At 40.7% G+C, this 131,409-nt stretch overlaps 3 protein-coding genes across 4 annotated transcripts; 1 reads left to right on the top strand and 2 right to left on the bottom strand.

Moving 5' to 3' along the window:
• Positions 1-14,053: 14,053 nt before the first annotated feature.
• Positions 14,054-14,707, bottom strand: LOC134208145 (uncharacterized). The gene has a single exon (XM_062684213.1). It carries the CDS (start codon positions 14,705-14,707, stop codon positions 14,081-14,083), a length of 627 nt encoding a protein of 208 aa, XP_062540197.1. The 3' UTR covers positions 14,054-14,080.
• A 90-nt stretch (positions 14,708-14,797) lies between these two features.
• Positions 14,798-16,176, bottom strand: LOC134208144 (zinc finger protein 91-like). The gene has a single exon (XM_062684212.1). It carries the CDS (start codon positions 16,013-16,015, stop codon positions 14,798-14,800), a length of 1,218 nt encoding a protein of 405 aa, XP_062540196.1. The 5' UTR covers positions 16,016-16,176.
• A 12,217-nt stretch (positions 16,177-28,393) lies between these two features.
• On the top strand, positions 28,394-114,858 carry LOC134222341 (uncharacterized). Of its 2 annotated transcripts, none has more exons than XM_062701509.1 (14): positions 28,394-29,116; positions 52,662-53,240; positions 66,077-66,233; positions 67,032-67,096; positions 91,325-91,441; positions 108,681-108,818; positions 108,883-109,017; positions 109,086-109,290; positions 109,378-109,497; positions 109,565-109,710; positions 109,797-110,066; positions 110,147-110,278; positions 110,363-110,686; positions 114,447-114,858. In XM_062701509.1, exons 2-14 carry the CDS (start codon positions 52,919-52,921, stop codon positions 114,554-114,556), a joined length of 2,241 nt encoding a protein of 746 aa, XP_062557493.1. In that variant the 5' UTR covers positions 28,394-29,116; positions 52,662-52,918; the 3' UTR covers positions 114,557-114,858. The 2 variants fall into 2 exon arrangements, with proteins under 2 accessions (XP_062557493.1, XP_062557487.1); XM_062701503.1 differs by having other exon boundaries at positions 67,032-67,261.
• Positions 114,859-131,409: the final 16,551 nt, after the last annotated feature.

Below are 131,409 nucleotides of genomic sequence, written 5' to 3'. Positions count from 1 at the left end.
GCGATTCAGAAGTTCCATTATCTGAGGGCAGCTTTAAAGCGCGAAGCTACGCATCTGATAGTTCAGCCAATTACAACGAAGTATGGCAAGCAATGGTCGATCGTTATGCCAATGACTACTTGTTGAAAAAGCAGCATCTCCAGGCACTCTTCGACATTCCATCGGTAAGAAAGGAAAACTGGTACTTCACACCCTGGTGGTCACATTGAAATCCGATGAAACACTCAAAGCTTAGGAAGATTACGCGTCAACCAATAACGATCCGAATTATGAGTGCTTAATCGATTTCCTCCAACGTCGAGTGCGAGTTTTGGAATCCATTCTGGTGATTTATCATCAGAACTCATCATCTCCGTCTGGTTCTGTTCATGCTTTCAAAAGGACATCTCTCTTCCGTTTGTCATCGTGCGCCTCCACTTCAAGTTCCAGCAACAAATGTCCAGCCTGCAACCAGGAACATCTTTTGATGAAATATGTGAAATTTAATCGCCTTTCTTACCTTGAATGACAACAACTTGTATTTAGCAAACGTCTCTGCCATAATTGCCAGAAGGGTAATCACATTGCTCGAAATTGCCCGGCGAACTTCAACTGCAAGCATTGCAACAAGCGCCAGCACAGTATATTGCATTCCGGTGATGCTTTGAGGACAACCAACAAATCTTCTTCTGCTCGCATTTCCACGCCAACACAACGCCAACTTCTTCTTTTTAACGGTGTTGATGAAAGTCGTCGACGCGTACGGTCAGGCCCATTTTGCTCGTGTCCTGCTTGATAGTGCCTCCCAGCCAAACCCTTAACTAATCGTCTTGCACGCAGATTACAGTTGAAGAGAGATTCAGTGAATGTCACCATCCAAGGGCTGGTAGCTTGTTTGAGAGTTCGAGATGGTTTGAGAGTCAATATATGCTCGTATTAAATTACGAAGCAGAGGCTTCGAGTGCGGTGCATAATTTCTGCTGATGGACACCGTTACAGCGTACCTCTCAGCTCAGGAATTACCGGTACAGACTTGGCAGATTCGCCAAAACTTGTCGTTAGCGGATCCCTCGTTCAACAAGAAGCAACAAGTCGACATGGTTCTTGGCGCAAAGCATTTTCGTCACTTTTTCCCTAGTACCGCTCGCTTGCAATTATCCATCAATCTTGGTTGACAGCGTGTTTGGATGGGTCGTTACGGTTTCCGCTAATCTTGTTTATCCCGCTCAACAACAATCCAGTCCAGTCCTACTGGCTTCCAACTGAACGAAGCACTATGCGTGGGTCCGGTGGTCCAAGATGACCTTCTTTCCCTCATCCTGAGATTTCGCACTTATCCAGTTGCCCTTGTCGGAGACATCGTCAAAATGTACCGGCAAGTATTAGTGCACCCAGAAGACCGATCTCTGCAACGATCCTATAACCTATGGCCTAGCCCCTTCCTCTTATCGAGCCACTCGTACTCTGCAGCAGCTTACGACGGATAAAGGTGATGCGTATCCTTTGGCTGAACCGGTTTTGCGCAAAAATGTCTAGGTCGATGACTATATTGGAGAGGCTCATTCCGTGGAAGAAGTTGTCCAGCTTCGGACCGAACTATCTGATCTACTTAGCAAAGGAGGATTTGAGCTACGGAAGTGGACGTCTAATCGCTTGGAGGTTCTTCAGGGGCTCGAATACAATCAAATCGGCACTTTTTCAACCCTAAAGTTCTGCCCTAGCGAAGCCATCAGGGGTTTGGAAATTCGATGGGAACCCGTGTCCGATCAGTTTCGCTTTGAGTCGCAGATACAGTCAGGAGATAGCCATCCTAGCGCATCTATATCATAGAGTGAAGGAAGCAATTGGCACACATGTGTCAGCATCGCACTTTTGGTCGGAGTCAGCTGTATGCCTATACTGGATTCGCGCACCACCGAGCAAGTGGAATACATTTATGGCCAATAGAGTTGCCGAGGTGCAGCCTTATTCACATGACGGCAGATGGCATCACATATCTGGCTCAGAAAATTCTGCCGATATGGTGTCTCGTGGAATGTTGGTAGACGAGTTTGTCAGCAACGACGTTTGGGAGCAAGGTCCTGCTTGGTTAACGTACCCTCAGGGAGCCTGGCCAACCTGAAGACAAACACCGTACATGAGGACGAGTTGGAGGAAAATTCGGATTAAAGCAAGAATTTCGAGGGAGCGAAAGGGGAATTGGTTAAACTTTTTGCTAGATTCCACAGTGAAAGAGAGTAGGGAGAAATCTCCGCCACTTGCGCCCTAAAAGGGATTACTTGGCGCTTGACCCCCCCAAAGGCATCACATTTTAGTGACCTATGAGAGCGGCGATCAGGACTGCCAAGAAACATTTATTTCGGTAACTAGGAAGCACTAGTTTTACATTCGAATGTTATTACCCTGTTCTGCATCAGATTGAAGATGCCATGAACTCGCGTCCTCTGCTGCTCATGTCCAACGACTCGAACGATCTGAGCAGCGCTGACACAGGCGCACTTCCTGATTGGAACATCTATTTCCGCCATATCCGACCCAGACTATCAGCTGCAACGACACTGCGCCTTTGGGATGTACCAGAACTGGCAGCTACTCGTACAACGCTTCTGGAGCCATTGGCGAAAGGAGTATATACAGGAATTGGTTCGAGATACGAGATATGCGGCCAATGAAATACAGCCCGGTCGCATGTTCATCGTCGTCGTAGATAAATCGCTACCAGCAATCTGCTGACCACTCTCCCGCATCGTCACTGTGCACCCTGGAAAGGACAAATTGATACGTGTGGTTACTCTTCGAACAGCAAAAGGTATTTATCACCTTGAAACGTTCTGGTGTTTCTCACTAGGGCAATGTAATTCCCGGCTAGTATGTAGAATTCTCTCAGGGCAAACAAGGGAGTATAGAATAGACCGCACAAAATCTTTCTAATAATAAGCAAAATCAATAAAAAAACTTTGTATTTAAAGCATGTCATTATTCTTCAACTATTATTTACGTATTTACGTATACGATAATCGTTTGCTAGCATGCACTATAAAAAAAATACACGAGAGGACCGTGTGTTCTACACATGAATTTGCGCATGTTGTCAATACAAATCAATATCACGTGTAAAACAGATGACATGGCTCATTCAAAACTGAGCATTTTTTTATAAACAAACCCCACGGTATTAACGTGTAAAGCAAATCGAATTCGGTTGCTCGACTTGTCATAGTCGCTTGTTTGATATATGATATCTAAGAATAATTGTGTTGATTTTCATTTGAATTGTGAGTGAATTTCGTGTTTTCTTTCACATTTTAATAATGATAATGATTGCATATCGATTTCCGTCATCGGATCGAAATCCATTTCAAGAAACATAGTTTTCCTATAACTTCGACGAATCAACGGTGGAAGTATAGAAAAACGTCTCGTTGGTTTTCGAACCTCTGACGGAAATTGATATCCGGACAGATAGAAAAAAAAATCAAGTTGGTAAAAATGTAATATCCACAGTGGGTGGTTGCATTTATTATTTTAAAAGAAGTTGAACCACATCAACTAATACTATTTTACAAGCTGAGGCCGGCGATTTTGTCTTCGAACAGGTAAGTGCTTTTATTTTCCGAAATCTGCAACCGGTAAATAAGGTTTTTATTATCCACACAGATCACAAAAAATTCATGTTACCTACATATAAAAGAGCTGCTGCCGGAGAACATGATCGGTTCGGTGCTTATTCCTGCTAGCAAGAAGCCGCCACGAAGTACATACGTCGCAAACGATAGTCGGAAGAGGCCGGTATTGACGATGCGTCTTCGCCGTTTTGAGTATAAATATAAATCTTATTTGATCCTGCTGCTGCTAAAGCAGGAAGGGAACATGCAATCAATTAGAAAAAGTACCAATTTAGTATGCTCTGATGCGATTCAACATAAACGAGGAGCCACAGCAGGTCAGCCAGATTTTCCAGAGCAAGAAAATGTATTTTAAAATATTATTATATGTATTAAATTAATGGGATTCAACCGTATAACGAAAGTCGCATTCCGGATGGATTAAATTAAACGAAAACAAATTATTTAAAAAAAAGTGAAAAATCTACAATTCCTGTCGTTTTATTACAGTTCCGAAAAATATGGATTAATTTTTTTGAGAATTCCTTCGTAGATTTAAAAACGTTTATATATTTTTTTTTTCAATAGTTAAATCAAACATTATACTATACTTGTTTTTACTTAAGATAGCAGGTGAACTTCACTTTTTTCATTTATTTGGCAGGGTTGCAGTTCCACACATCTTCTGCCCTCCCGGTCACTCAACAATAAAATGTCCCTTCTTTTTTATTCATAAATTAATAAGTGCAAATTAATATAAAATCAGTTCACTATTTATCGATAATTGAAATTGAAAAATGTTGCGGCCTTTCGAAACATGCATGAACTTGTCCGTTTTTATTGAAATAATGCACATGGAGGATCGTCTGAATCGTCTGAATGCATACTCAAATTCGTTTGAAGTAATTCATAACATGTTTTAGATAAACATATGACATCGTGGTGTATCAATTATATAATTTGCTATAAACATAGTCATTTGAACTGAGTTTGTGAAGAACATCTCAGTGATGTGAAATACATCAGACTTGATGGTGTAATTTGGAATGAAATATCAATATTCTGAAACACACGAGTCGAACGTGTATTTGTTATGGTTATTCATGGATGTGCATATCATATGGTAGTGTATCAATAATGAATTTGGATGTATACAATGACATTTGAACTGAGGATGTCAAGAACATCGTAGTGATGTGGATTGCACTAGAATTGATGGTGTAAGCTGATTGAAAATATCCATATTCCGAAAAACATGAATCGAACGTGTATTTTTTTATCAGTGTGTAGGGCGCCTTGAATGAGTTGCGGCCCGTTGATCTCACAAATCTCACAAATCTCACTGTGAGCGACGGTCACGATAGTGGTGGTGTTGACCCGCCGAGTTACGTGTTGATCGTTATTGGATGCCTGTAACGTTTTGGGGGGGGTGGGGGGTATATTAGGATGGTTTCCGTTGCGATGAGTCCAAGAGTGCGGCCGTGGGAGGCCACCGAGTATCGCAAGGAGATGGGTCACGAGTTTGACGTCACTTTCGTCGATTGAATGGCGAGACCGACCGGGGTTATACTTCGCGATGGGAAACATCGACGGGACGCGAGATCGTTTGTTGATCTACGATCAGGGCGTGTTCGAGCGGAACTAGATTTTCAATAGGGTGCACTAGAACAACTTGTTTAGGAGGAGCTTCTGAAAAATTTGATTCGGGCGGGCGTTGAACTTAAGGACCTCTATCTCGGTGATACAATCACTACCGGTTCTATTAGATGCGCTTTATGTCCTTAGGAGCTTTTTTCCTCGCTATAACTTGAACCGCACTTGACTTCGCCCGAATGTAACATCTTTGGTGTTAATTCACCGCACTCGAAATACCGCGTGGCCGTCACACTAGTGTCGAAACTTTCTTCACAAGAGAGTCGACCACGTTCTTCAGATGCCTTTTATACCGGTCATTCACCGCCGGACAATGAACTTCCCATACTCCGGACCAGAACGCAAAAGAAACGCCTTGCATCCATTTTTTTGATTTGTCATCCACTTGACGCCTAGTTTTGGAGTTCATCTAACTCGTACAGCTTCAGCGATGAAATTCGTATTGACGGTTATTTTAGTTTATTTTTTTTAATTTATTTACACCGCCTTCAGACAAGCTGTACAGACTGTATGATTATATTCTAATGTTTAACCTAGAGACGAAAATAGCTGAACAGATTTATTTAATGATTCGCATTTGACTGGGTCGCACAGACTACTAATTAAAATTTAACTTATTTCGAACTGAATAAACAATTAAGTGACAGTGATATTCAACACAACAAAATGGAAACTATTAAATAGATAATGAAAATACATGGATATTGAAGATCAGCGTATAAAATTGGGTTGAATTATCCGGTTGATAGGTCTCCATACGGGATTCGAGCAATGTATGAATTCTCGACATCGCACACCTGGTGGCCAACTAGCTGCATCCAGCGCGGAATCACGATGACGGGCGTCTACAACGACTTTGAAAGACACATAATCGAGAGAAGAAAGATCTTTCCGAGGGGACACTAGGCATTTAATGTGTGAAACTTGTTCGGCTCCTATTGATTCGCACACCATGAGCCTTATTTCATCTTCTGTTACATCATTCGCGATGTTTGAAATGAAAAGTTGGACAGTCTGGTCGTTTATCACTTCAGGATTATCGATATCCATCATTCTTGTTGAAGATAAAGGCTGATTAAACATTGTGCGATTCGAAACAATTTTACTCGAGGAATTCGAAACTAAAGAAGTAACTATCTTGCCAATACGTTCCACTTCCATTCTCAAATGAACTACCTCATCTTTCATTGTTGATTCATTGCTTTCCACCGTTGAGGGCTGTTTAAAGCGAAAGCGGCCGGTTTCAATTATGTGTCTACAGCTGTCACACATCCAGAAAATGTTAGAGTGCAAGCAAGCGCATCCTTCATCATAATTCAATCCCACACGTTTTGCGTGAAACTGGTGACGATCTTCACAGAAACCATCGCATGATACAACGATATCTTCTGGACAAAATTCCTTATTACATTTGCCGCAATGGTCCATCATTAATTAATGCGTTTAGTCCAAACAGTGGGAGATAAAATCCAGAATATCATACACCACAACAGAACGGCTACAGCTTTCTGATGTAGAGCACTGATATTATTTGAAACGACGGTTGTGTCGTTCAATTGTCCGGATGACTGGTGTAGGTGCTGCTGATGAAAGCCGACGATCGTTGCAAAGCGAAAAATAGTTCGTTAGCTGCTTCGGTGAAGGCGAACGTGAAGCGAGTAATGTGATTGTGAGAATGGCGGCGACAATCAGTTTATGAACCGATCGAAGCGAGAGTCGTGACAGATGATTACCCTGTGCTTTTAGAATTTTGAAAGTTATTTTGGCGACTAGGGTTAGTATCTGACTGAATATAGCAGAAAGTAGATTTTTTTTATAGTGGGTCGCCCTCTTTTCCATTAATATAATTATCCTATAGCATTATACAATTCCTGGTTTGCCCTTGTTATTTATTGATATTATTATATTATTATATTATATATATTATTATTCATATTATTATATGTATATTATATATTATTATATCAAATTAAGTAACCACACTCACTTCCATGACCCATAATCCTTCTGGAAATAGACGGTGCAATATGTACTGCAACTACTATTTAATTCCGCGGCACGGAGAAAACCTGAATTTAGACACATATCTCACATGTAGGTCTTCATATGGCAGAATTGTTAGGTCCAGGAGATCGTTAAAATAGATAATTATTATAAATAGATAATAGTAAGAAAATGAACTTATATTGAATAATTTGCAAAAACTATTCTGAAACCTAAAGTGCATGCTAGAGCATGATAAGGCCAGTGCCGATGACAGGATCCCAAGTCCTCCAATAATGTGAGTACAGGGTTACAATTACAGTCGCCTTTCCACATCTCGATATTAAAGGGACCATCGAGATAGGGAGAGATCGAGGAATGGAAACAAAAATTGGAATGGGTACTAGATCTAAAAAAGCTCGTTGTTATGAAAAACGACAACAAAATAAATGTCGTTTCCTGTTGTTGATGTGTTTGTTATTGTCTAAAGATGGTCTAGTAGCCTAAAAATTTTAACATATCGACATAAGGAGAGTGAATCCTGAACCAAATATGATCAGAACACATCGAGATAGGGAGGTTATCGAGATGTAGAAAGCCCAAATATATGTAGATTGAAGGGACTGAGGAAACCATCGATATAGGGAGAGATATCGAGATATAGAACATCGAGATGTAGAGAGTCGGCTGTAATAACCAGGAAATAATAAAATATTTAGCATCTAGCTCACTGCCACAAATCTGGATTCGGAATTAAAAATTTGATTGGAAAAATGACTTATATTAAGCTTTCCCAGAAAATTCTTTTAAAAAATTCCCGGAAAATAATTCCATAGTTCATTGCATTATGTTATATTACCACACCGATACAATCACGACAAACGCCGCCGCCATCTATGTTTGAAATATAAATTGCGATTTTTTCCTACACCAAACTGTTTCTTTTTCTGTCAGTCAAAAAACACACAAAAAGATTCCCTTATGAGTTAGTACTGTTTTGATTCATATTCCGAAAGATTCCGAGCACAATTTTCACTTCGGAAGTCTTTATGGCACATGCATCAAAACATTTGAATAGATCATTTAATTCCATCTGGTAGTGGAAAAATAAAACTTAAATATAAACGCTTGATATCATATTTTATTATTTGTAACTATGAATACTGGATGATTTTAATCTGCCAAACATTGTATCAATTGCCAAACAGGCATAGCACCTAAAAATTGTCTCAAATTAAGAACAGCACCTTAAATGCATTAAAATGCAAAATTTAAACTTAATCTCAATGTTGGACAATTATTATGTCTTTGATTCGTACGCTTTCCGAAAAAATTAGTTCATTTATGCAATAATAACGAAATGTTTCAGATAAATGTGCATGTGACGAGTGTTCGGAATATGAATCATTGAGATATTAGAGATTTGAGTCAAAACGGTTTCGTCACGAAACTTGATCTGACAGGGATTGAAATACACCCGAATACACTTCATCTGACAGGGATTGAAATACACCCGATTCGTTTTTACACGGGGAATGTCAAGAAAGATTTCAGTTCAAATTTCGAAAATACGCATAAAAAAGTTTTATGATTTCTCGACATATCATGCAAAACAGAGCAACTTTGCAAAAAAATGGTCCGCTAAAAAAATCCGTGTAAAAACAAAATCGGGTGTAAATGGTTTCTTTGCTCGTTTCAATTTCCGAATAAAAACTTAAGTGGAATTTTGATAATAAAAAATTACCTTCTCTATAGAAATCTCGTATGGGAGTAGCCTACGAACAACTAAGTACAGTGCGTGTTTTAGCCGTCGCGAAAATGAAAAAAATATCTATTTGGTTACTATGTCTGAAACTTGATTATGCATATGTACAACATGTGATAGATTTAGTTCGGAAAAGGTATTGGAGGGTAACCGCCCCTTCGGTGGGGTTTGATCCCACGACCCCAATACCTTTTCCGATACCGAATCCTTAACCGATACCGGTTAAGATACCGAATCAGTGAAATAACTTTGATACACATTGTGTTTTCGTCTTTGTATCATCATATGGCGTGAATATGACGTCGTTAAAAAAAATAGTCGCTTACTAAGGCGATTTCCAATTGATTTCCTTCCCAACTAACATACTATCCCTTTGTTAAATATCTTGGCTGTGCATATGCACAGCACATGTTTCGAAATGGACAAATTGATATTAAATTTGCGAAAAATAATCCACGTGTCCCTCCAAAACACCCTCAACCTCCTACTCTCTAGATAGGCGTTATAACCCTTACATAACAAGACCGCAAAGGTCACGTTTGCGGAAAAGCCATCAGAATCCGAGTACCAACCTCCACCGCGGTTAGCTCTCTTTTTGGCAAATTGAAGAGACCGTCATTAGTCGTCTGAGTACACGCGACAGCACACGTAAGGCAATCAAACTCATCAAATGCTTTAGCCAAGCAAGCCTTTGGCACAGCAGAGTGCGATTGATTCGCATTCTATACCAGTCCGCCCAGCCCGTTGTTGGGGGGCATGGAGTGCGATCCTCTCGTTTAATAAACAATGTGCACTCGCTTGACCTTGGATATACAACAGTAAGGCACATGTGGAGATCTAACAAATCAAGCATCCGAAAGATATTCAATTTGCAAAAAAGAAAACTAACCGCGGTGGAGGTTGGTACTCGGATTCTGATGGCTTTTCCGCAAACGTGACTTTTAAGTGGTCTTGTTGTGTAGCGGTTATCACGCCTATCTAGAGAGTTGGAGGTTGAGGGTTCGAGTCCCTCCAAGACACGTGAATTCTTTTTCGCAAATTTCATATCAATTTGTCCATTTCGAAACATGTGCTGTGCATATGCACAGCCAAGATATTTAACAAAAAAATGGTTTTCGTACGACCAAGTTGCCGAATAATATGCAATTAATTATACTATTCCTTCCCAGTGCTCTCATGAAGATACAGAGGATTCCTCGGTCTCTTATAGCAATGAGTGTCGAACTTTTTTCCTTCCCTTATCCTAATTGACTATGAGTACGTGGCCGGTATCGTTATTGGTCTTGAATTGAAGAAACTCTGAAGCATTACAGTAGAGTGATTCAAATTTCGACTTTTTCGCTCTTCTTTGCTTAAACGATGACATTTGCTGTTTTATTAATCCTCCTAAATTTTTAGCTAATTTGGATGTAACTACACAGATAAAAATATGTTGTGATTTTAAATGTATTTTAATGCACATATTTGGAGCATGCAAATAAACGTAACCTTCAATCGATCTCACTATTCTTTTAAATCGAAATAAATTTAAACGGTGCTTGCTTGTAAAATTCAATCAAATTTAATTGAATATCAAATGTTATTTCGTTTGATGGGATGAGCTGCAATTTTACACATCGTTGAATTTTCAAAATTATTTGCTGTGTAGACTGAGCACGCGCAGTTTGATGTTTGTATGGAAATTAGTCTGGAAATCGCCACTTAAGTGAAAAACTCGTTCCGTATTGTCGATAAACAACACACTGAAGATGTCCACAAGTAGTGGACGAAATACGTATTTGTGAAGACACGTAAAAACAAAATAGTGGAAGTAAAAGGAAGATAAATTCTTTAAAACCCTGACTCATCAACTATTCAAATGTAATCAACGCAATGACTTAATAGAGTACTTCCTACGCTAGAGTACAGTTGTTGTTGCGAAGTGATCTGACTTTTGTAAGTAAAGTTGTAAAGAAAACAGAAATGCCCATTATTGATATTGATGTTATTCTTTTTCGTGTTAAATTGAGTTTACTTCGATTCAGTATTTCCCAAATAACTTATCTGGCCAGCATAGATTCGTTTCCCAATAAAGACGATCAGTTTCATTGCAAAATTTTCGATGTTGCCTACGTAGTTATATATTTTTAGAGCCTAATGACCAACGTTGCGGAACGGTTTTCCACAAAAGTGACTGTTTTCATAGTAATTTTCATACAAACTTCAAACTACGCGTGCTCAGTCTAGTTACATCCAAATTAGCTAAAAATTTAGGAGGATCAATAAAACAGCAAATGCCATCATTTAAGCATACAGTGAGTCCAAAAAGTATTCGTCTAGCTGTGCGTTTTCTAGAAAATGCCAAAGATAGAACCTAGTAAGCTCAAAAAAATAAAACTATCGATTACATTGTGTGGTAAATTAATCATTTAATCTTAATTGTTATTAATTAAACAGAAAAATAAAACAATAACAAAAACAAAGGTAACAAAACATAACAATTCATTAAATACGAGCTCAAAAAGTATTCGTCTAGTCAGGTTTAGCGCGCTTTTGAAACGAAAACAGGAGTTGTAGAATGGAATTCAATATTTCGTTGGATTCCCCTGTGTATCTATGACGGTTGGATTCCCCTGTGTATCTATGACGGGCTGTAGTTCTTGTGGCATGGAACTGATTAAATTAGCCGTAATGGGGGACAGAATATTCTTCAATTTTTCTTTCAACACTAATTTCAATTCGTTGTTGTTGGGAATATGACTTTCACGAATTTCACGAAAAGTTTGTCGTCCAGAACCTTTCAATGGAGTTAAATTGGATTCATATCTGGGATCTGATGAGGCGTTTTGAGTTGATTGGGGTATTATAGAGTAGCTACAGCTTAGTATTTTGGGCTGTGTGCTTGAGGTAATTATCACCCCGTAAGATGTATGTTCAATGTAAGCCCAATTTCTCAGCACTGGCGTTAAAATTTTCTTTCAAAATGCGGATGAACATGTTGTGATACATAATTCCTTCAATAATGTGAAATTTTCCCGCACCGGTTGCGCTCAAGCACCTCAGAGACCATGACGGAGCCCCCACCATGCTTTACTGCTCAAAAGAGATTCTGAGGCTGTATCTCAATATTCATTTTCCGCCATACCATACATCGGCTATTTGATCCAAATATGCTGTACTTGCTTTCGTCAGATAACATGACTTGATTCTGAAAGTCATCCTTCTTCCAGCGATATTTTTAGCTGAAATCGAGCTGTTTTTGATAATTTGATGGCTCACTTGAATTTTCATCCGTGATACTCGCCCATTATACCCATATTTTTCACATGTATTTCTGTTCGTATTGGTTCATATCTGAGCACTCAATTGCCTATATGGGTGAACTCGTTTTCAAGGATTTTTTTATTTTCCGCACAATAAATCGCTCATCGTAATCAGTTCACCATTGCTGACGACCACTCTGTTATTTGTTTTGATTGATTTTGTGGCGCTGATGCGATCAATCACTAATTAAATGGTTGAATTCTTGCTACCCTTGGTCTACCCACATTTCTGCAAAGTCATAAGTCAACTTGCACTAATTATGCAGGCGTAGAATAAGTTTTTTTTTCATTTCGACTCATCTTTTTACTTTTCCCACCCATGGTGCTTCCATTTTCCGCGCCAAGTTCAAACAAAACAAAAACATTATTTGATTTGTCATTGAATATTGACAAAAATGTTGCTAGACGTCACTAGAGTGTGTTAGTGTAACTACATGCGAAAAAAATTATTATATTCGTGTTTCACTCGTTTTTTTTGAATAGACGAATACTTTTTGAGCGAGCGAAATGGACGAAATTTAGATATTTTCTACATACCAGAAAAAGTAATTGAAATTTCTATTTGTTTTTGAATAATAATCATGTATTGATAAGTTTTCTACCAAATTTATAAGAAAGTTTTTTGATTTCACTTCTATCACGCCTAAGTTTTACATTTTACTAAAGAATATGCAGCTAGACGAATACTTTTTGGACCCACTGTAGCAAAATTAAGCAAAATTTGAATCATTCTAATGTACAGTGAGAAAAGCTTTCTAGTCCCAAGAAGACTTATCAATTGGTGAGCTGTGCATACCTATTTGTTGTTCCTCGGCCAATCACGACTGAGGGATCAATCAAGCTAAGGGAAGATCTATTAATTACGTAACGCAAAAATTGGCCATTTTCAAACCCTCCTCCCCCTTTGTCACACTTTTTGTATGAATCAATTTAAAATTTTGTATGAATTGTCACACTTCGGGCAACTCCTCCTCCTAAAAGCGTTACGTAATTTATGGATGCTCCCTAAGCTAAGCTAAATATCTTTTGCTTTGCAATAGAAGCAGTAAGATATCTATGAAAAACTATGATTGTCAAAAATATTCTTGCTCTGAATGCAGGGCAAAATTATTAAACTGTCATCACCTGTCGCTCACTATAAAAAAAAGGAATGGTCACTTTTAAGTTCAACTTGATTTTTATTCGGGAACTAAAGCCTTAGATAGTAGTGCTGCAAGAAAAAAACCGCATCGGTGGGAGTGAAGAAGATAGTTTTAAAACATCCGATACGATAGAGATTTTGAATGGAATTGTTTTAGAAGTTACAAAAAAGGAAATGTTAACAGCTGTTCGGATGAATCAAGAGAGAGTGTTTCTGCTGACTCAACCGGGCAAACAGAATAAAAAGGGCCTGGAGAAGTTGAAGAGAATGGAACCATAATCGTTACCTTTGGAGTTCAGAGATATAACTGAAGAAGCCAATGTGATGCAAGATGAAATTGTGCACATTAATAGTACCTGATAATACGGAAGATATAAATGAGGAAATGAGAGTTTACTTGCATGTCAAATAGTTGAAACAGACGTATATCCATTTTTGATTAAAAGAGTATTTTGAATCACTAGGAAAAAGAAAAAGTTGGAAGAGTTCCAATTGAGCAGTATTTGTTGATAGAAATATAGATAATGTTATATTGGAAAAAAATAGCTCAAGATTACGATAAGTCATTGGGTCACACTACCTAGGAGCGAAAGAAATGGAACAACTTAATAAAATAAACACGACCTTCAATACAAAATTGTATAAATTTATTTCACCGTCGTTGATAGATCACAAAATGATTCAAATTTTCACTTCCCACCGGAATGCTGTGCACCATTTCCCACTCCTGATCGGCCGGAAAGCGAGCCCCAAATGGTAATGGGTTCGTAATAACCCCACTCCCTTCTTCTGGCCCCGCAATTATCACATAGTGACCGTCGAAATTTTTCACATACTCGCGAAAAGCGTCACCGTCGTTGAAGTAGCAAAACATCATGGCCTGCCACGTTGTTTGATGACCTTGGCTCTCGGTGGCGGTGGCGCTCGTTCGAAGCGCTTCAGCGAAAACCATGGGGATGTACGTTCTGGTCGCATACTTCGATCGCCACCACTTTTCGTCCTTTTCAACGCCTGCCACTGCAATACCCGTCGCAACCGTGATCAACCACTCCAACAGTCCGGTCCCGCAACCGATACTTAATATTCGCGTAATCCCAAATCGATGCAAGCTCTCTTCTATCCGCTCGAGGTCGCTCTGTAGTGGCCATAACCAGAGGTATTTCACCCGGGTTTCGAACGGCAACGCCTGACCTTGGTCGATCACTTTCTTCCAGTCCTGCGCGGCGATACACTCACCGATTTCATGCTCCACTTGTCCGGCGCCTCCAACGTTTTCCATTATGCATGGAGGGAAGATTGATGGCGAACAATACAGCGGCGGTGTCTGGCAAATTTTTCACGCGAATGGACACGCGCGCACCGAGCGCTCTCACCGATTCGAATTGGTAGCGTAGATCTGTGAGGTGCGCTTTCGCCAATGAACTTCAGTGAAATTATTTATAGAAGAATTATTACCGCCACTGATGGCCGTGGATGTGTTATTGTTGACGGATACTGCCGACGCCTGCGTCGACGAACTGTTTGTTTTCGCCGGTTCATTCGATGGGGGTGGTTTGTTGATAACGACGTCTTCGTCATCATCATTGCTCGGTTTCAGGATTTTACGGTAGATTTCCAGTGGGTCTACCTTCGGTGGAGGTGGTTTGGGCAAGGTTTCAATGCTTTTGGAGCCAGAAGGGGCTGTGATCGACATTGTTGGCTTGGGTATCGAGAGTGGTTTCGGTTTTCCTACCACTTGAATTACGCTGATCCGATTCGAGATGGACGGTTCCGTAGTAAATCTGGACTCGATTACCTTCGGTGCAGATTTACTGCTTTGTTTGGCATCTTTTTTGATTGCATCTAGTTGTTCGGGTATTTCACTTTTCAGTACCACCTTGTTGATATCGCAATCCGGATGGAAGCTTTTCGCATGCCGCAGAATGTTGTCCTTCCGTGAGCTGGAAATTCCGCAGATATCACATTTAAATTCCTTTTCAGTAGCGTGTGTTTTTAGATGTCTTTCGAGGTTTCTGGCATCAACGAATTCCTTGTGACATGTTTTGCATTGGAAATTTTTTGATCGATGGTTGAGCATGTGAAATTTCAAAGCATTGTTGCGGTAGAACGTTTTTCCGCATTGGTCACATTTGAATAGTTTCTCTTTCGAGTGTATAATCTTGGCATGCTTTGTGAGGTTGCCTTTGAGGCCGAAGGTCATATCGCACTGATCACACTTGAATCGTTTCGTCGCGGTATGCTGCATTCGCTTGTGTTGGGCGAGGGCTTGCTTTGATTCGAATTGTTGGGCGCACCTGTTGCACTTGGCTTGCAGCGATATTGCTGACGAACTGTGTTCACGCTTATGAAGATCAAGATCACGTTGGTGTTGGTAGGTCTTGTCGCATTGGGTGCACTGCAGACGCTGCCCCGAATGGTTCTCCTCGTGGAATGTTTTGTGCGATTTGGTACTGAAGGTACGATCGCAGTGGTCACACTTGAATGGTTTTAGCTCTGGGTTCTGGCAATGCTCGTGATAGTGTCGACTTGAGCGGCTCTTTAGGGGCTTTTTGCAAAAAGTGCATTCTTTTCTCTGTGACGCACACATTGGCGTTGACTCGATCACTATAATTCTCTTATTGTTAAATGTAAATTTCCTGGATGATTCGGCACCATTCGCAACAAGCAAAATTAAAAACTAATAAAATCTTCTGTTTGGATCAAAATAATTCTGACAATCGAGGGGTTTGTCAATGAAAGTAATGGGTGCTGAAAGATTCTCTGAGAATTAATAATAATATGCTCTCTCTATGCCTCCATTCATGTTACATGCACCTTGAGTCCAATAAGAACAAAGAAATCCTTGAAAAGATAGCTTCTTGGATGTGTGAGTGTGTTAGCTGTTACCTGAAATGTCGACAAAGGATGAACTGTCAAAGGTAGGTGGCGTCGATTGTCCATAAACAATTAAAAGAAGTGCTATACTATGGTTGAGAAAAATGTTCAAAATCCCTCAAATAACACAAACGGTTCTTAATTAATAGCAGTTTGATTGATTAAATGATTTTTCAGCATGTATGAATCAATGGTTGACATATTTCATATTCTGACAGATGCAATATTGAATCACTTGTTGTGTCATTTGTGCTTTCTTATTTATTTTTGCCTTTCTCGTAGAAGAATTTTCGTATTCTATATACGCTCGCTTCAAAAACATGTTTTTTTATTGGAGGCCCGGAGACACAAAGTGTTATATACCATCGTTCAACGAACTGAGATGATGTCTGTATGTACGTGTGTATGTGTGTTGTGTATGTATGTGCGCAAACAATATTCACTCATTTTTTAAGCACTAATCTTTAACCGATTTACTCGCAACAAGTTGCTTCCCACGGGGAATCCTGCCTTATTGTTTCCCATTGAAAATTGGCCAGATCGCACTATGGGCTCAAAAGCTATGGCCACCAAAAATGCATCAACGCCGTTAGGTGGAATAGTCAGGGTTTTGTTTTTGCTAATACTTACTAATTTGCTTAGCATGTACAATTAATAAATTGGAGGATGTATGTAAATAACCCGAGTAGCACACTTGTTGCAAGTTTGTAAGTGACCGAATTCTTTTACATCAAAGTTGCTGCAATCAATTCTGTTCAAAATGTGCTACTTAGGAAATCGGACATTTCTGAGTTTAACAGTCGATTGAGTTATTGAATCTCGGAAAATGTTTGGCTTACATTATTTCTTTTTCAGGAATTCTGAAACTTGTAGCTGTTATCGAGTAGGATTATCGGTTTGAAGTTTAGATGGATTATAACTTAAAATATTGGTAAAAACTGAACATAAAACATTGATGAAGGCTAAGGCTATTATCTGAGATTGAATGGAAAATATGTAGTGGTTGCTCTACGAGATGTTATCCTGTGTTTCCGTGTTGTATCCTTTTCAGTGGTACAATTTTAACCTGGCAACGCAGTAGATACAGAAGGAATAATCTTTGAGTGACTCCATTAACGACTTTGTTAGTATTCCCATACCGTCTATAGTAATGATTGGTGAGTCAATAACACCCTTTTCTTACCCGAAAAAAACCTGTCCACCTGCGCAAAGCGATATTAGTCGTATTCTACTTGTGTTAGCTCGGCATAAATATTTTTCGTTTAATATTTTTCTGGACATTCGGTTACTTTGATAAGTTCTATGATAACTTCTATCGGATGCACGCAATCAAACCCACACAGTGGGCGCAACAAGCTAAAAACTATGTGTAAAAACGCTCGTTTTTTTATTTACGTGCAAACGTTTGATTTTACACAGTTGGTGTATTCGGAAGAAAATTTTATCAAAAAATAAGCTATCTTTTGGAAGATTAAGGTGATCGAAAAATTCTCCTGTTAGGGTTATCCAATTTTTTCAATTCTGTCAAAAAAAAAAAAAATTAAAAAAATTAGCCGCTACAAAAGTGATAGAGTATGAAAAAACGAACAACTTTGTAGAACATACCAACTTTCTATCTTTTAACGGTAACGAATTATGATGATATTTAAAAAAATCGTATCTAAAACCAGTTTTTTGAAGAAAATGATTTTTATACTAATTTGGGTTACTTTAATGTTTACCAAATCAGTATTTCCTCCGAATTCCTCCTAATAAATCAGGGACATTCGGTAGCTGAAGGTCCATACTTTCATACAGTTGGTGTTTGATATGCCTCAATTAAAAATATGGACATAGTAAAATCAACGGTCAACGAATTCCAAGAGTCCCTTTACTTGGTATTCATTGACTACGAAAAAGCTTTCGACGGTCTCAATCACGAGCATATGTGGGGCGCCCTGAGACGCAAGGGAGTTCCTGAGAAAACCATCGGCCTCATCGAGGCACAGTACGAGGCCTTCTCGTGTAGAGTGCTGCACAATGGGGTCTTGTCCGACCCTATCCGGGTCGTAGCTGGTGTGAGGCAAGGATGTATTCTATCACCGTTACTGTTCCTCATCGTAATCGACGAGGTTCTGGTAGATGCGATTGACCGTAAACCAAACCGTGGGCTGTTATGGCAGCCTATAACCATCTTCTACTTCTTCTTATTGGCATTACATCCCCACACTGGGACAGAGCCGCCTCGCAGCTTAGTGTTCATTGAGCACTTCCACAGTTATTAACTGCGAGGTTTCTAAGCCAAGTTACCATTTTTGCATTCGTATATCATGAGGCTAACACAATGATACTTTTATGCCCAGGGAGTCGAGACAATTTCCAATCCGAAAATTTCCTAGACCGGCATCGGGAATCGAACCCAGCAACCCTCAGCATGGTCTTGCTTTGTAGCCGCGCGTCTTACCGCACGGCTAAGGAGGGCCTATAACCATGGAGCACCTAAATGACTTCGAATTGGCGGATGATGTTGCACTCCTCGCGCAACGGCGCTCTGATATGCAGAGTAAGCTCAACGACCTTGCCGAGCGCTCCTCTTCGGCAGGTTTAGTCATCAACGTCAACAAAACCAAATCGTTGGATGTAAACACGGTGACTCCTTCCAGTTTCACAGTAGCCGGGCAACCAGTGGAGAATGTTGAAAGCTTCCAATATCTTGGTAGCCAAATGGCGTCAGATGACGGTACCAAGATCGACATAGGCGCACGGATCAAAAAAGCAAGGGCTGCCTTTGCGAGTTTAAGAAATATCTGGAAAAACAGGCAGATAAGTGAACGCACCAAAATACGAATTTTCAACTCTAACGTGAAATCTGTGCTGTTATACGCTAGCGAAACATGGTGTGTATCAGTGGAGAACACTCAACGGCTGCAGGTGTTCATTAACAGATGCCTGCGGTATATAATTCGGGCCTGCTGGCCTCACAACTGGATCTCAAACAACGAGCTCCATCGTCGTTGTCACCAGAGGCCGATAGCAGATAACAGAAATTCGGGATCGGAAGTTGGGCTGGGTCGGCCACACTCTACGTAGGGGCGGAAACAAAATCTGTAAACAAGCATTAGACTGGAACCCAGCGGGACATCGCAGCAGAGGCAGACCCAGAGGCTCATGGCGGCGAAGCCTCAATAAAGAAATAAAAAAAGTCGACCGAAATCTAACCTGGCAACAGGTTAAAGCGATAGCCGGGCAACGCTCAGGACAGGATGGAGATCTTTCAAGTCGGCCCTTTGCACCACTGGAGGTGTACAGGATCCATAAGTAAGTAAGTAATGACTTCCACGATCCATGATTGATTGCTTGTTTCACAACTAGAGGCGCTACCGTCGTAATCCTTCGAGTTTGACATTTTACTCCAGCGCCTTCTGGTGACAATGTATTGTTTCGTGTAACATGCTCGCAAGATGGTGGTAGAGGAGTTGGACGATGGATTTTTTAGAAAAATGTTCAAGCTGTTATGTATGTTTGTCTGTAATACTACTACTATACTAGGGCGAAATTAGCATAATGGGGCCGTATACTTATCACGTAAGAAATTTTTCTGGGTTTTTCCCCTCCCTCAACCTATGTAAGATTTTTCCCATATAAATATTTTTTTATTTATATGAAAATGGCAGACCCTCTCTCCCCCCTAAGTGCTTACATGATTAATGTACGACCCCTAATGTAAACGCTTATTAGCGATGTTAATTCCTGTTTAATTAGCAATGTTCAAATATTATCTTATGGCATATTTTCCAAAACCTCATTAGCTTGTTTAATTATTTCAACACAAAACTGCATACCCTGTATGAGTGGCATTTTATGTAAAACTTTGTCCAACTCAAGGTGAAACTCCTTAAATTTCAGTTGAGTGTGTTCTTCATTTGCACGTGAATCAATTAACATATATAACGACATCGCCACAGATGACAACGTCTCATCCAGTATGTCGTTGGAACGAGCCCGATTACGAGAGTTACTCGTTGATGGTGTGTCCGGAACCACGAGGCTCTGGAAAGAGGTTTTTAAATTTTATATAAATATGACATCCATATGAGATCCATCTGACATATACATGTCCAGCACATCATCTGGCGCTCCGGATTTTTCAGAAATTTTCTGAACTTTTGCCTTATTCAAATAAATCCTGTACATATATGCAAACAAACAACATATTTTATTTCGTTTAACCCTCTCCTTCCTACGACTTTTTTCGAAGATTTCAATAGGAAGGAACGATCTATGAAAAAAATGCTAGAACAAAAGTTATTTGGCATAGCTGAAATTAGTGGAAAACGAAAAGGAAAGTTTTTTAATTTTATTCAATAGTTACTTGATTGTTTTCAATAGTTTCACTATTGTTACTCAAAATTGATTATATTTGCAGTCTAATGAAACCATAAAGTTGTGCCAAATACTGCTCTTTGTTGTTGAAATAATTCGAAGTATATTGGAAGGTGAAAAATTTGATGGAGCTCTACAGCTACCATGGGAAGGAAAGGGTTAATGCAACTATCTTATACACTCAAAAAAATGTTGCAGTTGAAACTACCATTCCGAGGGTTAATTTAAGAATACGCACCGATGATTTTCAGCAAACAACAAACCCGTTTGATTTAACCGATTCAGAAAAAAGTTTAATTTTTTTTTCTAGGAAAATGTACCGCGAATACATTTGGACATTAGGCTGTGTGTTTTATTGTGACAAGGGTGACTATAGTGATTTGATCCAGATACTCCGGCAAATAGGGTGCGATACCAACCATCTAACTATCGCGAAGCTTTCCTTTTGATAGTTCTACAAAAAAGTGACTGCCTTTGCATTCTTTTTGGCTGGAATGTTGCCGATACCGTCCAGGCGGTTTTCTCGATGTAGCTGCGATCGACTAAAAAGGAATTATTACGGCGAGCGGTTTCCTAACATTGCTCTCGCAAGTGCCTGCAAGTTGCTGGAACTGGAATACTGCTGAACTATCCAAAGGATTGTCATTGGTGACGTTATTGTAGGAATTCAAACCTGGTGCCAGCTTATTTAGCAGAATTACGAACGACACGTACAAGAATATGCATCCTGCCACCTCTACACAAAGGTTATATGGAGCCAAAAGGTTTCTTCTGGAAGATTGGTGAGATCAAACCATTATGTCTTATTTGATAATTTTTAAATGCAAATCATAACATTTAACGTGGGTCCAGCGCACTCAGAGTGGTGCAATGGGTTGACTTAAAAGATCTGCATCATGGATGATTTCCAGTTTAATCAGCTGCCCTTGCGAGAAAGCTGTCCCATAACCAGCTAATGATGATGATGATGTTTGCAGCCGTTTCATCATTTATTCATCCACTTAGAATTCATTTGTTGATCAAAATCATTATCATATCAGGGGGGAAGGGGAATTTAATTTCTTTATGCTCTTTTTTCGTTTCAGAGAGCGAGCAAAGGCGCTTAAACCTAGGCTATTAGCCAGGGCAAGGCTAATACCTTCGCCCCATCCGAGGAAAATAATCGGCAAGGATAATGGAGTGACATAAATTTCTTAGCAAAGTGACTCCCAACGTATTTCCACAAATTTTCTATCATTTGCTTATAATGATACTCCTAAACCACATACCCTACCCACCATCCAATTCCTTGACATCTATGAGGGCGTCGGTGAGTCGCTGGCCTCTCGTTAAGTAAATGTCATATCATCATTTCCTTCCCTTTCCTAGTAACGGAGAAGATGGGCGTGGCCGGCAATGATAGCTTTCATGTTTTATCATTTTGGACCCCCAATTGGATTTCCATTGAATCCCAAATGGAAATCCATAAGCAATTGGGGTAAGAAAGGTAAAGAATATACATGACAACTATCAGTATGCAATCTACGAAATACTCCGTTACAACGCAACGCAACAACAAACCCGTTTGATTTTACCATGCGCGCAGTAAAAATCAACTGTGGTCCTGGTGGAATGTTGTTACGTGAACTGAATCAGTGGTGAATTTGTCCGAATGCATGGTTAATTTAACTGAAAATTTGTGGTTGTTTTGAAAATAGTAATTGTTACCATGGAATTTTTTTCTGTGTAGTGTCCCTGGTCGATTCTTTTAATACGTATCAGTATTTTAGGCATTCATGGACGCTGTATGATCTTCCCAAATGCATTGTCATATTTAAGCTGTTTTCATGCCAAGCGGCATCCTTGGCGTTTCTATCAGAGTAATCCTTACGGGTAATTTGGTAAACGCAAGAATGCTTTTTGATTTCCTCACAAAGAGTCAGTTTAATAATAATCTCCTGATCTCTTTTCGATATTTTTCGCCTGCGTTCGTCTTTTTCGCCTGCGTTCCTAACAGTGGTTCTTGCAAGGGTTCTTCCGAATATTCTACTTGGTCGAAATTTTGCTCCTCCCCAAAGTCTTCCAAACACATAATCAATATTTAAGGTGGTTATACAACAAAGCCACAAATCGGCCATCTTGGAAACCACGTGCTTTTTCTAGTGATTTTTCAAGAGCACGAATTGAGAGAACAACAACGCCCATGGGGATGAAACATCCGTAGATCGTTTGATTACTCATGCTAAGCAATCGACTTTAATTTTAGCAATGTACGAAAAGTATTACGCTGGAATTTGAAATTCACCACACGGTTTTCTATTCCTATTATCAAAAGTTCAAGTCCAGCGTAATACTTTTCGTACATTGCTGAAATTAAAGTCGATTGTTTAGCATGAGTAATCAAACGATCTACGGATGTTTCATCCCCATGGGCGTTGTTGTTCTCTCAATTCGTGCTCTTGGAAAATCACTAGAAAAAGCACGTGGTTTCCAAGATGGCCGATTTGTGGCTTTTTTGTATAACCACCTTAAAAAAGCTTCAACAAACTGCTCTTCAGATGACATTTTTCAGACACGCTTTAAACCTCACTGTTCAGACGAAGATTCAAACACGAAATCCCAGACGGAAACAATTCAAAACGATTTGTGTAGACATGTGTGTAGAGTTTCATTTTATTTCCCAGAGCAAATCCTGCGGTTGGATTTACACTTCTGGAAAACAGTGATTTTGGTTTTTCGAGCGGGATTTGAATTCCCGAGCTCCATTGAAATTACTGAATTAAGGTAGCCTCATACCTCGGGAATTTGGTCCGCGGATTATTTCCCCATGTATTTTTGCATATGCGATGTTTTCGGAATTTGGGCACGGAAAATAAAAATCCCGAAAATTTTCCCGAGGTGTAAGGCAGCCTTTACAACCATTATTTAGTAAGTTGGGGTATCCAGTAGCCTTGCGAGCAAAGGCGTAGGATTGTTGGAAGACCAAATCCCGGGACGCGTTTTCCGAACTGTAAACAAGCCTTTAGAATATATAAAGTTGTAATAATTCAATGAATTCTTCATCAGCAATTCACAATATCATTTTCCTAGCTAATTCGACAACAAATCCTCTTTCCCTTCTTTAGTTCTGTAATCTCCCCTCCCTATGGCATAGAAACGTCATCTGCGTCACTGAGAGATCCGGCTTTTCTTCAAAACGGCTAAGTCGTGGAAGGATAAATCTGACTTGGAAGAAACTTTCCAATTCGTAGGCAAGTTCAAAATCATTTTCAAAATTTTATTTTGAATCCTCTGAAGTGCCGTCTTTCTGGTATTGCAGCAACTAGTCCATATTGGCAGAGCATACATTATGGCTGGTTTAAAAATTTGTAAATCAAAAGTTTGGTCTTAAGACAAAGTTTTGATTTTCTGTTTATAAGTGGATATAGGCACTTAATATATTTAATTAATTAATCCGCTAGATTGGCTTTTCTCGGTGATATTTAAACTTCACAGCATTATTTTCTGTGACGCGTTTCGGCTTACTGACCTTCAGCCATCATCAGACGTAACGTGCTGGATGTAAAATTTCAGCTTGGTCAGTCAAATTACACTTTGATTACAATATTTAATTTATGAACAGGTTCCGGCTTATGTCATACATTTAACAGCACCAGAGGATTCTAGTATGGCTATCAATAGTTTGACACCAGATAACTGGAATAAACCGGCGTGTAGCCAAACGCTGTCCGCCATCGTTGACAGGACCATCTACCAAATCAGTTCCACGACCACGGCTATGAAGAACACGAAGTAGAGAAGTAGCGGTCTGGAACCTATAACGGGAGCAACAACAAGTGTTTCCCGTAACACGGTAGATCACTTTGACGTAGTGTGTTGCGGTGTATGATCTACCAAACAGAGCACTAGCCTAATCCATTTTTCTAGCTAGGGCAATAAGTTGTGGTAATTAAGGATTCATCGTATTTAGTCCTCGCTACCAACAGCAGTCTCAGAGATAAAACATAATTAATGTTACCTTGCAGACAGTTGAAGGACTCGAATTCCTCTTGTTTGAGGCTAAACAGTATGCAGCGGAAACAACTTTTCAAGCAATTAGTAAAAAACCTCGGTACCCGGTCCTAGGCTGAACTGACTGCTGGAAAAATCGAGTTAGGGGTTTAAATACGTACTAACTCTTCTTGAACTGGTGAACAATGGTAGTGAGAGGAACACACGGAAGTTCTTATTACTGAACAAATTCTTTTGCTTGAAATGGTCTTGTAGACAGAGCTAAATCCCGGGTTTTAAGAGTTTCACTGGTGATATTCTAGAAGCAAGACAAGGATGTGGCTAGGGCTCCGATGCATGGCCAAAAACAGTATTACTGTTCTGTTTTCTCAAGAAAGGATTGATTTCCTATTGATAAGGGGCACGTCTTCAATGGGATTGCTCTCTATGAAGGGTCTAAGTAGTCATGGTGGTCTTGAGAAAACAAAACAACAACTGTATCGAAACCGATACTGCATTGCTTCTCAATAGCACTGGAGTAATTCGACATGCACTTAAACACTAAGGATACGGGTAACGCTACAATAGATCTAATAATTGGTCGCAGTGGCACACCCGAACAGGAAAAAAAAAACAACAAGTGTGTTTTCCTAAATAAGAACTATAAAATGTAGAAGGTAACAGAACTTAAAACATGTAGAATCGCAGTTTCTAGAGTATATTTAATAAAAACAATATTTGAAACAACTTCAGAACAACTTCCTTCGTAATATATTTACTGATTTACAAACATTATTGATAAAACTTACATATTATTGTGGTAAGAATTTTATTAAACTAACTCATGAAATTTCATAAGGTAGCTCAATGAAACTCGAACGATGACTATAAGTCAAACATACTCATTTGAAACGAATGTGGTTCATCCGAAGTTCATTCTGGTTCATAATGCACCGCTTGCTTGTTAGTAAGTCGGAAACAGTTTCAAAACACTTCAATACATTCCTCAATAAAGTAGAAACAAGAAACTAGCTCCTTGAACGCGTTTCTGGGTGGCAGCCAATCAACGCAAGGATGTGCAAGCTGAGGATAAAAAGCTGTTTCTTCCACTATAGAATCATCAACGTGCACTGCCCACACGAAAGGAGACCCGATGACGAGAAAGAAGCGTTCTATGCACAGCTGGAGCGATGAAGGCCCATCGCGGGACGTCAAAGTCATCGATGAACGCACAGGTAGGCCGAGAGGAAATGTGTAGACCGGTCATCGGACCGGATAGTATGCATACTAGGGTGCCAATGGAATGTATGAGAAAAATGTCATCGAATTTCAAAAAACGACATTGCTCACAAGATTCATTACCCCAAAATATTACCTCATGCAAAATTTGAGCCTTATCGGACATGATTTAGGGGTTTTGAAATTTTTACCAGGAAAAGTCGAAAATTAAATTTTTGTTTTTGATGCCAAATGACTTAAACATGCATGAAACGTCGAGATATGACGCTATTTAAAACAAAAAAAAATGAGAAAGGTCGATTTTTTCTCTTGGGACACCGAACGATACGCAAACGTACATCTGTCAATCGTAGTCAAAAATATTCCCCTATGCAAAATTTGAGCTAAAAATTCAAACTTTATTCTCAAAGTTTGGAGCCGAAATTCAGCTTCGCAGAGCATAAAAACCAAATTTCTATAAAAATACGTTCTTTTATGAAATAAATTCCATTTTTCACAAAAAAATGAACGTGCCGAAAAAAATTCAGTAACCCACATGCATTCTACAAGGCCCATTCTACAAAATTCAAACTTATTCTTAAAGTGAGAAGCCGAGATTCAGCTTTACAGAGGAGAGAAATCAAATTTCTATGAAAATACGTACTTTTGTGAATTAAAATCCGTTTATCACAAAAACTGGACGTGTTACAGAAAATCTGAATATGTTTCTGAATTCAGCGTAAAAAAATGTATTGAGTACATTGCAAATGGTTGAAGGGACCGAAAAAAAGTTCAATTCTGTTAAATAGTGTTATTTGCCTTCAAGTACCGAGCGAATCTGTATCCCCCTCCGCCTAGGGAAAAGTGACCGTTATTTATGTTTTCAAATGCTTCGAGCAATTAGGATTTCTTACAACAATGATATAAAGTTTTAAATATAAATCCGCGTTGGACCAAAAAATATACTTCCAAATGAAATGCATGGGATTCCAGGTCCCCTAGCAGCACGCTAGCTCGGCAAAAGTTATTGCAATTGATATGTGACTAGATTTGATCACAATCAAGTTGCTGCAACCATTTTTGTCTGACTTGTGCGGCTTGGATAAAAAAATAATGGTAATTTGGAACGAAGATTGCTATTTAATTGGATAAATGTAGATCATTCGCTGCCTTATAATAGTGTGAGGAGTGTTGTTGCAATAGATTGTGTTCATATGAATCTGTGGGATAAACCATCGTCTTACGATTGCCGTTTGATTACCTCAGCATCCCGATGGATAGGAACGAGGAGCTACTTTCTTGATATTTACCCATTGCAACGATACGACGAATTTGTCTGTTGTTAAATCGATCGAGAGAGGATAATATAATTTTTCTATTGGAAAGAACTGAGCTTCCTTTTCGTTCGTATTTTGTACAGCATTACGAAAGTTCAGGCTATCTTTTACACAACCGTCAAAGGAGTTTAATTTAAGAAGTGGAGATTATGGAGTATGAGTATGAAACAGCTGCCTAATTCACAGAAAATAGCTGCCTAATTCGATGAGTAGTCAAAAAGCCTTTGATGTCAAAGTAGCTATTTTCGAGGTCCTATCGCATTTTCCCGTTAGCAGTATTTACTCTTTTCTTCACCTACCGCTGCTTCTATTCTGCGTTAGAAACAATCAGGCCTTTGTTCCTATTGTACTTAAGTCTTTGTTCGATTTGCGATAACTAGTGTTAGTGTTTCTAATTCTAAATGCCGTAGCCGAGAAGTAATCTGCGGTCGACCACTTTGTGCGTTGAAAGTAATAACAAACGACTCCATGTAAGTCATGGAATCTAAACATCTCGACTCTATTCAAATCACAAAATGGTGTACCTCGATGTAGCTCTATTTACGCTCTCGTCAGACCACGCTGTTTATTGCACCAAGTCACGCTGGTTCGTAACGATCAGGATGCCATCAACGTTACGCGTCACATCAACGTGGCGCAACGTAATGGAGGTGCATGGTAGGTTATTAGGCTTCGAATTCTATTAGACCTTAGTAGTACGACATATTAACAATTGGTTTCATGATTATGAAGAGGACTCATAATACAAAATTTTTGCTCTCTTTCTATGTTTCAGAGCGTCCTATAAATCCAGATTAGATTTCAGTTATATGCTCTAACGCTTATAATAAACGGCATATATTTAACAGAATTCGTGACATTTTCACAAAAGTGTTGATGTCATATTAAATTTGTATGAAACGCTGGGGTATGATGGTTGAGTTATGTTCACGATTCATAAATTCAAACTGTGAAGCTCAAAGCTTATTCATTCTTCAGTACAAGAAAAATAATACGATCGACTAAGCCCATCTATGTCGGCTCCAATAGTACGAATCACCCTGTGTCATTTTGTATATGTTTACTGCTGCACCTTTGCGTTCCCTTTCTATCCATCGAGGCACGAATCGATGCCAGCATAGAAACATACACGCACGCAAATGTTCTACCAGTGTTCGATCCGAGCCCTCAGTCAAGCAGCTCTAGAGAGAAATTTCCACATTCATCCTATCAGACGTGAAAACATTGCGGACGAGAGAGGTAGCACTTTCGACAAGCGAGTAACGTGAGCTGCACTGGCTCTAGCAGGACCAAAAAAAAAACCCAAGCGAAAAAGGGATGTATCTCGCCTGAACGTGGCCCACGGCAGCACACCGCGGATTAATCAGTGAAAAGTGTGTGACAACTGCACAGGAAACACAGTGACGAAGATGCATCATGTTCAGATGTAACGTGAGCACGCGGGTGAAAAAGTGCAGCATCACAGTAGGCGAGCCGTGCGTAGCTAGTGAAAAAATCTCCTCTCCCCTGTCGAATGATCTTTTTTTGTTCTTCTGCTCCGAAGAGGAAAAAAGAGCCCATCGCCGCCGTCGCCGTCGCAGCAGCACCAGCAGCAGCAGAAACAGAGGCAACAGCAGCGGCAGTAGTAGTAGTGGTAGTAGTAGTAGAAACAGAAAGCGAAGGCAGCAGCAGAAGCAGAAGCACCTCTGCTTTGCTGAAGAAAATGTAGCCCGTTTTTGGGTGAAAAAGGGCCGAAAAGCGTGAAAAAGTGTGAAAAATCGTGCAAGCAGATAGGTGAATTGAAAAATATGTGTAATCTCAGTGCAGTGAAGGTGCACAAACTAGTGAACGATTTGCTGACTCCTCGCAGCCAGGAATTCGAGGTGGAAAAATCAATACTAATATAAAAATTAACAATGGCGGCTGTTTAGTTCGGGGAGGAGCATTAAGTAAGTTTTGGATACATGATTATGTTTGGCGTGCGGGTTCCGGATCGCAGTAACCATGTTCCGCGGTGGCAAACGCCCAGCCTGCTGCCATCGAAGGATGAAAATTACGCCTCCGGATGATTTCGCATTCAACTCGGTGGAATTTTCCATTTCGCAAGTTTTTTTTTTATCCTGATATCTTTGCCCCGAGAATGTCTGAGCAGCGAGCGATAGTGGCTCACCCTTACAATTACAGCTTTTCGCAGTGAAAAAGCTCCCTATGTGTATCGAGAAGTAGGATATTTAATTCGTCTATCGGTAGTACACTTGTTCGGTTATTGGAGCGGAATGCCCAATGTGCTGTGTGTTGCATTTTTCTTTGCCGTGACTCGTATCAATAATTATTATCTCTCGTTTGTTCTGCTTCTTTCGGTGATGTTGCAACGAGTCGAGAAAAAAAACAAGTTTTGAATAATTATCCTTAATAAGGACCATCCAGCAAGAGAGCGATGAAAAACAAGCACGAAGTGGATATTGATTTCGTCCATGTTTCGGTCGTCTATCAACAGCGTAATTACTCACTCCCTCGATAGTTAGCAAGACGGCGGAGCCCTCCGAAATGGGACATGAATGCGACTTCGCAACGGTGTCGAAATCATGATTATTACAGAAATGCGTATACCTCGGGAAGACAGTAAACAGAGTAAGGATCTATCAGAGGAAAATTGAAGATGTTTCGTTAGAACTTTTTTTTTTTGGGATCATATATTGTTCTTTTTTTTCATAATGTGCTTGTAACACTTAAATTTTTTTGGCGATACTTTTGTGCATTGTATTATATCATATTCCATTCAAATTGTAGACTCGTTTGTCCAGTCATTAAGTGCATAGTGTATTGATGTTGAACAGTATCCCTTTGAATGTAAAATTTATGTTAAGAAAACAAATTATGTGTTCAAGTACTAGAAGCTCCAACCGTAGCACATGTTCATAGGTGTTAAGTGTACGAAAAACGGCAGGCAGCTTTTCCCTTGAACAAGTCCCAATAAACGGGCCGAAACGTCGGACTATGCAAATGTGAACCCTTTTGAATAATTTTCAGTCTTCTATTCGTTCACATACGACACATACAAACTACAGAAAAGATCAATCACTTTGGAACTCAGCAACTAAGTTCTTTGATATACAGAGAGACTACTGATGAATTTGAGTCCAGTATTTGTTTCGCAGTTATTAAGTAATACGTGTGATCTAGTCGGGAATTGAACTTAGGTTTACTAAGTAAAAATCCAAGATGTTTTTTTATTTAAAAAAAATTATTACTTCTATAGAAACCGGAAGCGATGATTATGAAATTCTGTAGAAATTTCAAAGGAAACAGAGACTTGTTAAAGAATAAGGTTTAACGTATGAATCGAATACCTGATTAAAGGAGTTGTATTTTAGAATATTGGTAGCAGCTAAAGTAACCACCTCATCACAATTGTCGATACATGGTTTGTGCTTCCGCGCCAACATATTTGTATGCATTTATTATCCAATTGTTACAAATTACAGAACTTGTACGGACATTTTTGTCATTAGTCATCTCTAAAATCGCCATAGAAGCTTAAATCAATAATAGTCCTTGATACTCGTTGTACAAGCTACTAACAGTTTGTGATATATTCCGCGTGCAACTAGATTCCACAGTTTGTACACATACGTAAGTTTAATAAATCCATTTCGAGTTAAAAAAGAAACGTAGGTATATATTTGTGTTCAACAGTCCAAGTCATAAATCCATTTATTCGTCCGTCATAAACGATTTATTAGTAGGTAACATTCTTTTCCCAAACCCACTTCGAAACCCAATGATGATCTAAAAACCAAGAACCACTCTCATGTGCATCAACAAACAGCATGAACTTATATCGTTGCTTTGCTTAACGTTCACCCAGAAACAACTTCAGTCGATAACAACGATTCCAATTCATGCTGTTTTTAATAAGTTACTTGTTGTAAGGGTTATTTTCAAGTTCTAAGTTTCAACACAGTTTAACACTTGTCGCTTCCTTGCGATTAATTTCAATTCTGGTCTTCATCACGCTTCCCGAGCAGGAATGACGACCTCGATAACAGAAATTGGTATGAATTAGCCTTGCATAAGAAGTAAAATACCAAAAATTAATATGCAAAATACTTTAGGCATATAACATGCTTAGGTATTTCAATACCAAACGTATAATAATTTATGATCCGTTGGGTAGTGTAATAACAGAATATGTTATGCTTGAAGTATTGTGCATATTAATTTTTGGTATCATTTTTTTGATATTTTACCTTTTTTGATATTTTGCGTGAGGTATTATGGAGGTGATTTCTCCTGCTCTAGTTTTGAACGTGCTTCTTTCTTCTTCGGTAAACTCCATCATGAAAATAATATATAAAAATCATCTTGATAATATACGAGCAGCAACATTAAGTCCGGTTTGGTTGCATTGTAATTTAAAAATAGCTTGATTGGTGTAGACGTTTTCCACAGTCGCCTCTGTAAGCACTTCAGAATCAGATGCTTCTGAATATTTCGAGAAGATGTCTCCGATCACTGGAATGTCACAAAAGTATCAAACAATACCATGAGCAGGATACATTTTATACTTGGCTATACTATGGCTATACTTCTTATCAGGGATGGGCAGACATTTGTGTTTAGTAGAGACGAAGTACGATTTACTGAATTCTTTCTTAAATGATTCTGGTTTGTGAAGCCCATTCCTGATCGACGACATTTTTTGTCCAGTTCTTCACGTCAGCCAGCGGAACCGAGTTAGTGTAACGTAGTCCAAGGTATCCAGTCTTCTTCTTCTTATTGGCATTACATTCCCACACTGGGACAGAGCCGCCTCGCAGCTTAGTGTTCATTAAGCACTTCCACAATTATTAACTGCGAGGTTTCTAAGCCAGGTTACCATTTTTGCATTCGTATATCATGAGGCTAGCACGATGACACTTTTATGCCCAGGGAAGTCGAGACAATTTCCAATCCGAAAATTTCCTAGACCGGCACCGGGAATCGAAAACGGCCTTGCAACAGATTGCTGTGAGAACTCTATGCCGAAATGGGGTGATACTGGCGTCGATGCAAGCCGGACGTAATTATTGAAGACGGGGGATAAAATGTCAATCAGGTCTCTCCGTGCGGAGCAGGTTAGCTCCAGACCATAGAGCAGGCGACTGTCTATCGTCGCTTGGCCAACTCTTAGTCTAGTGTGTCTGTTGTTCGTGCGGTGTTTTTGGCCAAGGTCTTCATCAGGCTGATCCGGGACTTGAAGGGTCCCCTAACGGCCCGGAAGTGTGGAAGAAAGGTGAACCTCCGATTGATATCCACTCCGAGAACACGGACAATTTTCCGGTTTGGAATGGAATCACGACCGAGCTTGACGGACGGTCCTTCTAGTTGGTGCCGGCCACGGTAGATGTGGTCCCGGATACACTTTCCGACATTCATAATGAATTCGATGGAGGCAGCCCAGCGGTGAATGGCATTAACCAATCGTTGCCTACGTTTCTCCTACAACGACCAGGAGAATGTTGTCGGGAAGACCCCATACATTGCAATCAAGAATAGAGTAACTGCAAGAACCGACCCTTGGGGGACGTCAGTTTCCTCGGCAAATTCTCCGGAAGAAGTGCGGCTAATTCGAACCGTAAAGGTCCGTCCGGTGAGACAATTTTTGATTAGGGCAAGCATATTGCCGGTGATTTGGCATTCCTGAAGTTTGCTGCAGGGGTGTACAGGTCCTGCTAAAAGAATTGGCGACCAGGTCAACATGCTTTCCTTCGTTGTACGCGCTCTGGAGGCTGGCAAAGTAGGTACTAATACCTGGGCGAAAAGCGTGCTGTTGGAAGCCAAACCTAACATCTGCTTCCAGCTTCTCACGGAGTCGACGGTTTACCATTCTTTCCATGGTCTTGCAGGCACACGAGGTAAGGGAAATTGGCCTGTATTTGGTGGGGTTCCAGCCAGAATCTATTGCTCCACTCGTCGGGGAACGTGCGGTTTTCCCAGGTGTCATTGATGAGCTGGAGGTTTTGCCTGGTATGAGCTAAGAATGCCAAGGACTGGAACGAAAACTGAATTGGTAAAACACCAAAAGGATGGGATGGTAAAACACTACTACAGAGGAAGACAAATCTTCCGTCACGAACTGTTTCCCGGTAATTAACCCTCTAATGCCCAAGACCGGCTTTAGACGGGGCATTTTGATTATTTTTTTGTAATTTTCGATTGATCAGATTTCAAAAAATTTTGGTTGTGGATCAATAATATAAAATTCAATACATGTTTAAATGTTGTTTAAAGTCAATTTTCCAAGATTTACCCATTTATGAAAAAAAATGTTGAAAATTGATTAATATTTCGTTTCTCCGTGTTTTCGCTCGTATACATTTGAAGAATGAAATATTAGTAGTTTAGTATTTTTCTGCAACTAACCTTATTCAATAAAAGTTTTTATTGGTGAAAGCTACACTCTAAAATATTTATCCAACTCGTTACACGGAAAATAAAAAAATAACCCTGAAAATTTTAAAATTGCAATAATTGCATTGGAAAGGAATTTTCAAACTCTAAATATAATGAAAAATCAAAAAAGATTATTAGATTCAAGAAATTATTTGGTTGAATAATAAATTTGAAAAACACATGTGCACCGATCCACGAGGGTGTTGGATACAAAGTTAATTTCTTGGAGAGCAATAGAGCAAGCTGTGGTGCACCAGCAGCTCGAGGCTTGGAAGATTGCTTCAAAACCCATTGATGTTCCACTGGAGATAAAACTCCATCAATGGGAGGGCCGGGTTGGTAACCAAATTTAATACACAACACTCTTCCGAGGGCACAAAAATGTATCCCAAGATCTTCCTCGGAATTTTTCTCAGCAATACCTTGAGCATTTCCTCCAGGAATCCGTTCGAAAATTCCTCCAGAAAAACTTTAGAAAACATTTTGGAGAATTGAAGACCTGTTAAAACAGTCGCGGATTTCTCGATTTTTGCGTTTTTCGCAAATTTCGCGGATTTGCTCCTCTAGTGAAAATGGCGGTTCCTTTAAAAATTGTCGCGAAAATCGCAGATAACTATTTCGTTTTGGGGAACGACTCATTTGCTCTCCAAGTGTGTTATGCGGATCAAATGCATTGATCGTTCTAACTAATTGCTTTTTAGTCCTTTGTACTATGGCATAGCTCAATGCTCATAATAAATTGGTTAACTATTTTATCGATTAAAAATTTTTTGCTATTCTGCATACGCGGCTCTCTTATAACTTCAGTGTGAAGCTGCCAACATCGTCACCCTCATCTGTTTCTTAAAAGATGGGGGCCCATACAAGCAAATGTAACATAAATGGCCTTACGGGTAGCTCATATATCTTTCTGTTGATTATACGGCGTTCTGCATGCAGTTAGACTACTATCGGAACTATCCAGAAAGTCTCAGAATTCAGTTCCGTTCGGAAATTTCAAGACCAAATGGGATAACAAATGCGACTTAATAAAGAAAAAAAAAAGTTTTTGACATTACAGAAATTGAGACTTTGTGGGAAAACTGTTTTGTCAGAGAGTTCTTCAAGCTTTGTTGGGTAAAATTCAAAGACCTCTCTTTAGGATCAGTTCTCGAATCAGAACTCGAGTTCTTAAATTCCAGTCAACACAAAATCGTATATGATGCAACATAAGATGCTAAAGTGGAGGCGATATACGTAAATGTTGTATGGGGAAGTACCTATATCGTTTCCACTCTATAGCATCCTATACAGCATGATATACGATCTTGTGTTGACTGGGAAGAATCTGGTTTCGATGAAGTATGCTACAATAACTAAAATATGATCTACGTGTGACTCAACGCCAACTTATCAACGCACTTACAACAAATCGAATCTATATAAGTTCGAGTTTGTAAAATCCAAACCGAAGCCTTCTCTCTGTGGTTCCACCATTAGCCGACACGCTAATATATCACACTAAATACTAGATAGGTTTTCAATCAACTGTGAAATAGCCATCATACATATTGGCTGAATTTGAAAGTTAATTTTGTTTGATGTCTGCGTAAATGAACTAGGCGTACATTCAGGCTATGAGTTTTATATCAAACATTAACGTAAGCATTTTTTTTCTGGATTTTTCAACCCCATTTTCCGCCATGTAAGATTTTTTTCATACAAATGATTTTTTCCATGGGGTGCGTGAGAAAACGATGAAATACCTCCTCTTGCCCCATAAATGCTTACGTAATATGTGTACGGCACCATCATCTATTTTCTATATTTTGAGCTTCTTTTTAAAAATTTTCGAACATTTTATCACCTCATTAAGTTATTTAAGTGGTAATGTGACAAATCCGGTCCAACCACCTAAGGCGATTGTGGATCAACCACACTCATCCATGTTTTTTTTTTTTCTCAAGCAAGTGTCTTTGTTTACCTGCCGATCAGTTTGCAGAAATCGCTCTCAATAGATAAGGAGCAACGATAAAAAAGAGGCAAAAACTGTTCCGAATCATAACAAGCCATGATAACAAAAAATTGTGATTCTCGCTTTGTATTCGCTCCTTTCGTGTTGGTTACTGCACAGCTGTGTAGAACAAGTTGAAATACATCATCAGAGCCAGTGCTCCCCGCATTTGGAGCTTTCTAAAAGAAATTTATCATGGGGTATAGCATCCCGATTCTCGAATCAGTTCTCTATCACGACAGCTTGCGAAAAAGTCTCTCGCGGTATGCTACATATCGTATATGTATACACATACAGAGATGATTAGTGAGAGACTTGTTCTCTCTTTTTAGGATTCAATCCCTGATGCCGATGATTGCTACAACCATGGCCGGATTTATGGGGAGGCTGCGGGGCCGTGGCCCCGGCCCCCCACAAATCTTATGTACCAAAACCAACCTTTTTTTTTTACATTTTGGGGGCCCCCCCATACCGTCGCCCCGGGGCCCCCTTCCGGCTAAATTCGGCCCTGGCTACAACGAAAATATTTCAGCGATTCTGACGGGAATGTTCCAGTATTCCAATAAGAATCTTCTAAATATCCTCCATTCTCCAGGAATACTGACAGGAAAATTTCAGAACGTGAATGTTCCAGAGAATCCAACGGAAACATTTCAGGTATTCCAATGAGAATCTTCTAGAGATTCCGAATGGAAACCTCCAGGAATTCCGGCTGGAATATTCCAGGAATACCGACGGGAATGTTCCAGGAGTTCCAACAGGAATGTTCCAGAGATTCCATCGAAAATCCTCCGAAGCAATCTGTCGAGGCTTCCCGAAGCAAATCGTCTAGGGCAGGGCTGCCCAACTTACGGCTCGCGGGCCGGATGCGGCCCTCGGCTCCATTTTTTGTGGCCCGCGGCGGGTAAGAAAAATAAACTCATATTCAGCCCATCAACTTTTCTATCTGGCTCGAGAAGCTCATATTCCGAACACTGGCGTCTTAGCGCCCTGAAACTAAAACTTTTATTGGTTTTCCATACTGAGGATCAAGATTACAAACGAATTCGAGTTTCTGTGGAGAAAATTAAACGATTAAAGCATAAAATTACCATTTGAAAGTGAGTGTTCGGAATATGAATCATGATCGGAACATGAGTCAAAACGGTAAGTTTTAAATTAAAGCTTGAAACAAAAAATAATGTTTTTAATAATTTGAAATGATTGCATTGAGCGATCCCAAGACACAAAAGGTTTATGTGGAACATCGCGTATTTAATAAGGATTGGCACGAGTAGTTTACGTCCACGATGAAAAACGGAAAGCCGTTTTGCTTAATTTGTTCAGAAAGTTTTGCTATATTGATGGAATAAAATCTTAATCCAAGCATTCTATGAAATATGATATTTGAAAAGACTCAGGAAGGAAACAAAAGTTGGTAGAGCTGGTAGATTGGTAGGGCACTCAATCAATTTAAATTTCCATTCATTGATTCAAATTATTATAATAGAAATTATCATAGAAACAACACATTTTTTTCACTTAAGCTGACTTCGTACAGAAAATGCAGTACGGCCCAGTTTTGCTGTTAGTAAGATTTTGGCAAAACGGATGAAACCTTTCCAGGACAGTGGCGACACTGTCAGAATTAGAACAAAATTCATCTGTCATTCCCATACAAAATCGTGTTCCAAACGAGCAGGAGACCTGTCAAATGCGGCACATGTCGCCACTCTTAAGTACATACACTCTGGTGTGTCCTAAGGAAATAGCCTCCTTCAGTAGCATTAGTTTGCGCGGAACACGGTGAAGAATAAAAGCTCTCACTGGAGATTTGAAAACTACGTTACGTGAAAAAACGCCTGCTTCGTATTCTACTCTCTCGCAAACGATGAAAATATTAACGTGAAAACGTGGTATTGAGGTGAGCCAGCCCAGGCCTGCAAGCCTCTCTAACAAACACAAAGAAACGTGGCAAAGGTGACTGTCTTCATAAGAGGAATTGATGGTCATCTTCGAATGGCAGAGAAATTGACAGCTTTCCCTATGCAGAGAACAACTAAACAGGAAAACCTGAGGGCTGATAAGACCTGTATGAAGGAACTTTTATTCTGCTTTAAAAACTTAAGTGACCTTACGATTGATGGAGCACCAGCAATCAATGACAGACAATTCTAAGCTTGGAAAATCAATCACAAAGTTGTGGCGATATTTCCCTGCCATAATGCATATTCAGTATTCACTAAAAGAATTGATGTGTGAAAACGATCAATATTTCTCAAGTATTGACGCTTGTTATTAAGACAATCAACTTTATCAACGTTAGGGATCTCAAATGAGGTTGACGAAAATGACAAATACGGATACTTGCTGTATTATTACGAAGTTCATTGACTAATCCTTGGTAGGATAACAATTGTATTTTGGACATTTGAATATATTTTGGACTTTTGGCTATATTTTCTTAAATTTTTGTTACAATATGGTTAAAATGTGATTATGAAAATTAGATACATGATTTCTTTGAAAAAAGCTAAATGGAAAAACACGCAAAATATAGCCAATAGTCCAAAATATATTGAGATGTCCAAAATACATCATTTGCCCTACCATGCCTGAGAGATTTTTTTTTTTCGAGAAATGGCACTAGGTATTTCTACAAAATAAAAGGAAACCACTGCTCGAGCTGAATGATCCTGAATAGATGAGTGACTTGGATTTTCTAGCAGATATCGCCAAACATCTCAATGACGAACATAAAGCACTTTGGCACAGTGGATTAGTGAAATCTGGTATACACTTAAAATAAATCGCAGATTTCTGTGAAATTTCACCGAAATCTCAACAGCAGAACTGTTCGGTTAAAATTTTACAGATTTTTTGGTGGTTTTGACAGTTGAACAAAGGAAAATACCGCAGAAAATCGGTGAAATAATTACCGAACAAATCTGCTGTTGAGATTTCGGTGAATTGAAGCAAAATTCACCGAAATCTGTGAAATGATTTAAGTGTGACATTTCTTTCATCCTGTTGAAAACAGTTCATGCAAATCTGTTCAATATGGTGGTAAAGTAACGAAAACCCAATTTCATCAACACCGTTTACCGATGTGAATAATTTACCTAAAATGGGTTCCTAATGCAACGGCGAAAACAAAAAAGATTGTTTGAACGCAATAAAATCTTGTTTAGTTTTTTTTTAGAAAACGAAAAAAAAAAAACTGATAATTTTGATAATAATCAGAAGGTATGTACCGAATATTTTCTGGCCCGCCAGCAAATATGAATTCTATAAATTGACCCGTGGCTTGCAAAGGTTGGGCAGGCCTAGTCTAGGGAATCCAAATTAATCCTCCAGGGATTCCGCAAAGAACCCTCAAATCAACGAGAGGTTCTGAAGCAAATCCACAGCATCCCCCACAGATTCCCAAGGGTATCCCTTAACGATACGGAAAAAAATCCTGTGAAATCTTCCGGATTAAGGTTGGAATTCTTCGATGATTCTGAAAAGGATGCTTTAGAGATTCCAATGAGACTCATCTTCTCGGATTCTGATGGAAATTCCTCCCTTCCCGAACGCTGATGGGAATTGTGGAGATTATCTTGCTGCTAGGTAAGCGGAAGTTGGCTGATAAACTGTCACTGCAGTCCGTAATGGTTGACCACATGTCCCTGACTACTGGCGAAGTACCACGATTGTTTTGATTGATATTTTGGTGAATCTCCGTTGTTGTTCATATCAAGCTTACTTTGATGCGTTCAAATCAATTAAATATTGCCTTTCAATAATTAACACCAAGTCCAATTTTTTAGAAATGCGAAACAATCTAATTTGTCCTCCACTAATTTCATTATGATAGGGTCAATATGGGAGATAACTCTTTTGTTTTTTTTCAGTAATTCGTTATGCAATATTTTGAAAATTGATATCACTGCTGACTGACTTGACTATTTTAAGCATTTCGTCAAAAATTCTTTTAGAAATTCCTTAGGAAATATCGTCAGAAATACTTTCGTAAACTTCTCCGTAAGTTTTTTTTTTAAATCCATCGAAAATTCTTTTCAAATTCGTCCGATTTATTTGGAAATTCCTATTCAAACTTCCACGAATTGGCGTTAGAATTCAGTGGAAATACTTTCAAAAATTCCTTTAGGAATTTCTTCTTACATTTATTTGACAATTTCGTTGGAAATGTCTTCCGTTGGAAATGTCATTCGGAAATTTCTTTCGAAAAAATATGAATAACTTTTGAGAGTTTGTTCTACTAATTCATTCACAAATCCGTCTAGAGATTACTTTGAAAATTTCTTCGGAAAAGCGCATTATCTCAAAAATATTTTAAAATATTTATGGAAATACCTTCGTAAAGTGCTTCAGAAATTTTTCTGAAGTTCCTTCGATAACTCCTTTTGAAGTTTCTTCGATTAATTATTTAAAACTCCTATGGAAATATTTAGGAATTCATTACTTAACTTCTTTAGGAAAACTTTAGGAAAATTCTTAAGGACAATCCTCACGGAATTTAAAACTAAATGTACTTGCGTTTGCAAGGGCACCTCATTCAAAACAAAATCCACGCACAACTGTCATTTATATTATTCCACGCATGCTGCGATGCAACAAAGCTGGAATAATAAAAATGACAGTAGTGCGTGGCTTCCGTTTTGAATTGGGTGCCCTTGAAAACGCGAGTACATTTAGTTTTGGATTCCGTGAGGATTATCCCTAAGAAATTGTTCCGAAGATTTCTTTGACAAAAACCTATTGAAGTTCGTACGAAAATTCTTTCAAGAATTTCTTCTGAAAATTAGAGATTCCTTCAGGATTTCCGTTGGAAATTTCCTTAGGAATCCTTTCATAAATCCTTTCGACATTCTTTCGAAAATTTCTTGAAGAATTTCTTTGTAAAGTTATTTTAGAATTCTTTTGGAAATTTCTTCCATTGGACTTTTTTAGTTAGTATTTCGAAAATTCCTTTGAAAATTGTTTCAGATATTCACTCAGCAATTTCTTCGGCAATTATTACAGGAATTCTTGATATTTTTTTGAATGTTTCTCCAGACATTTTATCAGAAATTCCTTCGGATAGTCTTTGGGAACTTCGTTTAGCAATTCCAGTAATTTCTTTGGATCTTTGGAAATTTCGTAAGATTTATAATTCATTCAGAAATTAGTTATGAATATATTCCAGTAATATTCCATGAATATGCAAAACATTTTATTTGTATGATTTGGTTTGTACACCCAACCGGTGGATGTTAGATTTTCTAACAATTCTGTATAAGAATCTAACAAAACCTGTATAAGAACTGGGCATATGCGAAATTGTTAGATTCTTATACAAAAACCCAACTTAATTCACCGAGTAGTGATATTGCCTTTCTCGCATTTAGCCAAGACACCAACCTTATATGGAGCTAATATAGTTCGATGAACCATTTTCTTCATAACTTCTAAACGCAACGGTCGATCGTTACCAAATTCAATAGTGATCAACTAGGACTTGCCCTCTGTCGAATGCAACTTGTTGTGAGAAAATCGGTTAAAGATTACTATATGAAAAGTTGTCTAATGGTTTTCCTAGATTTTGTGCACACACATACACACACACATACACACACATACTCACACATACACACACATACACACACATACACACATACATACACACGGACAGACAGACATGTGCTCATCTCGTCGAGCTGAGTCGATTGGTATATAACACTATGGGTCTCCGAGACTTATATAAAAAGTTCGTATTCGGAGTGAAATGATAGCCTTTCGGTACAACTTTGTTGTACGAGAAAGGCAAAAATGTAAGCTCTCAAACAAATATTGTTAGAAAAGCTGACAAAATTGGTAGATTCTTATACAATACTTGTATAAGAATCTAACAATTTCGCATATGCCCAGTTCTTGTACAGGTTTTGTTAGATTCTTATACAGAATTGTTAGAAAATCTAACATCCGCCGGTTGGGTGTACATTTATTTAAATTTTTGTTTCATGAGGCCTTCTAGAATGGATGATTTTTATCTTCTAAGGCAGCGGTTCTCAATCTTTTTCATAAGTGGCACCCTTTCAGACCTTAGCATTGCTTGAGGTGCCCCTTTTTTTTTAATGAAAATTGAACTAAAGGCTCATAATTTGAGGTTTTGACTTTCAGTCTTCTTATGCTCAAAAACGGGTTCTACGTTTTTATACGAAGTTTCAGTTACATATGAATCATTTGTTTGAGAAACTGCATAAGTCCATTTAACACTATTTCGAGAAAACAACAAAAAACTGTTTTTGAACAAATTCGTACCGAATCTTTCGATTTCTTCGATACAGATCAATAGTTTTTGGCAAAACTCAGCACCCTGGGGCACTTTCAATGCAAAAAATGTAAGCAGTACTCCGCAATTGCTCTTCAAAGTACGTGGACATATGTAGTTTCTCAAACAAACAAAAAAAAAAAAAAATCATACATCCCTGACAAAAAAATTTTTTTCGTGTTTTTTGCCAGAATACGTATTTTTGGACGAGGATTCAGAATATATAAAAATCTCATTTTGGCCAAAAATGTCACATATGCAGTTTCTCAAACAAACGGTTCATATGTTGTACCTTTATCAAGGAATTAACTAAGTCCCGTTTTATTGTTTACATTTGCTCTGTGTTGTATGAACACAGTTAGATACAAACAGAGTAGAAGTGGCGCCAAAAAAGTACTGCACTATAATTCCTAGTGTCCGGATTGACTCAAATCTTTCAGCCCCTACCGAGCAAAAGAGGGACGTTTGCAAATAAAGTTGTGACAGAAACGTTCTATGCTAAGGAAAAATGTTAACAATAAAAAGGGACTTAGTTAACTCCTTGATAAAGGTACAATATATGTAACCAAAACATCGGATAAAAACGTGAAAACTCACTTGTCATAAGACGAGTTTGTTCAATCCCATTTAATTCCACCACCACCACCTTAAGTGGTGGAATTAAATGGGATTGTACAAACTCGTCTTATGACAAGTGAAGACATTACACTAAAAAGCTCAACATAATTTTCTTGACGTGAAAACTGTTTTTGAGTAAAGGAAGACAGAAAGCCATGACCTTAAATAACACTATCATAGTCGATGTATCCTAACGGCTTATTATTAAAAAAAAAAAAAATCATCTGGTAACCGACGAACTACTTAACCCGTATAGGCCCAGGTGAAGAAAATCAAATTAAAAATGCCACTGCTCATCGAATATTTGACGGATTTGCTTAATTTTTTCAGCATTAGACTCGTACAGGTTTCTAGTTTCAGGGAACATGTTGTTGGAATCGGAAATGTCCCTGTGGCCGGAGTTATCCCGGGGGGTCACTGGGTCAAATGCGGTCAAATTGGCCATTTTTTGCGACCACAGTGAGATTTGTCGAATTAACCGAGATAATTCTCCTCAAATTCACACAAAATGATTGTCACTATTTCCAGGCATCATGTACTAGAGCAGAAGAGTGCTTCGGGAGCTCGGATTGTGGCCAACCGATTGATTACGGATGAAGCCGCCGAGGGAAGTGGCCAAAAATAGAACCATTCTGATTCAGGCAATATGGGTATCAAACTTCATGAATTTCAAATGGCATTGCGAATAAGATCTTTTTGGTCTTTCTTACAAGTCAACTGGCCACTTTGTAGCCGGTTCCGGAAGACCCTGGGGGAACCGGGATACCGGCCAAAAATGGAACCAGTGCGGACCGGGCAATATGGGTATCAAACTTCATGAATTTCAAAATGCATTGCGAATAAGATGTTTTTGGTCTTCCTTTCAAGTCAACTGGCCACTTTGTAGTCGATTCCAGAAGACCCTGGGGAGCCGGGATACCGGCCAAAAATGGAACCAGTGCGGACCAGGCAATATGGGTGTCAAACTTCATGAATTTCAAATAGCATTGCGAATAAGATGTTTTTGGTCTTCCCTTCAAGTCATCTGGCCACTTTGTAGCCGGTTCCGGAAGACCCTGGGGGAACCGGGATACCGGCCAAAAATGGAACCAGTGCGGACCGGGCAATATGGGTATCAAACTTCATGAATTTCAAAATGCATTGCGAATAAGATGTTTTTGGTCTTCCTTTCAAGTCAACTGGCCACTTTGTAGTCGACTCCAGAAGACCCTGGGGGAACCGGGATACCGGCCAAAAATGGAACCAGTGCGGACCGGGCAATATGGGTATCAAACTTCATGAATTTCAAAATGCATTGCGAATAAGATGTTTTTGGTCTTCCTTTCAAGTCAACTGGCCACTTTGTAGTCGATTCCAGAAGACCCTGGGGGAACCGGGATAGCGGCCAAAAATGGAACCAGTGCGGACCGGGCAATATGGGTATCAAACTTCATGAATTTCAAATGGCATTGGGAATAAGATGTGTCTGGTCTTTCTTTTCAAGTCAACTGACCACTTTGTAGCCGGTTCCGGAGAACCCTGGAGGAGCCGGGATAGCGGCCAAAAATGGAACCAGTGTGGACCAGGCAATATAAACAAAATAATTCTCTTCAATTTCACACAAAATGATTGTCACTATTTCCAGGCATCATGTACTAGAGCAGAAGAGTGCTTCGGAAGCGCCCGGATTGTGGCCAACCGATTGATTACGAATGAAGCCGCTGAGGGAAGTGGCCAAAAATAGAACCATTCTGATTCAGGCAATATGGGTATCAAACTTCATGAATTTCAAATGGCATTGCGAATAAGATCTTTTTGGATCGAATAAGATGTTTTTGGTCTTCCTTTCAAGTCAACTGGCCACTTTGTAGTCGACTCCAGAAGACCCTGGGGGAACCGGGATACCGGCCAAAAATGGAACCAGTGCGGACCGGGCAATATGGGTATCAAACTTCATGAATTTCAAAATGCATTGCGAATAAGATGTTTTTGGTCTTCCTTTCAAGTCAACTGGCCACTTTGTAGTCGATTCCAGAAGACCCTGGGGGAACCGGGATAGCGGCCAAAAATGGAACCAGTGCGGACCGGGCAATATGGGTATCAAACTTCATGAATTTCAAATGGCATTGGGAATAAGATGTGTCTGGTCTTTCTTTTCAAGTCAACTGACCACTTTGTAGCCGGTTCCGGAGAACCCTGGAGGAGCCGGGATAGCGGCCAAAAATGGAACCAGTGTGGACCAGGCAATATAAACAAAATAATTCTCTTCAATTTCACACAAAATGATTGTCACTATTTCCAGGCATCATGTACTAGAGCAGAAGAGTGCTTGGAAGCGCCCGGATTGTGGCCAACCGATTGACTACGGATAAAGCCGCTGAGGGAAGTGGCCAAAAATAGAACCATTCTGATTCAGGCAACATGAGTATCAAACTTCATGAATTTCAAATGGCATTGCGAATAAGATCTTTTTGGATCGAATAAGATGTTTTTGGTCTTCCTTTCAAGTCAACTGGCCACTTTGTAGTCGACTCCAGAAGACCCTGGGGGAACCGGGATACCGGCCAAAAATGGAACCAGTGCGGACCGGGCAATATGGGTATCAAACTTCATGAATTTCAAATGGCATTGGGAATAAGATGTGTCTGGTCTTTCTTTTCAAGTCAACTGACCACTTTGTAGCCGGTTCCGGAGAACCCTGGAGGAGCCGGGATAGCGGCCAAAAATGGAACCAGTGTGGACCAGGCAATATAAACAAAATAATTCTCTTCAATTTCACACAAAATGATTGTCACTATTTCCAGGCATCATATACTAGAGCAGAAGAGTGCTTCGGAAGCGCTCGGATTGTGGCCAACCGATTGATTACGGATGAAGCCGCAGAGGGAAGTGGCCAAAAATAGAACCATTCTGATTCAGGCAATATGGGTATCAAACTTCATGAATTTCAAATGGCATTGCGAATAAGATCTTTTTGGTCTTTCTTTCAAGTCAACTGGCCACTTTGTAGCCGGTTCCGGAAGACCCTGGGGGAACCGGGATACCGGCCAAAAATGGAACCAGTGCGGACCGGGCAATATGGGTATCAAATTTCATGAATTTCAAAATGCATTGCGAATAAGATGTTTTTGGTCTTCCCTTCAAGTCAACTGGCCACTTTGTAGCCAGTTCCGGAGAACCCTGGGGGAACCGAGATAGCGGCCAAAAATGGAGCCAGTGCGGAACAGGCAATATGGGTATCAAACTTCATGAATTTCAAATGGCATTGCGAGTAAGATGATTTTGGTCTTCCTTTCAAATCAACTGGATAAGATCTTTTTGGTCTTTCTTTCAAGTCAACTGGCCACTTTGTAGCCGGTTCCGGAGAACCCTGGGGGAACCGGGATAGCGGTCATAAATGGAACCAGTGCGGGCAGGGCAATATGGGTATCAAACTTCATGAATTTCAAATGGCATTGCGAATAAGATGATTTCGGTCTTCCTTTCAAGTCAACTGGCCACTTTGTAGCCGGTTCCGGAAGACCTTAGGGGACCCGGGATAGAGCCATAAAATGGAATCAGTCCGAGCTATGCAATATGGGTATCAAACTTCATGACTTTCAAAGGACTGCGAATATAACATTTTTGTTTTTCTTTTCAAGCCAACTACCCACTTTGTAGCCGGTTATAGGTGACACTAGAGATCCGAAACAGTGGCGAAAGATGGAATCAATTGGGACAAGACAAAGTGAGTATCAAACTGCTTTAATTACAAAGGACTTCACGATTTTTTGTGTGTTTTTTTTATCAACTCATCCGGTCACTGTGTAGCCGGTTCCGAGAGCCCACGAGGGACCCGGGTTAGTAGCCAAAAATGGAATCAGTTAAGACCAGGCAACATAAGTATTAAACTTCATGAATTTCAATTGACATTGTAAACATGACACTTTCCACCTTTTGGGAGTCCCTGAGGGACCCGGGATAGTGACCAAAGAAAGACCGATTCCGACCAGACAACGTGGCTAACATATTTCATGTATCTCAAAGGACTTCGTGGATTAAAATTTTTTGCTTCTTGTATCAGCTCACGGTTACTTTGAAACCGATTTCAGAAGTTTCTGGAGGACGCGAGATAGATTGAAACCAGTCTGGACCAGGCAACATGATTATCAAAATAATTAATTTCAAATAACATTGCGAATATTGCATTTTTGTTCTCAATTCAACTGCCGTTTTTGTAGCTGGTTCCAGAATTCCCTGGGAATCTGGGATAGTGGACAAAAATTTAATTAATTTGAACCAGGTAATATTGTTACTTAGTGAGATGTTATAGCTTGTTTCATAACGGACGCAGATCCGGATAGTTAACCTTCTTTTGGGCATTCGGAAAATATGATTCAATTAGTTTTCGAATGAATGTGTTTCGTATCGGTCTGAATTGATTTCATTTTGGGTTACAATTCCCCGTCCCCTGCGGACTTCCGGAGCCACCAATAACAACACCAAAACGCTATATTCGCAATTGAAATCCATGAAGTTCGAAACCCACATTGCCTGGTCCTGACTGATTCCATTATTCGTCGCTATCATGGGTTTCCCAGGGAATACTAAAACCGGTTACAAAAAGGTCATATTCGCAATACCATTTGAAATTCAGGATGTTTGATACCCATATTGCCTGGTCCGGATTGTTTCCATTTATTGCCGCTATCTCGGGTCGCCCTGGATCTTCCGAAACCGGCTGCAAAGTGGCCAGTTGTCCTGAAAGGAAGACCAAAAACATCTTTGATTTGATACCCCAGGGTTCTCCAGAATCGGCTACAAAGTGGCCAGTTGACTTGAAAGAAAGACCAAAAAGATCTTATTCGCAATGCCATTTGAAATTCATGAAGTTTGATACCCATATTGCCCGGTCCGCACTGGTTCCATTTTTGGCCGCTATCCCGGTTCCCCCAGGGTCTTCTGGAATCGACTACAAAGTGGCCAGTTGACTTGAAAGGAAGACCAAAAACATCTTATTCGCAATGCATTTTGAAATTCATGAAGTTTGATACCCATATTGCCCGGTCCGCACTGGTTCCATTTTTGGCCGGTATCCCGGTTCCCCCAGGGTCTTCCGGAACCGGCTACAAAGTGGCCAGATGACTTGAAGGGAAGACCAAAAATATCATATTCGCAATGCTATTTGAAATTCATGAAGTTTGACACCCATATTGCCTGGTCCGCACTGGTTCCATTTTTGGCCGGTATCCCGGCTCCCCCAGGGTCTTCTGGAGTCGACTACAAAGTGGCCAGTTGACTTGAAAGGAAGACCAAAAACATCTTATTCGCAATGCATTTTGAAATTCATGAAGTTTGATACCCATATTGCCCGGTCCGCACTGGTTCCATTTTTGGCCGCTATCCCGGTTCCCCCAGGGTCTTCTGGAATCGACTACAAAGTGGCCAGTTGACTTGAAAGGAAGACCAAAAACATCTTATTCGCAATGCATTTTGAAATTCATGAAGTTTGATACCCATATTGCCCGGTCCGCACTGGTTCCATTTTTGGCCGGTATCCCGGTTCCCCCAGGGTCTTCCGGAACCGGCTACAAAGTGGCCAGATGACTTGAAGGGAAGACCAAAAACATCATATTCGCAATGCTATTTGAAATTCATGAAGTTTGACACCCATATTGCCCGGTCCGCACTGGTTCCATTTTTGGCCGCTATCCCGGTTCCCCCAGGGTCTTCTGGAATCGACTACAAAGTGGCCAGTTGACTTGAAAGGAAGACCAAAAACATCTTATTCGCAATGCATTTTGAAATTCATGAAGTTTGATACCCATATTGCCCGGTCCGCACTGGTTCCATTTTTGGCCGGTATCCCGGTTCCCCCAGGGTCTTCTGGAGTCGACTACAAAGTGGCCAGTTGACTTGAAAGGAAGACCAAAAACATGTTATTTGCAATGCATTTTGAAATTCATGAAGTTTGATACCCATATTGCCCGGTCCGCACTGGTTCCATTTTTGGCCGGTATCCCGGTTCCCCCAGGGTCTTCCGGAACCGGCTACAAAGTGGCCAGATGACTTGAAGGGAAGACCAAAACATCATATTCGCAATGCTATTTGAAATTCATGAAGTTTGACACCCATATTGCCTGGTCCGCACTGGTTCCATTTTTGGCCGGTATCCCGGCTCCCCCAGGGTCTTCTGGAATCGACTACAAAGTGGCCAGTTGACTTGAAAGGAAGACCAAAAACATCTTATTCGCAATGCATTTTGAAATTCATGAAGTTTGATACCCATATTGCCCGGTCCGCACTGGTTCCATTTTGGCCGGTATCCCGGTTCCCCCAGGGTCTTCCGGAACCGGCTACAAAGTGGCCAGATGACTTGAAGGGAAGACCAAAAACATCTTATTCGCAATGCTATTTGAAATTCATGAAGTTTGACACCCATATTGCCCGGTCCGCACTGGTTCCATTTTTGGCCGGTATCCCGGCTCCCCCAGGGTCTTCTGGAATCGACTACAAAGTGGCCAGTTGACTTGAAAGGAAGACCAAAAACATCTTATTCGCAATGCATTTTGAAATTCATGAAGTTTGATACCCATATTGCCCGGTCCGCACTGGTTCCATTTTTGGCCGGTATCCCGGTTCCCCCAGGGTCTTCCGGAACCGGCTACAAAGTGGCCAGTTGACTTGAAAGAAAGACCAAAAAGATCTTATTCGCAATGCCATTTGAAATTCATGAAGTTTGATACCCATATTGCCTGAATTGGAATAATTCTATGTTTGGCCACTTCCCTCGGGAATTACATCTGTAATTAATCGGTTGGCCACAATCTGAATCTCCCGAAGCACTCTTCTGTTCTAGTACATGATGCCTGGAAATAGTGACAATCATTTTGTGTGAAATTGAGGAGAATTATCTCGTTCAATTCGACAAAAACGACAAACAAATGGTCCCAAAAATGGCCAATTTGACCGCATTTGACCCAGTGACCCCCAGGGATAACTTCGGCCACAGTGACATTTCCGATTCCAACAACATGTTCCCGGAAACTAGAAACCTGTACGAGTCTAATGCTGAAAAAATTAAGCAAATCCGTCAAATATTCGATGAGCAGTGGCATTTTTAATTTGATTTTCTTCACCTGGGCCTATACGGGTTAAAACTTGGATGTTGGTTTTCAAAGAAAAATGAAAAAGTTTGATATAAAAAAAATGTTCCTGAAATAGCGCGGAACAGTTCAGACAGTTCATACGAAACCTTAGACTTGAAACGATACAAATAATTACCCACTGAGAAAGACATCAATAGTTCCTGTTAGTCTTCCGCTGTAAGACCACGGTGAAGCCGGATGGGTTCAATTCCCGATCAGGATTAGGAAGTTTTTTTAAACTTTTTTTTAGACATAAGAGTTTCATTTCAACGTGTTAGCCTGAGCGAATCGTTGGAATTACTTACAAAATTCCAGGCAATAGAAGGATATTACTAGGTGTCCATGTCTGACTTATTTTTTCATTTTTAATTTAATTTTTTTGTACTCCAAAATATGATAGAAGTGTTGATTTTTGATAGATTTTCTAAAAATTAGATTACTTGGGCTTTTAATTGAGAAACTAAGACTGTAATACTGCGTCGTGCATCTTGAACCTTCCATAACTCAACGGAAATATGAATTGCTACAAAGCTGCTGGATTCAAGGGGAGACCCGGATTGGGCTATTATTTTTTCATGCCCAGAGAAGTCAAGTATGTAGGTATTTTGATTGTTCACATTATTTTTCATTTGCAAACCGATGTAGCAGAAATCTGATACTGAAGCTATGAAATAGTAGTTTTAAATGGTTTGAAAATGTCGACGTTCTTGGTGGTATGCCTGCTTCTCATACAATACTTCTACTATACTTCTCATACTGGACTCAATCTCAGTCTCCGCTGTTGGTAATTTAAGAGACGAAAAACGTTAGATCATGCCTTCTTTTGGATAAAAATCGATCACAATCATAGACTTTTATATCCCGGGCATTGTGCGGTACACTAATTACGTAAAGAATTTTTGTTTTTTTGCAACCTCATCTGCGCTCTACTTTTTAGTATGAAGTGTAAGAAAATGACAAACCTTTACGCGCATGGTCTCTATGAACTCCAGGACTTCAATTTTAAGAGAACTTGTGTTGAACTCCTCTTTAATGGTACATGTCAAAATTAGTTCCCGGTTTCTCTCAAACGATGTGAAAATTATGAATTAGTCGAGATACCGTCGTGCGGGACTTCTTTTGACCCCGAGGGTTACTTTAGATTCTTAATTTTCTAAAAATACCGAATTTGAAACAGAAAGTTGCTATCCAACTAAAAACAAGACACCCGAATGGTGATAATGGCAATTTGATAGTTATTTACGTTGTATTTCTTGTTTCAAAATGTCCAAAGTAACCTCTGATTTTTTCAAAAGAAGCTCTGCACGACGGTACTTGATATGTGCAACTGTACATAATAACTATGTTAAGTTAAGATTGATTTAAAAATTCGACTGAAGTAGCTCACCGCATGGACAATGGACATGAATCCCACTTTGTTTATGCCGAGAAGGGTGCTTAATGTATTGGTGTCTAACGTCGCGCACTCATAAATATGCACAGCAGAAAGAATTGATGCTGTTATATTTGACAACCTAACGTCAAGTTAACGGAATTGGCTGAAAAAATACGGTCGTTAAGCTTATTCAAAAAAAAGTTCCAAACATTAGTATTCTTTGAAATTTCAATACAACGTCCGCCATCACGCATTTGTATGTCAGGTCTAATGCCCCCCGATTCCAGCAAAGATACCCCCAGGTTGTACCCCAGGTAGATAACCGCTGCACTATGGGGAATTCTCATACAAATGGCCAAAAATATTTTTTCAATGAAAACTGTTTCTATGCAACATATTTTAAGTGAAGGAATATTTAAGAACCTTTTTTAACCTTTTAAGGGTCATCGTTAACCCTTCAAAAAATGTCATCGACGAAAAAAAATGTTTTTATAAATTTTTTTGGGCATTAAGTTTTGTTTGTTTTCAATACGGCATGCATAAAATAACAAACAACCAAATTTCTAGTAATAATGTTGTTCATTTTCTAATCATTACGAGGTGTAGAGAATGAAAATCACATTTTTAAAGAAAACTTTGATTGCAGCGTTCTCGTAAAAGCGCAAATATGCGCAAGCGAATCACTCACTAACAAGTGGTACTAGGGTTATATTTCAATCCCCCATTTACAGATGAGGGGACATTTAGGGATATTAGGTTTGCGGGACCATTTTATAGCAAAGAATTATAATAATTAAAGTTTTTCTTCTACAACTTTTTTATATTAATCTTCGCTTGCAAATTAAACCAAACTTTCTTAACTATCGAGAAAAGTTTATGGATCATTCAACCATTGTGGTGTTCAAAGTAAAAGCTGTCTTCGAAAATTCTATCAAAGGCTTCTCAAGATTTTATTAAAATTTGCTCAACCAGTGATAACCAGAATTGGTGGAAAATCAGTTTCTGTTCAGTGCAATTTCTGGGAGAATCAATTTGGTGGCTTTCGTGCCCTATCGTGTCCCACTTTTACACACCTAGTGATGACTGTTGACGAAAGTGTTCTGATTAGAACTTGGTGTGCCATCCGTATGTACACTAACCAAGTCTTGCTTCCATAGGGACTAATTCGCGTCTAACTCCTTCCCGTATTTTCAGTGGGACCATGATATCCACATTGTTGACCTTAATTAGAAGCTTAGGGAGCATCTTTGCGTAGCTCACGGACGGCAGGTCTTTTAGATGTGCTCTGCTCCGATATTTTTCGGATTTGTTCAACCTTGCCTTTTTTCATAAAGATATTTTTTTCATGCTTATTAATTAATTTATTGTTTTCTGTACGTATAGTAACAAAATGACAGACCCCCCTATGTTATTGCGTATTTACCCAGTTTCTTGCCTAACTCAAAATATGAAGCAATTTTCGAGGGTTTTCTGAGCTATTTGCACTTACCCTACTTATATTTTTAATAACTTTCTGCAAGGGGGGAAATAACTCTGTACGTTCAAGTAATAATCGTGATTTTGACACCATGCAATCCAAAGAAAAAAACAAACCTGCCACAAGCGCTCCCCAATTGAAAATAATTAAGACTGATTGATTTAATATTGTTTTTTTCAAATCTGTTTCTTCCAGATCGAATCCTCACACATAGAAATACCTACACAAAACATGGTGATATGAGTAACTTAAACAAATAATTTAATTGATATTAATAGCTAAACTAAAATCAAGATAAAAGCTGAGCAAGCAAAATCAGGCTACCACTAACTGAAACAAGAAAAATATCTAACGAACGCGTAGCATATAGGCAACACACAAAAAAAAATCGAAGTCCACGACACAACAAGGCAAAACCACGCGAGCTGCTTTTCGGTTTTCTCATTTCTAAAATGCACAGCATGTTCAACCAACAACCTAGCGAAATTCAGCGTCAAGTCGAGTCAAGAAGGATTAAACTATTAAACATTTCGCGCAAATCATTCATTTTCTCTCGTGATTATTTCAACATTCCCGCGTCATCATTTCTATCGTCCAAGTCGGTGCCGTCGTCGTCGTCGTCAACGCCACTACAGCTCACAAAAGGATATCATTTAGTTAGTACGCCACAACAATACCACAGTAGGAGCAAAACGTTACTGTATAGGTTGATTGTTCAAACTTTTTTGGCCTTGTTCTTGGTAACGAAATGCTGTGACGCAGCTAAGCAAGATGGTAAGTACCCTGGTTTGAAGGTTAAATGGTATTAAATGTTATATTCCGTCTATATCCCGAGCAGACTGAAACTATCGGCTATGTGCAATATTATGCTTGATTCGAAAATGAAGACATCTAATTTTAAATTGATCAATACGTAATTATTTTGGTATTCTGGAACTCGTACTCGATAGGAATTCCTTCCGGAATCCGGTTGGGATTCCCTCCGGAATCTGGTTGAGATTCTTCCCGGAATCCGATTTGGATTCCATGCGGAATCCGGTTGGGATTTTCTCTGGAATCCGGTTGGGATTTCCTCCGGAATCCGGTTGGGATTTCCTCCGGAATCCGGTTGGGATTCCTTCAGGAATCCGATTGGGATTCCCTCCGGAATTTGGTTTGGATTCCCTACGGAATCCGGTAGGGATTTCCTCCGTTATACGGTTGGGATTCCTTCCGGAATCCGGTTGGGTTTCCTTCTGGAATCCGGTTGGGATTCCCTCCGGAATCCGGTTGGGATTCCCTCCGGAATCCGGTTGGGATTCCCTCCGGAATCTGGTTGGAATTCTCTCCAGAATCCGGTTGGGATTTCATCCGGAATCCGGTTGGGATGCCTTTCGGAATCCGGTTGGGATGCCTTTCGGAATCCGTTTGGGATTCCTTTCGAACTCCGGTTGGGATTCCATCCAGATTCCAGATGGGATCGCCTCCGGAGTCCCGCTCGAATACTCTCCGGCATTCGGTTTGGATTTCACGTGGAAAAAATCAGCTATCTACAAATTTCAACAATTGATAATTGATAATATATTATTTATTTTTTAAATCGCAATTAATCCATCCTACCATCCGATGCAACATACATACTTTCATCTGCTCGGGATGTCACCCACCTCATAATTCTTCCATCAATCTGCGCGGGGAAGGACAGTGAAATGAGCACACCGACAAGGGCCAGAAATATCTGCATAATGGAATTATCATACAGAAAATTAAAATTGGACCATTATGCTTCAATAATAGCCGCTGATGGAATGGCTCTGAGCCCGTACGGAATCCGGTCGCCGGTCGCCACCGCGGTGGTCACCGACAATGGAAATGTGTCTTTTCACTCTCGTTCCTCGCAATCCGGTGTCCCCGTGGCCGTTCGGTTCGGCTCTCGGTGGTTGACGGTGTGACAATCAGACGGGGGATACATATCGTGAACAAATACGCTTGCTCCAAATAACAAACGACGACGGTTGCTCACATTGGCTCGCATCGATCTTGGCTCCTGGCTCGACCACAATCCTATTAGTTGGAAACATTGTTCGAAAGGGTACACGTAACCTTGGCTTGCACCAGAACGGGCGGCAGCTGAAAAGACGATGGAATCGTGTTTGCTTGATTATTAGTTGTATACTAATTCGAACTGATTCTACTGATAACAAACGATAAGGCACCTTCTTAGAAGTTGACATCACCGATGCGACGATGGTGATGGTTAGTAATTGAAAAATGAAAAATGGACGCAATTAAATTCTTAAAGTTGGCTAAGTTACAATAGGCATGAGTCTGTCTTATCTACAAATAGTGCAACTTTAATATGATTCGATTTTGTTTGAATCGGTTACGTATTTGGGAAAAAAAATTATAACTTAATTGATTGAACAAGATTTTTCCGAATATTTTTTCGAGCTGGATAGAGAAACCAAAAAAAAAACAATTGATTGTAAAGTTTGATCTACAAAACTCGAGAAGTGAAGATTTTAAAGTGGGACAAAGGACAGTACGAAACTAATAAAGCTTGAAAGGTACCGCTTGAGAAAAAAGGTGTCAGAAGAGTAGTAAAACAAAAACAATCTACCTGCTTATTCTTCCGAAAATATTTTTTGCTGCATTTGCTGCAGTTTACTGTTTCACACTTCAATTTCGATCCACCCGTCCTCTTTATCGGCGTTGGAAGCAACCACCGCACCGCACCGAAAGCATCAATTTTAAAGATGATACCTCCCCCAGTAGTGTGCTGCTGTGCTGATGCCGGGCTTACCTATGCCATAGCTCATTAGCATCTTCTTCACGTTTTATGGACTGCCATCATCAGTTGCCTCCCACGTAGCCAGCTCACACTTCGGGTGAATTACTAACTTCTTGAACGACGAACAGCCAGAGAGCGAAGGCGTTGGTTGTTTTTGCGCCAGCCTGTGCCTAGTGATAGCGCGAAGTCGTGCAAGTTTTAGGATGTCGCCGGAATTGAATTGATTAGTTTTGATGAGAGCGGTGGCGTAGTCGTGGGGAAGTAATGGGGGGTAATCCCGAATCATTTCTGTGAAGCTGAATATTCAGAATTTCGAAGGTCCTGATTAATAGAGCAAAATAAATTAAAAAGGGATGTTATTTATTACAGAATCCTTTTAATATTCAATCCGGAATGGTTTTATGATTCCAAACGCAATCTCTTTGGGATCCCATTTTAAATATGTTTGACATTCCATTTGAAATCTGATTGGGATCTCATCTGGAATCCTTTGGGATCCTAATAGGAATATCTCTTTTCAATTGGATTCTTTTTAAATTTCATTCGGAGTTCTATTTTGGATTCATTTCTTAATCTTTTTATGATTCCATTCGAAATCCTGTGAGGACTCAATTCGGAATACTTTTGAAATTCTATTTGGATTTTCTTTGGGATTTCATTTGAAATATTTTTGGAATTCAATTCGAAATCCTTTTGTGATTCCATTTGGAATTCTAATCTTTATGGAATTAATTTGGAATATTTTCGGAATTTCATTTGGAATTCTATTACAAAGTCTTCAGAAATTCCACCAAAAATCCGTTATAGTTTTTTTTTCGGAATCCGCTTGAAATTTCTTTCAAAATCCGTTTGGGATTATTTTCGGAATCCGTTCAGCATTCCATCTGAAATCTATTTCGGTTTCCCGTTCGGAACTCCATCCGGAATCCTTTCGGGATTGCATCTGGAATCCGTTCAGAATTCCATCTGGAATCCGTTCGGGATTCCATTCGAAATCCGTTCGGAATTCCTTTCGAAATCCGTTCGGGTTTCCATCCGGAATCCGTTCAGGATTATATTCGGAATCCGTTCGAGATTTCATCCGGAATCCGTTCGGTATTTCATCCGGAATCCGTTCGGAATTCCATTTGGTATTCGTTCAGGATTCCATCTTGAATCCGATTCAATCCGAAATCCGTTCGGGTTCAATATAGAAGCCATGTGAATTCTATCCGGAATCCATTCAATATTTTATCCGGAGTCCGTTAGAAATTTCATCCGGAATCCATTCGGGATTCCTTCCGATATCCGTTCGTGGTTTCATCCGGAATCCATTCAGGATTCCATCCAAAAATCCGTTCGATATTCCATCCGGAATCCATTCGGGATTCCATTCAGATTTCGTTCGGGATTCCACCCGGAATCCGTTCGAAATTCTATCCGGAATCCGTTCGGGATTCCATCAGAAATCCGCTCGGGATTACTTCTGGAATCTGTTCAGGACTCCATCTGAAATCCGTTCGGAATTCCATCAGGAATCCGTTCGGGATTCCATCCGGAATCTGTTCAGATTCCATCCGAATTCCGTTATGCATTTCAGCCGGAATCCGTTCAGGATTCCATCCGGAATCCGTTTGGGATTCTATCCGGAATCCGTTCGGGATTCCATCCAGAATCCGTTCGGGATCCTATCCGGAATCCGTTCGATATTTCATCCTGAATCCGTTCGGGATTCCATCCGGAATCCGTTCGGGATTCCATCCGGAATCCATTTGAGATTCCATCCGGAATTCGTTTGAGTTCCATCCGGAATCTGTTCGGGATTCCATCCGGAATCTGTTCGAGTTCATCCGGAATCCGTTCGGGATTCCATCCGGAATCCGTTCGGGATTCCATCCGGAATCCGTTCAGGATTCCATCCGGAATCCATTCGGAATTCCATCCGGAATCCGTTCAGAATTCCATACGGAATCCGTTCGGTATTCCATCCGGAATCCGTTCGAAATTCCATCCGGAATCCGTTTGGATTCCATCCGGAATCCGTTCGGGATTCCATCCGGAATCCGTTCGGGATTTCATCCGGAAACTGTTCGGGATTCCATCCGAAAACTGTTCGGGATTCCATCCGGAAACTGTTCGGGATTCCATCCGGAATCCGTTCGGGATTCCATCAGAAATCCGCTCGGGATTACTTCTGGAATCTGTTCAGGACTCCATCTGAAATCCGTTCGGAATTCCATCAGGAATCCGTTCGGGATTCCATCCGGAATCTGTTCGGGATTCCATCCGAAATCCGTTATGCATTTCAGCCGGAATCCGTTCGGGATTCCATCCGGAATCCGTTTGGGATTCCATCTGAAATCCGTTCGGGATTCCATCCGGAATCCGTTCGGGATCCTATCCGGAATCCGTTCGGGATTCCATCCAGAATCCGTTCGGGATTCCATCCGGAATCCGTTCGGGATTCCATCCGGAATCCGTTCGAGATTCCATCCGGAATCCGTTTGGGATTCCATCCGGAATCTGTTCGGGATTCCATCCGGAATCTGTTCGGGATTCCATCCGGAATCCGTTCGGGATTCCATCCGGAATCCGTTCGGGATTCCATCCGGAATCCGTTCGGGATTCCATCCGAAATCCGTTCGGGATTCCATCCGGAATCCGTTCGGGATTCCATCCGGAATCCGTTCGGGATTCCACCCGGAATCCGTTCGGGACTCCATCCGGAATCCGTTCGGGATTCCATCCGGAATCCGTTCGGGATTCCATCCGGAATCCGTTCGGGATTCCATCCGGAATCCGTTCGGGATTCCATCCGGAATCCGTTCGGGATTCCATCCGGAATCCGTTCGGGATTCCATCCGGAATCCGTTCGGGATTCCATCCGGAAACTGTTCGGGATTCCATCCGAAAACTGTTCGGGATTCCATCCGGAAACTGTTCGGGATTCCATCCGGAAACCGTTCGGGATTCCATCCGGAATCCGTTCGGGATTCCATCCGGAATCCGTTCGGGATTCCATCCGGAATCCGTTCGGGATTCCATCCGGAAACCGTTCGGGATTCCATCCGGAATCCGTTCAGTATTCCATCCGGAATCCGTTCAGGATTCCATCCGGAAACTGTTCGGGATTCCATCCGGAATCCGTTCGGGATTCCATCCGGAATCCGTTCGGGATTCCATCCGGAATCCGTTCGTGATTCCATCCGGAATCCGTTCGTGATTCCATCCGGAATCCATTCGGGATTCCATCCGGAAACTGTTCGGGATTCCATCCGGAAACCGTTCGGGATTCCATCCGGAATCCGTTCAGTATTCCATCCGGAATCCGTTCGTGATTCCATCCGGAATCCGTTCGGGATTCCATCCGGAATCCGTTCGGTATTCCATCCGGAATCCGTTAGGGATTCCATCCGGAATCCGTAAGGGATTCCATCCGGAATCCGTAAGGGATTCCATCCGGAATCCGTTCGGGATTCCATCCATAATCCGTTCGTGATTCCATCCGGAATCCGTTCAGGATTTCATCCGGAATCCGTTCAGGATTTCATCCGGAATCCGTTCGTGATTCCATCCGGAATCCGTTTGTGATTCCATCCGGAATCCGTTCGTGATTCCATCCGGAATCCGTTCGGGATTCCATCCGGAATCCGTTCGTGATTCCATCCGGAATCCGTTCGGGATTCCATCCGGAATCCGTTCGTGATTCCATCCGGAATCCGTTTGGGATTCCATCCGGAATCCGTTCGGGATTCCATACGGAATCCGTTCGGGATTCCATCCGGAATCCGTTCGGGATTCCATCCGGAATCCGTTCGGGATTCCATCCGGAATCCGTTCGGGATTCCATCCGGAATCCGTTCGGGATTCCATCCGGAATCCGTTCGGGATTCCATCCGGAATCCGTTCGTGATTCCATCCGGAATCCGTTCGGGATTCCATCCGGAATCCGTTCGGGATTCCATCCGGAATCCGTTCGGGATTCCATCCGGAATCCGTTCGGGATTCCATCCGGAATCCGTTCAGGATTCCATCCGGAATCCGTTCAGGATTCCATCCGGAATCCGTTCGGGATTCCATCCGGAATCCGTTCGGGATTCCATCCGGAATCCGTTCGGGATTCCATCCGGAATCCGTTCGGGATTCCATCAGGAATCCGTTCGGGATTCCATCCGGAATCCGTTCGGAATTCCATCCGGAATCCGTTCGGGATTCCATCCGGAATCCGTTCGGGATTCCATCCGGAATCCGTTCGGGATTCCATCGGGAATCCGTTCGGGATTTCATCCGGAATCCGTTCGGGATTACATCCGGAATCCGTTTGGGTTCCACCCGGATTCCGTTTGGGATTCCATCTGGAATCTGTTCAAGATTCCATCCGAAATCCATTCGGGAATCCATTCGGAATCCGTTTGGGATTCCATCCGAAATCCGTTTGGGATTCCATCCGGAATCCGTTCGGGTTCCATCCGGAATCCGTTCGGGATTCCATCCGGAATCCGTTCAGGATTCCATACAGAATCCGCTCAGGATTCCATCCGTTCGGGATTCCATCCGGAATCCGTTCGGGATTCCATCCGGAATCCGTTCGGGATTCCATCCAGAATCCGTTCGGGATTCCATCCGGAATCCGGTCGGGATTCCATCCGGAATCCGTTCGGGATTCCATCCGGAATCCGTTCGGGATTCCATCCGGAATCCGGTCGGGATTCCATCCGGAATCCGTTCGGGATTCCATCCGGAATCCGTTCGGGATTCCATCCGGAATCCGTTCGGTATTCCATCCGGAATCCGTTCGGAATTCCATTCGGAGTTCGCTCGGGATTCCATTTGGTATTCGTTCAGGATACCATCTTGAATCCGATTCAATCCGAAATTCGTTCGGGATTCTATTCGGAATCCGTTCGGGATTCCATTCGGAATCCGTTTGGGATTCCATTCGGAATCCGTTAGGGATTCCATTCGGAATCCGTTCGGGATTCCATTCGGAATCCGTTCGGGATTCCATTCGGAATCCGTTCGGGATTCCATTCGTAATCCGTTCGGGATTCCATTCGGAATCCGTTCGGGATTCCATTCGGAATCCGTTCGGGATTCCATTCGGAATCCGTTCGGGATTCCGTTCGGAATCCGTTCGGGATTCCGTTCGGAATCCGTTCGGGATTCCATTCGGAATCCGTTCGGGATTCCGTTCGGAATCCGTTCGGGATTCCGTTCGGAATCCGTTCGGGATTCCGTTCGGAATCCGTTCGGGATTCCGTTCGGAATCCGTTCGGGGTTCCATTCGGAATCCGTTCGGGATTCCATTCGGAATCCGTTCGGGATTCCATTCGGAATCCGTTCAGGATTCCATTCGGAATCCGTTCGGGATTCCATTCGGAATCCGTTCGGGATTCCATTCGGAATCCGTTCGGGATTCCATTCGGAATCCGTTCGGGATTCCATTCGGAATCCGTTCGGGATTCCATTCGGAATCCGTTCGGGATTCCATTCGGAATCCGTTCAGGATTCCATTCGGAATCCGTTCGGGATTCCATTCGGAATCCGTTCGGGATTCCATTCGGAATCCGTTCATGATTCCATTCGGAATCCGTTCGGGTTGCATTCGGAATCCGTTCAGTGATCCATTCGGAATCCGTTCGGGATTCCATTCGGAATCCGTTCGGGATTCCATTCGGAATCCGTTCGGGATTCCATTCGGAATCCGTTCGGGATTCCATTCGGAATCCGTTCAGGATTCCATTCGGAATCCGTTCAGGATTCCATTCGGAATCCGTTCGGGATTCCATTCGGAATCCGTACGGGATTCCATTCGGAATCCGTTCATGATTCCATTCGGAATCCGTTCGGGATTCCATTCGGAATCCGTTCATGATTCCATTCGGAATCCGTTCGGGATTCCATTCGGAATCCGTTCGGGATTCCATTCGGAATCCGTTCGGGATTCCATTCGGAATCCGTTCGGGATGCCATTCGGAATCCGTTCGGGATGCCATTCGGAATCCGTTCGGGATGCCATTCGGAATCCGTTCGGGATGCCATTCGGAATCCGTTCGGGATGCCATTCGGAATCCGTTCGGGATGCCATTCGGAATCCGTTCGGGATTCCATTCGGAATCCGTTCGGGATTCCATTCGGAATCCGTTCGAGTTCCATTCAGGAATCCGTTCGGGATTCCATTCTGAATCCGTTCGGATTCCATTCGGAATCCGTTTGGGATTCCATTCGGAATCCGTTCGGGATTCCATTCGGAATCCGTTCGGGATTCCATTCGGAATCCGTTCGGGATTCCATTCGGAATCCGTTCGGGATCCATTCGGAATCCGTTCGGGATTCCATTCGGAATCCGTTCGGGATTCCATTCGGAATCCGTTTGGAATTTGTTCGGGATTCCATTTGGAATCTGTTCGGGATCCCATTTGCAATCTGTTTGGGATTCCATTCAGAATCCGTTCGGGATTTCGTTCTAATCCGTTTGGGATTCCATTCGGAATCAGTTTGGAACTCCATTCCCAATCTGTTTGGGATCCCGTTCGGAATCCGTTTGGAATCCCGTTCGGAATCCGTTTGGGATCCCGTTCGGAATCCGTTTGGGTCCCGTTCAGAATTCGTTTGGGATTCCGTTCGGAATCCGTTCAAGATTCCGTTCGGGATTCCGATCAAGATTCGTTTGGATTTCCATCAGTGATCAGTTTAGGATTTCATCCGATCGCTTCAGTTACCATCTGAAGCTCGTGTGGAATTCCATTTGGCATCTATTTGAAATTCCTTCCGGTATCCGTTTCAAACTTCTATTGAAATCCGTTTGAAGGTTCACATCAAAATCCGTTTGGGATTCCTTTTGAAATCCTCTCGAACCCCATTTCTGTTTGCAATTCCTTCAATAATCTGTTTGGGATTCCATCAGGAATTTGCTTAGGATTCCTGAACCGTTTGGAATCCCTTTGGCATTCCTTTTAGAGTCTTTTTTCAAGATTCCATTCGGAGTCCTTTTTGGGTTCAATTAGTTTTTTTCTGGGCTTTCTTTCGGAATCCTTTTGGGATTCCATCTGGAATCCGATTAGAAATCCTTCTTGAATCTGTTTGGCATTCTATTCCGAAACTTTTCATTAATCCGTTTAGGATTCCAAAACCTTTCTGAATCCGTTTGGCATTCCTTTCAGAGTCCTTTCAGGATTTTTTTTCAGAGTCTTTTTAGAATTCTATTTGGAATCTTTTTGGAATTCCATTCGGAAAACTTTTCTGATTCGAATCGAAATTCTCTTGTGATTCCATTCGAAATTTCTTTCGATTTCTTTCGGAATTCGTTTGGGATTCCTTTTGAAATCTGTTTGGAATTCATTTCGGAATCCGTTTGGAATTCTTTTCGTAATCCATTTGAGATTCCTTTCATAATCCGTTTGAAATTCGTTCCAAAATCCATTTGGGATTTCATCTGCAACTCGTTTGCAATTTCATCCGGGAATACGTTTGGGAATCTATCCGGAATTTTTGATTTCTATTCGGAATCCATCCGGGATCTGGTTGGGGTTCCATAGTGAATTCGATAAGAATTCCTAAACCTTCCCGACTGCTTTCAGAGTCCTCTTTAGATTTCATAGATTTCTTTTTGGATCCTATTTGGAACCCAGCGAAAGATGATGGATTTGGTTAAGAATATTTTAAGGATATCATTCGAAATCTCTGAGGGAATCCATTCTGATTCGTTTTAGGGTTTCATTCGAAACCGATTAGGGATTCTATTCGAATGCTTCATATTTTTAAAAATTCTATTGGATTTTTTTCCGAAATCCTTTTGGTATTCCATCCGGAGATCATCCAAAATCTTGCTTTTAATTCTTTCTGAAAATTTTCAGCTTTCCAACCGGATTTCTTTTTGGATAAAAAGAATATTTCGCTTTTTTCTTGAAGTTTCTAACATAAAATATACAAATCAGATTTTTTCCGTTTTGTTGTGGCTTAGCTTTATGACAGGCGGCCAGACAATTCAAGCTCTATCTGGTAAAAAAACGAATGTCGCAAGAGAGAATTCTCTTCGTCGACTTCCCCTCTTTTAAATAAAAGTGACAAACAGAGGATTTCTTTGCAGTTTATCACCTCAGAATGCAAGTTCGCATTGTTTTCTATCGTCCTGAGGTGATAAACCACAAAGAAATCCACTGCTTGTCACTTTTATTAAAAAGAGGGGAAGTCGGCGAAGAAAATCCTCTCTTGCGACATTAGCCCTTAATTCCAGATAGAGCTTGAATTGTAACGTTTTTGGCAAGTGAGTATTTACAATTCTTTCTCGCCTTTATCCCTAAAGACGAAAAGGTCCTACACTCTCCCTTTACTATAGGCGAACTCGTACATGAAAACTTTATGAACCATATCATCACTCATTGGTCTTTACTTTACTTCTGGTCTTGACCTTATTTCGGATAAACTTCTTGTGCCTCAAGAAAAAAAAATCATTTGCTTCGCTCCTTTATCTCTTCTTGACATTTTGACGGGGATTGGGATTAGACCAGGGATTGAACTTATCATTTCATTATCATTTAGTATTCAGCCAATAACTCATTCCAGAGGCGGAATTCCGAAAAGTGTTGTATGACGGACTTCTAGCGCTATTTCCCCTCTACAATTTTGTCTAAGGGTACATTGCTCTATGTCTAATATTTACAGCGTGAAACGCTAGTTTCACTTAATATACTAAATGATAATAACACTTATTATCATTTAGTATATTAAGTGAAACTAGCGTTTCACGCTATAAATATTAGACATAGAACAATGTACCTTAGACAAAATTGTAGAGGGAAAATAGCTCTAGAAATCCTTCTTACGACACTTTTCGTAATTTCGCCTCTGGAATGAGTTATTGGCTGAATACTAAATGATAATGAAATGATAAGCTCAATCCCTGGATTAGACACATTAGGTTGATTTTTTAGCGTATACATCATATAAACCGCCTAATGCAATCTCCATCTAGCATTACAGCTTCATTTAGGATATTTAAGCGTCTTCAGGCATCGGAAATGTCACTCGAAAAAAAAAATTGAGGCGTGCTCCGAATAAAATAATGCGCTGCCTGCCTGTTAACTATCATTATTTTTTTTGGATTTATTCGGAAACTTAAAATGCGACTTATGTCCATTGTTATGAAATTCCGGTTCTAGAAATATGAACAAATGGATCACAGAATGGAACTAGTCGGATATTGATGACTTTTCGAGACGATGATTGCAGAAAAATGTCCAGTATCATAAGATTTACTGTCTACTGTTTTCTGTATGGAAATCATGCCTTCGGATCGGAATCACATAATATTGGAATAAAACTGCATGGATTTCCAAAGCGAATTTTGAGTACAAAACATTATGAAGTATGAAAAAGTGTGAAATGATGCTGTTTTTGGTGACGAATACAAGCGCGATGCTGACTTTCAAAATCGCAATCGTAAAAATCACAAAAAATAACAATAATTAGCGTATCAGCTAGGGTGGGTGTACCAATTATCGCCATACATAAGAACAACTATTTTTTTAAAAATAAGTGAAAGGCATGTGGGTGGACTTTATATATCAAGCGAAAGGTTCTGGTTCTGCTCCTTATAATAGCTATGCAAACCACAATGAAATTTGTTATTATCCTCGAAATTTATTAATCCATAATAGGAACGCATGCACCAGTTGTGGCACTATTCTTAATTTTGGTTCCTTATTTGGCAAATCCCATTGTTTTCTTATGGGACTGGCCAAATAGGGACCACTAGTGCGACAACTGGTGCAAAGGACGTCAAAAATTAAGCAAAATCAATTTTTACAATTATGCTTTGCTTGTTTTGGAGGAAATCAAAGGTGTTATCGTATCATATGAATATGCTTTATCGATATGAACTTGGTTTGCGGTGATTTGATTGGCCATTTGGCATATAAAGCACTAGTGCGATAATTGGTGCTATAGCCACAACTGGTACATCTAGCCTATTTGTTTTCGATTGTGATTGACTTGGGTACATGGGACTTACTCCAGAAACAGTAACCCTAGCAGACATGTTTTACATTTTATTGAATTCAATAACGAACAATTTCTGGAAACCTAAAGGCTGTCAGTAAAATATGAAACTATACGAAGGGCGCGCTTCTGGATATGAAACTCGTTAACACTTGAATTTGAAACGAGCGTTGAGCTCATGGCCAATGAGAATTTCATCACTGTTACGCCTGTTACTCGGTGCTTCAAGGTTTCCCCAAAAACACGCAAAAATCGCGACGCGTTTTATTGCTTCACGACTGCGATTCTGTCGCAGTTGGTATGGAAGCGCAAATGGAACATTGCCTGCAACGATCCAACGATAAAATCGTTGGTCTGGGGGACTTTTTAATTTTTTTAGCAGAAATCACTCGTTTCTTTGAAATATTTGAAATGAGTTTTTTTTTATCGGTTATGAGAAGCAGATTGCTTGCTTGCATGTGTGGATCTCCACTACTTAAAAACCAAAAAAGAAGCGGACGCGTGTTGCGTTGTTCTCTAAAAGCTGTCAGTTAACAGATTTTTCAGCAGAAAATCACCCGTTTCCTTGAAATGTTTGAAATGTTAATGTTATAAATAATTTTGAGTTTTTTCTTTGGGTGATTGCTTGCTTGCATATGTTGATCCCCACAGCTTAAAAACTGCATAAAATACGTATTCTCTAAAACATTTCCCCCATCAGCGAAAAATTTCCCAGCGATGCCAATGGATGTGAGCCAATGAACCGAACATTTTTTTTCTACTTCCTTGGAGCGTGGAGTGAAAACATCATCGCATTTTTCTGTCACTAACACCGAACATCGTTCTTTTATCTCCCCCCTTTTTTTCATCTGTTTCTCAACAGCTTTACAGAGCGGCACGGGGTGCGCTTTTCCAAAACGATGGGAGGGACGATGGTTTCAATCCGGGGTACAACAGGAAATTACTATAGAAGGATCAACTTTAAGTACTAGAGGAAGATGTATCGCTAGCGAGGGAGATAAATTTTTATTAGTGAACGAGTAAGTACGGACCGTTTTTCCTTCTCTGCCTGCAGCGACTCTATTGCTATCTCATTTTATTTGAAACTCTACACTTAATCCTGTTATTTTTTTTTCTACTTCACATAGTCAGGGCTGGTAGCAACCAAAATAGTTCCGAAAAAGGTGCTTCCTAATCGAGAATGGTAGAGAGCAAATAGCGTCATAAATGTGTTTTTTTTGTCGCAGATAAAAAATTGTGGAATATTTTTGAATTTTTCCAAAAATCGAGTAAAATGATTTGGTTGTTATTAAATTCACATCAATTTATTTATAATAGTAACATTTATAATTTTAACAATTTGTTTGTGAGATGAAGCAAATCCATGCGTTTTCGTAGATTATTTGAAACAATTCTTTTGACTGACATTTAAATATACTTCTATTGATATTTTAAAATATTTCATAATTATAAACGATTTAAAAACTTGTGGTGTAAAGTATAAAAAGATAAAAAATTAAAATAAACTTAAGTTCGTGTAGTGGGACATGAGACCAAGATTGATTAGGAAAAGTTTCTTTAGTGGTATTACATTAAAACAAAACTGATCTGTTACCAGCCCTGTACAATGGAAGTCATCAGTCCCTTTCATTTTCAGTTACTGCATCCTATAAATTAATTTTTCAGACGCAAACAAAAGTCAAGAAGATTAGCATCGATCGCTTTCTAGTTCTAACCATCATCAGCATTACCATTTTTTACCTGCGTTCTTTCTAATTTTTCATATTCCAATATTTCTCTTTTCTCTTTTTACCACACCTTACGTCGGATACGTGCAGAAAGGGATGTCATCGATGCGTTGTAATATACCAGAAGCATTTAAACACACTTCAGTATAAAGAAAGTGAGTGTGAAGATATGTATATAGGCCAGTTGAATCCAGCTCCATTGCCTAGTCATAGCAATTTAAAAAGTGATCATAGTCGGGGGGCTCATCCCAACATGAACGGGCATTCACGATTATCGTCATCGGATCAGTACACACGATCCAATGAAGATAGCGACAATTGTAAGCAACGATTTTATTTTACTCTAGCAATGATAACAACTACTTTTAAGTGTATTTTTCCTTTACTGTTCTGTTCTGTTCCGTTTTGTTTCCTTTCTTGTCAACAATATCAACCGTTCTGATTTGGTTCTTTGGTTTCTATTCTTTGTATTTCGTTTTTCCGTTTTCCGTCCTTTTTCTCACATTAGAATCCGTATGTTTAATTCTCCTTGTACCATAAGAGATAAAAATCCAAAACTTAAAGGCGTGAAAGTTTGATAATTTTCTTAAACGATTCCACCGCGCGAAGCGTAGCCTGGATTCTACGCGAGATAGATGATGCCACAGTGTCCCTTTCGGATCAGATAGATAATACATCCCACTACTAATTAAAACAGTCGATGATTAACCGCGAGTGTGGCCTTTGTGGTGATGGTTGTAGAGCGCAAGGTGGCGGTGGGTGGTTCCGCGCGTGCACGCATACATCAGTAGTAGACCGCAGCATTGTATTGCAACAGCCGAAAATAAAAAAAAAGCATCCACACTAACACGTAGAGAGCAGCCGAGAACGAATCGAAAATCAGCTACAACTCACATCTCACAGGCACGACAACACGGCATTATTATCATTCTCTGCCGCTTTTTTCTTCTGTTTGTTTAGGAACCCTACAATATTTCAAAGAAGATGGAAAGCGACTCCGATGATGGGTTATTATTCGTTGCCCGGGAGTCATTCACACCCAGACCGAATCCCCGATTCCAACGATGGGAATCCACCCTAGGGTGTCCTAACCGAAATCAGTGAGTGGGAAAAGTCGTGGTGCTGAACCGTAGAATGAAAGATGTGCATATTTGGGAATGTTTTGTAAAGTACTTTCGTTTTCCTGAAAAATTTCCGATGCATCTACATAGGAAAAAAAGGCCAATTGTTGCAAAAGCTCAAAATCGAGCTTTTTGTCTACGTCTCGAGGCAACAATTGAAAATACATTTGATAACAAATTATTTTTTGGCATTGGCATATTATTTCGTGATTTTCAATATTTCATTTGCTCCATATGTGGAGGATTGTCTGTTTTCTTTTTTCCTTCAACGATTTCTGCTTGAAAAATTGTCATATGTAACTGAATTCATAATCAGACACATTTAAGTCGCCTTCGTAGGTAGAAGAGAATCTATTTAATATTCTGATTTTAAAAACAGACTTCTAATCGTCGATTTGCCTAATGGTAACACACCCACGTACACCAACGCCTCCATCTGCTAGGCCCTGATGGTGTTGTTTATTATGAGTGAGCCATCACATTCGGCCAATTGACATTTGATTTTTTTTAGATGAGATTGAATTAAGTAAAAATTAACTAGTTGCAAACAATGTATCCACTAAAACTTTAATTATTTTATCAAGTTGGTTTGCTCTACTCTAAATCCTATTATATGTAAATCATTCATTCTAGGGTCGAATAGCACAGTTTTTCCTCAAATATGACTACTCTGGACTACTCTATTTACTCCCCAAATAATATTCTGCTGCTACTGTTACTGCTGCTGTTGTTGTTGCTACTTCCCAAAATTGTTCGGGATCAACGGGAAAACAGAACCAAAATATGAATTAACCTAAACCCAGCTTTCGTTTGTGATAGATCGTATTCATAATCGTATAGTAGGCCGGCCGGTCGGTCGATTGGTTGGTTGGTTGCTTAGCGAACCGTGTGCGTGCGGTGTGCGTCTCCTTTTGTCCGGTCGTCAACCGTTCAGGTCGGTCGGTTGGTCGATGTTTGTCAAATGCGCGCGCGACAAAGCAAACAGTGGTGGAAAGCCGCCGCCGCCGCAATTTTCTATTGACTACCAGCCTACTGCACACCGACTGACTGCTGCCGTTCTGCTCCCGCTTCCCATTGGCCAATACATTCCGTAACGTGCCACAGGGCAATATGCTTCGAGGGAAAGATCAAGGGTAGTGAAAGTGCGGGTGGAAGGGAAGGCGGGAGTAGCAGCTGCCTGCCGGAAATGAGTGTCTCATTATTGTTTGCTGGAAATTTAATATGCAGGTTATCTAATCGTTCCGCCCAACAGGTCCTTTTCGTTGCGTTTCGGTTCCACTTCTTGATGTGTCACTGCCGTGTTCTGCAGTAGAGAGGGCCGGTCAACGACAAGGGGAACGTGCCTGCCTGGAAGCAACCACGATGTGAAGATGGGATGGGATTCAAATGCACCTCCTTATGCTCTAATTTAGGGACATTTATGTGAGTATGGGTGCGGTTGGTTGGGTGACGATTGTTCGCCTTGTTTTGTCGATGAAAGAAGGGTGACAGTTACGGTAGGACAATTAATCCAATCTCTTTGAGGCAATCGTCATATACTACTTGTTATGACATTGGTTTTAAATTCAAAATCACATTAATTTATGCATTGTAATTTTTTGGAAAATAGTAAGGACAGTTTTTTTTTAAGTTTTGTAACAGCTTGGGTATTCCGATATTTAGCAGGAGTTAAAAATAATTTAAACGATTATGAAATCAAGGGATTAAGAAGATTAAAGAATTCTAAGAGTCAATAAGAAATTCAGCACTCGAAAATACTAGTATCATTATTTCCCCGTAAATATATATCTTAACGGAAATTTGGGCCAATTTGCTTTGAAAAATCAGACGAACTTTCCATGACACTCAGAAAATTGTTCGTCCGAAGTTCGAATTAATTTCCCATGGAAATTCGAACGAATTTCCCGTGGAAATTCCAATGAATTTCCCGTGGTAAGTCTAATGCATTTCCCGTGAAAATTCGACTGAATTTTCCATGGAAATTGGAATGAATTTCCGGTGGAAAATGGAATGAAATCGAATGAATTTTCCACTGAAATTCGAATGAATTTCTCATGGTAATTCGAATGAATTTCCGTGGAAATTTGAATGAATTTCCGTGGAAATTCTAATGAATTTTCCGTGGAAATGGGAATGAATTTTCCGTGGAAATTCGAATTAATTTTGCGTGGAAATTCGAATGAATTTTTCATGGAAATTGGAATGAATTTCCGGTGGAAATTGGAATGAGATTCCGGTGGAAATTGGAATGAATTTGCTGTGGAAATTTGAATAAATTTCTCGTGGATATTCGAATGAATTTCCCGTGGAAATTCGAATGAATTTCCCGAGGAAACACGAATGAATTTCCCGAGGAAATTTGAATGAACTTCCCGTGGAAATTCGAATGAATTTCTTGTGGAAATTCGAAATATATTTCCCGTGGAAATTCGATTGAATTTCCCTTGGAAATTCGATTGAATTTCCCTTGGAAATTCGATTGAATTTCCCGTGAAAATTCGATTGAATTTCCCGTGGAAATTCGATTGAATTTCCCGTGGAAATTCGAATGAGTTTCCCGTGGAAATTCGAATGAATTTCCCAATTCAAATGAATTTTCCGTGGAAACTCAAATGAATTTCCCGAATTTATTTTCCATGGAGATTGGAATGAATCTCCGGTGGAAATTGGAATGAATTTCCGGTGGAAATTGGAATAAATTTCCGGTGGAAAATGGAATGAATTTTCGGTTGAAAATGGAATGAATTTGCGGTGGAAATTTGAATGAATTTCCCGTGAAAATTCGAATGATTTTCCGGTGGAAAATGAGATTAAATCGAATGAATGAATTTCCCATGAAAATTCGAATGAATTTTCCATTGAAATTCGAATGAATTTCCCGTGGAAATATAAATGAATGTCCCGTGGAAATTCAAATGAATATCCCGTGGAAATTCGAATTTGAATGAATTTTCCGTGGAAATTCGAATGAAATTCCCGTGGACATTCGAATGAATTTCCCGTGGAAATTCGAATGAATTTCCCGTGGAAATTCGAATGAATTTCCCGTGGAAATTCGAATGAATTTCCCGTGGAAATTCGAATGAATTTCCCGTGGAAATTCGAATGGATTTCCCGTGGAAATTCGAATGAATTTCCCGTGGAAATTCGAATGAATTTCCGTAGAAATTCGAATGAATTTCCCGTGGAAATTCGAATGAATTTCCCGTGGAAATTCGAATGAATTTCCCGTGGAAATTCGAATGAATTTCCCGTGGAAATTCGAATGAATTTCCCGTGGAAATTCGAATGAATTTCCCTTGGAAATTCGAATGAATTTTCCTTGTAAATTCGAATGAATTACCAGTGGATATTCGAATGAATTTCCCGTGGAAATGAGAATGAATTATTCGTGGAAATTTGAATGAATTTCTTGTGGAAATTCTAATGAATTTCCCTTGGAAATTTGGATGAATTTCCCATGAAAATTCGAATGAATTTCCCCACGGAAATTCTTATGAATTTCCCCACCGAAATTCGAATGAATTTCTCCACCGAAAATCGAATGAATTTCCCCACAGAAATTCGAATGAATTTCCCGTGAAAATACGGATGAATTTCCCGTGGAAATTCGAAATATATTTCATGTGGAAATTCGAATGAATTTCCCGTGGAAATTCGAATGAATTTCCCGTGGAAATTCGAATGAATTTCCAGTGGAAATTCGAATGAATTTCCCGTGGAAATTCAAATGAATTTCCCGTGGAAACTCAAATGAATTTCCCGTGGAAATTCAAATGAATTTCCCGAATGAATTTTCCATGGAGATTGGAATGAGTTTCCGGTGGAAATTGGAATAAATTTCCGGTGGAAAATGGAATGAAATTTCTGTTGAAAATGGATTGAATGAATTTCTCGTGAAAATTCGAATGAATCTTCCGTTGAAGTTCGAATGAATTTTGCGTGGAAATTCGAATGAATTTTCCGTGGAAATTCGAATGAATTTTCCGTGGAAATACGATTGAATTACCCGTGGAAATTCGTATGAATTTCATTTGGATATTCGAATGAATTTCGCGTGGATATTCGAATGAATTTCCCGTGAAAATTCGAATGAATTTACCGTGGATATTCGAATGAATTTCCCGTGGAAATTAGAATGAATTTCCCGTGGAAATTCGAATGAATTTCTCGTGGTAATTCGAATGAATTTCCCTTGGAAAATTGGATGAATTTCCCTTGTGAATTCGAATGAATTTCCTCACGGAAATTCGAATGAATTTCCCCACCGCAATTCGAATGAATTTCTCCACCGAAATTCAAATGAATTTCTCCTCCGAAATTCGAATGAATTTCCCCACAGAAATTCGAATGAATTTCCCGTGAAAATTCGAATGAATTTCCCCACAGAAATTCGAATGAATTTCCCGTGAAAATTCGAATGAATTTCCCGTGGAAATTCGAAATATATTTCATGTGGAAATTCAATTGAATTTCCCGTGGAAATTCGAATGAATTTCCCGTGGAAATTCGAATGAATTTCCCGTGGAAATTCGAATGAATTTCCCGTGGAAATTCGAATGAATTTCCCGTGGAAATTCGAATGAATTTCCGTGGAAATTCGAATGAATTTCCGTGGAAAATTCGAATGAATTTCCGTGGAAATTCGAATGAATTTCCCGTGGAAATTCGAATGAATTTCCGTGGAAATTCGAATGAATTTCCGTGGAAATTCGAATGAATTTCCGTGGAAATTCGAATGAATTTCCTGTGGAAATTCGAATGAATTTCCGTGGAAATTGAATGAATTTCCGTGGAAATTCGAATGAATTTCCGTGGAAATTCGAATGAATTTCCGTGGAAATTCGAATGAATTTCCGTGGAAATTCGAATGAATTTCCGTGGAAATTGAATGAATTTCCGTGGAAATTCGAATGAATTTCCGTGGAAATTCGAATGAATTTCCGTGGAAATTCAGATGAATTTCCGTGGAAATTCGAATGAATTTCCGTGGAAATTCGAATGAATTTCCCGTGGAAATTCGAATGAATTTCCGTGGAAATTCGAATGAATTTCCGTGGAAATTCGAATGAATTTCCGTGGAAATTGAATGAATTTCCGTGGAAATTCGAATGAATTTCCGTGGAAATTCGAATGAATTTCCGTGGAAATTCGAATGATTTTCCGTGGAAATTCGAATGAATTTCCGTGGAAATTCGAATGAATTTCCCGTGGAAATTCGAATGAATTTCCCGTGGAAATTCGAATGAATTTCCCGTGGAAACTCGAATGAATTTCCCGTGGAAATTCGAATGAATTTCCCGTGGAAATTCGAATGAATTTCCCGTGGAAATTCGAATGAATTTCCCGTGGAAATTCGAATGAATTTCCCGTGGAAATTCGAATGAATTTCCCGTGGATATTCGAATGAATTTCCCGTGAAAATTCGAATGAATTTACCGTGGATATTCGAATGAATTTTCCGTGGAAATTAGAATGAATTTCCCGTGGAAATTCGAATGAATTTCTCGTGGTAATTCGAATGAATTTCCCTTGGAAAATTGGATGAATTTCCCTTGTAATTTCGAATGAATTTCCTCACGGAAATTCGAATGAATTTCCCCACCGCAATTCGAATGAATTTCTTCACCGAAATTCAAATGAATTTCTCCACCGAAATTCGAATGAATTTCCCCACAGAAATTCGAATGAATTTCCCGTGAAAATTCGAATGAATTTCCCGTGAAAATTCGAATGAATTTCCCGTGGAAATTCGAAATATATTTCATGTGGAAATTCAATTGAATTTCCCGTGGAAATTCGAATGAATTTCCCGTGGAAATTCGAATGAATTTCCCGTGGAAATTCGAGTGAATTTCCCGTGGAAATTCGAATGAATTTCCCGTGGAAATTCGAATGAATTTCCCGTGGAAATTCGAATGAATTTCCCGTGGAAATTCGAATGAATTTCCCGTGGAAATTCGAATGAATTTCCCGTGGAAATTCGAATGAATTTCCGTGGAAATTCGAATGAATTTCCGTGGAAATTCGAATGAATTTCCGTGGAAATTGAATGAATTTCCTGTGGAAATTCGAATGAATTTCCATTCGAATGAATTTCCAGTGGAAATTCGAATGAATTTCCCGTGGAAATTCGAATGAATTTTCTGTGGAAATTCGAATGAATTTCCTGTGGAAATTCGAATGAATTTCCTGTGGAAATTCGAATGATTTTCCCGTGGAAATTCGAATGAATTTCCCGTGGAAATTCGAATGAATTTCCCGTGGAAATTCGAATGAATTTCCCGTGGAAATTCGAATAAATTTCCCGTGGAAATTCGAATGAATTTCCCGTGGATATTCGAATGAATTTCCCGTGGATATTCGAATGAATTTCCCGTGGAAATTCGAATGAATTTCCCGTGGAAATTCGAATGAATTTCCCGTGGAAATTCGAATGAATTTCCCGTGGAAATTCGAATGAATTTCCCGTGGAAATTCGAATGAGTTTCCCGAGGAAATTCGAATGAATTTCCCGAGGAAATTCGAATAAATTTCCCGAGGAAATTATTGCCCGAGGAAATTCGAATGAACTTCCCGAGGAAATTCGAATGAATTTCCCGAGGAAATTCGAATGAATTTCCAGAGGAGATTCGAATGAATTTCCCGAGGAAATTCGAATGAATTTTCCGAGGAAATTTGAATGAATTTTCCGAGGAAATTCGAATGAATTTTCCGAGGAAATTCGAATGAATTTTCCGAGGAAATTCGAATAAATTTCCCCAGGAAATTCGAATGAATTTTCCGAGGAAATTCGAATGATTTTCCCGAGGAAATTCGAATGAATTTCCCGAGGAAATTCGAATGAATTTCCCGATGAAATTCGAATGAATTTCCCGAGGAAATTCGAATGAATTCCCCGAATGAATTTCCAGAATTTCATTCGAGTTTCCTCTAGAAATTCATTCGAATTTCCTAGTGAAATTCGAATGAATTTTCCCATGAAATTCGAATGAATTTCGCGAGGAAATTCGAATAAATATCGGAATATCGAATGAATTTCCCGTGAAATTTCGAATGAATTTTCCGTGGAAATTCGAATGAATTTTCTGTGGAAATTCGAATGAATTTCCTTTGAAATTTCGAATGAATTTCCTTTGGAAGTTCGAATGAATGTCCTTTGGAAATTCGAATGAATTTCCTTTGGAAATTCGAATGAGTTTCCTTTGGAAATTCGAATGAATTTCCCTTTGAAATTTGAATCAATTTGATTAAATTTCTCGTAGAAATTACATTTTTGCATTTCCACGGGAAATTCATTTAAATTTTTTCATTTATTTTATTTCAATTTCATCCTGAAAATCATTCGAAGTTCCATTGAAAATTTATACGAGTTTTCAAGGGAAATTCATTCAAATGGTCATAAGAAACTGAATCAAATTTCCTCGTGATTTGCCACTGGAAATGCTTTCAAATTTCTCTAGGAATCTAAAGTTAAAACTGCATATCAGCAGCCAGGCAGCACTCAAAGAGTGGTTCGCTAACATCGGCGGCATCGCCGGATGAAAATTGGTAGAGGGGATGGAGCGAAATCACACGACTAATTAAAAATATTTGCAAATATTCTCGAAGATTTCCGCAAGCGCTGGAAAATATTGTTTGAAGGTTACTTAAAGATTTTCAATACAGATTTTCAAATAGCTGTCGAAATTTTTATTGAACAATAACCTCAGTACTCACTGTCAGTACTTGATTCGTCGGGAGGCTAAACATAGGGCTAAACTAATGATTGGATTAGAAAAAGTTTGACAGGTGTCGGGAACGTCTATTGAGATTTCTCGTTCTTTCGAATATGACGAATAGATACATTTGGTAAACCTATGTCCCTAAAAAAACGAAATTTCCATCCGTACGCTGTATCAGAAAACAGATGCGGCTCAACTTCTGTGAAAAAAGCGACATCATCTTCCTCTCCGCGATCCCAAAGGAGCAGAAACAGCAGCAGCAGCAGCAACCAGCAGTGATAAAAATAGAACAAAACCACTGGAAGTGAATCTAATTTAGGTTGTCACCCTGTCTTACATTTTAAAAATTTAATTTACGTGTGTTTTGTTCTGGTCTGTTTCTGTGTATTATTTTTGGTGTCATTTTAAGGAAAAAGCAAAAAAAAAACGATACGAGGAAAACAAACAAAAAGAAAAAGAGCATACCAGAACCGGGAAAAGCGGCAGCGTGGTCCGCTCCGATATCATCTTTCGGCACACCAATTCAATTATGAGCGTGTGAGATAAAACTGATATAGAAGGTCCTACAAAACCCGTGTATAAATAATCGCAAATCGCGAAACAACGATCCCGTGCAAGCGAGCGGGCTGAGTGTGAGGTGCATCGAATCTATATCCAGAGCGCAGAATAACCGCTACCGCTATACTGCCGAGTTTGTTGGGATGGGTTCGCCCGACTGCCTTCCATTTTTTTGTGCATATGATAGCAAGTTTGCCATAACGTTTATGTAGAGAGCGAAACGTTTTTTCCCGTTTTATATTTTTCTTTTGACTTACATATAGTTCCTTTTTTCCGAGAGAGTGCAAGAACGAATTCTCCACTTCCTTTTTCCATCTGTATTTCGGCCACTGTACACACTTGAATGGTATTGTTGCACCAACATAAAAATGTTCTGAAAGCAAGAGCTGTCACTAAGGATAAGACAAAAACAGTAACGTTTCCAATCTGAGAGAATGCGCGAGAGCAAGCGATCGAAAGTTAAAAGACAATTAGATTCATGACAGGATGAAATTCTTAGCCCAATTGCAATTTGCAGCAAATGAAACGCCTCCAAAACAAAGTTGAAAAATTCCATCAGTGTTTGTATTTTTGGTATTAAACAAAAGATTCGGAAAAAAATCAAATAAATTAGATTAGGTCCATTTAAAAAAAAAATCTAACAAAAAAAATACGTTTATCTTCATTGTGTGTTAAGATTTGATTTCCTTTCACTTCTTAAAAAACATGATTGCTTACTTTTTCACATCTTATTAACATCAATTCACAGACTTTTTGCATTTTATTTTGGCGAATTTCCAATTTTTCAAGAGCGTATACATTTTTGCCAATTGCAATTGTGCCTTGTGCTGTAGGAAAATAGAGCAAAATTGTCAGCCACTGGAAAGCCGCACACACACACGTCTTGGTTCCAATGAATAATGCAGCATCATAAAGTATTTTTGTTTGTTTTCTGTTCATTACCGTTGATAGTAATTATATCGTATTATCTATTACACACTCTGGTTCAGCTTTTATACTCGTGTAGCAGAGTTGGAATGACCGTATGACTCATTTTCCTTTCCTTCCTTCAAATTACATATATTCATTTGATAAGTATTTTAGTTTCCTAACAAGCCAGTTCCATTTACCATTTTTCATCTCTACATCGTTTCCCATTTTTATCATTATTATGAGTAACAAAAAAATCAATAATCAGACATCCTCGCGACTACAGCAAGCGTAAAATAGCAAGCAAACAAGCGACTGAACGAACGAACGAACGACCGAGCGAGCAATCACGTGACACAGTTTCCAAACGCGAATCAAGCGAAATTAAAACGTTCCCAATTTCCTCCCACCTCCGGCCGGAATCATCTCCCATAATTACGATAGTCGCAATGTTCGGCGTGGGAAGGGTGTAGTGGCGGCCAGCAATCGAGTTCGAAATAGGACAAAGGGACACACCAATTATTAGTGTTATGATGATTGAACCGAACCGGCGCGGCGCGGTGATTGTTTAAGAAAATTATTGCAAACTTTCCGGATGAGTGGATTATTAGCTTTGGGGTACAGCGCGCGCACCACTAAACGCACCACCCCCCTTCGTGTTTGATTTGTGCCTTCTTAGTATCATCAGCGGAAGTTCCTCCAGTAGCCGTTTTTGTGTTTTTGGTCCAATTTAGCGTTTTGGTAGCGGTTGCTTCGGGAGCGGAATGGTGGCGGTGGTTGCGATGGCACTTTTAGGGCATATTTGGTCTAACGTAAGGTAGATAATGCACGCACGCTTCATTCTGTTCCGGGCGGACCAACACGTTGGTTCTCCCATTGGTGTACGGCTGTTGATACTTGAAAGAAAAGCTATGAAGTTTGATTATTTTTCTTGGTTTATTTTAATTTTGTTGTTCCCGCTGATGTACCGTGGATAATCAAATTTCGGACACACTCAAACTTCGGACGCTTCAATTGGTATGGGAAATTTTCTGAAATATTTCATCGAAATGTTTCGTCAAGCTGGATCGGAAGGACTAATAGTTTTAGCTTATTTTAGTATAGTAACATTATAATAAGACTTGTTAAAACAATGCGATGAAATGATCAAAAGACAGTCTGAGCTGTCAGTGAGAATTGTTTTCAATTATTCTTCCCGGTACTGAGTAATCAGGTGTCTGAAGTTTGAATCCTCGTGTCCGAAATATGAATCCAACCCCGCCGGCGTCCGAGGTTTGAATCGAACACAAGCCGGACATTTTCATGAATTGCAAACGTTATTCGCAATATATTGCTCATATAAAATACATAGTTCAAAGATGAATACTATACTTAGTGATTGCAATGGTGATTTGAACGTTGTGATTTGATATGTGAGTAAACAGAATGATTGTATATCAGAAAGTGCTTAAGCGTCCGAAGTTTGAGTTTGCACGGTATGTCTGAGTGAGAATGTTGTCACACGAGTAAACATTCAGGAAGAATAAAACGTAAACAATTTATTACAGTAATAAATTAAGATGCAACTGATTTCCCATGCAATTAAAAGTTGCTCAGTAGTTTTTAAAACCTAAATCGGCAATTCTTCAATAGAGTTGCGCGAATTCCCAATCTTATTAATTGTCATTATCATCGAAAGTGAAATTTATGGCAATTTGATTTTTCTCACTTACTATGCCACAGAATGAACAGAATAGGGAAGGGTCATTTGGCCAAAACCCATTCGGTCTAAGACCATTTGGCCGAATTCCACTAGGCCAAACAAACCATTAGGCCGGGACCCATCTGGCCGAAAGTCATTTGGCCGAATAGGTCATGTGAAAGTGAGAAATAAGGTGTGAAAAGTGGGACGTCTCATTTCTCAAAACTTATTTGCGACTTCTCATTGTGAAAAGTGAATAGTGCGAAGTGAGAAATGGGACATCTCACTTCTCTCTCCTCATTTCTCACTTCTAAAAGCGCGAAGTGAGTTATGAGACGTCGCACTTCGCACTTCTCACTTTTCATAGTGATATGTGAGAAATGAGGAGTGAGATGTCTCACTACTCCCTTCTTACTCCTCACCTCTCACTTCTCACTGTGGAAAGTGATTAGTGTTAAGTGAGAAGTTGGACGCCTCACTATTCACTTCACACTACTTACTTTTCACTGTGAGAAGTACGAGATGAGGAGTGAGAAGTGAGACGTCCAAATTATTACTTCTCACCACTTATTTCTTACTTATCACTTCCCACTGCGTGAAGTAAGAAGAGCCAAGTGAGAAAGGAGAATCCTCTTATTTCTTCTTTTTATTTCTCACTCTCTTCTTATTTCTCACTTTTCACAGTGAGAGTAAGACCAAATGACTTTTCCGGCCAAATGGCCTATTCTGACAAATGACTTTCGGGCTATTGGTATGTTTGGCCAAATGGTATATTCGATTAAACAATTTTTGCCTTGGTGGCCTGCCATAGTTTTTCAAGCAAATTCTTTCGAATTTTCGAAGGATTTAATTCCGAATTTTCCAAGAAAACTCTTCTAAATTTCGCAAGAAAATTCTTTCTTCATTCTTCCAAGGAAATCTTTCGAACTTATTAAGGAAGCTCTTTCAAGTTTCTCGAGGATTTTTTTTCAAATTTCCTGAGGAAATTGGATCACATTTCCCAAGGAAATTCTTTCAATTTACCCAATGTAGTATTTTTTTTTCTAAGAAATTCCACATTTTCTGAGGAAATGTTTTCATTTCCCAAAGAAACTCTTCCGAATTTCCCAAGGAAGCTCTTCCTAAGGAAATTCTTTCGATGTTCACAAAGAAAATCTCCCAAATTTTTCGAGAGTTTTTTTTTTCAATTTGCCAAGCCAAGACATTTCTTTCGAACCAGCCGAGGAAGTTCCTCTATTTTTTTCGAAAAAAGTTTTCTGAGGTAATGTTTTCGCATTTCCCAAGAAATTCTTCCAAATTTTTAATGGATGTTTTTTTTTCAAGTTTTCCAGAGAGATTCTTATGATTTTCTAAAAAAATTGTTTCGATTTTCTCAATGAAAATATTTCAAGATTTCCGAAGAAATGACTTTCTAATACTTTGAGGAAATTCTGTCATATTTTTCCAGCAATTTCTCGCAAATTTACCTAAGGTATTCCCGATGGTGTCGATGTACCTCCGATTTTACATAGGAAATGTTTCCGATTTTCTCAAGGAAATTCTTTCGACTTTCGATTTAACCGAGAAAGTTTTTCCAAATTTTTCCGAAAAAAACCCTTCTGAATTTTCTAAAGAAATGTTTCCAAATTTTCAAATGAAGTTCTCCCGAATTTCCCAAGGAAATTCATCCAAATTTCCCATGGTAGTTTTTCCTAATATCTCAAGGAAATATTCCGAATTTCTCAAAGAAATTCTTTCGAATTTTCTAAGAAATTCTTTCAAATTTTCCAAGAAAATTCTATATTTTTTTTCAGTGGAAATTCATTCGATCCTCCGGAATTATTCCAAATTTGCCAAAGACATTTTTCGTATTTCTCAAGGATAAATTTTAGAATTCTCGAGAAGTTTTTTTTTAATTTTTAAGTTGCCCTTAGAATTTGTTTTCGAATTTTATATGGAAAATCTTTTATATTTCCCAAAGTTTTTTTTTGTCTTTATTAGCGAGACTTATTTCCCAAAGTACTTTTTTTCGAGCTTCCAGAGGAAGTATTTCCAAATCTCCCGAAGAAATTCTTTTGAATTTTCTAAAAAAAAACTCTTCTGAATATCTCTTGGAAATTATTTTGCATCACTCGAGAAAATTCTTTCATATTTTACAAGTGATTTTTTTTTAATTTCTCAAGGAAAATCATTTCAATTTTCCAAGTAAATTCATTTGAAATTTCCTAGGCAATTTTTTCAACTCGCATTTTTTTTTCCAAGTTCCCGAGCATTTTTTTGCCTGATTTCCTGAAACGATTTTTTCGAATTTCTCGAGGATATTCTTTAGAACTTCTCGAGGAAATACCAGAGGAAATTCTTTCGGTTTTTTTTTTCAGAGAAATGATGGGCATGACGTGACGTCCGGAAAAATATTTCCGTGAATATTCGAGAAGTTCAGTTTTACAAAGTTCCACAATGCTCCTACAAATTTTAACCAGTGTGAAAAAATATGCATCAGCGGCCGGTGCAAAAATGTAGGCGCGGTGCTTTTTTTCCGAAATGATTTTTTGATATTTTTAATAGAATCGACGCAAATGAAACCAAATTTATTTCAAATTTGCTCGGTCCTAAAATAACCTGTTTCCGGATTATAAGGTTCAAAAACATCATCGACAAGGGAAGATCCATAAAGAACGTCACGCAAACATCGGCGATTTTCAACCTCCCCTCCCCCTTCGTCATACTTTTGTATTAAACCTCTAGAATTTTTGTATGAATCGTCACACTGCTCGGAATACCCCCTCCCCCCTAAGAGCGTGGCGTACTTTGTGGATGGCCCCCAAACGGCATCCCAGTCAACACAAGATCGTGTATGATGTGGGTGCCATATAAGTACTTCTCCATACAACATGTACGCATATTGCTTCCAGTTTAGCATCTTATGTTGCATCATATACGGTTTTGTGTTGACTGGGATCATACTCGGGCAGAAGCCATGCACAGAATAACAAAACATGATGTGGACTTGACTGTTATAAGATATAAAAGAACAGGCAGCAATTCAAAAAAATTGTGCCGAAATATCATTTCTATATCAAGATATGTTATGGATGAGCACAAGCCAATAGCAGATGATATTTTTTTTTTGCAGCCCGAGGCTGGCTCGTCTCCGTGCAGATGATATTGATTACTTCTTACAAATAGCATAACTTGATCTTCTCATGATATTTTAGTGCAAAATATTGATATTTCCTTCTGATCTTTTATCTCTTATATCGTCTGCTCGGGTTCAGAAGCGGTTGTCGCTTAAGATTTCATACATTTCCAATGCTTTCGCAGTCTATCAGGCAAATACAAGTTTCGTACTCGCATGCGCTGACTGTTGCCAAACTGTTTTCGAAATTGTTGTCTTAGAGAAAGTTGGATCTCTCAGATTCCCAGCTGGCCAAAGTATAATACTCCATTACGCAGGTGTTAAATTATAGACAGCTGCATAAAAACTGCAAAATTAGATAAAAACTACGATTAAATGTGTGTCAATAAACTCCTAATCTAAATGCTCGCCTCAAGAATACTTTTCAAATACTTTCAATAATACAGTCAAAACTCTATGAGTCGATTTTGAAGGGATCATCGATTCATGGAAATATCGAGATGTAGAATAGATTATCCTTGAAAAGTTCACAGTAACCCAGAAAAAAAATAGTCCTGATGTGCTTAGGATCCATAATGTTTTCCAAATATGAATATTGGAGGTCAGCCACGAGTCAAACTCTAGCAACAGATTGAGATTCATGCTGTTTTGCAGTATAGGTTTCGTGAATTTTCTGATCTATGATTGTATGACAATTCCCAAAATCCAATTCTCCGAATGCATCATTTCACCGAATGAAACAATTACTTGCAATCGACTGTATGCGTCCGATAAGAGCAGCGTTCAAAGATACGTCCAATAGTGTATTATTGGAGATTATCAGCTCAAGATCCTTTGATAGTATTAGATGTTCTTGATCCTCCAAAATGTGTTACTAAATTATGAAGATATAGAAGTACAGTGTTATCCAAAGGATGTTTTTGTTCTATGACAGTTGAACAACGGCTGTGTTGAATAGCAGCAGATTTTAAACATATAATTGCCCCATACAGCGCCGTAGCGTGCGGTTGGCCGGGTTGGTCCCCGCCAAGGGCGTCATCACTCAGAATCAGGGATTGAATCCTAAAGAGAATGAACAAGTCTCTCACTTATCATCTCTGTATTACATATACGATATGTAGAGTGACTTTTTTCGCAAGCTGTCATGATAGAGAACTGATTCGGGAGGCTACACCTCATGATAAATTTCTTTTAGAAAGCTCCAACTGCGGGGAGCACTGGCTCTGATGATCTATTTCAACTTGTTCTACACAGCTGTGCAGTAATCAACGCGAAATAAGCGAAAACAAAGCGAGAATCACCATTTTGCTGTGGGGGTTGCCTATCCGATTCTGTTTTTTCGCACTTGTATACAAGTTTGATAGATTTGTTATCATGGCTTGTTATGATTCGGAACAGTTTTTGCCTCTCTTTTATCGTTGTTCGTTATCTATTGAGAGCGATTTCTGCAAAACCTGGTCAGAATAGAACAATTTTATTAGTTAGGGGGAATGACGGCTTTGGCAGGTTTTGTTCTATTATTGTCAGGGGTTTTTTATGACTGATTATGCTCAAATTTGGCCTAAACATTCTTTGCATATCAAAGAATATTGTGGCCAAATTTCATAAAATTCGGTCGACAAAACTCCCCTGCCAATAATAGAAAAAAAAACCTGCCAAAGCCGTCTTTCCCCCTACAGGAGCGATTAAAAAATCGACTACAAAATCCAAAGTTCTAAGTATGCTGAGGATATTTTGAGTAATCTAGAGAAAACAAAGAATATTCCTTTCATCTGAAATAAACCTGTAGAATGGTTTGGTCTTAGTTTTGACCGCTATTTTGGTTCTTCTGAGACTTCCTGAACCGGTTGCTCCTTGGAATATGTCTAAAAATCTCATATTAACAAAGATATTTGAAAATTGTGGATCAGTTTATTTCCAATTTGGACTGTTACTGAAACCATTCAGTTGAACAAATTATGTAGGGCCTTTTTTCTCTCAAATGGCTTATACCGGGGTTCATTGATTCAGAGAACACACACAAAAAACACACAACGACACTGCAAAGGTCCTGACATATTTTGCCATATCGAGCAAATAAAGATCACAAAATTGCATAATTTGTCAGGAGCAAACCGCCAAATACTGCTTACTATTTGAAGCATCTTCAATCCACTAATATTTTTAATCTTATTTACAAGTGTTATTCAAATATTAGTTGGAATGCAGAATATTGCACGTCTTTTTTTAGTAAGAGAGGGGCGCCCAAAACAGATTTCGCCAATGCACGGGAATGCACGCTACGGCTCTGCACACACCATCCCTGTATTATGGTAAGCACGCTCCACGCACGTGAAAGAATTACATTCTCTCCTTGCCTTATTACGGACAGACGTGTAAAAAAAAATCTTTTTCTTTCGTTTAATACTGGCTAGACGAGGTCATTTAAAGAAGGCACTATCTCCTCCAATAATATATGAAGAAGGCATTAACATTTCCTTTCCCTTTATACCGGGCGATGCTATCATCTAAAGAAGGCATTATCTCCTCCTTTAGCATTATACCGGGCAGATGCGTTTATTTTAAGAAAGCCTTATTTTTCCCCTTTGCTTTAAACCGGGCATATACGTTTATCATACCGAGCAAACGTATTCATTTGAGGGAAGCATTATCTCCTCACTTTGCCTTACACTGCCCAGATACGATCATTAAAGCATTGCCTTCTTTCATAGCTTTGTAGTCTTCTTCAATGGTTCTACATTCCATCTAGAACTTGGGCTATTTTTCAACTTAGTGTTCTACCAGCATTTCCACGGTGATTAGATGAAAGCTTTCCTGTTCTTGCCAGTTAAATGAATATGTTATGTGGCCAGTACAATTGATACTAGAGTGGTCAGGGAATCAATTTTTCTTGGATGCGCATGTGAAACATGCGACAAAATAGAACGTACGACAATCCTTTGTTTTTGTCAGAGATAATAATGACAAAGATCCGAAAAAGAAGACATTTTTGTTGCTAATTTTTCATTTTAATATTTTGTATTATCTGTACAGCAAACTTTGGTTTTATGCTATCATAGTTTCTGCTTTTATGGAAATATTCGAGAATCTAATTATGATTACAAAATATGCATCGTATTTTCGGAAAAGTCAGAGAATGCAAGGCAAATGATTCTTGTCATTTTGTGTTTGTGTTCTGACAAAGGTTTGTTGCGAGGTGCGTTTGTCAGTAACAAACTCAATTGACGACAAAGGGTATATTGTTAGACGTTGCTTGAATATTCATTCTCTTAGGGTGACTTAAAAAATGGATTCTACTACAGTCAAACCTCCATGAGTCGATATTGAAGGGACCATCGACTCATGGAAATATCGAGATGAGGAATAGCAAATCTTTGGAAAGCCGTTTGAAGGGACCATCACAGTAACCCAGAAAATATTTTTTAATATGGCATAATTTGCTTCCATGAGTCGATATCGAGTCATAGAACATCGACTCATGGAGGTTTGACTGTACCATTTTTAGTTTAATTTTTCGGAGGACACTCAGAACATGGTATAGAATCTGAAAAAAAGCATCCTAGGCCAAACTGAGAGACGAACTCTCAACCTCTCAATTGGCAATCCTATGCCTTTGCTCGCATGGCTAACTAGATACCCATCGCTTTACACCGCACTCAACAAGAAGAGAGAATCATCCAATCATCCAATGTTCCATTTGGCGAAATTGCATTTGAAAATAAAAAAACATTCGTTGAATTGTTGGACAATCTTTATCTATTCGTTCTATATATAAAAAAATTTCCCCTTTTTATTCTTTTTTTTCACAAGAATGTTTTAGTTCTATTGATATCAAGTTGATTGAATGAATTAAATAATCAATTACTCGGATATTATCAGCGCTAACCAAGAAATTTGAATCTAACTATTTTGCGATGCATAACGCCCTGACAGCACTAACCTACGTTGTACCACGCGTCTCCACACGCGATACCAGTATAACTTTGGTCGACGTGTGGGGCGTTGTTTCCTTATGCCATTCAAACCAAGTTTAAAACCAGAGTCAGGTCCAACCTGGACTTTGAATAACCGAACGCAAATAGATGCCCACTGTCTAAGACGAGTTTAGTTCTATCCATTCATATTAACTACGTTTTGTTATCTTTACAGAAACGTTTTTGGACCTCACTTGTTAGGCCGTCTTCAGTGTCTCGTTTCTAGTGTCTCTGAGCCGAAAATCGGTCAATCACGCATTCCACCGATTTTGATTTTTTTTACTTGTATTAGACATGTTGATACATTTACAGTTTCATCAATATACTTGAAACCGTCACATGGTTTCATGAATTTCGATTTTGTGATTTATGCTATTTATTCGCGTGTTCTCATGGTTTTGATAAAATAAACTTCATTGCTCTGAATTCCTTTTTCTAAAACATTCTAATTTGACGGCACCGGTGGTTGAGTGGTAAGCGTGTCTTACACCCACCTCGCAGGCCGGCGTTCGATCCCAGCCGCAGAGCTGCACTCTGAGCACAACATGAGCCAAGAGCGTGCCTGGCCATTTGCCATTTGGCCGAATGCCACTAGGCCGAATAAACCATTAGGCTGAAACCCATCTGACCGAAAGCCATTTGGCCGAATAGGTCATTTGGTCGAATAGAACATTTGGTCGAATAGAACATTTGGCCGAATAGGACATTTGGCCGAGTAGGACATTTAGCCGAGAAGGACATTTCACCGAATTGGAGATTTGGCCGAATAGGACATTAGGCCGAATTGGACATTTGGTCGAATAGTACGTTTGGCCGAACAGGACAGACGTATTACTACTCATCTCTCACTTCTCACTTTTACTGTGAGAAGTGAGAAATGAGGAGAGAGAAGTGAGACGTCTCACTTCTCACTCCTTATTTCTCACTTCTCACAGTAAAAGTGAGTAATGCGAAGTGATAAGTGAGACGTCTCACTACCCACTTCTCACTTCTCACTTTTCACTTTCAACATTGAGGAGTGAGAAATGAGGAATGAGGAGTGAGACGTCTCATTTCTCATAGTAAAAAGTGAGCAGTGAGAAATGAGACGTCTGTCTTGTTTGGCCTAATGTCCTATTCGGTCAAATGTTCTATTCGGCCGAACGTCCTATTCAGCCAAATGTCCAATTCGACCAAATTTTACATTCGGCCAAATGACCTATTCGGTCAAATGTCCTATTCTGCCAAATAACCTATTCGGCCAAATGATCTTTTCAGCTATATGTCCCTGTCGACCAAATGAGTTTCGGCCTGATTTTCTCTCTGTAAAAAGTGAGTAATGCGAAGTGATAAGTGAGATGTCTCTCTACCCACTTCTCACTTTTCACTTTTCACAGTAAGGAGTGAGAAATGAGACATCTGGCCAAATGACCTATTCGGCCAAATGTTTTTTTTTTGTATCTTTATTAGGGCCACTTTCAGCCCGAGGCTGGCTCGTCTCCGTTCGGCCAAATGTCTCTTTCGGCCAAAAGACCTATTCGGCTATATGACCCTTTCGACCAAATGACTTTCGGCCTAATAGTCTGTTCAGCCTAATGGTATATTCGGTCAAACAACTTTCGGCCAAATGGCATTCGGCCGAACGGTATTCGGCAAAACGGCCCTTCCCTCTCTTGAGCAGTGCGCTGTGTTCAGAAATTTTAGAATCTAGTAACGACTGCTGTCCGGTGCGATTGGTTCTCGCGCACTATTTTTGTGCGGAGATTTGCACAAAAAGTTGAACAATAGAACCAGTGCAATGACCGCGGCCGAAGCAAAAAGTAGTGTTCATGAAAAAGTGCTATAGATGCTGGACATGTTCATGTAAGCAAGGGGTGATTGATTACTAACAAGGGCAATGCCCACAATTACATGGTACATCCAACGAATAATGATCATTATTAAAAATATGGCTAATATTGACCATCTCCACATAATCAGAATGCATTAGATTAATTTTAATATTGTTGATTCAAACCATCTAGAATAACGCGAAACATCAAAATTATAAGCATTTTTGTTCAATTTCAAATTTTGTACAAGGTTTACAACATGAAGATCTGATATTCCATGCCGGACAAAGCCTTTTCAATAGCTTCTTTTGTACTAAATAAGATGAAGGAGGAACCTCTGAACGTGTCGTTTTGAGAAGTGTCCGGTATTGGGAGGTGTCCGGCGCTTGGGGACCTCCCCTTAAATAGTCAATGGGCCGCCTCACGAAACGATCTGCCACAAATTTCCATACAATTTTCAAACTGCTCGTACTTGAATTACAACCAATTGGGAGGTTCATTTAAACAGCAAATGTTATCGTCCAAGCATAGGGAAGCGAAAAAGTCAAAATTTCAATCACTCTAAGCTCTAAGCAAATTAGTCATCTTATAACTTGTTTTTCGTAGTTAAGGTCGGGCGGTCGTATCTTGTATATAACCCTTCTGATTTTCAGTACTACTTTTTGGTGATTCACATATCATTCTAGTATCAATTCTTTTTATCAAAGTGAAAATAGTGATTGGGATGTTGTAGATCCGTCTTGATATTGAACATTGGCATACTATTGTTAAGAAAAACACATGGAAAATGGTTAGCAACGTTCATAAACTTTTGGAATTTCTTTCAGCCTTGGCAGTCTGTAAAAGCATTGCTGCAAACGAGTTTGCCTTTACATCCGACGGTTTCAGTTTTATATGAAACCTTTTCCAAGGAATCTAAAAAATATTTCAAATAATAATGTTTTAATAAAAAAGCGAGCCTCTGTAAGTAGTAGAATTAGGGTGCTGAACCGAGAAAAGTTATTATTTAAAATATTTTACAGACTGTCAAGGCTGAAAGAAATTCCTAAAGCTAAAGATCCTACAGTCGTTAAGCAAGTACAACTTTTTCCTTTAGTATTTAATGCATTTCCTGAATAATTTTGAAGACGAATCATGCAAATCTACAATTTTTTTACGAGCTATTCGAGTAAAAACCACTATACCCTAGTAGCACACATGTTTCAGGTCGGCTGCCGTAACTGATATTCGACCGAATTTGGTCACAATCAAGTTGCTGTAACCAGATTCGATAGAAATGTGCTACTTGGGTACGTAACTTTCTATATTTATCGTATTTAAGATTCATGCATCTATATTAAATCCTAAAAAATGCAGCCTCTTAGAAGTTTGAAATGTTGAAATAATAGACTCAGAAGTATAGTAAGAGAACAAGCCTTAAAACATTCTTCCTCACATTTTTCAGAGGCAATGTACATAAAAATCTGCAATGTGTCTCAAATCCACCCACTTCCATACAAAAAGCGGACGCCTGGTGCGTTATTCCTGCCTACCAATTTGCGTTTCACCACCGGCACAAGTTTTTCCAACAGAAGAACAACGCCCATTTTTCAAAATGTTGTAAACAAATTATTCTATTTGAGTTTCTCATTTGAATAAAAATCTTGATATCTAGTAAAATGACTTATCAAGATTCGAATTAATACCCGCGATTCGCATGGTGATGGGTCGCACACACGTCATAGTACGCATTGTGCATGCTGTGGAAGTATCATAATTTTACGAACTCTCGACGATTAAAAAAATAACATTGCTACTTGATTCAAACACAAGAAAATCTCTTTTGGATTGTTTTCGTGAAAAGGAAATTATTCTATTAAGTTTTCTAATTATTTAAACAAGAAGTTGATAAGATTTCATAGCTTTTCCAACATGTACAATCGGCCTATCAAATCCTACAAACAGAATATAGAGAACTACAAAACCCGCTTCAATAGTTAATCACATGGTACACCAATTTCGCTTCACCACCGCCACTCTACTCTCCTCTAATTAGTTTTATATTTTCGGTTGTATATTGTGTCTCCATTATTTCCTGGTTTTCCCCCTAACTGCTTCAGTTTCTGTCCCCCTTTCAAAAGAAGCATTAAATGACTAAAACGTAAATATGATTTGGGAACTATCAACGTGATTATTTCGCTTGTGTCCTTTGTCTACATGTGCTCTGTCTCTATTGCTCTCTCTCTCTATTGTGTTCGTGAATTGATATTCTGTGATTCTGTCTCATTCCTGATTTGGATTTTTTGTTTTATTTCGTTGGTTGGAATGCAATATGTGAGTGTTTTATTTTCCGGGGAAAAAGGGCAACCGAACCAGAAAATGAACCCGAACGAACAACGTGCAGCCGGCTGATAATTTGCCAATTTTCCTTCATTTCTGCGAAACGAACTGTATGCTTGCGAATAAATCCTATCGATCCTAAATAAGAGTATGAGGAAGAACAAAAAAAAAAAATACACATTCGCGAACGTGACTCTGTGAGTGGCCGATGATACCATGTCAAACTTACCGGAAACCAGCGCATATTTCGTTTTAGTCATTTCATACTTGCTTGATCTCGGTGTCGCTGTGGCTGCTGTTAGTTGAATTATTCAACCCTGTCCATGCATGCACACGTACTCACATACGTACGTACAGACAGGCATCCAGGACGAATCCACTGTAGTGTGTATCCATCCAGATGGTAGTTGATATGCGCATACCAGCCGGGACAGCAAATCAATTAGGAAAACGGTCGAAGGAGCTCGAATAATTCAGCTAACACATCACAGACTATTTGGCACTGTGCTATCTCTCTATCTGTCTATCTATCTATCTTTCTATCTAGCTAGCTAGCTATAAATAACTCTTTCATTTCTTTAGTTGTACATGTTTACCGTCTGCCACACAGTTATAGATGTAGAGCAATTGTGTTGTGTGTTTTGCGGTGGTTAATGCAAAAGCTTTAATTCAATATTGAGAAAATAAATGTGTCCCATAATAAAACAGATTTGATTCATAATACTGCCAGTCAGTCAGATGAATATATTGTATGTCACTTACTTGTTTTTTTTTAGTAAAGTTTTGTTTGAATTTTCTTGTTAAATATCAATTGCTTCATTGTCCCGAAATATTGAACAGCTGTTTGAAATTGGTTTCAAATTAGGGACATCTCAACACGTTACTCATTATTGACAACCGTTTATATCTCGATTAAATTTCATTTTCGAAAAATCTGTACTTTATTATGGAGCATTTATTCAGCTGCCATGTCATAACGCAGCCAGCGACACGGTGGACGGTGAAGTTTTAGTTCCTCAAAACAGTTTTATGTTTGGTATTATGGTGCCTCACTCTCTCTCTCTCTCGTGTTGATAAGTTCCGAGTTCAGGTATTTTTATGCTAACCGATTTTCTTCGTTTTTCCTCAACCCCCTCAATGATCCCATGACAAAACCCTCATGATTTTCCAGGTATGGGATGCAAGGGACGCGAAACGTTGCACTACCTTTGCGAGCAGATCCCCGGCGATGCACTACTCTACAGTATGTTCAAGATCAACCCCGAGCCCATCAAGTGTCCACTGGCGGGTGAGTATCTAACCATAACGAAATTCCACCATGTTAAACTATCGCGGCACACAGTGGTGGAATACTGATTTTCTTGGACAAAATCTGTTATGTATTCATTTATTTGTCAAAGTATGTTTGGTAAGATATTTAGAAAAAAAAAATTCATAACTTTCTTTGTAATTTTTTTTTGTTACTTTGGGAAACTTCTTTTGACATTCTGTAATTGAAAATGGTATTCTGCCTCAGTGTGTCCGTCGATAGACTCCAAGGGTTGTGGGGAAAGAGAGAGAAGAACTGAACCGCGCTTTGATGTGGTGCAGTAAACTGCGAAGCCCGAAAATGATGCCACACGCCACGTTATATGTACCCACTCACTAGTACCAGTATGTATGAGGACTCCTAATTTCAATTAGGCAACTTGTTCCATTTTCTGACAGGACGATTGGGCAGGCAGCCAAACGGAAAAGCACAGCACATCGATTCGGTATGCGATTTTTTGCTCTGTTTTATTCCCAAAACCAACCATCCGATGGAGTGCGTGCAGGTTGCAAATTACTCATATGTTATTGCACATTCGTAGAAGCGAAAATTGATCTGGACTGATATGAGAATTTGTGCGGCGTCCGGTTCATATCTGGGATTGGGAAAACAGAATCCATAATTGAATAGAAATGAATCGATTAGTTACTATCGGCGTGGCGCCGTGTGACAGTTTATGGTTATTTTTTTTGTCGGCATTGAATGCAACTAATTGAAATCATACTCAATTACGACTAAAAAATGAACAAAATATTTATATCAATTTTTCAAAGGGGCTTATGTTTCATGTGTATGGTGTTAGCTGTTCGATTCTTGATGACGTTTTTCAAAACTTGTTGTAAACAAAAAAATTATCTGATTTTCCGTACTTTAAATCTGGATAAGCTGTTTTTTAGTATTTTTTAGAGGTTTTCAGCCCTGAGCTGGCTCACCTATTTTCGACGCTGAAATTCATGGGTGCTACAATATGACGCTTTAATATATTATACGACATATTATTATGTTTGGAGCCTATAGACATGTCTAAAATTACGATACACTGTTGAGAATAGACCCGCACTTCCTTCATATTTATTATTTATTCATTTATTCAGACTAAGGCCGAAGTGGCCTGTGTGGTATATAAGAGTCTTCTCCATTCGGCTCGGTCCTAGGTACACGTCGCCAATCACGCAGTCTACGGAGGGTCCGCAAGTCATCTTCCATCTTCCATCAACGATCCACCTTGCCCGCTGCGCACCTCGCTTTCTTGTGCCCGTCGGATCGTTGTCGAGAACCATTTTCACCGGGTTACTGTCCGACATTCTGGCTACCTGCCCGGCCTATCGCAGTCGTCCCATTTTCGCGGTGTGAACGATGGATGGTTCTCCCAACAGCTGATGCAACTCGTGGTTCATTCGCCTCCTCCACGTACCGTCCGCCATCTGCACACAACCATAGATCGTACGCAGCACTTTCCGTTCGAAAACTCCAAATGCGCGTTGGTCCTCCACGAGCATCGTCCAGGTCTCGTGTCCGTAGAGGACTACCGGTATAATGAGCGTTTTGTAGATTGTCAGTTTGGTACGGTGGCGAACTCTATTCGATCGGAGCGTCTTGCGGAGTAAAAGGACCTAAGATTTCCAGCCACTATGCGTCTCCGAATTTCACTGCTGGTATCATTTTCGGCAGTCACCAGTGAGCCCAAGTACACAAATTCTTCTACCACCTCGATTTCGTCACCACCGATGCAAACTCGCGGTGGGTGGTTCACATTGTCTTCTCTTGAACTTCTTCCTATCATGTACTTCGTCTTCGACGTGTTGATGTCCGATCCGCTTGGCTTCCCTCTTCAGTCTGATGTAGGCTTCCTCCATCTTCTCAAAGTTACGTGCTATAATATCTATGTTGTCGACGAAGCCAAATAACTGGACAGACTTATTGAAAATTGTACCACTCGTGTTAATCCCTGCTCTTCGTATTACCCCTTCCAAAGCAATGTTGAATAGCAGACACGAAAGACCGTCACCTTGCCGTAAGCCTCTGCGGGTTTCGAAGGGACTCGAGAATGCCCTTGAAACTCGAACTACGTACATCACCCGATCCATCATCGCTTTGATCAACCGTATCAGTTTATTCGGAAATCCGTTTTCGTGCATTAGCTGCCATAGCTGGTCCCGATCGATTGTATCATATGCGGCTTTGAAGTCGATGAATAGATGATGTGTAAGCACGTTGTATTCGCGACATTTCTGCAGTGCTTGGCGAATGGCGAACATCTGGTCCGTGGTGGAGTGTTCGCCCATAAAACCCGCCTGGTACTGCCCCACGAACTCCCTTGCAATTGGTGCTAGTCGACGGCATAAAATTTGGGAGAGTACCTTGTAGGCGGCATTCAGCAATGTGATTGTGCGGTAGTTGCTACAATCCAGCTTATCGCCCTTTTTGTAGATGGGACACACGACACCTTCCATCCACTCCTGCGGCAAAACTTCCTCCTCCCAAATCATGGTAATTACCCAGTGCAGCGCTCTAGCCAGTGTCTCACCACCGTGTTTAAATAGCTCTCCTGGTAGTTGGTCAACTCCAGGGGCTTTGTTGTTCTTCAGCAGGCCAATCTCCCCCTGGATTTCCTGGATTCATGCGCGCGTTCCCTCAGGTCCATCATCATACCGCCATCTTCGTCTGCCACATCGCCATTCAGGTGCTCTTCGTAGTGCTGCCGCCACACTATGGGGGATCCCCATACAAGCGAGCGGTCAAAAATAAAATTGGACTTTTCAAGTGATTTTCCACTTTGCTTTAGCTGTGTATGGTCGAAATAGCATGAATATATAATTTCTAACACCCCCCCCCCCTTTAGGGATCGTCTATGAATTACGTAATATTTTTTTTCATAAATTCGATTAACGTGACAAAGCAATCCAATTTAGGAAGTTTAATTTTATATGTTTTCTTGAGGAGAAGGAAGGGGGTTGTACAAAAACTAAGTACAGCAATTTATGGACATCATGAACCTCCCCCCTTCTCCATCCTCATTTGTGGACTGTCGTCTATATATTTTTGTATATTTTTGCGGAAGGTAATCATTTTTGTGGGAAGAAAGTAACAAAACGCCTCCCCTACCAATAAATCTAATAACTTTTCATTGCTCTAAATCTGAAGTTGGCGGCGAGAGAACCGAATTAATGTTAAAAGACATTAATTTCATGACATTCGGTGATATTTTTTGTTCTTACTCTCATGCCTCACAATTTGTATTTAGAACAATCTGTTTGACAAAGTACTAGGTTCTGAAGGATCCTAAAGCATTAAATGTTAATCAAAGAATCAGAAGTCAAGAACGAGTAAAGTACGAGACACTGAAGACGTCCTAACAGGTCGAAATACGTATATGTAGAACTAATACGAGTTGGTGGAATAAAATGGAATTTTACTAAACTCGTCTTATGACAGTGAAAACATTCCACTAAAAATAGTTAAACAATTTTCTTAAAGAATCAGAATTGGAAATAACTTTTGAAAAAGGGTATTAGCAAATTAGAAATCGCAATCCCATGACATTTGTACAAGTTATTCAAAAATAAATGAGAATAATATATTCTCAAAAATGTGAACATTCATTCATTCCACAATGCTCCATTGTTCCGAAAAGCAAATTTCTTTCAATTTGAATAACAACACTATTTAAATTATTTTTGATTTGTTTTCATGATTTCTACAAGTTATATATAGCATCATTCTTTTCTGTGTGAAGGTTTAAATCTTTAATGATATTTTCTTCAATTCCATCAACGATGGAAGATGACATGAATTCATCTAAAGTATCAGAGGATAAAGAACTTTTAAAAATCTTCAAATATTACAAAATTACGCATGGCATAAGAATAACTAAGTGAATTTTTTCCAATGTCTCCTCGTTATCCAAATCGAGCTTAACATAGCGCTGATTCATGTAAGGCACGAAGAAAAATGTAAACATTTGCCTCGCTCGATCATTTTCTTGCATTATGGGTTCTAAATTGCGTCTTGTTTTATATTGACTTTCCGCTGGTTGTTCAGCCAGTGAACCTCAAAGTGTAGATGAGTGAATAAATATTTCCCTACCTTTAGCCAGACATTCATGAACACTAGCAAGAATTTCATACTCTCCGTACTAACTAAGATATTGTTCGTCTTTACTTTTGCAATAAACATGTCGGGAATTATTGATTCCATGAGATTTATAAATATTTACATACTATGAAACCTCATATTTAGTTCTCCATCAGTAGCTAATGAATAGCTCAGAAAATAGGTTTAGGAAATGACTCAAACCACTCAAGCCCCAAACGCAATTCAGCGGAATGGCGACGGAACCAGTAAAATTTGACAGGAAATATATAAATTCCGTTACCGTTACCGTTGTGCTGCATTGTATTGGGGTTTTATTCATTCACTCCTTTGAAAAGTTAAAAAATTGTTATAAATAAAGTCGAAGTTATTACCAATACATGTATTTTGACCATACCCTTTGAGCCCATAGTTCAGTCTGGCCCATTTTCAATAGGAAACGATGGGACTAGATTTCCCGTCGAATGAAACTTGTTGCGAGAAAATCGTACACAAATAAGCGTCTAAATGGCGATTTGCGCACATACATACAGACGCGCATGCACACACATACAGACATCACCTCAATTCTTCGAGCTGAGTTAGTTGATATATACCACTACGGATCTCGGGCCTTCTATCAAACATTCGTTTTTGGAATGAGCATTAACCTTGGAGTACGAGAGAGGCAAAACACAGTAAAAAAATAAATGAAAAAAATCAAAGTGATTTAACTCTGTTAATTGCAAATACTGGCAAGAAATTATTTCGGGAAATTTTAGTCGAAGCTTCGTCCTTGATGTGCATCATAAAAGAACCTGGGGATTTCTGAGGAAAAAAGTTCTTCACTATCAAAGTTGAAAATAGCGTCGTTTTTGGAAAAAATATTGTTTCCGCATTTTTTCATTTTTTTCACAATGTAACCATTAGTTTTTGCATACCATTTTAAAGCTTATACAATTACCTTTGTAATGATGTATTAACATTAAAGAAAAAACATTAAGAAAATATTTCAATAAATAGTTGAAAGTAAAATATTTTTCAGGAAATTTGTTAACTTTTTACCCATTTCTGACTTTGACACCTTATATCTTTGGAACTAGTGCACCTAGAGACTTCAAATTCAGAATTTCTCTTAATTAGAGTATTGACAATGGAGAGAAAATATTTTAAAATAATTCGGAAGACATGACATTTTCGATTAATGACCGCCCGAAATCCTATAGTGCGCCATCTTTGGATCACCTCATGATCATTCATAAGAATGTTCTCGTTTATGTCCTTACACATATCAGGCTATGGCACGTGGCCCTTACGTGAATGGTTCAACTTCTCATAGAACTTTCGTGTGTTATAAGCGCGGTACAGTTTCTTCGTCTCTTCACGGTCTCGATCTTCCTGCTGGCGCTTTTTCCTCCGGAAAATCGAGTTTTGTCTGTTCCGCGCCTGTTTATATCGTGCCTCGTTCGCCCTTGTGCAGTGTTGCAGCAATCTCGCCCATGCTGCATTCTTCTCTTCTACTAACTGCTCACATTCGCCGTCATACCAGTCATTTCTCTGATCCGGGGGCACCATGCCAAGTGCAGCGGTTGCGGTGCTACCAATGGCTGATCGAATATCTCTCCACCCATCTTTAAGAGACGCTGCGCCTAGCTGCTCTTCCGTTGGGAGTGCTACTTCCAGCTGCTGCGCGTATTCTTGGGCTAGTCGACCATCTTGTAGCCGTCCAATGTTTAGCCGCGGCGTACGACTTCGACGCGTGTTGTACACCGTCGAGAGTTTTGAGCGCAGGCATACTGCAACGAGGTAGTGGTCGGATTCAATATTCGCACTGCGGTAAGTGCGGACGTTCGTGACATCGGAGAAGAATTTACCGTCGATTAGAACGTAGTCAATTTGGTTTTACGTTTCTTGGTTAGGTGATCTCCATGTGGCCTTGTGGATATTTTTGCGGGGAAAGAAGGTGCTTCGGACTACCATTCCGGCAGGCTGCGAAGTTTATGCATCGTTGGCCGTTGTCATTCGATACGGTGTGCGGACTATCCGGTCCGATGACCGGTCTATACATTTCCTCCCTTCCTACATGTGCGTTGATGTCACCGATGACGATTTTGACGTCCCGCAGTGGGCATCCATCGTATGTCTGCTCCAGCTGTACGTAGAACGCTTGTTTCTCATCGTCGGGTCCCCCTTCGTGTGGGCAGTGCACGTTGATGATGCTATAGTTGAAGAAACGGCCTTTAATCCTCAGCTTGCAGATCCTTGCGTTGATTGACTGCCACCTAATCAAGCATTGGCGCATCTTACCTAGCACTATGAAGCCGGTTCCCATCTCGTTGGTGGTGCCACAGCTTTGGTAGTAGGTAGCCGCTTGATGCCCGCTTTTCCACACTTTCTGTCCTGTCCAGCAAATCTTCTGCAGCGCCACGACGTCGAAGTTGCGGGGATGTAATTCATCGTAGATCATCCTGTCGCAACCTGCGAAACCTAGTGACTTGCAATTCCATGTTCCAAGCTTCCAATCGTGATCCTTTATTCGTCTCCTAGGTCTTTGCCGATTATATCGAGTCGCATTATCTCTTATATTGTTCGTAATTATTGGTTTTCCAGGCGGCTTATTGGGCCTACGCAAACATTCTGTCTCGTCGGAGGGCCGTCGTGTCAGGGATGTTTAGCGTCCCACCGAACACCAGGACTCGGGCTTGTGCGCTTTGAGTGGCACATGGTCGCTTTGGTGGGGCCTACTTGCGGATACATGCAGTTTTTTTTAGATGTTTAACAGCATCCACCACATCCTAGGCAAGCCCCACAACTCGCAGAAGGCCAGTTTTCAAGCCCTTGGACATAGTCCCTGCTGCCTTTGACCTTGACCATCCGGTACATTTTTTGAATATCCGCTACTAGAACATACTCCCATAATCGAAAGCGGAAAATGGTGGACAATAAATAACTCTGCACCACATGTCCGACCGTTAATCCAATCGTTCAGAGACACTCTAGTACTGGATAAACAAGCAGCGTCAAACACAACTCTCAACATCGTTGTAGTGTTCTCGGGTTTGAGTACGGCGTGGTGAGGTAAATAATACGTGGGTATCACGTTTTCTTCGTTGTTGACCTCGCGCATGTGGTTCATTGAAATATTTTCCTGCACGAATTCCACGTAAAGTGCTCTCAGCTGGTCCTTCAATGCAAACCGTCAGTGAAGTCTTTTCAACGCGATAGCTTTAGAATCTCCCAACTGACTAATAATCGTCAGGCGTCTCGTATTGTTGTCTTCTCGAATAATTTTCGCATAATGTCTCCTCAACTGATAACGTACTCCAGCTTCCAAAATTTAGCAACAAGCTCTCAAGTTCGATAGTGGAACAGAAATAGGTTACTATATTGGAAATCTCAACATATTTCCAGGAACGCGATGATATCAATCGGACCTGGTTCATGAAAATCCGGGTGCACCAAATCGATTCAATGTGGAAAGGCAAACTTCTGAAGGTTGACTTGGAGGATTGGCAACTCGGAGGTCAGCTTAGGTAGCACGTGGAACTGGATGTTTTCCGCATAGGATGAGATGCGGAATGATCGTGGAGCTATCATAGGCTCCATTTTCTTCGTAGATTTGACGACAGAGCATCCGATTCCAGCTACAGATAGGTGGCTGGCAATTTCAGTCAACTTCAATCGTTGAGCAAGACTTGCTGTGATGAAACAGTACTCCGAGCAGGAATCCAAAAGAACTCTTGCTAGTTGAGTATTTCCATACTTGTCCAAAAAGCGAACTAGCGCAGTCGATAACAAAACTTGTCGAGTGGCAGTGTGCATGGTGACAGGTAGGGAAACTGTGTGGTCTGTGGTGGAAGGTGGTTGTTGTGTTTGCGGAAGCGATTTTGTGATTGCGATTGGAAATGAACTTGTGGGCCGGAGGAAGATCGAGATCGAGGATCTCGTACCGCTGGGCCCTCCTGAGTGGAGGAGTGAATGGTGCTTCTTCTGGCAGTGCCGACACACGCCAGCCATGCATACTCGAACCATGTGCGATGGAGACAGACAGCTCAGACACAGCCCAAAACGTTGCACCTTCTCGTACCGCTCGGGAATTTTCATCCTCATAAATCTTTGGCACTGCAGAACAAAATGGACTTAGGTTGGAAGTTGGGACGGACACCTGCATGTGGCTTACAGCGAATTTGGGCCTCTTTCATCTCGACTTGAACTGGCCTGACTGGAGTGATTGACTGCAGTATTGCTCATTGTTTGTGTAAGAAATCCATCAGCTCCATGTATTTAGCAACTTCCGTTGAGCTATGGTGGGTTTCCCAATTTCGTTGAGTCGCAGGATCTAGTCTAGGATCTAGCCCGAGCACATCATGTGGAAGAGGATTGTGTTCCATTTCGATGTATCTTCTCCTACTTTATCCAGCATTTGCAGATTTCGCTCATATTCGCTAATAAGTTGGCTCAAAGCTTCATAGTTCTCTTTTCGTAATGGTTCCACTGCAAATAACGCATCGATATAAGACTTAACAATAAGCTTTCGACTGTGTTTGACAAGTTTAGTACTTTTCATTTAATTTCACTACGTTTTGTTATCTTTCCAGATACGTATTTCGACCTCAACTATGAGGCCGTCTTCAGTGTCTCGTACTTGATGAGACACTAAAGACGGCCTCATAGTTGAGTTCGAAATACGTATCTGCAAAGATAACAAAACGTAGTGGAATTAAATGGAAAGTACTAAACTTGTCTTAGACAGTTGAAGACATTCCACTAAAAGAGCTTAAATAATTTTTCTCAATGAGCTTTCGATTCTCATACCGTTTTTCAGCAGTTCCCAGGCGATAGTTTAATTCGCCGACTTAATCTCGATTGTCCGAATCCCCTGCAGTACTTTACCCACGAGTGACGATCTAAGATAAGTAAATTTATCTTCATCTGTAAGCTGTTTATTGCAATATCCGGATGAACAGCTGAAATACCTCAAACCTAAATCCCAACCCCGTCCATCATCAAATTACGCAATCTAACCTTGAGTCGACACGAGTATCTTGGTCTTTGTCCCTTTCCCTTACTAACTGTTGATAATACAAGGTGTTCAATAAGTTCGAATACAAATGTTTGATCATTGTGTTTGTAAGCCCAATATACATATTCTATATTAGTACTAGCTTTATGTACCCGGCCTTGCTCGGAGTTGCCAGTTTAATTCGCAGTTTTTTTCACCATCGGAATTGGAATAGGTCAAAAGGATAATTGTGTTTTCTTATTGATATTTCATCATTTGATTAAAAGAAGGTAGATTACATTTGAAAACATTGACTGATTTTGAAAATGGGATCAAACCCAAAATCGCTTTATTCCGGGCAAACGTCTATTTCTAAAGAAGGAAAAACATACACCGATGCCTTATTCCGGAAAAACGTCTATTTTAAAGAAATGATCACATTTACCGTCCAGAAGGAAACACTTTAATCATTGCTTTTCTCTGGGCAAACCATGATTTCGATGAAGTGTTGAGTTGATCGATCCCTGTCATCTTCGCCTTCTTAAGAAAAAGAATGTTTGTTCCAAATTTGGTTGAAATCGGGCAAGGTACAGAAGTTATGCTGGAACATTGGATCATTGCATACCTTGCTTTTATTTATTAATCTTGAATCATTATCATATAATTATCATACCTTTTAAAATTTGGAATAAAGGTTACTCGATTATGGATCACTATGCAATTTGATCATTCATAATCATCAATCATTAATCATATCGATCGTTAATCATTAACCATACACATAGTGTGTCAACATTTAATCACGATCGGTAATCGTTAATCATAATCCAACGGTTTTTTTCATCTATTATTCATAATCGTTAATTATTGTCAAAAATGAATTTAATCATTAATCATTATCAGTCATCATTTTCAAAAATTATAATTCATTAATCATAATCTTTAATCATAGAGTTGAATGATTTAATCATTTAATCTGCTTAGAATTGGTCCTGGGGGTCAGGAGTTACACTGAATTGCCCGTTTTCTAAAGACAACCGCTTTCCCTTTACCCTTCCTCTTTTCTCAACGGCCATTTCACCCCCTTTGTTCTCTTCTCCTAGGGATAGAAAATGTGTGTACCAAATTTGGTTGAAATCGGTACAGGGGTTCAGAAGTTACACTAAATTGCCCGTTTTCTGAACAATACCCCTCCCTTCAGACCCCTACCCCCCTTATCCAAATTTCCCTCCCGTACGATCGGCTCCTCATAGTGAATATGTGTACAAAATTTGATTGAAATCGGTCCTGGGGGTTGGGAGTTACACTGAGTTGCTCGTTTTCCAAAGACAACACCTCCCCCTATACCCTCCCCTTTTTTCCAATGACCATCCCATCCCCTTTGTTATCTTTTCCTTATGATGTAGAATGTGTGTACCAAATTTGGTTGAAATCGGTACAGGGGTTCATGATTTACTTTGAATTGCCTGTTTTCTAAACAAAACCCCTCCTCCAGACCCCTCCCCTTTCCCAAATCCCTCCCATATGATTACCTCCTCGTAGTGAATATGTGTACAAAATTTGGTTGAAATCGGTCCTGGGAGTTGAAAGTTACACAGAATTGTTCGTTTTCTGAACAAAACCCCTCCCACCACCCCTCCCCCTTTTCTACATGACCATCCCATCCCTTTGTTAACTTCCTCTGAGGATAGAGAATGTCTGTACCAAATTTGGTTGAAATCGGTCCTGGGAGTTGAAAGTTACACAGAATTGTTCGTTTTCTGAACAAAACCCCTCCCACCGCCCCGCCCCCTTTCCTACATGACCATCCCTCCCCTTTGTTAACTTCCTCTGAGGATAGAGAATGTCTGTACCAAATTTGGTTGAAATCGGTCCTGGGAGTTGAAAGTTACACAGAATTGTTCGTTTTCTGAACAAAACCCCTCCCACCACCCTCCCCTTTTCTACATGACCATCCCACCCCTTTGTTAACTTCCTCTGAGGATAGAGAATGTCTGTACCAAATTTGGTTGAAATCGGTCCTGGAGTTGAAAGTTACACAGAATTGTTCGTTTTCTGAACAAAACCCCCCCCACCACCCCTCCCCCTTGTCTACATGACCATCCCACCCCTTTGTTAACTTCCTCTGAGGATAGAGAATGTCTGTACCAAATTTGGTTGAAATCGGTCCTGGGAGTTGAAAGTTACACAGAATTGTTCGTTTTCTGAACAAAACCCTCCCACCACCCTCCCCTTTTCTACATGACCATCCCACCCCTTTGTTAACTTCCTCTGAGGATAGAGAATGTCTGTACCAAATTTGGTTGAAATCGGCCAAGTGGTTCAGAAGTAGTTAGCGAACATACATACATAGATTGGTTTTTATATATATAGAAGAAGATAGAAGAAGAAGAAGAAGAAAGATTGGTGTCAGCGTTAGCGGTATATATACGCTCTCGGATGTGTGTGGTGTTGACATTCTGTCACTTGTTGTTTGTTTATTACGCGCGTTGAAAATGGATTGGGGCATCATGAATAGCTTTTTTTGGAGGTCAAAATCATTGCGGTGTATTACAAAACTGAGGTTTTGATGACGATTGATGCCCCCAGTGGTCCGGTGAAAAGACGGAGATAAGCCCTACGTGTTCCAATAGGACGATAATCCGTTATACACGGAAATTGCGATTTTAGCCTTTTTGGACAAAACATTGCGACTTCCCAGCTTCCCGTATTTGAACCCTCTTAACTTTTTTGTTTGGTCATTTATTATGTTAAAGCTGTACGAATACAAGGTCAGTAACTTGGACCAATTCAAGACGTAATTCTCAAAATCTGGAACGAAATGCCCATGCAGACCGTACGTGCCGCTTGCGATGGGCTTTAGAAACGTTTGAAGCTCGCGAAGAAGTATAAAATAGAAGTCATTCCTAAAGAAATGTTATAAACGTTCCTTATAAACAATACTTCCAATGAAATGCAACCGGGAAAAGAAATAATTTAATCTCAATTTTTAAACATTTTTTGAAAGTGTATTCGAACTTATTGAACACCCTGTATGTAAGATAATATCGATTGTAAATCTCATTAAGAGTCTCGGCTCCGTTAAGTGTTATACACGCTTGAGCCTGTCAAATAAACGCAATAGATATAAAAAAAGCTGTTTATTGCGGTGTATCAAGCTTTGGAACATGTCCCGGAAAGTTACCCAGTCCCGGATTTTGCCGCCGTAACTTGGTAAGCGAATCTCCAGAAGCTTGACTGATGATTGGCCAGTTGAAGCCGCTATGATCGTGGCCACGGATGATGCAAAGACGACTTTAACTCACAATAGGTGTCTTCAGCCTGCTGGATAGTAGCACTGTGATCCTACTGTCGCTGCTGCTGCCGCTGCTGCTGCCGCCAAGCGAGCTTTCAATTCCGCTGGGTTATCCTTGGAATCCGCCACCTCTCTTCCATCAGCTTCCTCTGTCAGTAGGGTAAGACGGTATAATGCGCCCCACCTGGCCAAAACGCCCCACTTTGATTTCTAGAAAACTATAACTAACTAAGGGTCAAAATCTGTTGGTACCTATAAATATTTGTAAAACCATCATCCTATGTGAATATGTATATGGGAGTATTTTTGTATTACGTAATAAAAATAATAGAAAAATACAAAAAGTTACAGTTTTGATGTAACTTTCAATATTTGTTTGCTCAACATTCTGGAGCGATGCTAGCATACTGTCCACAAAAATTGCACTGGAACACTCAGTTGGGCAACCAAATAACTTTTCTCAGTGGTTAATATGATATAAAATTGCTTCCATCTTTAAAAATGTAACGTTTTTCAAAAATATGTTTCACTGGTCAAAACGCCCCAGTGTAGGCAGGACGATATGCCCTTACCAACTGGACACAAGCGCAGCGAGCTTGCAGCAGTTGCTACCAAATTATATGGAAACTTTTGAAATGTAATTCCAACCTGCTTAAATGGACTTATGTTGGTTTTTTAATGTCAAGCACATAAGGATTTATAACCTTTATATTATGAGAATGATAAAATACTAATGAAGGGCTATGAAACGTCTCTGGTTAAGGTGGGGCGTATTGCCCAGGCACTTCTTGAAATCAATTTTTTCACGACTTTTCAAAAAAGCTTTATTACGTGTTATTTGGAATATTTTTGTATGACTACTCACGGGCAATAAATTTGCGACTTCCTGGACTACCAAATAACACAAAGTTTCCTTAAATTGCATTGAAAAGTAAAAAGTTATCAAGGAGTTGCCTTAGGGGGGGCATATTATACCGTCTTACCCTATTTCGATCTTTCTTCGCAGCACATACATTTTCTACATCTCCTCCTCCAAGATTTGAATTCTTGCTTCAGTTTGTGCTTCATGTTTTTTCCGCTCGAACCTAGTGGTGAACATTTTCACGCCTTCGAAGATACTTCGAACCTGACGTTGTTGTTAGCTCCTTTAGGTCACTCGAATTTTTTGTATATCACTCTCGAACCACTTCACTAAGGGTACTTCACTAAGGGTGTTCTTCGTTCGCGTTATATGCACTTTCTATAGCATTCAAATTCACTAGCACTTATCACTCGAAATCCGCGCTCGCGATTCACTTCGATAGCCTACAAATGACAGAAGAAAGATCGACCAAAATTGACTGCATCGAGGGGAGCCAACCAGGTGGAAGCCGAAGCAAAAACATAGCCAGCAGAATCAATTGAACCGTCAATTGAACTCCGGGATCGTTTCGCATGCAAATCAAAGAGTTATTTCAACCACCATTTTATTAAAATTCCCACCTTCTTTTGGCGCCTCATGGATGGCGATTCCATAATTCACATGCAGCTCAACTTTCCTGCCCTTTATCGGTCTCTCGGTGCCAGCAGATTTGTCACACTCGCATCCACAATCCAATCCTACTTCCGTCGTTCAGCGTTAGTTGTTGGTCTCCGTAATCAAATTAGCTATGGTTCAGCAGCATCCACAGTCTTTGCTCGGTAGAGCCACTTCGCAAGATGGCGGATTTCGATCAGCCACCATTCTATTGTTCAAATTCCAAAGACCGGTAGATTATTGTCCACATCACACTTTTATTGTCCAACAGTCGATCGTCCAACGGTAATCTGGCTCGAAGGACCAATGTTTTCTCACATATTCGGAGCCGTTGGGGAAAATATTGTTTCGGACTTGCACTAAAAGTCGCGGCGCAGATTATTAGATAAAAAGGACCAGTTTATTAAGAATAATCAATCAATCAGTTGCTACAACGTTTTATTGCACTCGACCGCATTGAAAAGGGATCGCCTCGATGAGATGTGGTTGGCGGTTTGATTTGGACTATCTGCCGAAAGCAAAAAAGACGATCAGTGGCGATCGTTCCTAGATCTGTTGCAGGATATCTGATATTTTGCTTTCCATCACGAGGCTGTGTTCTTTCTTGTAGATAGAAAACATTGGCCCATCAAGCCAGATGCACAGGCAGTTTTTCTCCCTCCCAAATTATTTCAATCATTTGGTGGATTTTTTTTCGTTCAGTTGTCCATTTCCAACTCGTAGAAGTTCGGACTGGCGCCGTTGCGCTTTTCTTGCGCATGTTGTTGATCGTTTTGTAGAAATTCCGCGCGTTGTTTCTGGCAAAGCTTTCCTCTACCGTATCCACGTTTCTTTCGCTGCGCTGGTGGATTTTTTCCCAGCTGCCCTTAGTTCTCTATATCGTTTTTATTTGGCCATGTAGCCGCTACGAGCTACGGGTCATGGCATGGTTTTTCTTATCTGTTGATTATTGGCACTCCACATCAAGCTAGCCTTTCCGTTGGTTGTGTGATACCAAAGTACCTCTGTGGCCTTTGTTTTGACTGCCTCGTTGACTTGTTGCCACAATGCGTTCAGAATTTCTACAGCTGTGTCGTTCGTCGAACTCATGAGTGAATTGCTTCGCAACGCCTGTATGTTCAGCTGCATGGTTCCCTCACGCCTAGAACCGGTGATGTTGAACAGCCTTGTGCGAATCTTACATACCACCAGATAGTGGTCAGAAACGATATTTGGGTCTCGGAAGGTCCTCACATATGTGAGATTGGAGAAATGTCGACCGTCCCCCAAAACATGATCGATTTGAGAACACAAAATAGGTGCTACTGATAGCCATTCCTCTGGCTGCGGTATAGTTGACTAGCCTCAGGCCGTTGTTATTGGTAGGTGCGTGGAGGCTTTCCTTTCCAATGACTGCACAGAAGAACTCTTCTCCTACGTTATGTACATTTGCGTCACCGATGATGAATTTCCCGTCGCGTTTTGGGCTTTCTCTGTAGGTCTTGTCTAGACGCTCATCCTTTACATCAAAGGGTTTGTTGTTGGTTGGTGCGTATGGTTTGCTCAAGCTGTAGTTGAAGAGCTTTCCCTTGCCTCAAAACACAGATATGATTACTTACCGGTCTTCACCTAATGATTCGACGTTGCTGCTAACCACCAGTGTATTAAATGTGAAACTTAAATAAGGTACCCGCAACTTGGCCCACAGAGCGGAATTCGCGTTCTCCTGTTCCTCGCCATTGAACCTCCTGAAACGCTGCAATTTCCGTTTCGACCGTCTCGAGCAAGAAGTGTTACTCGTTTAGGTTCTAACATGGTCCTAACCTTCCAAGTACCGAGTTTCCAATCAGTTACCATTAAACATTGTCGTATCATTTGCCAATTGTTCATTCCGGTATTCTTGATTACATTTTCCGTGGTTGATTGTTTGTTTTTAGGTATGCCGCCTTATCAGGGCTGCGATACGCAGACGTGACACCGTATTCTTCTTCGGTCGTCACTGATAGCCTGGCGCTGTTTTGGGCCGCTCCTAACATTGGGAACAGACGCTAATGCAGGTTTGATTAAAATCCTCTCACTCCAGGACTAGGCTAATGCGCTCAAAAGAGGTACACGGTCTGTTTCCATGAGAAACTCTTTGTAATTTCCACGAAAAAATTTTCAGAGTTTCCGCGGAAGACTATTTAAAATGTGGGTTTCAACAAAAATTGTTTGGATTTAATTTAAAATTCCTTGGAATGTGCAAGCGTTTAAAAAAAATCTATGAAAAATTCTTTGGAAATACTTCGAGGAATTTTCCGTAAATTGCGCAATTTTCACGGAAAAATTTTTAGTATTTAAAAAACTTAAAATGAACATTTGGGTGGAAGGGTAATCGATTGGCCAAATGACGTTTTCTGAAAACCATTAGTCATCTAGCTGAATTCCATTCGGCCAAATTGAAAGTTTGTCCGAAACGATAATAAGGTCGAAAATGTAATTTGGCCGAAAGTGACATTCAGTTGAAAGAGAAAATCGGCTAAACAGGTAGTTCGGAAAATGCTGTTTGGTCAAAATGGTCGTTTGATTTAATATGTCGTTTGCCCGAATAGATCATTTGGCCGAAAATGCCGTTTGGTAGAAATGGTATTTTGGCAGTAAAGAGCCATTCTGCTCGAAAATGTCCTTTCTTGTCAAACGGCATTTCCGGCCAAACTACTTTTTCGGCCAAATGACGAGTCCAGCCGAACGACGCTTTCGGCAGAATGTCCATTTCGGCCAAATGTTCTTTTCTGTCAAACGACCATTTTGATCAACCGAGGGGTGGGATGGCAGGATAGTTCACCTCGCTTAGCAGGGACATGGTTCATCTCCGGCAGGGTCCTGATGGAAGCCTTCTTCTGGATTTCCTGAAATTCCGCCCGCTTCGGACAGCCTTTCGTAGTGACCCGATGTTCATAGCCGCAGTTGACGCTGACGAACTTGGGATCGGGTCGTCTTGCCGTTATTTTGTGGATGGCGACAGGCTTGAGGCCGCAACCCTCCATCTTGGCAATGAGCTCCTTTTTATTCATCTCGTAGAGTCCATGCTGTAAAGCCATGTATGTAGTACTCATACTTGTGATTCTGAGGGAACCTCATGACAGACTTGTGGTGACATTTGTTTGTCGGCATTACCATCACACCTTTTCTGCAAAGCCGGAATTTGCAGCGTAGGCCTCTGGAAATTGAATGTCGCAGCTTTGCTGACGTAGGCCACCCGTACCGTCTAGTCAAGTAGGGTTCTTCTCTCTCCTTCGAATTTAGGGAGCCAAATATTTATTAGGTAATATTAAAGCCAGTTGTAAATTAACGCTGTTGTTTATCCATTCCCTAGGATCCTTCACCTTCACCTACAACCGAGGTCATGGGGAGTGCAAGAACCCGATTTCGAAGATGGACATGTGCACGGAGGACAGCAGGTTACTGTTGAACTTCCAGGCGTGTCCTGACGTTCCGGGCACGGAGAGCACAGGTAACAGAAGCATCAAGTCCGATTTTACCAAACATAATAATTCTAATCTCAAAAACCAAAATAGTGGAAGAACTGACCTGCCTGGCCGGGTGGAAGGATGGTAATGCCCGGTATCTCGTCGGACTGGTGTCGCACAACCATGCCATCTCTAATGAGGACCGGTACAGGTGTTTTGTGTACGACAAGATCAGTGGATCAGGTAGGATAAGTTGTTAGACATTTAAATTCGAACCCATAAATGATCCTGTTCATAATAAATAATTAAAGGTGCACCGAATGCCGACGCCGAATACAAGCTGGCCCAGTCTGGAGACGCCACCTGTAACGGACTGGAGAGTGCCGAAGTCGGTTCACGCATCATGACCCTGAAGCGTGCTCCAATGACCGAGCGGTGCGATTTCCCGGCCTGGTTCAAAGGGCCCCGCCATTGGCATGCGCTGATGGGAAACGCTAACTTCATATTCCATCAGAGGTAAGTGAATTGCGCAAGCATGATATAGCATGCCGTTAGGCTTATCGTCCCGAGCATTTGCTTAATTGATCGCTACTTATCCCACAGCGATGGATCGTTGCACATTGTGAAGCCAAGTGGGTACATGGAAGCGCGAGCACTATGCGAGCAGATCAACAAACAGACGGCCACCGAGATGATGGCCGTCGTTCATCACACGACTGGATGGTGAGTAACGAAAATCTCAGCTCAATTAGACTTAATTGACGATTGATTGTCCCCGTTCTCTTTCTAGCACTTCTGGGTACATGTGTGTAATGTTCTATCGACGAGATACTCACGTAGCTGAGCTACAGATGGGAACGCCCGCAGCTAGGTTAGAGGATGCGTGTACGACTGAAAATTTCGACGTGCATCGGACGCCGTTTGTTACTTTATTAGGTAATTGAGCGCAGCACGTAACCGAGACCAGCCAATCTAGACTAATCAAATTTATTGCGTCTTCAATCTTCCCCGAACCCGAACAGCTAATAACCCCGAGACTCAGATCTGTCCAATGGAAGGATACTACTCAATTAAAGGTTTCCTCATTCCTTCATCGACGATTTCAAGGCACAAACGAAATCACAACAACAAGAGCCGGATGCACCGGCATCGGGAAGTGGTCAGCTTCCGCAACCAGGAAAGTGCGGAAGGCTACTACAGCAGTCTGGAGAAGCGGAAAGCTTTCTCGCGTATGAGGCGGACAGCTGCGACGCAGCCTAGTGATAATGTCACACAAGACTTTTACAGTTTAGGTGAGTTGTCGCTGTCGTCGTCTTTGGCCAACGTACTGTTAGAGTTGCGTAATGCCAATCCAAACATTTATTTTTTCCAGATTCTACCCGAGCTCGTAGAGAAACAATGGGATGTAATATTAATCACAATACCAACAGACGTTTATTCATAGGATGTAACGAGAACACTGTAATAGAAGTTAAGCCAAAATGTAAAAACGACGAAGACGAAAGTGAGTTTCCTTATGCCCACCCTATGGCATTCGTCGTACCCCCTCCAGCGGGTGTTGATTGATTCGTTTTCCGTGTTTTTCCAGCGTACACCTGCCATGGCCACTGGCAGGAGAACCAAACGACGTTCATCATTGCGAAGCACCTGAGCTCGCAGCATGGCGTCTGCATCAGCTACGTGCCAATCGAGGGAAACCAGGTGCAGGTGTATGTGGGCGATTCGTGCCATCGGCCCGGAATGCAGCAACAGCAGCAGCAGCACCCGCAGGCCGGCCAGTGGAGCTATGGAGGCGCCGGGTCGGCAGCTGGTGCATCATCGTCGTCAGCGACGGGTGGTGGAGGCAATGGTGGCTTTGGGGGAGGTGGCACCAGCACCATTCATAAGACTATGGCAAACGTTACCGTTATAGGTGAGTACAGTTTGGGGACTGGGTGGAATGGATACGCTGGGAAGGATTTAGATGTTTGTCTTTTCTGATGGCGAGAAAGTGCTCATCAAAAAATAAAGTGAGAGGATTTTGCTCAACAAATATTTGGAAGGGTCACACAAATTTTGTTACTATGCAAGAAACAAAACTTAAATATTATCTTCATAGCATGCTTTTTCCATTATGAATTAGAAAGAACCCTTACTATGTAAGTCGCATTTCGCCAAAGATTGTAATTGTCCATGAAAAATTAAATAACAAACGAATTGAGGTAATCGCTTGGTGCGATTCCGAATGGAATCCCGCTGGATTCCGAATGGAATCCCGTCGGATTCCGAAATAATTTCCGTCGGATTCCGAATGAAATTCCGTCGGATTTAAAATGTAATCCCGTCAGATTCCGGATAGAACCCTGCTGGATTTCGGATGTCATTCTGTCGGATTTTGGATGGATTCCTGTTGGGATTCCGAATGAATTCCCGTTGGATACGGATGCAATCCCGTCAGAGTCCGCATGGAATTCCCTCATAATCCGGATGGAATCCCGTCGGAATCCAGGTGAAATCCCGAAGAATTCCGGATGGAATTCCGTCGGATTCCTAATGGAATCTTGTCGGATTCCGAATGGAATCCCGTCGGATTCGGAATGAAATCCCGTCGGATTCCGAATTAATTTCTATTTCCGTTGGATTCGGGATGGAATCCCGTCGATTTCCGAATGGAATCCCGCTGGCTTTCGGATGTAATTCTGTCGGATTTTGGATGAAATCCCGTTGGATACGGATGCAATCCCGTCAGAATCCGCATGGAATCCCGTCATAATCCGCATGGAGTTTCGTCATAATCCGCATGAAATTCCGTCAGATTCCGGATGGAATCCCGTCAGAATCCTAGTGGAATCTGATTCATTGGAATCCCTTTGGAATCCGGATGGAATCCCTTTGGAATCCGGATGGAATCCCGTCGAAATTCAGGTGAAATCCCGCAGAATTCCAGATGGAATCCCGTCGGATACCGAATGAAATCCCGTAGGATTCCGAATTGAATTCCGTCGGATTCCGAATGGAATTCTGTCGGATTTAGAATATAATCCCGTCAGATTCCGGATGGAATCCTGTTGGATTCAGGATGGAATCCCGTCGGATTCGGAATGGAATCTCGTCGGATTCGGAATGGAATCCCGTCGGATTCCGAATGGAATCCCATCGGATTCCGAATGGAATCCCGTCGGATTCCGAATGGAATCCCGTCGGATTCCAAATGGAATCCCGTCGGATTCCAAATGGAATCCCGTCGGATTTCGAATGGAATCCCGTCGGGCTCCGAATGAAATCCCGCCGGATTCCGAATGGAATCCCGTCGGATTCCGAATGGAATCCCGTCGGATTCCGAATGGAATCCCGTCGGATTCCGAATGGAATCCCGTCGGATTCCGAATGGAATCCAGTCGGATTCCGAATGGAATCCAGTCGGATTCCGAATGGAATCCAGTCGGATTCCGAATGGAATCCAGTCGGATTCCGAATGGAATCCAGTCGGATTCCGAATGGAATCCAGTCGGATTCCGAATGGAATCCAGTCGGATTCCGAATGGAATCCAGTCGGATTCCGAATGGAATCCAGTCGGATTCCGAATGGAATCCAGTCGGATTCCGAATGGAATCCAGTCGGATTCCGAATGGAATCCAGTCGGATTCCGAATGGAATCCAGTCGGATTCCGAATGGAATCCAGTCGGATTCCGAATGGAATCGAGTCGGATTCCGAATGGAATCGAGTCGGATTCCGAATGGAATCGAGTCGGATTCCGAATGGAATCCAGTCGGATTCCGAATGGAATCCAGTCGGATTCCGAATGGAATCCAGTCGGATTCCGAATGGAATCCCGTCGGATTTCGAATGGAATCCTTCGATTCCGGAATGGAACTCGTCGATTCCGAATGGAATCCCGTCGGATTCCGGAATGGAATCCCATCGGATTCCGAATGGAATCCCGTCGGATTCCGAATGGAATCCCGTCGGATTCCGAATGGAACTCGTCGGATTCCGGAATGGAATCCCGTCGGATTCCGAATGGAATCCCGTCGGATTCCGGAATGGAATCCCGTCGGATTCCGAATGGAATCCCGTCGGATTCCGGAATGGAATCCCGTCGGATTCCGAATGGAATCCCGTCGGATTCCGAATGGAATCCGTCGGATTCCGAATGGAATCCCGTCGGATTCCGGAATGGAATCCCGTCGGATTCCGAATGGAATCCGTCGGATTCCGAATGGAATCCCGTCGGATTCCGGAATGGAATCCCGTCGGATTCCGAATGGAATCGCGTCGGATTCCGAATGGAATCCCGTCGGATTCCGGAATGGAATCCCGTCGGATTCCGAATGGAATCCCGTCGGATTCCGAATGGAATCCCGTCGGATTCCGAATGGAATCCCGTCGGATTCCGAATGGAATCCCGTCGGATTCCGAATGGAATCCCGTCGGATTCCGAATGGAATCCCGTCGGTTCCGGAATGGAATCCCGTCGGATTCCGAATGGAATCCCGTCGGATTACGAATGGAATCCCGTCGGATTACGAATGGAATCCCTGTCGGATTCCGAATGGAATCCCTGTCAAATTCCGAATGGAATCCCGTCGGATTTCGAATGGAATCCCGTCGGATTCCGAATGGAATCTCGTCGGATTCCGAATGGAATCTCGTCGGATTCCGAATGGAATCCCGTCGGATTCCGAATGGAATCCCGTCGGATTCCGAATGGAATCCCGTCGGATTCCGAATGGAATCCCGTCGGATTCCGAATGGAATCCCGTCGGATTCCGAATGGAATCCCGTCGGATTCCGAATGGAATCCCGTCGGATTCCGAATGGAATCCCGTCGGATTCCGAATGGAATCCCGTCGGATTCCGAATGGAATCCCGGTCGGATCCCGAACGGAATCCCTGTCGGATCCCGAATGGAATCCCTGTCGGATTCCGAATGGAATCCCGTCGGATTCCGAATGGAATCCCGTCGGATTCCGAATGGAATCCCGTCGGATTCCGAATGGAATCCCGTCGGATTCCGAATGGAATCCCGTCGGATTCCGAACGGAATCCCGTCGGATTCCGAACGGAATCCCGTCGGATTCCGAACGGAATCCCGTCGGATTCCGAACGGAATCCCGTCGGATTCCGAATGGAATCCCGTCGGATTCCGAATGGAATCCCGTCGGATTCCGAATGGAATCCCGTCGGATTCCGAATGGAATCTCGTCGGATTCCGAATGGAATCCCATCGGATTCCGAATGGAACCCCGTCGTAATCCGAATGGAATCCCGTGGGATTCCGAATGGAATCCCGTCGGATTCCGAATGGAATTCCGTCGGATTTCGAATGGAATCCCGTCGGATTCCGAATGGAATCCCGTCGGATTTCGAATGGAATCCCGTCGGATTCCGAATGGAATCCCGTCGGATTCCGAATGGAATCCCGTCGGATTCCGAATGGAATCCCGTCGGATTCCGAATGGAATCCCGTCGGATTCCGAATGACTTGCGACATTCGGAAATGGGAGAAAATGCGATTGTCGCGAGAGCTCAGTTCGGTTTTCAACTGGATCTACAAAAATATTATTTTTTCTGATTGTCATCATTATACTTCCACTGGGATTAAGGCACAACTTATTTACGTAGAGCTCAGCTTTTTGATTTTCCGCAGAATTTCCACAAATCTAACAACATCTGTATTTTTTTCGTAGGCAAATGCGGCGACACAAGCACATCGATAACGCTACACTACCGTTACTACAAGGGCTGGATGATTCTCACTGCATTATCGATACTGCTGTTAAACTTTACTCTTAGATGATCACATTGTAAATTGCAATGATTGGCATTTGGCGTTTAGCAGATCTGATGGTACGGCTACTAAATTGGTAAGACGTTGCGTCAGAGGCAAAACTGAGCATGGAGCTGGATTTAACTGGACTATATTCGTACGACAGAACACACTTGCATTCAACACAAATAAAAACCTACTACTGTCAACGGTTAAACCTATCAGAAGAAAAAAAAATGATGTACATCCCCGCACTGTACAAAGTGATTTAGTATGATACAAGTGAAGACAAATTTAGAACCCAAATAAACTTATGATTTTTTATTGTTTTATCCCTTTGGTTTTATTTATATCTACATTTAAAAACAAACTCCCTGCGAAGAACACAGAAAAAGCGAACAAATCTTCCTTTCTCGAATCGGTTTCACTTAAGTGATGATTTAGCGTAAGTAAGCATATTATGTATACAAAGAATGTCGGTGAGATAGAACAGAATGAGAATTGAGTAAAACCCTTTATAAATCGTACCAGGAGGGATCGGTGAGAATGAAGAGCGCCAAAATCATCCGACAGACCTCCACTTGGGCGCCATGAGTATCGTCAGTGCAGGCACAAACTACATACAAACTTCTGAAGAAAAAGCCCTATAGTCAATATACTCTTGTAACGAAATAATCGAGATAGACGCAGAAGCATAACCTCTATTGAATGTGATCGTTGTGATTGAGAACCTTCTTGATACCTGTGCTTTTGTTGGAAATGTCTCCCTTATTCCTTGTACGGACTCTAATGAAAATATTACCCCGTTAACTTAAAGTCGAAAGCCTTTCAATGTTGTATATTATTCGGTTTCGTTTTGGCTCGGTAATTGAATTCTTAAGCAAATTTTTCGTACCTCCCCTAGAACACGGACACACAGAAACACAAAACACACTTCCAGCACCCTCTCGTGTATTTTATATTAAAATCACACATACACACACAGACACACCCACAACTACACTTTGTTTACTAATTCGAATGAAAGCAGAAAAATGCAACAAAATAAAAAGAAACTTTAAACACAACTGCGAATTAATGAAGTCAACGAATCACATTGCGCTTACGGTACTCCGACATGAGGACGAGGAAGAAGACAGTCAAATAGGTCGAAGAAGAATGTTAAAAATACCGAAAAAAGAGAAGGCGAAGCAAATGTATAAAGCATATTATGGAACTATTCGTTTTTCTCTTGAATTATGTATCCAAGGTTTCCTAAGCGAGAGATGAAGAAGATGAGTAAAATTACAACTAGAAACAAGTGATGCGGTATAAACAGTGCATGTACATGCGTACTAAAAAAAAGCTACCAACGGGATGAAATGGGGTGAGGGAAATGAAATCGAACGGAAGCAACCGGAAACGGCAGTTCGTGGGAGAGCGAGTGAGATTATTGCATGGATTGGTTTGGGGCGCATGGAAGCTGGTCGAGGGTTGAGCGAGAAGCGAACATCGTCGAAGGCCGGTACGAGAATGCAAGCAACTGATGTTTTTAAGCAGACGAAAACAGAACTACAAGCAAGTACTCTAGGCTTTTTAAATTAAATTAAATTATCAACAGTATAACAGATTTGATATTTTTTTGTGTAAGTACTTAAAACCAAAAGAATAAAGCGCATTATGTTTTTTTTTCGAAAAGATGTGAAACATGTTGGTGTTACGTGGAGACTGATTGTGAAAGACCGTCCCTGACTGTTGTGCTGATTTTCACTTCTCCAATTGTCATGCTGAGATTTGTAGGTAGAAAAGTCATATTGAAAGGCAAGACTTCCTTTTCAGGATAAAATTTCGGATAACAATGTACAAAATTTTATTTATTATTATTTATTTGTTATTTCTTAAACTTAGGCTGGAGGGGGCTGCGCAGTAAATAAAAGTCTTCTCCTGCATTCGACTCGGTCCATGACTGTACGTCGCCAGCCCTGCAATCTGCGGAAGGTTAGCAAATCATTTTCCACTTGATCGATCCACTTTGCTTGCTGCGCACCTCACCTTCTTGTGCCCGTCGCATCATTGGCGAGATCTACTTTCACCGGGTTATTGACCAACACACTGGACACGTGTCCGGACCACCGCAGTTTTCCGATTTTTGCGGTGTGAACAATGAATGGATGGCTCTCTCAACAGAAGGTGGAAGTTGACTGGTGGGGAGTTTTGAAAGCAGGAATTATTTTGCTCTGCAGTATCGATGCTCGAAATCTACTCGTACGACAACTAGTTTCTCCAGTTCTTTGCAATCTAGTCGCTCGATGGTGTCCTGAACTTCCGCAATCGCAGTATTCACTTTGTCTAGAGAGTCGATTCTCACTTGCACTTTGCACCTATTACGCATTGGATCAAAATCGGCGATGTATTTCTTAACTCTACGCAGAGCGATCAAAGTTTGTCGCGGGACCACCTTACCCGCGAGGATTTTCTTTTTCTTGGGCGGCATAATCGGCGAGCATACAAACGGAAGACGTACGGAAACGGTAGCAAATCGAAACGGACTTCCTTCCCGGCGCGAGATACTAGTTTCTTCGTGAAACTGAACCGGCGAGGCGAATACACTATCGAACGAATTAGATCCTTCCTATCGCGGTGAATAGGCCTTCACGATGAAGAAATCGACGGGAAAAGGTTGTATAATCGAATGTTTTGATCCCTGTCGTCGTGAACAGACCCAATCCAACGCAGTATCCCAATCAAGAACGCGAAGAATTTCTACTTGAATTGTGTACCGTTTCCCACCAATTGCCGCAATGACATGGACAAATCGAAAAAAGTAACCTAACTTTCATCAACCAAATGAAGTTGAATTCAATTTGTTTGCAATTATCTTTCAATTTGATGTAACGCTACTGCAAGCCACATGCATAAAATAATGGAACTGACTCACCGGGTTGAATGAAGATAATTGTGCCAGAACTAGTAGTGCGAGCCGCACCACCACACTTTCGCAAATAGCTTTTTGCCAGTAGCCTCGAACCAGGGGGACGCTTAACCAACGTTGAAAATGACTTCGTGATGACCGCAGATGAACCCAAGAACAAACTATACACAAAAGAAAGACTGGTAAATATTATTGTTTTTTTTTTGTTTTTAATTTTCATATCCAAGAACCACCCTATTGGAAAATAAATGAGCCACCCTAATGAAGTATTATACATTTTCAATACTGATAATGGCTTACGATAAAATAAAAGATGTTAGTTTATCGTAGACATTAATTATCTTTTTTTTTCTACTTAAAGGACCACCCTAATGCAAAATGAGTGAACCACCCTAACGAAATAGGACATATTGTATTGTATTATATTTGTAATTTATTCATCGGACTGTGCTGTCTACATGAAATTCTTAAATCTAGTGGTGGTCAAACATTAAAAACATAACATACGACTCAGCAAACGAAATCTGGATGTTGAAATGTGAAAATCAAATTCAAATTCAAAATCAAAAAGAAGGCTTCCAAGGCTCTTGAAAGGAGGCTTCCGAGCCTCGTGAAAGGAGGCTTCCGAGCCTCTTGAAAGGAGGCTTCCGAGCCTCTTGAAAGGAGGCTTCCGAGCCTCTTGAAAGGAGGCTTCCGAGCCTCTTGAAAGGAGGCTTCCGAGCTCTTGAAAGGAGGCTTCCGAGCCTCTTGAAAGGAGGCTTCCGAGCCTCTTGAAAGGAGGCTTCTGAGCTCTTTGAAAGGAGGCTTCTGAGCCTCTTAAAGGAGGCTTCTGAGCCTCTTGAAAGGAGGCTTCTGAGCCTCTTGAAAGGAGGCTTCTGAGCCTCTTGAAAGGAGGCTTCTGAGCCTCTTGAAAGGAGGCTTCTGGGCCTCTTGAAAGGAGGCTTATGTGCCTCTTGAAAGCAGGCTTCTGAGCCTCTTGAAAGGAGGCTTCCGAGCCTCTTGAAAGGAGGCTTCCGAGCCTCTTGAAAGGAGGCTTCCGAGCCTCTTGAAAGGAGGCTTCCGAGCCTCTTGAAAGGAGGCTTCCGAGCCTCTTGAAAGGAGGCTTCCAAGCCTCTTGACAAATTCCGAACCTCTTGAGGCGTTCGAGCCTCTTGAAAAGGGCTTCGGAGCCTCTTGAAAGAAGGCTTCCTAGGCTTTTGAAAGGAGGCATCCGAGCATCTTAAGATGAGGCTTCTGAGTTTCTTGAAGGGACGCTTCTCAGCATCTTGAAAGGAAGCTTCCAACCCTCTTGAAAAAAGACTTTGGAACCTCTTAAAAAGAAAGGCTTCCGAGCCTATTAAAAAGAGATTTCCAAGGCCCTTGAAAGTTGTATTCCGAAGAATTCTTGAAACGAGGTATCTGAGCATTTTGAAAGGAGGCTTTTGACCTTCTTGAAACAGGCTTCAGAGCAGGGGTTTCCGAGCTTATTGTCAGGAGCATTCCGAGCTTCTTTTAACACGTACGTCCCCAACCCCCATTTTACGACAAAACTCAAAATTCAAAACCATGCAGCTCAGCCAATTTCTAACGGATTTTCAAGCAATCTTCTGGAATCGATTACAAAATTCCTATAGTTTTAGGAACCGAGGTCAATTTTTGTCCAATGGCCATGGTTCCGGATATATTCCGGGGAGTACTGGGGTTACCTCCCTCCCGGAAAAAATGGTCACTGGCAGATCGGCTTCGAAATCCATCGTGCGACATGTCAAACTTCATGATTTTGCAAAACAAGTACACTGGAGTACATTTCGGCGATTTTCGATCGAATTGGCCACCCTCCGGGTACTTTCAGGGCCTGGTTCCCTTGGGGAAGTGGCCAATTTTCATTCAATCTTGGAACCCATCTTGCGACATATCAAACTTCATGATTTTGCAAAACAAGTACACTGGAGTACATTTCGCCGATTTTCGATCGAATTGGCCACCCTCCGGGAACTTCCAGGGCCTGGTTCCCTTGGGGAAGTGGCCAATTTTCATTCGCTCTTGGAACCCATCTTGCGACATATCAAACTTCATGATTTTGCAAAACAAGTACACTGGAGTACATTTCGGCGATTTTCGATAGAATTGGCCACCCTCCGGGTACTTCCAGGGCCTGGTTCCCTTGGGGAAGTGGCCAATTTTCATTCGCTCTTGGAACCCATCTTGCGACATATCAAACTTCATGATTTTGCAAAACAAGTACACTGGAGTACATTTCGGCGATTTTCGATAGAATTGGCCACCCTCCGGGAACTTCCAGGGCCTGGTTCCCTTGGGGAAGTGGCCAATTTTCATTCGCTCTTGGAACCCATCTTGCGACATATCAAACTTCATGATTTTGCAAAACAAGTACACTGGAGTACATTTCGACGATTTTCGATCGAATTGGCCACCCTCCGGGTACTTCCAGGGCCTGGTTCCCTTGGGGAAGTGGCCAATTTTCATTCGCTTTTGGACCCATCTTGCGACATATCAAACTTCATGATTTTGCAAAACAAGTACACTGGAGTACATTTCGGCGATTTTCGATCGAATTGGCCACCCTCCGGGTACTTCCAGGGCCTGGTTTCCTTGGGGAAGTGGCCAATTTTCGTTCAATCTAGGAACCCATCTTGCGACATGTCAAACTTCATGATTTTGCAAAACAAGTACGCTGGAGTACATTTCGGCGATTTTCTGTCGAATTGGCCACCCTCCGGATACTTCCAGGACTGGTTCCCTTGGGGAAGTGGCCAATTTTTGTTCAATCTAGGAACCCATCTTGCGACATGTCAAACTTCATGATTTTGCAAAACAAGTACGCTGGAGTACATTTCGACGATTTTCGATCGAATTGGCCACCCTCCGGGTACTTCCAGGGCCTGGTTCCCTTGGGGAAGTGGCCAATTTTCATGCAATCTTGGAACCCATCTTGTGACATATCAAACTTCATGATTTTGCAAAACAAGTACACTGGAGTACATTTCGGCGATTTTCGATCGAATTGGCCACCCTCCGGGTACTTCCAAGGCCTGGTTCCCTTGGGGAAGTGGCCAATTTTCATTCGCTTTTGGACCCATCTTGCGACATATCAAACTTCATGATTTTGCAAAACAAGTACACTGGAGTACATTTCGGCGATTTTCGATCGAATTGGCCACCCTCCGGGTACTTTCAGGGCCTGGTTCCCTTGGGGAAGTGGCCAATTTTCATTCAATCTTGGAACCCATCTTGCGACATATCAGACTTCATGATTTTGCAAAACAAGTACACTGGAGTACATTTCGGCGATTTTCGATCGAATTGGCCACCCTCCGGGTACTTCCAAGACCTGGTTCCCTTGGGGAAGTGGCCAATTTTCATTCGCTTTTGGACCCATCTTGCGACATATCAAACTTCATGATTTTGCAAAACAAGTACACTGGAGTACATTTCGGCGAATTTCGATCGAATTGGCCACTCTCCGGGTACTTCCAAGGCCTGGTTCCCTTGGGGAAGTGGCCAATTTTCATTCGCTTTTGGAACCCATCTTGCGACATATCAAACTTCATGATTTTGCAAAACAAGTACACTGGAGTACATTTCGGCGATTTTCGATCGAATTGGCCACCCTCCGGGTACTTCCAGGGCCTGGTTCCCTTGGGGAAGTGGCCAATTTTCATTCGCTTTTGGAACCCATCTTGCGACATTTCAAACTTCATGATTTTGCAAAACAAGTACACTGGAGTACATTTCGGCGATTTTCGATCGAATTGGCCACCCTCCGGGTACTTCCAGGGCCTGGTTCCCTTGGGGAAGTGGCCAATTTTCATTCAATCTTGGAACCCATCTTGTGACATATCAAACTTCATGATTTTGCAAAACAAGTACACTGGAGTACATTTCGGCGATTTTCGATCGAATTGGCCACCGTCCGGGAACTTCCAGGGCCTGGTTCCCTTGGGGAAGTGGCCAATTTTCATTCAATCTTGGAACCCATCTTGTGACATATCAAACTTCATGATTTTGCAAAACAAGTACACTGGAGTACATTTCGGCGATTTTCGATCGAATTGGCCACCCTCCGGGTACTTCCAGGGCCTGGTTCCCTTGGGGAAGTGGCCAATTTTCATTCAATCTTGGAACCCATCTTGTGACATATCAAACTTCATGATTTTGCAAAACAAGTACACTGGAGTACATTTCGGCGATTTTCGATCGAATTGGCCACCCTCCGGGAACTTCCAGGGCCTGGTTTCCTTGGGGAAGTGGCCAATTTTCGTTTACTCTTGAAATCCACCTTGCGGCATGTCAAACTTCATGATTTTGCAAAACAAGTACACTGGAGTCCATTTCGGTGATTTTCGATCGAATTGGCCACCGGGTACTTCCAGGTAGACCTGTGCGTGAAATTGACCGGCAGTGGCGTGATAGATCATTTTCAGCCAGCGGCTTCACGATGTTGGTGATTGGCGGTGGCGTGGATCGGCGTGAACCAGTTTCAAGCGCCAAAATTGATTCAGAAGTTCCTCCAAGAATTCCTCCAGAAGTTCCCCACGAGTTTTTTAAAAGATCGTCAAGAAATTCCTTTGACATTCCTCCAGATATTCCTCTATAAGTGCCTCTGAGAAATTCTTCCAGATACTCTGCCCGGATATCGTCTGGAAGTTCCTCCAGGAATTCCTCCGGAAGTCCCTCCAGGAATTCCTCCGGAAGTTCCTCCAGGAATTTCTTCGGAAGTTTCTCCATGAACTCTTCCGGAAGTTCCTCCAGGAATTCCTCCGGATGTTCCTCCAGGAATTCCTCCGGAAGTTCCTCCAGGAATTCCTCCGGAAGTTCCTCCAGGAATTCCTCCGGAAGTTCCTCCAGGAATTCCTCCGGAAGTTCCTCCAGGAATTCCTCCGGAAGTTCCTCCAGGAATACCTCCGGAAGTTCCTCCAGGAATTCCTCCGGAAGTTCCTCCAGGAATTCCTCCGGAAGTTCCTCCAGGAATTCCTCCGGAAGTTCCTCCAGGAATTCCTCCGGAAGTTCCTCCAGGAATTCCTCCGGAAGTTCCTCCAGGAATTCCTCCGGAAGTTCCTCCAGGAATTCCTCCGGAAGTTCCTCCAGGAATTCCTCCGGAAGTTCCTCCAGGAATTCCTCCGGAAGTTCATCCAGGAAGTTCCTCCAGGAATTCCTCCGGAAGTTCCTCCAGGAATTCCTCCGGAAGTTCCTCCAGGAATTCCTCCGGAAGTTCCTCCAGGAATTCCTCCGGAAGATCCTCTAGGAAATCCTCTAGAAATTCCTGGAAATCCAGGTGGCCAATTCCAGGTTTTCGGGGGAATTCCTGGAGGAACTTCCGGAGAAATTCCTGGAGGAACTTCCGGAAGAGTTCATGGAGAAACTTCCGGAGGAATTTCTGGAGAAACTTCCGGAGGAATTCCCGGAGGAACCTTCGGAGGAATTCCTAGAGGAACTTCCAGGTGAATTCCTGGAGGAGCTTCCGGAGGAATTCCTGAAGGAACTTACAGGCGAAATCCGGGAGGAGTTTCTGGAGGAGCTTCCCAGAGGCACTTACGGAGGAATGTCCAAAGGAATTTCTTGACGATCTTTTGAAAAAACTAGTGGAGGAGCTTCTGGAAGAATTCCTTGACGAACTTCTGAAGAAATTTTGGCGCTTGAAACTGGTTCACGCTGATCACCAACGGCGTGACACCGCCGCCGCTGCCTGAAAATGATCTATCTCTGAAAATGATCGCCACTGCCGGTAAAATTTCAATCAGCGCACAGACCTGGAAGTACCCGGAGGAGGCCAATTCGATCGAAAATCACCGAAATGGACTCCAGTGTACTTGTTTTGCAAAATTATGAAGTTCGATATGCCCCAAGGTGGGTTCCAAGATTGAATGAAAATTGGCCACTTCCCGAAGGGAACCAGGCCCTGCAAGTATCCGGAAGGTGGCCATCGATCGAGAATCATCGAACTTGTGTGTACTTGTTTTGCAAAATCATTAAGTTTGACATGTCGCAAGATGGGTTCCAAGATTGAATGAAAATTGGCCACCTCCCCAAGGGAACCAGGCCCTGGAAGTACCCGGATAGTGGTCAATTCGATCTAAAATCGCCAAAGTTTACTCCATTGTACTTGTTCTGCAAAATCATGAAGTTTGACATGTCGCAAGATGGGTTCCAAGATCGAATGAAAACTGGCCACTTCCCCAAGGGAACCAGGCCCTGGAAGTTCCCGGAGGGTGGCCAATTCGATCGAAAATCGCCGAAATGTACTCCAGTGTACTTGTTTTGCAAAATCATGAAGTTTGAAATGTCGCAAGATGGGTTCCAAAAGCGAATGAAAATTGGCCACTTCCTAAGGGAACCAGGCCCTGAAGTACCCGGAGGGTGGCCAATTCGATCGAAAATCGCCGAAATGTACTCCAGTGTACTTGTTTTGCAAAATCATGAAGTTTGATATGTCGCAAGATGGGTTCCAAAAGCGAATGAAAATTGGCCACTTCCCCAAGGGAACCAGGCCTTGGAAGTACCCGGAGAGTGGCCAATTCGATCGAAATTCGCCGAAATGTACTCCAGTGTACTTGTTTTGCAAAATCATGAAGTTTGACATGTCGCACGATGGATTTCGAAGCCGATCTGCCAGTGACCATTTTTTCCGGGAGGGAGGTAACCCTAGTACTCCCCGGAATATATCCGGAACCATGGCCATTGGACAAAAATTGACCTCGGTTCCTAAAACTATAGGAATTTTGTGATCGATTCCAGAAGATTGCTTGAAAATCCGTTAGAAATTGGCTGAGCTGCATGGTTTTGAATTTTGAGTTTTGTCGTAAAATGGGGGTTGGGGACGTACGTGTTAAAGAGGCTTAAGGTCACTCCTGACGGAATCCAAGATTAAAAGTGCTCGCGTTTTCGGGGGCACACCATTCGATACGGAAGCAATGCACAACTGTCATTTTTATTATTTCACGCATGCTGCGACGCTGCAAAGCTAAATCAACAAAAATGACAGTTGTGCGCCGCCTCTGAATCGAGTGATGTGCCTCCGTAAACGCGAGCACTTTGGAACTTGGATTCCGTCAGGAGTGACCTTAAGAGTTGTTTCGAATGGAGCCTTTTGAAGGAAGGCTTCCAAGCTTCTTGCAACGAAGCTACTGAGCTGTTCGGAAAAAAGCCTTCATATCTCTTAATAGGAAGCTTCCCATCCCAACCTGTAGATTCTTGATTTTAGTTCGGAAGCATGTTATTCAATTTTATTATGTTTTAATTAACTTTATTTCAGTGGTTTTTTATTCTTATAGTAAGTTCATCACGTATTATTCAATATTTTGTCTCGATCAGGTAGACATTTTTTCCTTATGATCTTTTGTCCCATAGCCCTTCATACACTACTCTGCTTAGGATAGACAGGAGTCTTTGTTCTACTGATCGCCATGCATATTATGTAGAGGATGGAGGCCCAAGTAACATTTTAAGTTTTATAACGCTCTTGAAGACCATAATTTACTCTAGAAGAGTGTGATAAAAACAGTATAAAACCAAAATGTTACTAGGGGGTCGCCATTTTCTTAAGCTCCATATAAAAAATGATTTGTATGGGAAAAATCCTACATGGGGAGAGAGGGGTTGAAAAACACAGAAAAATTGCTTAAGTAATTAGTGTACGGCCCCACAATACAAAGTTTTGGAATAAGAGATTTTAAGATATTTTCAATAAGTTTTTATTGGAATTGTAATACATCCGCCATTACGCATTTTTGTTCGAGGTACCCCCTGGAGCAAGCGAAGGTACCCCCAGGTTGAGAACCGCTGTTTTACATGATCAACCCGTTGAACTGGAGAACCAGCAATACTGTAGTCAAACTGGATGATGGGATGTGGTGTTGTAAACTAATCACTTAAGGACACTAGATGGTTGCCATATAGCGACCATATGGAAGGTGAATTTTTCACATTAGTTCATCAGGAAATCTTGTTAAGCTGGCAGCAGAAATGGACAGGTGGGGAGTTAGATAGATGGCTGTATTCAATACGCCCGCAGGTGTCGAAGCATCCATCCAAAAAATGGCAATATGGATGCAAAAAATGACAATATGCAAACCAGATAGTGGTCAGAGTCGATGTTAGCGCCTCGATCGATTGGTACGACGACGTCGATTGTTACGACTTACGAATTTGCGATCGTAGGCAGTTTAGGCATCACGCCGCTGCCGATAACTTTGCACGAACGTGCCGTTGTTCGAAGTGTGACACACCCCTGATCTATAATTTGCTAACGGTTTTTTTTCTATTTGTTTAACTAACAATTTTATTGCATTTTTTACCCTTCTTATATCCTAAGAAGGGTATAAAGATCGCTTGAAAACCGACTTTTTATCCGAGGCTCGGAGACCCAAGTCGTATATACCAATCAACTCAGCTCGAAGAACTGAGCACATGTATGTATGTGTGTGTGTGCGTGCGTGTGTGCGTATGTGTGTGCGTTACAAAAATGTCACATCAAGATCTCAGCCGTCCGTGAACCGATTTGCACGATTTTAACACTAAACGAAAGCTATGACTTTGTCATTGTACAAGTTTAATTTTTTTTTCTGCAATCGGTAATTCGGTTTCAGAGATATCTGTGAAATACGAATATGAGACATATTTTCAGACTACTAATAAAGAATTGTCACACCAATATCTCAGCCGTCTCTGACCCGATTTGAACTCTTTTGGGCTTAAACAGAAGCTGTAATATTGCCATTTAAGGCGGCAAATCTGCAGTCTTTTTGTATTTTTTAAAAATTGTTAAATTTCCTGAAATATCCCTTTTTACCCTTTTCACACCCTAAGAAGGGTATTAAGATCACTTGAAAAATCGACTTTTTATCCGAGACTCGGAGACCCAAGTCATATATACCAATCAACTCAGCTCGACGAACTGAGCATGTGTATGTATGTGTGTGTGTGTGCGTGTGTGCGTATGTGCGTGTGTGCGTGTGTGCGTTACAAAAAATGTCACATCTAGATCTCAGCCGTCTATGAACCGATTTGCATGATTTTATCTTTAAACGAAAGCTATGCCTTTGCCATTGAACGCATAGAATTTTTTTTTGCAATCGGACATTTAATTTCAGAGATATTCGTAAAATATGAATCTCAAGTGCATTTTCAGAAAACTAACAAAATAATGCCACATAATGATCTCAACCGTCTGTGATCCGATTTGCACGCTTTCATTTTTGTACGAAAGCTATGGCTTCGCGATAGCACCCATTATTTTTTTCCCCAGTCAGATATTGGGTTCCAGAGATATCTGTGAAATACGAACATAATGCATTAGAAGTATTTTTTTCACAACATTGGCAAAATAATGTCACATCAAGATCTCAGCTGTCGGTGAATCGATTTGCATGATTTTATCTTTAAACGAAAGCTATGTCTTTGCCATTGAACGCTTTAAAATGTTTTTGTAATCGGACATTTAGCTTCCGAGATATCTGTGAAGTACGAACATGAGGCATATTTTTAGAAAACTAATAAAAAATTGCCACATCAATATCTCAGCCATCTATGGTTCGATTTGAACTCTTTCGGGCTTCAACGGTTGCAAATCATCGGGCTTGGTTGCAAGTCAAATCTGCAACCTTTGCGCATTTTTATTGAAAATTATTGGATCCTGCTGCTATCTCTGAAATTTGAACAAAATTTATCAACTAAAGATTCGAACTTTTTTTGAGCATAAAAACCTCATTTATTTGTTATCCAATTAAAGTTCATATTTATGCATAGAAATTATAATAAGTAGTGCACCCATAACCTTTCAAAAGTGTAAGAAGGGTTCCATTCACTGTAGGTGGATTAAGTCGGGTTTTTTAATTGAACTTTATTAGTGTAATGAAATTAGTTTTTTTTTGTTTATAAAATAGTTGTAATTATATTTTAGCCCATATTGGCATCGATTATTCGGAAGGTGGTTGAAACGCTAGGTTAACTAATGAACGATCTCGGCTACAGCGTGTTATTGTTAACATGAGGAAATACTGTGGAAAGATGAGTTTTACAGCTTGATGCCCCAACATTTCCGCCATCACAAAGGACCCAGAAAAAATCTGTTCAGACGTCGAACAGAATTCCATTCGAAAACCCAAAACGATTTTGCACGTGTGTGTGTGTGTGCGTCATCCTCTATCCCTCACCCAACTGGGGGTGTTGGTCAAGTAGCACTACGAATAATTTGATCAGATCTCATGCTCCGTAATGGTGCCCTTTTTGTTACGAAGACTAGTACCACAAAAAGGATTGACATCTGAAGCAAGAAGGGTTCTTCAGGTAGTGCAGGGAGGGGGATGTACTAATGGTTCATAACAGGTACCGTTTTGCATCGAATTGCCGGACGCTTCGAAATCCGGACACTTCTGTTGTTATTCGACTTTATTTACCATCTCGACAAGTTTTTCTTGGGTTATCAATGCAGGGAACGATTCTTAGACTTGAAACCATTTTAACAAATGTAAGTAATCCGTGATCTGTGGTAAAAACTTGAAAATTAGAAGTAAAACTTGAAGGGATGTCATCATCAACGGTACATTTCGTTTTTCTTAGGATGCAGCTTATGGCTCAACATTAGAAAAACTAAGCTCAGAATTTCTATTGTCTATCATTTGCAAGGGGTATTAGTGATTTATTAACATAGTATGATAGCAATCTTTGTCATGAATTAGAGAAATTGCTTTAGAATTATTAGCTTTATAATTTTTATTACATTTTCTGTATGTCCGGACTTCGAGGCAAGTTTTTAGAATTGCTTCTATTTCCGTACATGCTGATATGACGTTAAATAACTGTTAATCAATTAAGCTAATTGAATTGAAATGATTCGTAATGAGCAAGCATAGTTACAATTTTATTAGATTTGAGTTGCTACACCTCAAAAGGAACATTGCTTACTCTCAGCTTATCGATACATACTTATACGCATATTGCAAGTGTTATCCGTTTATTAATTACTTTACACAAGTAGCACAACTTGCTTTCAGTTTTTAGTGGAAAGTTGTCTTCAAAAGTATTATTTTTAATCATACACATCTAAAAAAAAAATAGCTCATAGCTTTTTTTAAATAATTGTATCAGTTCTACTTTTCCCGCTTGGTTTCAATTACTGTTTTTTGCAGTCCTGGTTAATCACGCATCAAAAACTTCGAATGGTACATACAACGGGGGGATGCCAGAATTCCATACAAATCTGTATAAAAACCTTAAATTACGGATTTATATTTATCGAGAAATATGAATGCTATATGCAAGTCGTCTTTGAATTAATTGGTTATTTGAGAATCAATATAGCCAAACTCGAAGTGTCCGGAAATTCGAAGCAAAATTGTCCGGTATTTGAAGCATCCCTCATACTGTGTCCGGATTTCGAAGCAAGCGATGTTCAATGTTTTCGATTATATTGGCTATTTCATGCATACAAAATGTCATTTTCAGTACACTACAGCAAATTTGATAAGTTAATCTTGATAGGGTGTGGTATTACTCAGTGTCAAGTACTTAATTCCGTTTGAAATATTGAACTGTAGATTCCGCAGTGCTTAGGTGTCCGGACTTCGAGTCAAAACGGTACAGCAAAACTTCAAAAGGACGCCATTATTCGTACTAACTACTCAGGGAGTAGAAGGTCGAGAAGAGCCACTGCTACTAACTAAAGCTTGAACCGGATATCTGGGACTCCCACAATATCCACGGCAATAGCAGCAAACGATGCCCTGTACGTATTTAGTGTTTAATTTTATGAAATTTTTGATCGATGAAGCATAGAAAAAATAAAGACAAAGAACTAGAACGTGCTCACCAATTAAGTTTGTCCGTCATCACAAGAGCTTCAGTTTACCACAGGAAGTACCATTAATATCCATAAAGACAGCTGTGGGGTTCGTCGCTGTAGAAGTTCCAATTAGGGTGGTCGGTATTGGTTATTTTTGATAAATACCGGTATTCGGTATTTGGTGGAGTCAATACCGGTAATACCGGTAAAATACCGGTATTTGTGAAAATTTCTGAAATAAAAGTTTTTTATTTGGACTTTTGGGTGATAAACAATATTTGTTGACAAGCTTCAAATGTTAAAATCATTGCTTGTTGTGCCGGGTGAAGTGAAATTTAACTTAACATAACATACTTAGCGATTTATCTGATTTTGTTGGTAATATAATGTTGCCGGCTGCAGATTTTGTTGGCAATGTTGCTCTGGTTCAACCGAAGTTGAACGAATGGCTCCAAGAGCGTCGAAAATCAGATTCATAGTAGGACAATTATTTACGGATTGCTTCCAAGGATTCTGGCGTCAACGAAATTGCCACCGGCTACGCAAGTGGTTTGATCTTCTAAAGTCTCTTCACGAGTTGTTCTTTGGCCGATAAGCCAGAAAAATCATCTATAGAGGTATCTTCTGCGTACCGATCATCAGATGTGGTCGTTGTCTAAGCTTCAAAGATCGCATCAGGAATGATTAGACGTTTCAAGATCTCGTCCACCTGCTTAATCGATGTAGCTCTCGATGTTTTGAAGAAAACATCAAAATTGTTTCTGATCAATTGCTTTACGGCAGGATTATTCAAAAAAGTCGGCGTATTCTTATCGCCTCCTGGATTCGTTCTTTGAGAGCATTGAATAAGTTGACGGCAATTTCTGTAGCTCGATTTGATAATTGCTCCAACATAAATTTGAGCTTCACGTCGGCTTCATAATGCAGAACTCATGGCAGAGTAGTTCCACAGCAGCTTGAACAGGTTCAAGGGCCCACCTAGGAGAGGTTCACTTACCGCCAAAAAATCACCATCACTGAAGTTGAATTTCAGAACAGACATGTTTTTTCAGCAATTCTTTTTTCACAGGTGATCTCTGCAACAGAACTACTACGGCACGTACCTTTATCACCATTTCATACGTACCGCCAACAGGGGTGTCATTGGGCCAAAATGTGGTATGCTCCAAATAAATGTTACAAAGCTCTAGTAGTTAACATTGGAATCAAGTATTAATTAGTTTGGTACAAGCTTGAACAATGAATTCATCACTGTGTGGGGAAAAAATAATAAATTAGGGAAATTCTTCAAAGTTATATGTTGTTTAAAATTGGCCCATTCTCACCCCTCACAGGGGGTGACATTGGGCCAAGTACAATAAAGTTCAACGGTGACGATGCAACGATTCAATCGTTCATAAAAAATAATTGCCTACATTACGGCTTTTACCAACTATGTATGGCAAATCTACCAAAGGCTTGGCCCAATCTCACCCCTTTTCAGCGTGCATTGCTCGTTGCTACTAGAGATGTCGCAAATTAATCGATTACTTCGATTAATCGATTCATCGTTGTGATAATCGATTAATTTTGAATCGATTATTACCCAACGATTAATCGATTCAATAATCGAGAGGAATCGTGAGTAATCGATTAGTTACTAATCGATTAATCAGAATTTTACGACATCATAAGGATGTCGAAAATTAATTGATTATTTCGATTAATCGATTCATCGTTGTGATAATCGATTAATTTTGAATCGATTACTATGCAATGATTAATCGATTCAATAATCGACAAGAATCAAGAGTAATCGATTAGTAACTAATCGATTAATCGGGATTTTACGACATCTCTAGTTGCTACGAAAAACCAGAACCGCTATAGAAATATTCATAAAATTCGATAAAACAACAACAGATTATCGTAACATGATAACCAGGTATCCATCGATCTAAAAACTAGTTATGTAATATATTTGTGGGGCATTATTGACACTATTTTAATACGGGTTCATTCGATTAATAGTTTTACATTAAAATTCCAAGCATTATGGTACGAGCACAATTAGTTCTTGGATTTCATTTTGTGGTTTCCTAGACGTGAATTTCACTATAATTTCGAACCGTTTGAAGTTTTGATCAAAATTCGTAACAGTTTCTGAGATATTAGGAGTTGAAACATTTTTCGTTTTTGGCCCAATCTTACCCC

Source organism: Armigeres subalbatus, chromosome 1 (genome assembly GCF_024139115.2).
Source record: "Armigeres subalbatus isolate Guangzhou_Male chromosome 1, GZ_Asu_2, whole genome shotgun sequence".
Classification (NCBI taxonomy): Eukaryota; Metazoa; Arthropoda; class Insecta; order Diptera; family Culicidae; genus Armigeres; species Armigeres subalbatus.
Note: the sequence above shows the minus strand (reverse complement) of the source record. Positions and strands in the feature narration are given on the sequence as shown.

What these genes read in the sequence shown, in the direction of transcription:
- LOC134208144 (XM_062684212.1), bottom strand. Translation starts at nt 16,015, where the DNA reads ATGTGTGCGTCACAGAGAAAAGAATGCACTTTTTGCAAAAAGCCCCTA.
- LOC134208145 (XM_062684213.1), bottom strand. Translation starts at nt 14,707, where the DNA reads ATGGAAAACGTTGGAGGCGCCGGACAAGTGGAGCATGAAATCGGTGAG.
- LOC134222341 (XM_062701503.1), top strand. Translation starts at nt 52,919, where the DNA reads ATGCACAGCATGTTCAACCAACAACCTAGCGAAATTCAGCGTCAAGTC. An exon ending in AAATTTTTATTAGTGAACGA is followed by an intron (nt 66,234 to 67,031) that starts GTAAGTACGGAC and finishes GGATACGTGCAG; the next exon opens with AAAGGGATGTCATCGATGCG. An exon ending in GGCAAACGTTACCGTTATAG is followed by an intron (nt 110,687 to 114,446) that starts GTGAGTACAGTT and finishes TTTTTTTCGTAG; the next exon opens with GCAAATGCGGCGACACAAGC.